The sequence below is a fragment of the Cetorhinus maximus genome, chromosome 32 (genome assembly GCF_964194155.1).
Source record: "Cetorhinus maximus chromosome 32, sCetMax3.hap1.1, whole genome shotgun sequence".
Taxonomy (NCBI): Eukaryota; Metazoa; Chordata; class Chondrichthyes; order Lamniformes; family Cetorhinidae; genus Cetorhinus; species Cetorhinus maximus.
Genome location: NC_135910.1, coordinates 665,181 through 809,359, shown reverse-complemented (window position 1 = coordinate 809,359; position 144,179 = coordinate 665,181). Strand labels below are relative to the sequence as shown.

The following is a 144,179-nucleotide window of genomic DNA, read 5'->3' as shown; positions in this document are numbered from 1 at the left end:
AATTCAAACACATCTTCAGGCTTTCCACCGAGACACCCAGTCATAAGGCCTCTTTAGATCGGTGAATACACTCTGTTTGTTGCTTTGGGCTCCCCGATATTTCTCGATATGTTTTCTCCAAATGAAAAGCATTGGGCGGGGCTTCATCAGCGCAAGAATCAGGTTTCCATTATTGTTCGCAGTCTCTGCTCCATGACTTTCTCCCATATTTTAAAGATAGGAGTTTAATTCCTCGGTAGATTTTACAGCCTTGAGTCTCTCCCTTTCTTTCGAAATTGGTACCAATGTTTCGCCTGCAATATTCTTGGAATATTCTCTATTGTAACGTCATTGAGCAGCTTGTTCAGGAGCTGGAGCCGGATTCTCCTATTCAGGTGCATACCTCTGCTGGTATCTCATCCGGATTTTCTTATCAGCCGATTTTTCTTCCTTTCAGCACTTTCCAGATGTCTTCCAGATTGATGCTCGCTCTCATTCCTTAATATACAGTGGCCTCTTCTGTCTTCGTTTCTCCCGAGTTTTCTTCACCCATAAGCTAGTTAGAGTGTTCTCGCCGCCTCTCTTTGATTTCACCCTCTCTCACTCAGGTTACTGCAACCTGTGTTCTTCATTGTAAATATCTTTCTAATAATAACTTCTTGAGAGAGATGAACCAATGACGTGGGAAATGCAACTTTTTGTTCCTCGTCGGTGCCCAGACTTTCATAGATTTCTTCAATGGCCAGGATTTTTCTCTAGCAATCGCTTCCCTCGCCTTCCTTTCTGCCTCTTGTACTCTTCTATATCTTCTTTGAGCCTTGTCTATTCCACCTCTTCAACAGGTCCTTTCTTCCTGAGAAATTCCACCTCATCCCCGTCTTAACTAAGAGCCTCTTATCTTGAAACTCTATCCCCTAGTTCCGAATTCTGTGACGAGTGGAATCACCCTTTCAGGAACAACCCGATTCAGTCCCGTCAGGTTTGTTTCTCTTTCATTAAGATCATCGATCTCTCTCTCCTACTTTAAGAAACTCCTGAAAACCTACCTCTTCGAGTAAGTTCTTGGCCATCTACCCTAATATATGCTTATCGGGCTCTGTGTCAAAGTAGGTTTTATAATAGCCAGGAGAAGGGTCACTACATTAAAGACGCCATATAAATATAACTTGTTCTCCTTGTTGGCGTTCAGGATATGCAACGTGAGTTCACCAGACTGAAACCGGGGGTGAGAGGTTAAATTATTGCTTCTCATTTGTTCTCACGATGTCAGCGTGACAAAACCAACATTTATTACTGAGCCTTGAGAAATCACGGTGAGCCGCCTCTTTAAATGGCTGCAGTCCATGTGGTGTGGGTACACCTACGGTGCTGTTAGGGAGGATGTTCTAGTACTTACACCCAGCGACTGTGAAGGAAGATTAAGTATTTCCCAGTCCGAATGGTGTGTGAATTGGACGGGAGTTTGCAGGTGGTGGTGTTCCCATGTCTCTGCTGTCCCTCTCTCAGGTGTAAATGTCGCGGGTTTGGATCATATTGCTAAAGAAACCTTGGTAAATTCTTGCAGTGCATCTTGTAGATGGTACACACTGCTGCTACTGTACGTCAGTGGTGGAGGGGGTGAATGTATGTGGATGTGGTGCCACCAAGCGGACTACTTTGTCCTGGACAGTGATTAGCTTCGAGTGTTGTGGGAGCTGCACTCATCCAGGCAAGTGGAGAGTATTCCATCACACTCCTGACTTGTGCCTTGTACACGGTGGACACGTCTTGGGGAGTCAGGAAGTGGGTTACTTTCCACTTCAAACCCAGCCACTGACTTGCTCTTTCAGCCCATTGGTTAGGTTTCTGGTCAAGGATAATCCCTAGGACGTCAATGAAGAGGCATTCAGCTCAGGGAATGCCATTGGGAGATAGTTGGAGTTGCATAGACTTGGTCTCTATTCCCTTGAGTACAATACTCAAGTGGTTAGCTAACTGAGCATTAGAAAAATGTTAAAATGAGTTAATACATTTGAGAAAGAGGAACAGTTCCCTGAGGTGGCTGAATCCAGACAAGATGGCAAAACATTGAAATTAAGGCTAGGTATTTTCAGATGTCCTGTTCCATTAATTCGCATGACCGATGAGCTTCTTGGAGAAACATATGGAACAAAGACAGTTAGATATAGTTAAGACACATTTGAACCATGATCTAATTGAAAGGCAAAGCAGTTTGGGTAAATGAATGAATTCGGCCTGTTCATGTTTAACAGCGTCGAGGACATGGATGACCTCTTCCACTTCTATGTAACAAATTGAAAGAGCTTAATGGCCTCCTCTCGTTCCTGTGTAATAAGCCTAAGGGGAGTGAATGGGTCTCGTGCTGTTTTTGTGTAACAGGCTCGAGAGGCGTTTAAATGGCCGCTTCCTGCAGCTCTATAACCGGCCTGGTCAGGGGCAGTTGACCTCCTCCTGCTTATAAGTAACAAGCACGAGGGAGCTGAATGGGATCCTGCTGTGCCATATCAAACAATTTCAGTCGTCTGTTTCGTGGTCCTAGAGAGTCCTCTGCTGTATTTGTGGAGAAATGCAACACAGCCTCAGTATATCGATTGAAAACAAATTCTCTCCTCTCTATCGTTCGTCCTTTCTTTATTACATTCTATCTTTCCTTCCTTACTCTCTATATTCCGATGTACCTTTTTTTCTCCTCTTCTTGTCAAAAACACATTCATTCTGCAAATTTAACCCAAGTTTTTTTTCTGCGACAGCGCCTGGTTTCCTCATTCACAGCTGTTTCTTACCGCCTTTGAGGTTTTTGCTGAGCTGCTCCATCTCCCTGAGTCACAGAGCAGACTCCAGGCTAATACACGGCCGAGTGATTCGCCCGCAGGTTGGGGGTCACCAGCTTGAACTGAGAGTTACTCGGTCTCCGGGCGATGAAACCGTCCACAGGCCCCTCTGGACTAACGTGTTTGATAGTACCGGAGTAAAACATTATTTGGGGCTCTCTCCCCGGGTATTGTCTGTAACAGTAAATGGCAGGGTTACTGCTGCCCTCCACATCGCAATTCAGTTCCACCGACTGCCCAGGAAATTTGGAGACAGCGGCGGGCGTCTGGCGGATCGTCTGCGAGTTCACGTCTGGGGAAGAGACAGGGTGAGGAGGAGGTCAGAACCGAAGAAATCTTAGAGGTGGAGAAGGAAGGAGGGAAAGAAAGAAAGGAAAGAAAGTGGAAGGAAAGGATTAATGAAGGAAAGGAAATAAAAAGGATTGTTATTGAAAAGGTTATTGCATTAAAAAAATGACTTACATTGAAATAAAATCAGGAAACTCAAAACCACGTACATGTTGAACGTTAAACTTTTCTTGTAACAGGGAAATGAGCTGAACCAAGGGCGTTGAGTCTTGTTGGGAGCCGACCTGCTTGTCTGAAATCATTGAGGAAAACATGAAGAGCTTAAGGAACTGATGTAGGTGTGAATGGCCAGGACCCTTCCCCCTATGATTGAAAGCCCCGCCCTCATTATTGGGTGGAACAGGACGTTTCAAAGGGAACAGAGTGGGCAAAGAAGTGGCAGATGCAGTTTAATGTGAACAATTCTCAGGACATCCACCGTCGGCCTAAGAAAGAGAGAGCCGGATACTTTCTAACTGGCGGAAACGAGGAACTCTGGAGCTGCAAAGGAATTTAGTTGTCTCGCTGAACAAGGAGGAATCATTCAGCCCAATGGCAATTTGACTAAAAGGGAGTTAGAATGCGAAACGGAGGAAGTTCGGCCTCATTGGAGGGAACCCAGAGCAAACCCCTTCTGGAATCCTTCTTTCTGTTCGGGGCAGAGACCTCAGGAAGGATGAATTGGACCTGGAGGGAGTTCAAAGCTGATTCAGCAGAATTATACCTGGGTTTAAGGGGTTAATTCATGAGGACAGGTTGCATAATCTTGTCTGTCTGACCTTCAGCATGAAAGATCCACGGGAACATTTGAAGTTTTTTCATGGTTTTCGGAAGGAGTTATCGCGGGCGACAGGTACCTCATTTTCTAGATTTCCACACCAGAAAAAATAGTATAACTTCACAATTAGAGACAGGTCTTTCAGGGTGATGTGAGGAAATATTTCCTCTCATAAATGGTTGTGGAAATCTGGAACCGTCTCCCAGCAAAAGGTTAATGGGGGGTTAATCTTACATTTCAAAACTGAGATTGAGGGATTTTTGTTGGGGCAGTGTGCTGAGAAACGTGAACTCGAGGTGGATAGTTGGAGTTAAAACATAGTCCTGGCGCGGTAGTGGTAACCACTAACATTGACATTCCCTTTGTTCTTTAGTTCATGACATCTTTGTCAATCTCTCCTTTGCCTCCACCTATCGCTGGCTTTCAATCCAGATCCACCTGCACCACCCCCTTAAACAGCATAAATTTCAAAACATTTCCACTTCTCTTCAGCTCTGAATAATGGTCATGCGGACTCAAAACGTTAACTCTTTTTCTCTCCAAATATGCTGCTAGGGCTGCTGAGTTTTTCCAGAACTTTCTTTTTTGTTTCAGATTTCCAGCATCTGCAGCATTTTGCTTTTATCTTAGGCATTTCACTCGCCCTCTCTCTTTCTCTCTTTCCTGTTGTTCTTCCTTCTCTACCCTCCCCTCTCCCTTTCTATCGGCATTTCCCTCTTGCCTTACTTTTCTTAACATTACTTAGTTGAATCTATTTATTTCTCCCTCACGTGTTTGTCTAGTTCCCCCTTAAGTACATCCCTGTCCCAACCACATTCTCACCACCCTCTGGAATAGTTTCTCCTGGATTCTCAGTTAATTGTATTACTGGTGACGTCTTCTAATCGTTTTGATCTTCCTAGAAAGTGGAAATATGTTCGCTTTATCTGCCTTATCAAGCAACTTTCGCAATTTAAAATTCCTCTATAATGAATATGTCTCTAAAATCTTGTTCCAATAGAAATGCATGTGCCAAACCTTCCCTGCTAACCTCCTCGTTAATTTTCCTTTTCACATTGTCCAGTGCTTCTCAATCTAATCACTCACTTTCATTGTAGTCTTTTCTCTCATTGTCAAAAACCACGTTCGCTCTGCAAGAACAAAACACAGCAGGTCCAGCCACCGGGCAGTGTTACCGCTCACAGCTGTTTCCTGCTGCCTTTGGGGTTTTTGTTGAGCTGCTCCATCTCTCTGAGTCACTGTTCAGACTCCAGGCGCAGTAATACACGGCCGACTGATCCGCCCGCAGGCTGAGGGACTCCAGCTTGAACTCGGAGCCACTCGGTCTCCGGGCGGTGAACCCGTCCACCGGCCCCTCTGGATTTACAATATTGGTGCCTGTGGAGTAAAAGAGAAACTGAGGCTGCTTCCCCGGGTACTGTCTGTACCAGAACATGTGAGGGTTACTGCTCCCCTGCACAGTGCACTCCAGTTCCACTTCCTCCCAGGGATATCTGGAGAGAGCAGCGGGAGTCTGGCGGATAGTCTGTGAGTTCACATCTGGGGAAGGGAAGGAGAGCGGAAGCCGTCAGTAAAGGGGGTAAATTGGATATTAGGGAAATAAAGGAAGGAAAGAGATAAACGTAGAGAAATAGAAAGAAAGACCAGAAGGAAAGAGAGCAAGGGAAGGTCAGCAAGTGGACAGAAGGCTAGAGGCTGAGTAGGAATTGTTGTCTAGAAAGTTCCTTACAGTGAAACATGATTAACGGAGCCAGCAACAGATACATCTTCCACTTCAGGTTCCCTTTTAACCAATCTTTATCACTGATAAGAAAACACTGGAATTACAATGCTCCTCCTCCTCACTCTGATTGACAGCCCAGCCCCTCCCATTCAGAGTGGCAGTCCCGCCCTTTCCCGTTACCTGCCCCGCCCATCAATCCCTGATTGGATTATCTGGAGCTGAGGGCAGCAGGAAGTTGCACGTGGGAGGGGGCGGTTCGTGGACAGGGCAAAACAGGAGGGGTCCAAACTCAGATTCCTCGGGACAATGCCGGGGTTTAGAGGGGTAAATTAAGAATACAGGCTGCATAAACCTCGCTGCATTCCCTGAATTTAAAATAGTGAGTGTTGGTTTAATTGAACTGTTCAAAATTGAAAAAAAAACACCAAATGGTGTTTGATGCTGATGGGAGGAGTCCACAACATAGTCGGAAAGTCCTAATATTAAATGTACAAACAATCAGAGGTGATCTTATTGAAACACAATATTCTGAGGGGGGCTTGATCGTTTGGATGCTGAGACGATGTTCTTGTCGTGGGGAATGAGGAACCGGGGGCTGGGGGAATCTAGGACCGGGTGCATAGTCTCAGAATAAGGGACCACCCATTTAAGATGGGAATAAGGAGACATTTCTTCCTTCTGAGGGTCAGTAATATTTGGAATTTTCTACCCCAGAATCCAGTGAAGACTGGGTCATTGAACATGTTCAAGACAAAGTTAGACAGACTTTTGAACTGTAGAAGATTCACCGTTTATGGGTGGAGGGGTAGAGGGTGCAGCCGGGAATGTGGAGTAAAGGTCATGATCAAATCTGCTGTGCTCTCATTGAATGGCAGAGCAGTCAAGCGGCTGAATGATTTCTTCCCGTTTTTCTTACTGATCATTTATTGTTATTTACTTTTTAAAATCCTATTTATTCCTCTACAGCAGGCAGAGTCAACATGTTTTTGTGAAAAGGAAATCATGGTTGACTAATTTACTTGAGCCCTTAGAGGAAGTAAGTAGCAATGTGGATAAAGGGGAACCTGTGGACGTGGTGTACTTAAATTCAGAAGGCATTTGAAATGTGCCACACCAAAGATTACTATGCAAAGTAAGAGCTCATGGTGTAGGTGTAACATATTAGCATGGATAAAGGATTGGTTAGCTAACAGGAAACCAAGAGTCGGCATAAATGGGTGATTTTTGAGTTGGAAAGATGTAACGAGTGCAATGCTGGGGCCTTAACCAATTACAATCTATATCAATGATTTGGATGAAAAGGCCGAATGTATAATTGCTAATTTGCTGATGACGCAAAGATAGGTAGGAAAATAAGTTAAGAGGAGAGAAGGAGTCTGTAAAGTCATAGAGATTGGTTACTGAATGCGCAAAAAATTGGCAGATGGAGTTTAATGTGGGAAAATGTGAACTTGTCCACTTTGCCAGGAAGAATAAAAAAAGCAGCATATTATCTAAATGAAGAGAGTTTGCAGACCTCTGAGGTACCGAGGGATCAGGGTGTCCTTGTACATGAATCTCAAAAAAGGTAGTATGCTGGTACAACAAGTGATCAGGAAGGCACATTGAATGTTGTTGTTTATAGCAAGGGGAATGGGATATGAAAATAGGGATGTTTGCTACTGTTGTGCAGGGCATTGCTGAAACCACATCTGGAGTATTCTAGACAATTTTCGTCTGCTTATTTAAGAACGGGCATAACTGCATTGGAAGCAGTTCAAAGAAAGTTTACTCAACTGATCCCTGGCATGGGGCTTGGGGGATTATTTTATGAAGAAAATTTGGACAGGTTGGGCCAATACCTATTGTAGTTTAGAAGAATGAGAGGTGATCTTAATGAAAGGTGTAGGATCCTCAGGAAACTTGGCTGAGTTGATGCTGAAAGAATATTTGCCCTTCCAGGCCAGACCAGAACTCGGGGTCACAGTTTAAACATAAGGACCCTCCTATCAAAGACAGCGATGTGGAGATCTTTTTACTGTGAGGGCCCCGAGTCTGTTGAGAAACTGTTAGTGCGAAGGTCATTGAATATTTTTAAAGCAGAGGTAGATAGATTCTTAATTAACAAGGGAATCCAAGGATATTGGGAGCTGGCACGGTAGTGGCATTGAGGCCACAATCAGGTTAACCATAATCTTATTGAAGGGTGGAGCAGGCACGAAGGGCTGAATGGCCTGCTCCTGATCTTAAATTGTAAGTATACATGTATGTTCCTACTCCTGTTTCTTAAATGATTACAGTCTGAAAGGTATTTTCTTATAAATCTCTCCCATATCAGCTCAATATTCCTTGGAATGCTTGCACAGGCTGTAAACTGTCACATTTAGAAGCTTGAGGAGGGATCTAATGTTACAAACTCCATGGAGATCAATTACTTTTAAAAGGGGATATGAATTTCCTGGCGACCAACAATCACATGACAAGATTTTATGGTAACGAACGAACTAAAATCAACTTCGACTAAACATTACTTAATAGGGCACTAATACAACAAACTGGAGAAAAACTCCTTCCTCATTAACTAATTAACATAACTAAAAAAGATTTACAGTGTGTTTATACATTATGCCATGCTCTCAGCAGATATGTAGCCTGGTAGATCAAGCCTCAAGCTCTTTCTGACTTTTCAACAGGCTCCCTTCTCCCTGCCACACCAGGGTGAATCTTCCAGTGTCCTTTCAAAGTGTCTTCACCCAATGTCCTGAGTATTCTCAAACTGACTTCCAGCCGCAAGGTCCACTCTGGTGCCTCCTGGGTCCTTAAATCTCTACAAGCCCTAGTTCTTCAAATAGAAAAACAAGCACCCTCCTCTTGCAGAAATAGCGTTTCTGCTTCATCACCCAGCAGCACGTCGCTCCGTCTCTCTCTCCAAGAGCCTGTGTCCAGAAAGACCAGCTGCTCTTCTTTTGTGTCAAGGTCTGAAAACTGGCACTTGAGTTCCTCTGGATTTTGACCCTGGTGCCTTTCCACATTGCAACCATATCACATGGTCTCTGAGCTATATCTAACTACTTGAAAACATGCAATGTTTTGGACTCAATTACTTTCTGTGGTAACGAATTTCACAGGCTCACCACTCTCTGGATGAAGAAATTTCTCCTCATCTCATTCCTAATTGGTCTACCCCGTATCCTTAGACTGTCACCACTGGTTCTGGACTCCCCCACCATCGGCAACATCCTTCCTGCATCCACCCTGTCTAGTCATGTTAGAATTTTAAGGCCAGGTGGGTTGTTGGCAGCAGATTCAATTGTAACGTTCTAAAGGGAATGGGATTAATAATTGAAGGGGAGATCTTTGGACAATAAAAGGACGCTCTGGGCAACGAACAGTGGGAGAGGGTACTAAATGGGCAGGAGAGACCAAACATGCGACCATAAGTATAAGATCGTCAGTTATAAATCCACTCGGGAATTCAGGAGAGTGGTGAGAATGGGGACCTCGCTGATACAGAATGTGTTTCAGCAAAACAGCATTGAAGCATTTATTGCATTTGTGATGAAGCTGCAGGAGCAGACAGGGAGAAAGAAATAGAACAATCTGCTGTTGGGCTAGCTGAAGGGGGTTGGGATGTCTAATTGGACAGATTTCACACAGAGCTAGCACAGGCTCGATGGGATGAATGGCTTTCTTCTGTTCTTATATTCTCTTTTAACATGTCGGAACAGATACCTGCACTGCATGAACCAAAGCGTTAAATTATTTGCCGGCAATAATTCACAGATTATTTCATAAACACCTGAAAAACGGCCTTGAGTCTGAGAGAAATGAGTTAACGGTTTTCAGCACATTCTGAAACCGCTGTCAGGGGGCAGGTGTCCCGCTGCTGAATACACCTTGTACATTGTGAACCATCAGAGGCGTTTAAAAGTTCCGAAATTAATTATTTCCTATTTGTGTGGGGTATTCTCTTTAGAGATGAGATGGCTGGGCTAGGGTTTGCCAAAATGGGGAGAGGGTGAGCGTTTCCTAGGGGTTCAGTTTGTATGGAGAGACTGGAGTAGCCGGGATTCCCTTCCACAGCGGAGATTTGATAGAGGCATTCAGAGCCATGAAGGTTTTTGATAGAGTGAATCGGGAGAAACTGTTTCCAGTGATTCGGAACAGATCAACGATGTTTTAAGATGACTAGGGGCGGTAATTAGAATTGCTGTCTTCAGTCAGTTCTTATGTTTTGGAAGATGTTACCTGGAAGGATGGTGGGATCAGACTGAACAAGGACTAATTGGATCGTTCCTTAACAAGGCTAGTACGGACACGGTGGGTAGAATGGCCTCCTTTCGGGCTAAATCATTCTATGATCCTATGAAAATCTGCGTCTCCCTCGTGACGTGTTAAGACGCTAATCCCAATTACACAATGTGATTGTTAAAATTTAGTTGATATCTTAAAAGCAGAACATTATATCCGGTGATACAGATTTTTCTTCATCAGTTAGTGCAATTGTAATCAATTAAATGTAGGCAGATAGATAAATATTGGATAGATGGAGGAATAAATAGACAGATAAACAGATAGGCGGGCAGATATGTGGTTAAATAGGCAGACAGAGACGGACAGACAGGCAGACAGATAGACAGACAGATGGATAATAAATTTGGGGCAGATAATAGATAAAGGACAGCGAGACTTCTCTCTGACACACTGATCTCTCCGCCTTCAATCCGGTCCTATATAACATTGGAACTGGTTGGTTGATCGTGCCTGAGACGGGCGGGTTTTTGTAACACGGTTCAGCCTGACTATGTCTCTGTGCATCACTGCAAGCACAGAAATACCGAGCCGCGTCGGCCCGCTCCACTGTCTCTATCTTCAGGTCGAAAATGCCGTTTGCTGTCTTCTTGGCGAAAAATCTCTCGGTGATCCCGACCGACCTGGTCGGCTCCCCTGTCTCCACCGCGTACAAGAGGTTCTGGAGCCCCTGGCCCGGGAGCTGGCGGTACCAGTACATGTAACCATCAGACCCGCGCTGGGTACACGGGATAGTCACTCTCTCGCCCTGTGTCACCGACACAAACTGCCGGGGCTGCACAATCTTCTGAGGCGCACCAGGACCTTGAAATAAAACAGGGATAATTAAAACTGGAGACTTCAATTCCCCCAGAAATATGACACATGAACTTGCTTAATCGTGAATTGTTCTGTGACTGATACTCTTCTGTCACTCGCTCACTATCTCCTTCCATCATTATCTCCTTCGCTCGCTCGCTCTTTTATTCATTCATTCCCTCTCTCTCACTGCCTCTCTTCTGATTGAATACTTGCTTTGCAGACTATTTGACACATTCCTGCTCCAAAACCCAAAGACCTCGGTGTGACTCCGGGCACCCGCTTAACTTACCCGCCAACAGGATCAGCGACAACACGCAGGACAGAAGGGAAATCCGCATGGTTCAAGACACAGGCTCTGAGGGCGGAGTAACCAAAGCCAGAGGCCCGGCCTGTCAGACTGTTGCCTGGGAGGGCCGAACTGGAAGTGTCAACAAAACCAACTGAATTGGAAGAGAGCAGTGAACCGACAATACCCCGCCCTCCATCCCTCATTGACAGTCCTGCCCACCTGATTGGCTGTAAGTAGAGCACATGGAGCCAGAGCAGCTAAGAGCTCATAGGCAGATTAACTGAGTGGGCAAAGCGGGGTCTGATACAATGCAATGTGCGGTCATCCACTTTCGACCTAAGAATGATACTTTCTGGTAACTCATTTCTAATGCTAGTACTTTCTAAATGGAGAGAAAATAGAGCCGGAGGTAGAGCAAAGGAATATGTGTCCACATGAACAAATAATTCAAAGCTGGTGGACAGTTGACAAGAGGAGATTACAACATTAAAGGGTTTTTGCTCTTCATCTGAAGGTGTACAAACGGAAGTAGTTATATTCCTGTTGTATAAAACATTGCTCAGGCCCCACAAGAACACCGAGCCCAATTCTGGGCAAGGCAACTCTGTGTGCTTGCTGACCTACACTGGCACTCGATTCAAATAAGAACATAAGAAGTGGGAACAGGAGTAGGTCTTTCGGCACCTCGAGCCGGCTCCGCCACTCCATAAGATCAGGATTGTGGCCTTCACTCCGCTTCCCTGCCCGTCCCCTTTACCCTGGAATCCTTTGTCGTCCAAGACTCGGTCTGACTCATGCTTGAATATATTCAATGGCCCAGCCTCTACTGCTCGCTGGGGAAGAGAATGTCAAACGCTGACAACTCTCTGAAAGAAGAAATCCCACCCTCAAGTCTTTATTTTCCTTCTTTCGACTTCCTCATCTTACTTGTGGTCACAAAAAGCCTGGGTGATTACTTTCTCCATCTCCTCTTGTCGGTCATTCATTCCTCTTTCAGCGCCACTCTCTCCGCCACGTCTTTCCATCTTGTCTCAGGCCCTCCTTTCCCCCTTCTTCCCAACACTCCCATCTCCATCACTCGCCTCACCACATTTCCACTCTCTCTCTCTCTGAAACAGGTGCCTTTACCATTTCTACCTCTCCTGAGCTGAGTTCCTCTCCAGCCCTTGTTCCTCTCTTGTTGATGTGGTTGAAGTTTCTGCCCTATGTAACTAGGCCGCGCTCACAGCTGTTCTTGCAGGTTCTTCCTTTCGGTTTCAGTGATACCTTACCTATCACAGAACACGACACTGCACTTTTTCCAATTACCCCAACCAGAGATAATCTGCTGCCTGATTTGAGTTCCCAAAATTCCTTCTTCCACTACACTGACTCCCAGGTAATTGAGACTACTCATTTTCTCCAAGGCTTCAACCAGAACCTTTACATTTCATTCTGGTCCTCTTCCCTAGGCTCAAATCAACTGCCCATTTATTGGGTCTTTGGTCTATTGATTTTAATCCCCCTGTTTTCCAGAGCTTTTCTCCAGTTCTCCAGGTACTCAGTCATATTCTCATCATTCCCACCATATAGCTCAATGTCAGCTGCAGATATCATTGACCTTGTCTCACTTGCTCAGTTTGAATATCCATGACAATCAGGAAGAGGAAGGGGCTCAGTGCCGACCCTTGGTGCTATCCAACTTTGACTTTGAAACTCTCATTCCCGCGACCGTGATTCATACTCTTGTCTGGCACTATTTGTACATGCCGTGTAATCGTTGTCAGCACTTCTCGGAGTCTCCGTGAATTCTAACACATCTCCAGACCTTCCTCCGAGACACCCAGTCACAAGGCCTCTTTAGATCGGTGAATACACTCTGTTTGTTGCTTTGGGCTCCCCGATATTTCTCGATATGTTTTCTCCAAATGAAAAGCATTGGGTGGGTCTTCATCAGTGCAAGAATCAGGTTTCCATTATTGTTCGCAGTCTCTGCTCCATGACTTTCTCCCATATCTTAAATATGTGAGTTTAATTCCTCGGTAGATTTTACAGCCTTGAGTCTCTCCCTTTCTTTTGAAATTGGTACCAATGTTTCGCCTGCAATGCTCTTGGAATATTTTTTATTGTAACGTCATGGAGCAGCTTGTTCAGGAGCTGGAGACAGATTCTCCTATCCAGGTGCATACCTCTGCTGGTATCTCATCCGGTTTTTCTTATCAGCCGATTTTTCTTCCCTTCAGCACTTTCCAGATGTCTTCCAGATTGATGCTCACACTCATTCCTTAATATACAGTGGCCTCTTCTGTCTTAGTTTCTTCCGAGTTTTCTTCACCCATAAGCTAGTTAGAGTGTTCTCGCCGCCTCTTTTTGATTTCATCCTCTCTCACTCAGGTTACTGCAACCTGTGTTCTTCATTGTACATATCTTTCTAATAATAACTTCTTGAGAGAGATGAACAAATGATATGGGAAATGCAACTTTTTGTTCCTCGTCGGTGCCCAGACTTTCATAGATTTCTTCATTGGCCAGGAGTTTTCTCTAGAAATCGCTTCCTTCGCCTTCCTTTCTGCCTCTTGTACTCTTCTATATCTTCTTTGAGCCTTGTCTTTTCCAACTCTTCAACAGCTCCTTTTCTTCCTGAGAGATTCCTCCTCATCCCCGTCTTAAATAAGAGCCTCTTATCTTGAAACTCCAACCCCTAGTTCCGAATTCTCTGACGAGTGGAAGCACCCTTTCAGGAACAACCCGATTCAGTCCCGTCAGGTTTGTTTCTCTTTCATTAAGATCACCGCTCACTCTTCTGAATTCCAATCTGTATATTCCAACCTGCTCAGCCTTTCTTCATGTGAATATCGGTTCATGCCAGGGATCAGCCTAGTGAACCGTCTTTCAACTCTTTCCAATGCAAGTATATCCCACCTTAAATAAGACGACCAAAATGGAACCGATTGCCGTATGTGTGGCCTCATCAATTCTCTGTGTAGTTGTACCAGGACTTCTCTACTTTAATACTTAAGCATTAGAACTATACGTTAGAACTATTAACCTTGTTTTCAATCTCGCCATGGTCACACACATTCCCTATCTCTGAAACAACCTCCAGCACCTACAACCCTACCTATCTCTATAATTTCTACCAGTCCATACAAGACTCCCTATATCTGTAATCCCTGCCAGCTCCTAAAATCCTTCCTAACTCTGTAACCTCCTCCAGACCCTCCATATCTATGTAACCAGCTCCAGTCACAAAACCCTCCCGGATCTGTAACTGTCCTAATTCTGGTTTCTGGAACATGCTCGATTTGAATTGCGCTGTTATTGGCAGCGATCAGCCCCCAAAGACTGGGATTTTCTCGCTACATCTCTACGCATCTCGATCTCTCTCTCCTGCTTTAAGACACTCCTGAAAACCCACCTCTTTGAGTAAGTCCTTGGCCATCTACCCTAATATATTCGTACCGGGCTCTGTGTCAATGTAGGTTTTATAATAGCCAGGAGAAGCGTCACTACATTAAAGACGCCATATAAATATAACTTGTTCTCCTTGTTGGCGTTCAGGATATGCAACGTGAGTTCACCAGACTGAAACCGGGGGTGAGAGGTTAAATTATTCCTTCTCATTCGTTCTCACGATGTCAGCGTGACAAGACCAAAATTTATTACTGAGCCTTGAGAAATCACGGTGAGCCGCCTCTTTAAATGGCTGCAGTCCATGTGGTGTGGGTACACCTACGGTGCTGTTAGGGAGGATGTTCTAGTATTTACACCCAGCGACTGTGAAGGAGGATTAAGTATTTCCCAGTCCGAATGGTGTGTGAATTGGACGGGAGTTTGCAGGTGGTGGTGTTCCCATGTCTCTGCTGTCCCTCTCTCAGGTGTAAATGTCGCGGGTTTGGATCATATTGCTAAAGAAACCTTGGTAAATTCTTGCAGTGCATCTTGTAGATGGTACACATTGCTGCTACTGTACGTCGGTGGTGGAGGGGGTGAATGTATGTGGATGTGGTGCCAATCAAGCGGACTGCTTTGTCCTGGACAGTGATTAGCTTCGAGTTTTATGGGAGCCGCACTCATCCAGGCAAGTGGAGAGTATTCCATCACACTCCTGACTTGTGTCTTGTAGATTGTAGACAGGTCTCGGGGAGTCACGAGATGAGTTACTTTCCACAGCAAACCCATCCGCTGATTTGCACTTTCAGCCCATTGGTTAAGTTTCTGGTCAATGATAATCCCTAGGACGTCGATGATGGGCATTCAGCGAAGGTAATGCCATTGGGAGATAGTTGGAGTTGCATAGACTTGGTCTCTATTCCCTTGAGTACAATACTCAAGTGGTTAGCTAATTGAGCATTAGAAAAATGTTAAAATGGGTTAATACATTTGAGAAAGAGAAACAGTTCCCTGTGGTGGCTGAATCCAGACAAGATGGCAAAACATTGAAATTAAGGCTAGGTATTTTCAGATGTCCTGTTCCATTAATTCGCATGACCGATGAGCTTCTTGGAGAAACATATGGAACAAAGACGTTTAGATAAAGTTAAGACACATTTGAACCATGATCTAGTTGAAAGGCAAAGCAGTTTGGGTAAATGAATGATTTCGCTCTGTTCATGTTTAACAGCGTCGAGGACATGAATGACCTCTTCCATTTCTATGTAACAAATTGAAAGAGCGTAATGGCCTCCTCTCGTTCCTGTGTAATAAGCCTAAGGGGAATGAATGGGTCTCGTGCTGTTTCTGTGTAACAGGGTCGAGAGGCGTTTAAATGGCCGCTTCCTGCAGCTCTATAACCGGCCTGGTCAGGGGCAGTTGACCTCCTCCTGCTTATAAGTAACAAGCACGAGGGAGCTGAATAGGATCCTGCTGTGCCATATCAAACAATTTCAGTCGTCTGTTTCGTGGTCCTAGAGAGTCCTCTGCTGTATTTGTGGAGAAATACAACACAGCCTCAGTATATCGATTGAAAACAAATTCTCTCCTCTCTATCGTTCGTCCTTTGTTTATTACATTCTATCTTTCCTTCCTTACTCTCTATATTCCCGATGTACCTTTTTTTCTCCTCTTCTTGTCAAAAACACATTCATTCTCCAAATTAAACCCAAGTTTCTTTCTGCGACAGCGCCTGGTTTCCTCATTCACAGCTGTTTCCTGCCGCCTTTGGGGTTTTTGTTGAGCTGCTCCATCTCCCTGAGTCACTGAGCAGACTCCAGGCGCAGTAATACACGGCCGAGTGATTCGCCTGCAGGTTGGGGGTCTCCAGCTTGAACTCAGAGTCACTCAGTCTCCGGGCGGTGAAACTGTCCACCGGCCCCTCTGGATTTACAATATTGCTGCTAGCGGAGTAAAACATTATTTGGGGCTCTCTCCCCGGGTATTGTCTGTACCAGTAAATAGCAGTGTTACTGCTGCCCTCCACATCGCAATTCAGTTCCACTGACTGCCCGGGAAATTTGGAGACAGCGGCGGGCGTCTGGCGGATCGTCTGCGAGTTCACGTCTGGGGAAGAGACAGGGAGAGGAGGAGGTCAGAACCGAAGAAATCTTAGAGGTGGAGAAGGAAGGCGGGAAAGAAAGAAAGGAAGGAAAGGGGAAGGAAAGGAATAATGAAGGAAAGGAAATCAAAACAATTGTTATTGAAAAGGTTATTGCATTTAAAAAAAATCACATACATTGAAATAAAATCAGGAAACTCAAAACCACGTACATGTTGACCGGTAAACTTTTCCTGTAATAGGGAAATGAGCTGAACCAACGGTGTTGAGTCTTGTTGGGAACCGAATTGCTTGTTTGAAATCATTGAGGAAAACATGAAGAGCTTAAGGAAGTGATGTAGGTGTGAATGGCCAGGACCCTTCCCCTATGATTGAAAGCCCCGCCTTCATTATTGGGTGGAACAGGACGTTTCAAAGGGGACAGAGTTGGCAAAGGAGTGGCAAATGCAGTTTAATGTGTACCATTCTCAGGACATCCACGGTCGACCTAAGAAAGAGAGAGCTGGATACTTTCTAACTGGTGGAAGCGAGGAACTCTGGAGCTGCAAAGGAATTTAGTTGTCTCGCTGAACAAGGAGGAATCATAAAGTCCAATGGTAATTTTACTAAAAGGGAGTTAGAATGCGAAATTGTAGGGAACCCAGAGCAAACCCCTTCGGGAATCCTTCTTTCTGTTCGGGGAGACACCTCAGGAAGGATGAATTGGACCTGGGGGGAGTTCAAAGCTGATTCAGCAGAATTAAACCGGGGTTTAAGCGGTTAAATCATGAGGACAGGTTGCATAATCTTGTCTGTCTGACCTTCAGCATGAAAGATCCACGGGAACATTTGTAGTTTTTTCATGGATTTCGGAAGGAGTTATCGCGGGCGATAGGTACCTCATTTTCTAGATTCCCACACCAGCAAAAATAGCACAACTTCACAATTAGAGACAGGTCTTTCAGGGTGATGTTGGGAAATATTTCCTCTCATAAATGGTTGTGGAAATCTGGAACCGTCTCCCAGCAAAAGGTTAATGGGGGGTTAATCTTACATTTCAAAACTGAGATTGAGGGATTTTTGTTGGGGCAGTGTCCTGAGAAATATGGACTCGAGGTGGATAGTTGGAGGTAAAATATAGTCCTGGCGCGGTCGTGGTAACCACTAACATTAACATTCCCTTTGTTCATTAGTTCATGACATCTTTGTCAATCTCTCCTTTGCCTCCAGCTATCGCTGGCTTTCTATCCAGATCCACCTGCACCACACCCCTTAAACAGTATAAATTTCATCACATTTCCACTTCTCTTCAGCTCTGAAGAAGGGTCATACGGACTCAAAACGTTAACTCTTTTTCTCTCCAAATATGCTGCTAGGGCTGCTGAGTTTTTCCAGAACTTTCTTTTTTTGTTTCAGATTTCCAGCATCTGCAGCATTTTGCTTTTATCTTAGGCATTTCACTCGCCCTCTCTCTCTCTCTCTTTCCTGTTGTTCTTCCTTCTCTACCCTCCCCTCTCCCTTTCTATCGGCATTTCCCTCTTGCCTTACTTTTCTTAACATTACTTAGTTGAATCTATTTATTTCTCCCTCACGTGTTTGTCTAGTTCCCCCTTAAGTACATCCCTGCCCCAACCACATTCTCACCACCCTCTGGATTAGTTTTACCTGGATTCTCAGTTAATTGTATTACTGGTGACGTCTTCTAATCGTTTTGATCTTCCTAGAAAGTGGAAATATGCTCGCTTTATCTGCCTTATCAAGCAACTTTCACAATTTAAAATTCCTCTATAATGAATATGTCTCTAAAATCTTGATCCAATAGAAATGCATGTGCCAAACCTTCCCTGCTAACCTCCTCGTTAATTTTCCTTTTCACATTGTCCAGTGCTTCTCAATCTAATCACTTACTTTCATTGTAGTCTTTTCTCTCATTGTCAAAAACCACGTTCGCTCTGCAAGAACAAAACACAGCAGGTCCAGCCACCGGGCAGTGTTACCGCTCACAGCTGTTTCCTGCTGCCTTTGGGGTTTTTGTTGAGCTGCTCCATCTCTCTGAGTCACTGTTCAGACTCCAGGCGCAGTAATACACGGCCGACTGATCCGCCTGCAGGCTGGGGGACTCCAGCTTGAACTCGGAGCCATTCGGTCTCCGGGCGTGAAACCGTCCACCGGCCCCTCTGGATTTACAATATTGGTGTCTCTGGAGTAAAATAGAAACTGAGGCTGCTTCCCCGGGTACTGTCTGTCCCAGAACATGTGAGGGTTACTGCTCCCCTGCACAGTGCACTCCAGTTCCACTTCATCCCCGGGAAATCTGGAGAGAGCAGCGGGAGTCTGGCGGATAGTCTGTGAGTTCACATCTGGGGAAGAGAAGGAGAGCGGAAGCCGTCAGTAAAGAGGGTAAATTGGATATTGGGGAAATAAAGGAAGGAAAGATAGAAACGCAGAGAAATAAAATGAAAGACCAGAAGGAGAGAGAGCAAGGGAAGGTCAGCAAGTGGACAGAAAGCTAGAGGCTGAGTAGGAATTGTTGTCTGGAAAGTTCCTTACAGTGAAACGTGATTAACGGAGCCAGCAACAGATACATCTTCCACTTCAGGTTATGGTTTAACTAATCTTTATCACTGATAAGAAGACACTGGAAATACAATGCTCCTCCTCCTCACTCTCATTGACAGCCCAGCCCCACAAATTCAGAGTGGCAGCCCCGCCCTTTCCCGTTACCTGCCCCGCCCATCAATCCCTGATTGGATTATCTGGAGCTGAGGGCAGCAGGAAGTAGCACGTGGGAGGGGGCGGTTCGTGGACAGGACAAAATAGGAGGGGTCCAAACTCAGATTCCTCGGGACAATGCCGGTGTTTCGTGGGGTAAATTAAGAATACAGGCTGCATAAACCTCGCTGCATTCCCTGAATTTAAAATAGTGAGGGTTGGTTTAATTGAACTGTTCAAAATTGAAAAACAAACACCAGAGGGTGTTTGATGCTGATGGGAGGAGTCCACAACATAGTCGGAAACTCCTAATATTAAACGTTCAAACAATCAGAGGTGATCTTATTGAAACACAATATTCTGAAGGGGGCTTGATCGTTTGGATGCTGAGACGATGTACTTGTCGTGGGGAATGAGGAACCGGGGGCTGGGGGAATCTAGGAGCGGGTGCATAGTCTCAGAATAAGGGACCACCCATTTAAGATGGGAATAAGGAGACATTTCTTCCTTCTGAGGGTCAGTAATATTTGGAATTTTCTACCCCAGAATGCAGTGGAGACTGGGTCATTCAACATGTTCAAGACAAAGTTAGACAGACTTTTGAACTGTAGAAGATTCATCGTTTATGGGTGGAGGGGTAGAGGGTGCAGCCGGGAATGTGGAGTTAAGGTCATGATCAAATCTGCTGTGCTCTCATTGAATGGCAGAGCATTCAAGGGGCTGAATGATTTCTTCCCGTTTTTCTTACTGATCATTTATTGTTATTTACTTTTTAAAATCCTATTTATTCCTCTACAGCAGGCAGAGTCAACATGTTTTTGTGAAAAGGAAATCATGGTTGACTAATTTACTTGAGCCCTTAGAGGAAGTAAGTAGCAATGTGGATAAAGGGGAACCTGTGGACGTGGTGTACTTAAATTCAGAAGGCATTTGAAATGTGCCACACCAAAGATTACTATGCAAAGTAAGAGCTCATGGTGTAGGTGTAACATGATAGCATGGATAAAGGATTGGTTAGCTAACATGAAACCAAGAGTCGGCATAAATGGGTTATTTTTGGGTTGGAAAGATGTAACGAGTGCTACAGGTATCAGTGCTGGGACCTTAATTAATTACAATCTATATCAATGATTTGGATGAAAAGGCCGAATGTATAATTGCTAATTTGCTGATGACGCAAAGATGGGTATGAAAGTAAGTTGTTAAGAGGACAGAAGGAGTCTGTAAAGTCATAGAGATTGGTTACTGAATGCGCAAAAAATGGGCAGATGGAGTTTAATGTGGGAAAATGTGAACTTGTCCAATTTGTCAGGAAGAATAAAAAAAGCAGCATATTATCTAAATGAAGAGAGTTTGCAGACCTCTGAGGCACAGAGGGATCAGGGTGTCCTTCTACATGAATCTCAAAAAAGGTATTGCTGCTATGAAATGTGATCAGGAAGGCACATTGAATGTTGTTGTTTATAGCAAGGGGAATGGGATATGAAAATAGGGATGTTTGCTACTGTTGTGCAGGGCATAACTGAAACCACATCTGGAGTATTCTAGACAGTTTTCGTCTCCTTATTTAAGAAAGGGCATAATTGCATTCGAAGCAGTTCAAAGAAAGTTTACTCAACTGATTCCTGGCATGGGGCTCGAGGGAATATTTTATGAAGAATATTTGGACAGGTTGGGCCAATAGCTATTGTAGTTTAGAAAAATGAAAAGTGACCTTAATGAAAGGTGTAGGATCCTCAGGAGACTTGGCTGAGTTGATGCTGAAAGGATATTTGCCCTTCCAGGCCAGACCAGAACTCGGGGTCACAGTTTAAACATAAGGGCCCTCCTATCAAAGACAGCGATGTGGAGATCTTTTTACTGTGAGGGCCCCGAGTCTGTTGAGACACTGTTAGTGCGAAGGTCATTGAATATTTTTAAAGCAGAGGTAGATAGATTCTTAATTAACAAGGGAATCCAACGTTATTGGGAGCTGGCACGATAGTGGCATTGAGGCCACAATCAGATTAACCATAATCTTATTGAAGGGCAGAGCAGGCACGAAGGGCTGAATGGCCTGCTCCTGCTCTTAATTTGTATGTATACATGTATGTTCCTACTCCTGTTTCTTAAATGATTACAGTCTGAAAGGTATTTTCTTATAAATCTCTCCCATATCAGCTCTATATTGCTTGGATTGCTTGCACAGGCTGTAAACTGTCACATTTAGAAGCTTGAGGAGGGATCTAATGTTACAAACTCCATGGAGACCAATTACTTTTAAAAGGGGATATGAATTCCCTGGCGACCAACAATCACATGACAAGATTTTATGGTAACGAACGAACTAAAATCAACTTCGACTAAACATTACTTAATAGGCCACTAATACAACAAACTGGAGAAAAACTCCTTCCTCATTAACTAATTAACATAACTAAAAAAGATTTACAGTGTGTTTATACATTATGCCATGCTCTCAGCAGATATGTAGCCTGGTAGATCAAGCCTCAAGCTCTTTCTGACTTTTCAACAGGCTCCCTTCTCCCTGCCACACCAGGGTGAATCTTCCAGTGTCCTTTCAAAGTGTCTGCACCCAGTATCCTGAGTATTCTCAAACTGACTTCCAGCCGCAAGGTCCACTCTGGTGCCTCCTGGGTCCTTAAATCTCTACAAGCCCTAGTTCTTCAAATAGAAAAACAAGCACCCTCCTCTTGCAGAAATAGCGTTTCTGCTTCATCACCCAGCAGCACGTCGCTCCGTCTCTCTCTCCAAGAGCCTGTGTCCAGAAAGACCAGCTGCCACTCTTTTGTGTCAAGGTCTGAAAACTGGCACTTGAGTTCCTCTGGATTTTGACCCTGGTGCCTTTCCACATTGCAACCATATCACATGGTCTCTGAGCTATATCTAACTACTTGAAAACATGCAATGTTTTGGACTCAATTACTTTCTGTGGTAACGAATTTCACAGGCTCACCACTCTCTGGATGAAGAAATTTCTCCTCATCTCAGTCCTAACTGGTCTACCCCGTATCCTTAGACTGTCACCACTGGTTCTGGACTCCCCCACCATCGGCAGCATCCTTCCTGCATCCACCCTGTCTAGTCGTGTTAGAATTTTAAGGCCAGGTGGGTTGTTGGCAGCAGATTCAATTGTAACGTTCTAAAGGGAATGGGATTAATAATTGAAGGGGAGATCTTTGGACAATAAAAGGACGCTCTGGGCAACGAACAGTGGGAGAGGGTACTAAATGGGCTGGAGAGACCAATCATGCGACCATAAGTATAAGATCGTCAGTTATAAATCCACTCGGGAATTCAGGAGAGTGGTGAGAATGGGGACCTCGCTGATACAGAATGTGTTTCAGCAAAACAGCATTGAAGCATTTAGTAGCATTTGTGATGAAGCTGCAGGAGCAGACAGGGAGAAAGAAATAGAACAATCTGCTGTTGGGCTAGCTGAAGGGGGTTGGGATGTCTAATTGGACAGATTTCACACAGAGCTAGCACAGGCTCGATGGGATGAATGGCTTTCTTCTGTTCTTTGATTCTCTTTTAACATGTCGGAACAGACACCTGCACTGCATGAACCAAAGCGTTAAATTCTTTGCTGGCAATAATTCACAGATTATTTCATAAACACCTGAAAAGCGGGCCTTGAGTCTGAGAGAAGTGAGTTAACGGTTTTCAGCACATTCTGAAACCGCTGTCAGGGGGCAGGTGTCCCGCTGCTGAATACACCTTGTACAATGTGAACCATCAGAGGCGTTTAAAAGTTCCGAAATGAATTATTTCCTATTTGTGTGGGGTATTCTCCTTAGAGATGAGATGTCTGAGCCAAGGTTTGCCAAAATGGGGAAAGGGTGAGGGTTTCCTCGGGTTTCAGTTTGTGTGGAGAGACTGGAGTAGCCGGGATTCCCTTCCACAGCGGAGATTTGATAGAGGCATTCAGAGCCATGAAGGTTTTTGATAGAGTGAATCGGGAGAAACTGTTTCCAGTGATTCGGAACAGAAGAACGATGTTTTAAGATGACTAGGGGCGGTAATTAGAATTGCTGTCTTCAGTCAGTTCTTATGTTTTGGAAGATGTTACCTGGAAGGATGGTGGGATCAGACTGAACAAGGACTAATTGGATCGTTCCTTAACAAGGCTAGTACGGTGGGTAGAATGGCCTCCTTTCGTGCTAAATCATTCTATGATCCTATCAAAATCTGCGTCTCCCTCGTGACGTGTTAATACGTTTATCCCAATTACACAATGTGATTGGTAAAATTTAGTTGATATCTTAAAAGCAGAACATTATATCCGGTGATACAGATTTTTCTTCATCAGTTAGTGCAATTGTAATCAATTAAATGTAAGCAGATAGATAAATATTGGATAGATGGAGGAATAAATAGACAGATAAACAGATAGGCGGGCAGATATGTGGTTAAATAGGCAGACAGAGACAGACAGACAGGCAGACAGATAGACAGACAGATGGATAATAAATTTGGGGTAGATAATAGATAAAGGACAGCGAGATTTCTCTCTGACACACTGATCTCTCCGCCTTGAATCCTGTCCTATATAACATTGGAACTGGTTGGTTGATAGTGCCTGAGACGGGCGGGTTTTTGTAACACGGTTCAGCCTGACTATGTCTCTGTGCATCACTGCAAGCACAGAAATACCGAGCCGCGTCGGCCCGCTCCACTGTCCCTATCGTCAGGTCGAAAATGCCGTTTGATGTCTTCTTGGCGAAAAATCTCTCGGTGATCCCGACCGACCTGGTCGGCTCCCCTGTCTCCACCGCGTACAAGAGGTTCTGGAGCCCCTGGCCCGGGAGCTGGCGGTACCAGTACATGTAACCATCAGTCCCGCGCTGGGTACACGGGATAGTCACTGACTCGCCCTGTCTCACCGACACAAACTGCCGGGGCTGCACAATCTTCTGAGGCGCACCAGGACCTTGAAATAAAACAGGGATAATTAAAACTGGAGACTTCAATTCCCCCAGAAATATGACACATGAACTTGCTTAATCGTGAATTGTTCTGTGACTGATACTCTTCTGTCACTCGCTCACTATCTCCTTCCATCATTATCTCCTTCGCTCGCTCACTCTTTCATTCATTCATTCCCTCTCTCTCTCTGCCTCTCTTCTGATTGAATGCTTGTTCTGCCTCTCTTCTGATTGAATACTTGCTTTGCAGACTATTTGACACATTCCTGCTCCAAAACCCAAAAACTCGGTGTGACTCCGGGCGCCCGCTTTACTTACCCGCCAAGAGGATCAGCGAAAACACGCAGGACAGAAGGGAAATCCGCATGGTTCAAGACACAGGCTCTGAGGGCGGAGTAACCAAAGCCAGAGGCCCGGCCTGTCAGACTGTTGCCTGGGAGGGCCGAACTGGAAGTGTCAACAAAACCAACTGAATTGGAAGAGAGCAGTGAACCGACAATACCCCGCCCTCCATCCCTCATTGACAGTCCTGCCCATCTGATTGGCTGTAAGTAGAGCACATGGAGCCATGCAGCTAAGAGCTCATAGGCAGATTAACTGAGTGGGCAAAGCGGGGTCTGATACAATGTAATGTGCGGTCATCCACTTTCGACCTAAGAATGATACTTTCTGGTATCTAGTTTCTAATGCTAGTACTTTCTAAATGGAGAGAAAATAGAGCCGGATGTAGAGCAAAGGAATATGTGTCCACATGAACAAATAATTCAAAGCTGGTGGACAGGTGACAAGAAGCGATTACAACATTAAAGGGTTTTTGCTCTTCATCTGAAGGTGTACAAACGGAAGTAGTTATATTCCTGTTGTATAAAACATTGCTCAGGCCCCACAAGAACACCGAGCCCAATTCTGGGCAAGGCAACTCTGTGTGCTTGCTGACCTACACTGGAACTCGATTCAAATAAGAACATAAGAAGTGGGAACAGGAGGAGGCCATTCGGTCCATCGAGCCCGCCCGCCACTCAGTAAAATCACGATTACGGCCTTAATCCCGCTTCCCTACTGTCTACTTTACCCCGGAGCCCTCTGTGGTCCAAAACTCGGTCTGACTCATGCTTGAATATATTCAATGGCCCAGCCTCTACTGCTCGCTGGGGAAGAGAATGTCAAACGCTGACAACTCTCTGAAAGAAGAAATCCCACCCTCAAGTCTTTATTTTCCTTCTTTCGACTTCCCCATCTTACTTGCGGTCACAAAAAGCCTGGGTGATTACTTTCTCCATCTCCTCTCCTCGGTCATCCGTTCCTCTTTCAGCGCCGCTCTCTCCAGCACGTCTTTCCATCTGGTCTCAGGCCCTCCTTTTCCCCTTCTTCCCGACAGTCCCACCTCCATCACTCGCCTCACCACATTCCCTCTCTCTCTCTCTCTCTGAATCAGGTGCCGATACCATTTCTACCTCTCCTGAGCTGAGTTCCTCTCCAGCTCTTGTCTCTCTTGTTGATGTGGTTGAGGTTCCTGCCCTATATAACTAGGCCGCTCTCACAGCTGTTCTTGCAGGTTCTTCCTTTCGGTTTCAGTGATACCTTACCTATCACAGAACACGCCACTGCACTTTTTCCAATTACCCCATCCAGGGCTAATCTGCTGCCTCATTTCCATTCCCAAACTTCCGTCTTCCACCACACTGACCCCCAGGTATTTGACACTACTCATTTTCTCCAAGGCTTCAACCAGAACCTTTAGATTTCATTCCTGGTCCTCTTCTCTAGGCTCAAATCAACTGTCCATTTATTGGGTCTCTGGTCTATTGATTTTAATCCCCCTGTTTTCCAGAGCTTTTCTCCAGTTCTCCAGGTACTCAGTCATATTCTCATCATTCCCACCATATAGCTCAATGCCAGCTGCAGATATCATTGACCCTGTTTCACTTGCTCAGTTTGAATATCCATGACAATCAGGAACACGAAGGGGCTCAGTGCCGACCCTTGGTGCTATCCAGCTTTGACTTTGAAACTCTCATTCTCCCAGACCCTGCTTCTTTCTCTTGTCTGGCACTATTTGTAAATGTCCTGGAATAATCGTAAGCACTTGTCAGAGTCTCCGTGAATTCTAACACACCTCCTGACCTTCCTTCTAGACACCCAGTCATAAGGCCTCTTTAGATCGGTGAATACACTCTGTTTGTTGCTTTGGGCTCCCCGATATTTCCCGATATGTTTTCTCCAAATGAAACGCTTTGGGCGGGGCTTCATCAGCGCAAGAATCAGGTTTCCATTATTGTTCGCAGTCTCTGCTCCATGACTTTCTCCCATATCTTGAAGATAGGAGTTTAATTCCTCGGTAGATTTTACAGCCTTGAGTCTCTCCCTTTCTTTAGAAATTGGTACCAATGATTTGCCTGCAATGCTCTTGGAATATTCTCTATTGTAACGTCATTGAGCAGCTTGTTCAGGAGCTGGAGCCGGATTCTCCTATCCAGGTGCATACTTCTGCTGGTATCTCATCCGGTTTTTCTTATCAGCCGATTTTTCTTCCTTTCAGTACTTTCCAGATGTCTTCCAGATTGATGCTCGCTCTCATTCCTTAATTTACAGTGGCCTCTTCTGTCTTCGTTTCTTCCGAGTTTTCTTCATTCTTAAGCTAGTTAGTGTTTTCGCCGCCTCTCTTTCATTTCATCCTCTCTCATTGAGGTTACTGCAACCTGTGTTCTTCATTGTACATATCTTTCTAATAATAACTGCTTGAGAGAGATGAACAAATGATGTGGGAAATGTATGTTTTTGTTCCTCGTTGCTGCCCAGACTTTCATAGATTTCTTAAATGGCCAGGATTTTTCTCTAGCAATCGCTTCCTTCGTTTTCCTTTCTGCCTCCTATATTATTCTATATCTTCTTTTAGCATTGGCTTTTCCACCTCTTTAACTGCTCCGTTTCTTGCTGAGAAATTCCTCATCATCTCCGTCTTAAATAGAGTCCCCTTATTTTGAAACTCTATCCCCTAGTTCCGAATTCTCTGACGAGTGGAAGCACCCTTTCAGGAATGACCCTGTTATGCCCCGTCAGATTATTTTCTGTTTCATTAACATCACCGCTCACTCTTCTGAATTCCAATCTGTACATTCCAACCTGCTCAGCCTTTCCTCATGTGAATATCGGTTCATCCCAGTAATCTGCCTAGTGAACCATCTGTCAACTATTTCCAATGCAAGTATATCCCACCTTAAGTAAGATGACCAAAATGGAACCCATTGCCGTAAGTGTGGCTTCAACAATTCCCTGTGCAGTTGTACCAAGACTTCTCTACTTTCATACTTAAGCATTAGAACTATACGTTAGAACTATTAACCTTGTTTTCAAATCCCGCCATGCTCACACACAATCTCTGTAACCACCTCCAGCCCCGACAACCCTCCCTATCTCTGTAATCTCTATCAGTCCCTACAGCCCTCCCTACATCTGTAAACTCTACCAGCCCCTAAAACCCTTCCTAGCTCTGTAACCTCCTCCAGACCCTACAACCCTCCCTATCTGTGTAACCTGCTCCAGCCACTACAACCCTCCCTATCTCTGTGCCCTCCTCCAGCCCCTACAACCCTCCATTATCTATGTAACCAGCTCAAGCCCCAAAACCCACCCCCTTCCCCCCCCCCCCCCGGATCTGCAATTGTCCATTTCTGGCTTCTGGAACATGTTCAATTTGAATTGCGCTGTTATTGGCGGCCCCTCCTGCAGCGATCAACCCCCACGGACTGGGTTTTCTTCGCTGCATCTCTCCGCCTCTCTATCTCTCTGTCCTACTTTAAGACACTCCTGAAAACCTACCTCTTTGAATAAGTTTTTGGCCATCTACCCTAATATGTTCTTACCCGACTCGGTGTCAAAGTAAGTTTTTAATACCCAGGAGAAGCGTCTTGGACCAGTTAACTCCATTAAGGACGCTATATAAATATAACTTTTTCTCCTTGTTGGCGTTGAGGTTATGCAGCGTGAATTCACCAGGCTGAAACTGGGGTTTAGAGGATATATTATGAGGGCGGATTCCTTTTCATTCATTCTCGCGATGTGAGCGTGACAAGCCCAACATTTATTCCGGAGCCTTGAGAAATCACAGTGAGCCGCCTCGTTCAGTGGCTGCAGTCCATGGGGTGTGGGTACATCCGCGGTGCTGTTAGGGAGAGTGTTCCAGTATTTCCATCCAGAGAGTTAAGTATTTCCCAGTCCGAATGGTGTGTGATTTAGAGAGGAGTTTGCAGGTGGTGGTGTTCCCATGTCTCTGCTGTCCCTCTCTCAGGTGCAAATGTTTGGATCATATTGCCAAAAAAACCTTGGTAAATTCTTGCAATGCATCTTGTAGATGGTACACACTGTGCTACTACTGTACATCGGTGGTGGAGGGAGTGAATGTTTGTGGATATGGTGCCATCAAGCGGACTGCTTTGTCCTGGGCTGTGTTTAGCTTCAAGCGTTGTGGGAGCTGCACTCATCCAGGCAAGTGGAGAGTATTCCATCACACTCCTGACTTGTGCCTTGTAGACGGTGAACAGGTCTTGGGGAGTCAGGAAGTGAGTTACTTTCCACAGAAAACACAGCCTCTGACTTGCTCTTTCAGCCCATTAGTTTAGTTTCTGGTCAATGATCACCCCTCAGATGTCGATGATGGGGAATTCTGCGGTGGTAATGCCATTGGGAGATAAGAACAAAGAACCAATAACAAAGAAAAGTACAGCACAGGAACAGGCCCTTCGGCCCTCCAAGCCTGCGCCGATCATATTGCCCGTCAACTGAAACATTTTGCACTTCCGGGGTCCGTATCCCTCTATTCCCATCCTATTCATGCATTTGTCAAGCTGCCTCTTAAACACCACTATCGTACCTGCTTCCAACACCTCCTCTGGCAGCGAATTCCAGACACCCACTACCCTCTGCATAACAAAACTTGCCCCGCACATCTCCTCTAAAGTTTTCTCCTCTCACCTTAAATCTATGTCCCCTAGTAATTGACTCTTCCACCCTGGGAAAAAGCTTCTGACTATCTACTCTGTCCATGCCACTCATAATTTTGTAAACTTCTATCAAGTCGCCCCTCAATCTCCGTCGCTCTAGTGAGAACAATCCCAGTTTCCCCAAACTCCCCTCATAGCTAATAACCTCCAGACCAGGCAGCATCCTGGTAAACCTGCACCCTCCCCAACGCCTCCGTATCCTTCTGGTAATGTGGCGACCAGAATTGCACGCAATATTCCAAGTGTGGCCTAACCAAGGTTCTATACAGCTGCAGCATGACTTCCCAGCTGTTACTCAATAACCCTGCCAATGAAGGCAAGCATGCCATATGCCTTCCTGACTACCTTATCCACCTACGTTGCCACTTCCAGTGAGCTGTGGCATGTACACCCAGATCCCTCTGCCCGTCAATGCACTTAAGGGTTCTGCCATTTACTGTATAATTCCTGCCTGTATTAGACCTTCCAAAATGCATTACCTCACATTTGTCTGGATTAAACTCTTTCTGCCATTTCTCCGCACAAGTCTCCAACTGATCTTTATCCCGTTGTATGCTTTGACAATCCTTGTCACTATCTGCAACTCCTCCAACCTTACTGTCGTCTGCAAACTTACTAATTAGCCCAGTTACATTTTCCTCCAAATCATTTATGTATAATACAAACAGCAAAGGTCCCAGCACTGATCCCTGCGGAACTCCACTAGTCACAGCTCTCCATTCAGAAAAGCACCCTTCCACTGCTACCCTAGTTGGAGTTGCATAGACTTGGTCTTTATTCCATTGAGTACAATACATTTAGTGGTTAGCTAATTGAGCATTAGAAAAATGTTAAAATGAGTTAATACATTTGAGAAAGAGAAACAGTTCCCTGTGGTGGCTGAATCCAGACAAGATGGCAAAGCTTTGAAATTAAGGCTAGGTATTTTCAGATGTCCTGTTCCATTCCTTCGCATGACCGATGAGCTTCTTGGAGTTAAGGGTGAAATTGAGATTTCAAGAGAAACATATGGAACAAAGACAGTTAGATACAGTTAAGATACATTTGAACCATGATCTAGTTGAAAGGCAAAGCAGTTTGGGTAAATGAATGATTTCGCTCTGTTCATGTTTAACAGCGTCGAGGACATGGATGACCTCTTCCACTTCTATGTAACAAATTGAAAGAGCTTAATGGCCTCCTCTCGTTCCTGTGTAATAAGCCTAAGGGGAGTGAATGGGTCTCGTACTGTTTCTGTGAAACAGGGTCGAGAGGCTTTTAAATGACCTCTTCCTGCAGCTCTATAACCGGCCTGGTCAGGGGCAGTTGACCTCCTCCTGCTTATAAGTAACAAGCTCGAGGGAGCTGAATGAGATCCTGCTGTGCCATATCAAACAATTTCAGTCGTCTGTTTCGTGGTCCTAGAGAGTCCTCTGCTGTATTTGTGGAGAAATACAACACAGCTTCAGTATATCGACTGAAAACAAATTCTCTCCTCTCTATCGTTCGTCCTTTGTTTATTACATTCTATCTTTCCTTCATTTCTTTCGATATTCCCGATGTACCTTTTAGTCTCTTCTTCTTGTCAAAAACACATTCATTCTGCAAATTTAACCCAAGTTTTTTTCTGCGCCAGCGCCTGGTTTCCTCATTCACAGCTGTTTCCTGCCGCCCTTGGGGTTTTTGTTGAGCTGCTCCATCTCCCTGAGTCACTGTGAAGACTCCAGGCGCAGTAATACACGGCCGAGTGATTCGCCCGCAGGTTGGGGGTCTCCAGCTTGAACTGAGTGTTACTCGGTCTCCGGGCGGTGAAACCGTCCACCGGCCCCTCTGGACTAACGTGGTTGATAGCAGTGGAGTAAAACATTATTTGGGGCTCTCTCCCCGGGTATTGTCTGTACCAGTAAATAGCAGGGTTACTGCTGCCCTCCACATCGCAATTCAGTTCCACCGCCTGCCCGGGAAATTTGGAGACAGCGGCGGGAGTCTGGCGGATCGTCTGCGAGTTCACGTCTGGGGAAGAGACAGGGAGAGGAGGAGGTCAGAACCGGAGAAATCTTAGAGGTGGAGAAGGAAGGAGGGAAAGAAAGAAAGAAAGAAAGGAAGGGGAAGGAAAGGAATAATGAAGGAAAATAAATATAATGGATTGTTGTTTAAAATATTTTTGCATAAAAAAACATCACTTACATTGAACTAAGATCAGGAAACTCAAAACCACGTACATGTTGACCGGTAAACTTTTCCTGTAACAGGGAAATGAGCTGAACCAAGGGCGTTGAGTCTTGTTGGGAGCCGACCTGCTTGTTTAAAATCATTGAGGAAAACATGAAGAGCTTAAGGAAGTGATGTAGGTGTGAAAGGCCAGGCCCCGCCCCCTCTGATTAAAAGCCCCGCTCTTATTATTGGGTGGAAACAGAACGTTTCAAAGGGGACAGAGTTGGCAAAGAAGCGGCAAATGCAGTTCAATTTGAAAAATTCTCAGGTCATCTACGGTCGACCTAAGAAAGAGAGAGCAGGATAGTTTCTAACTGGCGGAAACGAGGAACTCTGGAGCTGCAAAGGAATTTAGTTGTCTTGCTAAACAAGGAGGAATCATACAGTCCAATCGAATTTTTACGTGAAGGGAACTAGAATGCGAAACGGAGGAAGTTCTGCCTCATTGGAGGGAACCCAGAGCAAATTCCTTCGGGAATCCTTCTTTCTGTTCGGGGTAGACACCTCAGGAAGGATGAATTGGACCTGGAGGGAGTTCAAAGCTGATTCAGCAGAATTATACCTGGGTTAAAGGGGTTAAATCATGAGGACAGGTTTCATAACCTTGTCTGTCTGACCTTCTGCATGAAAGACCCACGGGAACATTTGTGGTTTTTTCATGGATTTCGGAAGGACTTATCGCGGGCGATAGGTACCTCGTTTTCTAGATTTCCACACCAGAAAAAATAGCACAACTTCACAATTAGAGACAGGTCTTTCAGGGTGATGTGAGGAAATATTTCCTCTCGCAAATGATTGTGGAAATCTGGAACCGTCTTCTGGCAAATGTTAATGAGGGGTTAATCTTACATTTCAAAACTGAGATTGATGGATTTTTGTTGAGTAAACGTGCCGAGAAATGTGGAGTAGAGGTGGATAGTTGGAGGTAAAATATAGTCCTGGCGCGGCAATGGTAACCACTAACATTAACTCTCCCTTTGTCCTTTAGTTCATGACATCTTTGTCAATCTCTCCTTTGCCTCCACCTATCGCTGGCTTTCTATCCAGCTCCACCTGCACCACCCCCCTTAAACCGTATCAATTTTTATTTTACTTTTCACTTTTCTTCAGCTCTGAATAATGGACATACGGACTCAAAACGTTAACTCTTTATCTCTCTACAGATGCTGCTAGACCTGCTGAGTTGTTCCAGCATTTTCTCTTTTTGTTTCAGATATCCAACATCTGCAGCATTTTGCTTTTATCTTAGTCATTTCACTCGCCCTCTCTCTCTTTTTCCCATTGTCCTTCCTTCTCAAAACTTCCCTCTCCCCTTCTATTGTTATTTCCCTCTTTCCTTTTTTAACATTAAGTTATTTGAATCTATTTATTTCTCCCTCACGTGTTTGTCTAGCTTCTCCTTAAGTTCATCCCTGCTCCAACCACATTCCCACTACCCTCTGGGTTAGTTTCTCCTGGATTCCCAGTTAATTGTATTACTGATGATGCCTTCTAATCGTATTGATCTTCCTAGAAAGTGGAAAAATGTTCGCTTTATCTTTCCTATCAAACAACTTTCACAATTTCAAATACCTCTATCATGAAAATATTTCAATCTTCTTGTCCCAATAGGAATGCATATTCCAATCCTTTCCTGCTAACTATAGTCTCTCAGTTCTGGTTCCTCCTCGTTAATTTTCCTTTTCACTTCCTGCTGTGCTTCTCAATCTAATCACTCATTTTCATTGTAGCCTTTTCCCCTATTGTCAAAAACCATGTTAGCTCTGCAAGAAGAACAAAACACAGCAGGTCCAGCCACCAGGCAGTGTTATCCTTCACAGCTGTTTCCTGCCACCTTTGGGTGTTTTTGTTGAGCTGCTGCATCTCTCTGAGTCACTGTGCAGACTCCAGGCGCAGTAATACACGGCCGAGTGATCCTCCCGCAGGCTCGGGGACTCCAGCTTGAACTCGGAGCCTCTCCAACACTGGGCGGTACACCGGCCCCTCTGGATTTACAATATTGGTGCCTGTGGAGTAAAACATCAGCTGCGGTTCCTTCCCCGGGTACTGTCTGTCCCAGAACATGTCAGGGTTACTGCTCCCCTGCACAGTGCACTCCAATTCCACTTCATCCCCGGAAAATCTGCAGACAGCAGCGGGAGTCTGGCGGATAGTCTGTGAGTTCACATCTGGGGAAGGGAAGGAGAGCGGAAGCCGTGAGTAAAGGGGGTAAATTGGATGTTGGGGAAACAAAGTAAGGAACGAGATAAACGTAGAGAAATAGAAAGAAAGACCAGAAGGAGAGAGAGCAAGGGAAGGTCAGCAAGTGGACGGAAAGCTAGAGGCTGAGTAGGAATTGTTGCTGGCTCCGTTAATCATGATTCACTGTAAGGAACTTTCCAGAGAACAGATACATCTTCCACTTCAGGTTCCCTTTTAACCAATCTTCATCACTGGTAAGAAAACGCTGGAAATACAATGCTCCTCCTCCTCACTCTGATTGACAGCCCAACCCCGCCCATTCAGACTGACAGTCCCGCCCATTCCCGTTATCAGCCCCGCCCCTCACTCCCTGATTGGATATGTGGAGCTGCGGGCAGCAGGAAGTTGCACGTGGGAGGGGGCGGTTCGTGGACAGGGCAAAACAGGAGGGGTCACAACTCAGATTCACCAGAACAATACCGGGGTTTAGAGGGGTAAATTAAGAAGACAGGCTGCAGAAACCTTGCTGCATTCCCTGAATTTAGAATAGTGAGGGGTGATTTAATTCAACTGTTCAAAATGGGAAAAAACACCAGAGGGTGTTTGATGCTGATGGGAGGAGTCCACAACATAGTGGGAAACTCCTAGTATTAAATGTACAAACAATCAGAGGTGATCTTATTGAAACACAATATTCTGAGGTGGGCTTGATCGTTTGGATGCTGAGACGATGTTCGGAATGTGCAACCGGGGGCTGGGGGAATCTAGGACCGGGTGCATAGTCTCAGAATAAGGAACCACCCATTTAAGATGGGAATAAGGAGACATTTCTTCCTTCTGAGGGTCAGTAATATTTGGAATTTTCTACCCCAGACTGCAGTGGAGACTGGGTCAATGAATATAATCAAGACAACGTTTGACAGACTTTTGAACTGTAGAAAAGTCAACATTTATTATTGGAGGGGGAGGGGGTGCAGCCGGGAATGTGGAGTTAAGGTCATGATTAAATCAACTATGAACTTGTTGAATGGCAGAGCATTCAAGGGGCTGAATGCTTTCTTCCTGTTTTTCTTACTGATCATTTATTGTTATTTACTTTTTAAAATCCTATTAATTCCTCTACAGCAGGCAGAGTCAACATGTTTTTTGTGAAAAGGAAATCATGTTTGACTAATTAACTAGAACTCTTAGAGGAAGTAAGTATCAATGTGGATAAAGGGCAACCTGTAGACGTTGTGTACTTAGACTCAGAAGGCTAAGTCTTCTTGAAAAGTGCCACATACAAAGTAAGTGCTCGTGCTGTAGGGGTAACATATTAGTATGGATAAAGGATTGGTTAACTAACAGGAAACCAAGAGTAGGCATAAATGGATGATTCTTGTGTTGGAAAGATGTAACGAGTGCTACAGGGATCAGTGCTGGGGCCTCAACTATTTACAATCTATATCAATGATTTGGATGGAGGGGCCGAATGTATAATTGTTAATTTGCTGATGACACAAAGATAGGTAGGAAAGTCAGTTGTTCAGAGGACAGAAGAAGTCTGTAAAGTCATATAGATTGGTTAACTGAGTGGCAAAAAATTGGCAGATGGAGTTTAATGTGGGAAAATATGAACTTGTCCACTTTGTCAGGAAGAATAAAAAAAACAGCATATTATCTAAATGAAGGGAGTTTGCAGACCTCTGAGGTACAGAGGGATCAGGGTGTCCTAGTACATGAATCTCAAAAAATGTAGTATGCTGGTACAAGTGATCAGGAAGGCACATTGAATGTTGTTCTTTATTGCAAGGAGAATGGGATATGAAAATAGGGATGTTTGCTACAATTGTGCAGGGCATTGGTGAGACCACATCTGGAGTATTCTGGACAATTTTGGTCTCCTTATTTAAGAATTGGCATAACTTCATTGGAAGAAATTCAAAAAAAGTTTACTCAACTGATCCCTGGCATGGGGCCCGGGGGAATATTTTATGAAGAAAATTTGGACAGGTTGGGCCTTTAGCTATTGTAGTTTATAAAAATGAGAGGTGATTTTAATGAAATGTGTAGGAACCTGAGGAGAATTGGCTGAGTTGATGCTGAAAGGATATTTGCCCTTCCAGGACAGACCAGAACTCGGGGTCACAGTTTAAAAATAAGGGCTCCTATCAAAGACAGAGATGTGGAGATCTTTTCTCTCTGAGTCTGTTGAGACACTCTTAGAGGGAAGGTCATTCAATATTTTTAAGGCAGAGGTAGATAGATTCTTGATTAACAAGGGAATACAAGGATATCGGGAGTTGGCACGACAGTGGCATTGAGGCCACAATCAGATTAACCATAATCTTATTGAAGGGCAGAGCAGACACGAAGGGCGGAATGGCCTGCTCCTGTTCATAATTTGTATGTATACATGTATGTTCCTACTCCTGTTTCTTAAATTCTTACACTCTGAAAGGTATTTTCTTATAAATCTCTCCCATATCAGCTCTATATTGCTTGGATTGCTTGCACAGGCTGTAAGCTGTCACATTTAGAAGTTTGAGGAATGATCTAATGTTACAAACCCCATGGAGACCAATTACTTTTAAAAGGAGATGAATTTCCTGGCGACCAACAATCACATGACAAGATTTCATGTTTTAAGATTTTATGGCAACGAAAGAACTAAAATCAACTTCGACTAAAAATTACTTAATAGGGCACTAATAAACCAAACTGGAGAAAAGCTTCTTCCTCATTAACTAATTAACACAACTGAAAAAGATTTACAATGTGTTTATACATTATGCCATGCTCTCAGCAGATATGTAGCCTGGTAGATCAAGCCTCAAGCTCTTTCTGACTTTTCAACAGGCTCCCTTCTCCCTGCCACACCAGGGTGAGTCTTCCAGTGTCCTTTCAAAGTGTCTTCACCCAGTATCCTGAGTATTCTCAAACTGACTTCCAGCCGCAAGGTCCACTCTGGTGCCTCCTTGGTCCTTAAATCTCTACAAGTCCCGTTTCTTCAAATAGAAAAACAGTTTTCTTACAAGCACCCTCCTTTTGCAGCAATAGCCTTTCTGCGTCATCACCCAGCAGCACGTCGTTCTATCTCTCTCTGTCCAAGAGCCTGTGTCCAGAAAGACCAGCTGCCCCTCTTTTGTGTCAAGGTCTGAAAACTGGCACTTGAGCTCCTAAAGGTTTTGACGTTGGTGCCTTGCCTCATTACAACCATATCACATGGTCTCTGGGCGGAGTTCAGTGTCAGTGTGTTAGGAGCATATAAATTCAGCTGACATACTCAATTTAAACTCGGACTGAGTGCGTGCAGTTTTTGGGTAAGAAAGTCTACATTTTTATTTTGTACAAACCAAATTTAGTTTGTAGTTGGCATTAAACTGAAATTGACAGCTTTAATTCTGTAGTTGCCAGCCTGAAGTAGGGTTTTTCCAAGTTTTCCAGTGAAAGTGCAGCTGAAATAAGAACCAGCTGAAACTGGATCCTTATTAAGTGATTCAGCTCGACCTTTTGTGCTAGGTGCATATATAAGTAGCCAACTTAGTGTGACTTACAATAGAGAGCCAGAGTTGAGCGCTTCAGGGAGATAAGTGGAGGAAGGGAAAGAGGTGTTTGGTTGCTTTTGCCTAAACATTTTCAGCTTCGAGGAATTGATTCTTGCTCTGCTACAGGAGAAGAAGCTGGTTAACTGGTGAGTATCTGTTCAGTCATTAAAGTTTATTCTATTCCAAGGGCTCAAAATAGTGTATTCTGAATGAGAGATGAGCTGGAGAGGATAAAAGGCGCAGATTGAAGGTCTTGGCTGCAGTGAAACCAGCGGCGGAGAGATGTCGCAAACCACAATGTGACGCAAATGCAGGGGCAACAGCTGATTGGTGGGTGGTGGCATAGTGGTGTTGTCGCTGGTCTAGGTAATGGTCTAGGGACCTGGGTTCGAACCATCATAGCAGACAATAGAATTTGAATGCAATAAAAATCTGGAATTGAAAGTGTAAAGCTATGAAACTATTGTCGATTGCTGTAAAAACCCATCTGGCTCACTAATATCTACGAGAGAAGGAAATCTTGTTTCCCTTACCTTGTCTGGCCAACATGCTCTCTGATCAGGGGAAATTAGGAATGGCCAATAAATGCTGGCCTCGCCAGCAAAAACCAAATGCCATGAAGGTATAACAAGAAGTATTTCTAGTCTTTCAAGTAAAAATAAGGTCTTTAGTTTGTGTTTCGGTCTCTTGTCTTTTTTCTCCCCTTTTCTTAAAAGTAGCTTTGGTATAAGATCAATTCTGGTGTAAAAAGAATTCCAATAAAGTGTAAAGAGCGAGGGATTCTTCAAGTGTAAAGAGCAGGGATACTAGAGTAATTAATTAATAAATTAAGTAACACACAGTATTGATAGTAGGACGGGTGAAGTGTTGCTGCTGCAGCATGTGGGCGCTGCTGGACACCAGAGCGAACACATCTGTAGTAAGTGTTTGCAGCTCCAGGAGCTTCAGATCCGAGTTGAGGAGTTGGGTTGCACCCCAGCAGGACCAGGACCGATATCCTCGCAGGGAAATTCGCTAGTACTGTGGAGGAGGGTTTAAACTAGAGTGGCAGGGGAATGGGAACCTGAGTGGGGGAGTCACAAAAGAGGAAAATAAAGATATAAATGAAGAACCGAAAAGTAAAAAACAAAAGTGGAAAGAAGGGCCAGTAGCAAATAAGGTCATAGTACCAAATAAGATGTGTACAAAGACAAGTCTAAAGGCACTGTACATAGAAACATAGAAAATAGGAACAGGAGGAGGACATTCAGCCCTTCGAGTCTGCTCCACCATTCATTATGATCAAGCTGATCATCCAACTCGATAGCCTGTTCCCGCTTTCTCCCCATATCCTTTGATCCCTTTTTCCTCAAGAGCTATATGTAACTCCTTCTTGAAAGCATATAATGTTTTGATCTCAACTACTTCCTGTGGTAGCGAATTCCACAGGCTCCCCACTTTCTGGGTGAAGAAATTTCTCCTCATCTCAGTCCTAAATGGTCTACCCTGTTTCCTCTGCCTGTGACCTCTGGTTCTGGACTCCCCCATCTTCGGGAACATCCTTCCTGCATCTACCCTGTCTAGTCCCGTTAGAATTTTATATAGTTTTCTATGAGATCCACCCTCATTCTTCTGAGAATATAGTCCTATTCGACTCAATCTCTCCTCATATGTCAGTCCCAAAATGGATTTGCAAGTTACTAAGACTTTTCTATAGATTTTAACCCTCATTGGTTCACACAAAAAAAACAAGAATAAGCTATCTGATATCCGATATGAAGACCTTAGGGAAGTAATTCTCCTGGAAGAATTTAAAAATTCACTTCCTCCAGTAATTAGAGGGTTGCAACAGCTAGACAGGCAGTAAAGATGGCTGGTGGTCTTCAGCTGGTCCATAAACCCAATCCCTTTTTCCATCTACCCGACAAACTCGAGAAGAATAGAAGATGGGAAGGTGAAAGGAAGGCAAGTAGCCAGGGAAGAGAAGGCACAGCTGTGAATACCCCAGAAATTCCTCCTCAGACTGGAAAGCAAGGTGCTGAGGGTGGAAGCCATATTCGGAAGTGTTTCCATTTTAACAAGGTCGGACATGTTCTTGCAGAATGCTGCAAGTTACACAGGAAATCCATGGGTATTATTGGGGTATGTAAGGATGAGTCTGGAAAAGGACTGAAAATACAATATATCAAGCTCAAGAGTTAACTACAGCTATGAAACTGAGTGTGAACATTGCTATGAGTTCAGGAGAGGTGAATAAGATACATGAGCATTACAAAGAGTTTTTGGCGAGATGGAAAGTAACCTCTTATCCCTCAAATGAGACAGCTAAACCTATAATTATTTTAAGAGATATGGTGAGCTACCCAAACACTTTTTCTGGGGAAAGGCATAACTTTACCGCAGAAAGCGCATTAAAAGCCAAAGTTTTAATTAGTGGCATTGGCGGGGAGTATATACCCATACCTTTGTACTGGCTGCACTTGGAGTGTGAGCTAATGTGTGGAACAGTGATGGTAGGGGTTGTCCAGAAGTTACCTGCAGACAGAGTTGACCTACTCCTGGGAAATGATTTAGCCAGAGCGAAGGCAATGACTTCTCCCATAATTACAGAAAGCCCAAGTGAGATTAAAGAGATGAAGCAGCAACAGGATGAAGTTCCATGAATTTTTTCTTGTGTGATGACCCGAGCAATGGCTAAGCAAAGTTCATCATCAGAAGTCAAAGTGATCCCACCGATAGATATTTGGCTGGCTGAAACTTTCTTTTAAGATTTAGATAATCCTAAAGAGATGTTTAATAAATCCTCTCTAGTTGTGGCTCAGTAAGCCGACCAACAGTTAAGTAAGATAGCAGGATCAGCCCAAATGGAAGCTGAAGCTGAGGAAGTTCCAGAATGTTATTAATTAAAAATGGGATGCTAATGAGAAAGTGGAGACCTCCTCACAGACCTGCAGATGAGGAGTGGATGGTTATTCATCAGGAAATGTAGCACCTAGGTATCGTATAGAGATATTAAGGATAACACATTAAAATCCTATGGCAGGGCATATAGGGGTACGGAAGACTGATGCATAGGTAAACTGTATGAACATACAAACATACAAATTTGGAGCAGAAGTAAGCCATTGTGCCCCTCGAGCCTGTTCTGCCATTCAATAAGGTCATGGCTGATCTCTTTGTGTTTTGGATTCCACATTCTCATCTAGCCCTGATAGCCTTTGATTCCTATCCCAACAAGGATCTATCTACTTCTGCCTTCAAAATATTCAGTGTCCCCACCTTCACTGCCTTTGGGGGCAGAGAGTTCAAAAGTTGCACAAACCTCTGAGAGAAAAAGTTTCTCCTTATCGCTGTCCTAATGTAGCAATGTCTAATTTTAAAGCAGTGCCCCCTAGCTCTGGACTCAACCACAAAAAGAAACATCCTTCCTGCATTCACCTTGTCAACACCATTCAGGATCTTATATACATTAATTAAGTCACCTCTCACTCTTCTAAGCTCCAGTGGAAACAAGCCCAGTCTGTCTAACCTTCCCTCATAAGATTGCCCACTCATTCCAGGTACCAATCTAGTAAACTTCCTCTAAGCCACCTCCAACACATTTACATCCTTCCTTAAATAAGGAGACCAAAACTGCACACAAAATTCGAGATGTGATCTCACCAATGTCCTGTATAACTGAAGCATAACATCCTTACTTTTATAAAAACAAAATACTGCAGAGGCTGGAAATCTGAAGTAGAAACAGAAAATGCTGCAAAATCTCAGCAAGTCTGAGAGCAACTGTAGAGAGAGAAACAGAGTTAATGTTTTGAGTCTGTCTGACTCTTTCTTCAGGCTCTATCCTTGCTTTTATGTTTGATTCCTCTCAAAATAAAGGATAGCAACCATTAGCCTCCTTAATTACTTGCTGTATCTACACACTAACTTTTTGTAACTCATGCACGGGAACATCCAGATCCCTAAGCACCTCGGAATTCTGCAGACGTTCTCCATTTAAGTAATATTCTACTTTTTCATTCAAACTGCCAAAGTGAACTACTTCACATTTTCCTATATTATACACCATCTGCCAGATTTTTTGCCACCCACTCAACCTATCAATATCCATCTGCATCCTCCTAATGTCCTCTTCACAACATACTTTCCTGCCTATCTTTGTGTCATCTGCAAATTTAGCTACCATATCTTCACTCCCCTCATCTAAGCCATTGATGTAAATTGTAAGAAGTTGAGGCCCCAGTACAGACCTTTTGGGAGTCCACTTGTCACATCCTGTCGATCTGAAAAAGACCCATTTGTGCATACTCTCTGCATTCTGCCAGCCAGCCAATCTTCTATCCATGCAAATATGTTACCACCTATACCTCGAGTAATAACCTTTGATGTGGCACCTTATCAAGTACCTTCTGGAAATCCAAATCCTACACATTGATAGGCTCTCTTTATCGACAGCCCGTATAACTCCTTCAAAGAACTCCAATAAATTGGTTAAAATGATTTCTCTTTCACAAAACCATGCTCTCTCTTCCCGATTACCTTGAGTGTCTCTATGTGCCCAGCCAAAACCTCCTAAATAATCGATTCTAACACATTCCCCACAACGGACATCAAGCTAACTGGACTATAGTTTCTTGTTTTCTGCCTCCCTCCCTTCTTGAATAGAGGGGTTATATTTGCTACTTTCCAGTCTGATGGAACCTTTCCAGAATGTAACGAATTTTAGAAAATTAACACAAGCACATCTACTTCCTTATTAGCCGCCTCTTTTGAGGCCCTAGGATGAAGTCCATCAGGACCTGGAGACTTGTCAGCCCGCAGCTCCATCAGTTTGCTCAGTACTGCTTCCCTAGTGATTATTATTTCACCAAGTTCCCCTCACCTTTCCACTTCCTGATTTGCAGCTATTACTTTAATATTTTTTGTATCCTCTATAGTGAATATAGAAGCAAAATATTTGTTCATTTCACCTGTCATTTCTACATTATCTACTATTAACTCCCCACCATCACTCTCTGGAGGACCAACATTCACTTTACTTACTCTTTTCCTTTTTAAATACCTGTAGAAACTCTTGCTATCCATTTTTACATTTCTAGCCAGCTTCCTCTCATACTCTAATTTCTTTCTCCCGATTAACATTTTAGTCATTATCTGCCATTCTTTATATTCTGACCAATCATCTGACATGGCGCTCATTCTTGCACATTATAGTGTTTTCTTCCTTAAGTTTGACACTTTCGTTAACTTTTTTAGTTAACCACGGATGGTGGGCCCTCCTCTTAAAATTTGTCTTTAGAGTAGTAATGCAGGTATTCTGAGTATTCTAAAATATCTCCTTAACTGTCTGCCACTGCTTCTCTAATGATCTATCCCCAGCCTTGCATCCCAATTAACTTCAGCTTGCTCAGCTTTCATGCCCACACAGTTGCCCTTGTTTAAGTTTAAAATATAAGTCTTAGACCCACTCTTCTCCATTTCAAACTCGATGTAAAATTCAACCATAGTGTGGTCAATAGGGGTGCCTTCACTCAGAGGTCATTAATTAATCCTGTCACATTACATAATGCCAAGTCTAATATAACCTGTTCTCGGATGGATCCCAAAACGTGCTGCTCCAGGAAACTATCTCAAAAGCACTTCATTAATTCCTCATCCAGGCTACAACTGCCAGTCTGATTTTTCCAGTATATATGTAGATTAAAATCACCCATGCTTATTGTTGTCTCTTTATCACAAACACCCAATATGTCTTCTTGCATACTCTGTGGTTACTCTAAGGGGCCCTGTAGACCATTCCCACTAGTGACTTTTTGCCTCTACTATTCCTCATCTCCACCCAAACTGATTTTGCATTCTGATCTCCTGAGCCAAGGTTATCTTTAGTTATTGCACCAATGCCATCATTTATCAACAGTGCTACCCCTCCACTTTTACCAAGCCTCGTATTCTTCTTGAATGTCATATACCCCTTCATATTCAGGACACAATCCTTGTCACTCTGCAGCCACATCTCTGTAATGGCTATCGGATCATATTTATTTACTTCAATGTGCATTATTAATTAATTTACTTTGTTATGAATGCAACACACATTCAGGTACAGAGCCTTTAGTTTTGTCTTTTTGTTATCTTTGTAACATCTAGTCATGACTATCGATGCATTCTTAGGTTTTCTCCCTCTGTCCCTTCCTGCTATTCTATGACCCTCATTTCCCATATTACTATTACGGTCTCCTGCTTTGAATCTACCTCTTGATTTGCCACATCTACCCAAGCTTGATCCCTCGGATCCCTGTTTAGTTTGAAGCCTTCTCTACTCCCCTAGTTATGCAATTCGCAAGAAAACACATCCTGGCATGGTTCAGATGTAGACCGTCCCAAAGGTACACCCCCACTTTCCTCAATATTGGTGCCAGTGCCCCACGAACTGGAACACACTTCTCCCATACCAGTCTTTGACCACACATCCATCTCTCTAATCATATTTTCCCTATGCCAATTTGCACATGGCTCAGATAATAATACAGAGATTATTACCATTGAGGTTCTGCTTCTTAATTTGGTGCCTAGCTTCTCATACTGGCTATGCAGAACCTCTTTCCTTGACCTGCCTAAGCCTTAAACTTAAACAAGGGCAACTGAGTGGGACCACGATGACTCGATCCTTCCCCTCCCACTGCAAGTTCCTTTCCAGCCCTGAACAGATGTTCCAAACTATGGCAGCGGGCAGGCAACATAGTCTTCTGAACTTTCATTCTTCGCTGCAGAGAACAGTGTCAATCCCCCTCACTATACTGTCCCCTACTACCACTACATTCCTGTTGGCTCCCCTCGCTTGAACAGCTTCCTGTACCATTGTGCCATGGCCAGCCTGCTCACCCGCCTTGCAGACCTTGCTTTCATCCACACAGGTTTGAGCACCTAAAACTTGTTTGACAATTGCAAAGTCTAATGCCCCTCCACTACTGATCTGCTCAGTCCCACTGATGGTCACATTCTCTTTTCCTTCACTGCTGATCAAAACAGACCACCCTATTCTAAGAGGCATGACTGTTTTCTGGAACAAAGTGCCCAGGTATTTCTCCCCATCTTTTATGTTGTCCAGTGTCTGCAGTTCAGCTTCCAGATCAATAAAACTGATCCGGAATTCCTCTAGCTGCATACACTTTCTGCAGATGTGTTTGCCATGGATTGCCTTGGTGTACAAAAGACCCACATTCCACAGCTGCAGCTTAACACCTGTCCTGCCATTGTTACTTGCATTATTTAGTTAACTTAATTTAATTACTCACTTAATTAACTTAGAATAATTACTACGTGTGGCACACCTCTTTACCCCATGCACCAAATTCACGTGTGAACTTAATTTACTGTTCACTCAGTCTCCATCTTACTCTGGTGTAGTCACCTGTCTCCTCACGCACCCCTTACTGGCCGTGCAGTTTGAAAAGCCTGTCTCTTTTATAGACCCTCTGATGAGTCACTAGCTAGTTCAGTGTCCTGTTACAACAATTAACGACACTTTCCTTGCACTGCTTTCAGGTGATTCACAGATAACTGCCACTCCAAGCAGTTCTCTGTTTAACAAGCTAGCCTAACTTACTTTAAGGTTAGTACTTTGCCAGATCTTGATTCTTAATCTATAATTAAAACCTGAAAAGGACTTAGCAATACTTACCATGTGAACCTAATTCGCTACTCACTCAGTCTCAAGGCGGAATTGTCACAGACTTGCAATAAGTGCACTAGCAGGCAGGTAAACCGACGTTCATTTTACCCCTCGGCCGCAATAGCAGATTTTCACACATTAGCGTCCCAAATCCACCACGCTAATTATGCATTCCAGGGAAACACACCGTTTCCATGTAGGCGGCATTTCCTTCACCAGCTACGCCATCGCCTCGCCACATAATCACAAAGAGCACCATATTTAAGGTCCAGCCATGCGCACACCTCTCAGTGCTTCCAGCCCATAACAGCTGGAAAGAAGACACTGCCTTGAAAGGCAAAAAGACTGCAGCTCCCAGATTCAATGACATGTCCCTCGAGTGCCTTTTGGATGCTCGCAACAGTTATATATTCTTTCCTGGCACAAAAACACAACAGAAAAAGTGGCCCAACCATGGTTAACAAAGGAAATTAAGTTTAGTATTAGACCTGAAGAGGAGTCATATAAAGTTGCTAGAAAAAGTAGCAAGCCTGAGGATTGGGAGCACCTTAGAATTCAGCAAAGGAGGATCAAGAAATTGATTAAGAGGAGAAAAATAGAGTAGGAGAGTAAACTTGCACAGAACATGAAAAAGGACTGTAAGAACTTCTGTAAGTATATAAAAAGAAAAATATTAGTGAAGACTAATATTTGAAGTAGGCAATATATGACATAGGTCCCTTATAGTCCAAAACAGGAGAATTTATAATGCAGAACAATGATATGGCAGAGCAAGTAAACAATTACTTTAGTCCTGTCTTCATGGAGGAAGACACAAATAACTTCCCAGAAATACTAGGGAACCAAAAGTCTAGTGAGAAGGAGGAATTGAAGGAAATTAGTATGACTAAAAAAAAACAGTGCTGGAGATATTAATGGGACTGAAAGCCTATAAATCCCCAAGGCCGGATAATCTACATCCCAGGGCACTGAAGGAGGTGGCCGTGGAAATAGTGGATGTGTTGGTTGTCATCTTCCAAAATCCTCTAGACTCTGGAACAGTCCCAGCAGATTGGAGGGTGGCAAATGTAACCCCACTATTTAAAAAAAGGAGGGAGGGAGAAAACAGGGAATTACAGACTGGTTAGCCTAATATGGGTAGTAGGGAAAATGCTAGAGTCTATTATAAAGGATGTGATAACAGGACACTTAGAAAATATCAATGGGATTACACAAAGTCAACATGGATTTATGAAAGGGAAATCATGTTTGACAAACCTACTGGAGTTTTTTTGAGTTTCTAGCAGAATAGATAAGAGAGGATACACCACTAAAAACTAGCAGAATCGATAAGAGAGAATACACCACAATACATGTGGTGTATTTGGATTTTCAGAAAACTTTTGATACAATCGCACATAAGAGGTTAGTGTGTAAAATTAAAGCACATGGGATTGGGGCTAATATATTGGTATGGATTGAGAATTCGTTAACAGCAGGAAACAGAGTAGGAGTAAATGGGTCCTTTTCAGAATGGCAGGTGGTTACTAGTGGGGTACAATATATATCAATGATTTGGATGAAGGAACCAAATATAATATTTCCAAGTTTACTGATGACACAAAACTAGGTGGGAATGTGAGTGCTGAGGAGGATGTTAGGAGGCTCCAAGGCGATTTGGACAAGTTGAGTGAATGGGAAAATGCATGACAGATGCAGTATAACGTGGATAAGAGTGAAGTTATCCACTTTGGCAAGAAAAACAGAATGGTATTATTTAAATGATGATAGATTGGGAAATGTTGATGTACAAAGGGACCTGGGTGCCCTTCTACACCAATCACTGAAAGCAAACATGCAGGTGCAGCAAGCAGTTAAGGAGGCAAATGGTATGTTGGCCTTCATTGCGAGAGGACTGAGTGCAGGAGCAAGGGTCTCTTACTGTAACTAAACAGGGCGTTAGTGAGGCCATGCCTGGAAGATTGTGTGCAGTTTAGGGGCACAATTTCCCGTGCCTGCTGGCGGCAGACACAATAGGTGGCATTAGTGGACAATATGGCACGATCAGTTTCAAGGAAGGCAGGTCGCGATTGTCCACTGAGCCCGTTAATGGCAGACTGCATTTCCTGCCATTGGCCATTGGGAACCTCATTGTAATAAATCAGCATATCATTGTCACACCATCCCACCAGGCTCTTGCACCCTCGCTGGATCATCTGTCCATGTCGGCGGGAAAGCACATCGACGTGTTTCACAACAGCACAGAGGCGACATGCACTTGGTGGTCTACACTTCGTGTGAATTGCAGATGAGTGCACAGCAACGTTCTGCAGAGCTCGCCATGGCCTCCTGTTGCTTTGCAAGCTTCAGGGGTGCCGGGGGGTCGGGCTTAGTTGCCGCCCTACCTCAGAGGTGACTTTTGAGGGTGAGAGGGAGCGGGGAGCAAGTGCAGCAATGCCTTTCAATATGGCGCACAAGCATTCAGAGTGGGTGAGGGAAGTGGCCACACACTTGGGAAACCTGTAGAAAGTGACCATTCCTCTGCAACTGAGGCAATTCAGGCACAGCCACATTGATGTGATTGTGTCGGGCTCCTAGCTTATCTGCCCACTCAAGCAATGCAGAGGCATCAAAGTGCCACCAAGTTCTGCAGAGCTCCCCTACCACAATCCCACCCCGCCTCCTCCACCCTTGGCACAGACTAAAAATTCATGAGCACTTGAGTGGGCTGCAGAGCAGTTGGCCTGTGCACGTTGTACAATCTCCTCACTAAAGCTGACCAGTCACTGCTGGAGCCGCTCACACCCTCTTGCAGCATCAGCATCCCAGTTTGGACCAGTCTCCCATGTTATTCAAGCTAACAGGGCAGGCGTGCAGCGCACTAATCTCTGGCCATCCAAATAGTGGCCAGCTCTCTCCAGGAAGCATTAAGAGGCTGTCACACAGGACAGGTTCTTAGTACACTCATGCTAACCACGTGTCTTTCTCTATCATCCTGCAGGAGCAGTACATCAGGATCATGGAGCCTGGTGAACTAGGCCTGATAGTCTAGAGAGCGTGAAGAAGATGGAGGACAGTGTGACTGAGGCACCTGGCTGCGCAGAGGCAGGAGCAGCAACCTCAGGAAGAAGGGGCGGCTGGGGTTCCGCACACGCCACACAAGAGCCACAGCGAGCCATCGCTGGTCGGCGCCTAGTGACATCCAGGGTCTATAGGCATCACCTTTCATTCCTGCAGATGACCAAGAACCGCGCTTGTCTAGGGAACTGGTCGCTCACATCTGCCATCTTTGGCAGCATTTGTTGCCACGGGGACATGGAGGGCATCCAATGCAGGTGGCTGTGAAAGTGACAGCAGCGCTCAACTTCTATGCCAGTGGCTCCTTTCAGAGCTTCACAGGTGACCTCAGTGGGATCTCTGAAGCCTCCAACCACAAATGCATTCATGAGGTCACAGATGCCATCTTCATAAGGGCACATAACTTTATGCATTTTGCCCGGGACCAGCACAGCCAGGATGCAAGAGCAATTCGATTCTCCCATATCTCGGTTTCCCCACAGGTGCAGGGTGCAATTGCCTGCACTCAGGTGGTGCTCAGATCTCTGTTGCAACACAGGGTGCACTACGTCAACCGCAAGGGCTTCCATTTGCTGAATGTGCAGCTGGTGTGCGACCACCAGAAATGCATCCTGCAGGAGTGTGCACAGTTTCCAGGGAGTGTGCACAACTCCTAAATCCTCAGTCGGTCACAGATCCTTGGAATCTTCCAGAATCCACAGAGGCTGCAGGGATGGCTCCTCAGGGACAAGGGCTACCCACATTGACCGTGGCTGATGACACCCGTGCGGTGGCCTCAGGCTGCAGGAGAGCGATGGTATAACGAGGCTCATGCAGCAACTCGCAACTTGGTGGAGCAGACCATCGGGATGCTGAAGATGAGATTCCGGTGCCTGGACCAGTCTGGTGAAGCCCTGCAATACAATCCACAGAAGGTGTCATGATGCATCATCGTTGTCTGCTGTGCCCTTTACAACCTGGCGCTCAAATGGGGTGACGAGCTGGCTGTGGAGGAGATGGAGGAGCTGCACATCTCCTCCGATGAGAAGGACACTGATGGGGATGAGGCTGAGGAGTTCATAATAAGACCATAAGACGTTGGAGCAGAAGTAGGCCATTTGGCCCATCGAGTCTGCTCCACCATTCAATGAGATCATGGCTGATCTGATAATCCTCAATTCCACTTTCCTGCCTTTTCCCCATAACCCTTGATTCCCTTACTGATTAAACATCTGTCTATCTCAGCCTTGAATACACTTAATAACCCAGCCTCTGCAGCCTCTGTGATAAAGAATTCCACAGATTGACTACCCTCTGAGAGAAGAAATTCCTCCTCATCTCTGTTTTAAATAGGCACCCCCTTACTCTGAGATTATGCACTCTGGTCCTAGACTCTCCCACAGGGGGAAGCAACCTTTCCGCATCTTCCCTGTCAAGCCCCCTAAGAATCTTTTATGCTTCAATAAGGTCACTTCTCATTCTTCTAAACGCCAAGGAGTACAAGCCCAACCTACTCAACCTCTCCTCACAAGAAAATCCTTCCATCCCCGTGATCAACCTGGTGAACCTTCTCTGGGCTGCCTCCAATGCCATAAGACCATAAGACATAGGAGCAGAAATTAGGCCATTTGGCCCATCGAGTCTGCTCCGCCATTCAATCATGGCTGATAAGTTTCTCAACCCCATTCTCCCGCCATCTCCCCGTAACCTTTGATCCCCTTACCAATCAAGAACCTATCTATCTCGGTCTTAAATACACTCAATGACCTGGCCTCCACAGCCTTCTGTGGCAATGAATTCCATAGATTCACCACTCTCTGGCTAAAGAAGTTTCTCCTCGTCTCTGTTCTAAAAGGTTTTCCCTTTACTCTGAGGCTGTGCCCTCGGGTCCTAGTCTCTCCTACTAATGGAAACATCTTCCCCACCTCCACTCTATCCGGTCTATCTAGTGCCTTGTATAGTTTTAGCAAGACTTCCCTAATTTTATTTGTTCTAGGGATGTGGGCATCGCTGGCTCAGCCAGCATTTATTGCCCATCCCATTGCCCTTGAGGGCATGTAAGAGTCAACCATATTGCTGTGGGTCTGGAGTCAGGTGTAGGCCAGACCAGGTAAGGACAGCAGATTTCCTCCCATAAAGGATATTAGTGAACCAGGTGAGTTTTATAACAATGAGCCATGGTTTAATTGTCATTATTAGACTTTTAATTCCAGATTTTTTATTGAAATCAAATTCCACCTGCCGTGGTGAGATTTGAACCCAGGTTCCCAAAATATTGCCCTGGCTCTCTGGATTTGGCAATCTAGTGACAATGCCACTAAACCACCACCTCCTGAGTATACACCATTCCCTTTGAAATAAAGTCCAGCATTCCATTTGCCTTGCCCATTACCTGTTGAACTTGTATGTTAGCTATTTTGGGATTCATGCATTAGGACTGCCAAATCCCTCTGTGCTGCAGCTGTCTTCAGTCGTTCTCCATTTAAATAATATTCAGCTCCTCTATTCTTCATGCCAAAGTGCAGAACCTCACACTTTCCCACATGATCTTCCATCTGCCATGTTTTTGCACTCTCACTTAACCTGTCTATATCCCTCTGTAGACCCTTTGTCTAATACTCACTACTTGCTTTCCCACCTATTTTTGTATCTCCCTCAAACTTGGCGATAGTAAATTCATTTCCCTCATCCAAGTCATTAATATATATTGTAAATAATTGAGGCCCCAGCACTGATCCCTGTGGCTAGTTACAGGTTGCCACCCTGAAAGTATCTCAACTCTCTGTCTTCTATTAGTTAGCCAGTCCTCCATCCATACTAATACGCTACTCCCAACACTATTGGTTCATCTTAATAAATAGCCTTTTGGAAATCCAAATGTATTACATCTACTAGATCTCCTTTATCTATCCTTCTTGTTACCTCCTCAGAGAATTGTAATAAATTTGTTAGGCATGATTTCCCCTTCCTGAAGCCATGCTGACTCTGCTTGATTATATTTTACATTTCTAAATGCTCTGTTATTACATCCTTTATAACAGACTCCAACATTTTCTCAATGGCAGATGTTAAGCTGACTGGCCGATAGTTACCTGTTTTTAGTCTCCCCCCCTCCCACCCCCACCCCCCTTTTGAATAGGAGTGTTACATTGGCAGTTTTCCAATCCTCTGGGACTTTTCTAGAATCTAAGGATTCCTGGAAAATTACTATAGGTGCATCCTTTCCAGGGAGCACCCCAGACACACACAGCGGAGTTGGAGGCAGCGCGCTGGCTGCCTGTCTGTGATGACTTTGGTGGATTTCCTCTGGAGGCCAGAGCCTTGGAGGGCCCTGGCCTGCTTCTGCAGTGTGGCAGTGGTGCATTCCTTGGCCTGTGAGGCTAGAGTTGCTGAGGTCACAGGAAGAGGGGGTTTGGATGGGCCGGACACTCCTGGAGTCACCTGGATGGATGGGCCTGGAGTGTGCACCTGTGGATCCTCTTTCCTATGGGCGCCCAGGGGCCCTAGGCTGATTCCTTGAGGAGAAGGGGTAGCTGGCGTGAGATTGAGCTGCCCAGCACCCCTCTCGTGTACACACTATTGGAGGTCAACTATGGCATCAGCGATGGAGTGCAATCTACACAGCAGTACAGGAGCGAAGTCCTGGACCAAGGTCTCCATGGCGGCTACCACCCTACGAGTGTCCACCTTGGTGCGTTGCAATGCCAACCCTATCATGTCAGCCTGAAGGCAGATGGAATCCTCCACCGTGCGTTGCAATCTGAGGAGTGCAGCGGACATCCCTTCCTGATGTTCCCGAGCCTGCCTTTGCAGCTCCAGCAACATGACTGAGTCCAGGGGTCCATCATCTGACTCGAAATCAGCAATGTTCTGGCCTCCAGCAGTCCTCCGAGTGCTGGACACCTGGGAAATCCCTGCTGCCATCTGCTGTGGATCAGAAAGTGTGATGCGCTCACCAGATTCTGATCCTGGGCTACTCTAAAGCTAGGTCCCACAGAGGGATGTGTCTCTGCACTGGTGAAGGGTATGGTGAGCGCTGTGATGGGACTTCAGGGAGGTTGCCTCCTGATTCCACTTCAGAGGTTTCTTCAGGGCTTGATCGGAGGCTCTGAGTCATGGACTCTGTCGGCTGTTTGGCAGATGTGCCTGCGAAAGGAAGGAGAGATAATTAGTGCATAGCAATGGCCTGTGAAACAGGACACATCACGCACAGCATGGTTATCTGATGGATGTTGCGCTGCTGGATCTTCAATTGGTAGGGCAGCGCCGACCTCACCGTCAGCACAGGAACAGTCCAGATCCGTGCTGGCCAACTGGATTGCTCTGTTTTCAAAGCCAGTGAGGACCTTGATCTCCAGCATGCAGCCACCGGTCTGCGACCTCTCTCTGTTGTTGTATGCCAGCTTATCCTGCATGGATGGAGATGGAGAAGGTGTAAGCAAGCCCTCTGCCAGGCCAAATGATAAGTATGCCTGGCCTGTGTGGGTGTTGAGTGGTCCCATGGAAGGGGTGAGGGCAATGACGGTGAGTGTGAGGTGATGTCCCTAGAATCGGCAGTGAGTGCGGGCCCTGTGGATGTGTGATGGGTTTATGAGTGTGTGTTTTGAGTGATGAGATGAGTGACATAGCCTGGTGGAATGGAGGAGATGGTTCACTCTCTTGCAACACTGGGTCGTTTTACCCGCCCGCTACTGCACTTTGCAAATTTGGGAATATTCCATCCTTGGTCTCTTTACCTAAGAAGGTACATACTTGCCATAGAGGGAGTGCAGCGAAGGTTCACCAGACTGATTCCTGGGATGGCAGGATTGTCCTAAGAGGAGAGATTGGGCCAACTAGGCCTATATTCACTGGAGTTTAGAAGAAAAAGAGGATATCTCATTGAAACGTATAAAATTCTGACACGTCTGGGAAGACTGGATGCAGGGATGATGTTGCCTCTGGCTGCTGGGGTCTAGAACAAGCGGTCACAACCTTAGGATAAAGGGTGGGCCATTTAAGTCTGAGATGAGGAGAAACTTTTTCACTCAGAGGGTGGTAAACCTGTGGAATTCTCTACCATAGAGGCTGTGGAGGCCGAGCCATTGAATATATTTGAAGGAAATAGATTTCCAGGCTCTGAAGGCATTAAGGGATATGGGGAAAGGGCAGGACTATGGCACTGAGATAAAGGATCATCCATGATCATACTGAATAGCGGAGCAGGCTCGAAGGGCCAAGTGACCTACTCCTGCTTCTGCCCATGGGGTAGAATTTTACACTGACCAGGTGGGCACACACCCAACCTGATCGGACTTGAAATCACGCAAGATGACGCCGGGTGTGCGCCGCCAATTAAACCCGAGCAATTGACTCTGATTTTTTCTTGATCAGCCCAACCTTACGGTTGGCGGGTGGGAGAATCAGCCAGGCGGCCTTTACATTTTTCATGAAACCACATCCAAGGGCGGGATGAGGTTTCTGTTATGAAATAAAATCAAAATAAAATCCTGTGGCCAGTAGTTTTATCCTCTATATTTTCAGGTGCCTAATTCTAATGTTTGGACATCTTTTTCTGGCTTTTTGAAATTTGATTTGATGGTTTTCAGGTCTGCAGCTCCCTGAGGCAGCTCTCTGCCTTCACGGAGGTTTCCCTCAGTGCCCGCCTGCGCCCGCATTGACGTTATCACCCGCCCACTTCCCACCTCAACCCCGGTAGCACTGAACTTTTCAGCATGCATTTCTCGCTGGCTGTCCAACTAAGAGCCAGCCAGCGAGAAATCATTTCCGGATGCTGATCGCTGTTGGCTGTCCGTTTCCCGGCCAATCCCGGGCCCGCCAATCGTGCCCGCCGAGCTAAAACTTCAAGCCCATTTTACTATGTTTCCTCTGCCCCTCTCTGGCTGTTCAATGGGCAGCAACCTCACTAATCCAGCTTGGGAGGTGGTGACAATGGTGGTCAGGGCAGAAAACCCAGTGCCTCTACAGAATAAGTGATCTTCTCTCCTCCGCCAGGGTAAGTCACTCTTCTCATCACTCTCAACTCACACACTCAAAACCCATCACACATCCATAGGGATCTCACACCTCAAGGGACAACGTCACGACCTCTCACACACACCCTCACATCTCCATCAGGCTCATACCCTCTGCAGCTCACATCCTCATCCCTGTCCATGTTCACCACACAAACATTCCAAACAGTGCCATGCCCTGTTGACACATTCTCTATCTGTTTTCATGCAGGAGGAAACTGCTCTCATCAGCAGGGAGAGGTCCCAGACCAGGGGTGGAGTGGTCCACATTAGGCCCCTCACTCACTTTAAGAAGCTTGCCATCGCGCTGACTGGTGAGGACACCTGTAGTGAAAGTGAGGTTAAAAGTGGACACCCTCTTAAGGATCCTGCACCACCTCATCTCTCCCTCAACCCAAAAGTGAGTGCTCTCTCTCCCAATTTTAACTTCTGTCAAGCACTAATTATCTCTAATTTGTTTCACAGGGAGTTCTGCCAAGCGACCGACACCCTCAGCCAGCCATTCCCTCAGCTCCATCCACGTCCCCACCTACAGCAAAGAGGACACCTCCTCCATTGAAGAGCTGGAAATAAGAAGACTGGAAGATGCATCACAGCGCTTACCCACACCCTGCACCAGAGCAGGGACACACATCTTGGTGGAACCTAGATCTAGAGCAGGCTGGGGTTCACAATCTGGTGGTCACCACATGGACACATGTCTGCAGCAGCAGGGGGCAGGTTCATGTGAGCTCCCCGGCACTCAGAGGACTTCTGGGGATGACAAGCCTCTTCTAGATTTGGCCTTCCCATCAGACCACTCCCTGGCACATTCACCTGGACATCCCTTCCTTTCAGGCCCTTTCCTCCCCAGAACCCCTTCCCATCCTGGAACACTTTCCCCCGCCGGAACCCCTATCTCTCCCTTAGTCCTCCTTTCCCCCAGACTCCACACCCCCACTTAGTCCCTCCCCTTTCCTGCCTCCCTCTGACATCCTTACTTCTTCTACACCCTTAGTCCTTCTCCGCTCTCGACTTCTTCCTCCAGCCTTACTCCTTCCCTCTTCCTGAGCCCCTCAGACACCTTTACTTCTTCCTCCACCCTTACTTCCTCCCCTCTCTGCACTCCTTCCTCCCCCCCCCCCCCGGACTCCCTCCCCCTCCAAACTCTTTCCTTACCATCGCCCCCACCCTGGACTCCCTCCCCTCTCCACACATGTTCTTTTCCCTGGGCTCCCTCCCCTCTCTGCATTCCTTCCTCCACCTGAACTCCTTCCCCTCTCTGCAATCCTTCTCCCCTGAACTCATAAGAACATAAGAAATAGGAACAGGGGTAGACCTTTCAGCCCCTTGATCCTGCTCTGCCATTCAATAAGATCATGGCTGATCTTCTTGTGTTTCGATTTCCACATTCCCATCGAACCCCGATAACCTTTGATTCCCTTGCCTAACGAGAATCTATCTACCTTTGCCTTAAAAATATTCAATGACCCCGCCCCCACCACCATCTGAGGCAGAGAGTTCCAAAGTTGTACAACCCTCAGAGAAAAAATTTCTCCTCTTCTCTGTCCTAAAAGGGCGACCCCTAATTTTAAGGCAGTGCCGCCTAGTTCTGGACTCACCCACAAGAGGAAACGTCCTTTTGCCAAGGCCGTTCAGGATCTTGTATACCTCAATCAAATCACACCTCATTTTTCTAAACTCCAGCGGTAACAAACCAAGTCTGCCCAATCTTTCCTCATAAGACAACCCACTTATTCCAGCTTCCCTTACACCTTCCACCCCCCCACCCCTTAAACTTACCTCCTCAGTTGCCATCTCCCCATTACCACCTGCTCTCCCATAGCCCCTCTTCCCTCCCAACTTCACCCTAAAGACACCTTCATTTCCCCCTCCCAACCACATCCCCCCCCCCGACCTCTTCCTCTCTTGGTCGATCCTAGGCCTTCCTCTCCTATCCCTTCAACTATCATCTGTTGTGAGCATCAACGGTGACTTTCCAACTTATCTAAGCTGCTTTGCAGCAGAGCCATGTCCATGAGAATCCACCCAGCATGCCATGGTCGTTCCTCCAGGACCCCGTTGCTGTCCAGCTCCAGCATTTTCTACTCCTCGGATGTCCACGATGTGAGCAAGGCCCTGCCGGTAAGTCTCGACTTCTGCCCATCACAGTTGTCAGGACGTGTTCTGCACCAACGTGTTTTCCCGCTGACATGGGCAGATGATCCAGCGGGGGGGGAATGAATCCGGCAGGCTCGCTTTATAATGATATGTTGATTTATTACAGTGAGGTTCCCGACGTCCAATGGCAGGGAACGCGGCCCACGATCGATGGGCGGAGCAGACGATTGCAACCTAGTTTCACGATGTCATGAAACTGATTTTTGGGCTTTTCATCATTTTGTCCACTCACGTCACTGAACACACCCAAAGCCAGTGGGCATGGAAAACCTTGGCTTCCATCTCATTCTGACGTAGCCACCTGTCTCCTCACATGCTCTTTACAGACAGTTTTACTGGCCGGGTCTTAACAAGGGCATGGTGCAGTTTTGTAAAATGTGCCTTACGTACCTGGTGATGGGAAAACCACAATCTACAATAAAACAGGCACCCTTAATTCCCATAGCAGTTTTTGAGGAGCGGTTTAGTAGGGTGTTAGTAGACTGTGTGGGACCATTACCAAAAATGAAAGCAGGACACCAATATACCCTTACAATCATGGATATGACAACACAATTTCAGGAGGTCATCCCTTTAAGAATAACGACAGCTAAAGTAGTGGCAGAGATGTTAATCCAATTTATTACTTGATATGGATGATTTATAGAGATCCAGTCAGAGCAAGTTTCCTATTTCATGTCTAAAATTTTTCAAAACATTAAATTGAGTAGTTTGAGTATAAAATAGTTAAAATCTGGAGCATATCATCCACAGACACAGGGAGTTTTAGAGAGGTACCATGAAACTCTCAGAAAAATTATTAAAGCACATGGCCTTGAATATTCCCATGATTGGGACAAAGGACTGAATGTTCTTTTATTTGCCACCCAAGATTCACCGAATGAATCTACCAGTTCTAGTTCTTTTGAATTAATTGATGGACGTGAGATAAATTAATCAAAAAAAGCTTTTAGGACAGAGGAATGAATCCTCTATGTTAGATTATGTGTCTGCGTTCTAGGAACTGCTCATGAGAGCCTGCAATGTGGCTCAAGAGCATCTTAAGCTTTCTCAAAGGTGAAGGAATGGGCAGATAAACAACCTGTGAGCCAAACATTACAACCAGGGGATGAAGTGTTAGTGTTTTTGCCTTTACAGGGGGAACCTCTGGAAGCACGGTTCCGTGATCCATACAAGGTATTTAAGTGGGTTGGTAAAGTAAATTAGTTGATAGACACCCTAGATTGCAGTTAAAATAATTTGCTGTATCATATCAATATGTTAAAACAATACTATCGTAGGGAGGAGGATAAGAAGAAGCAGGTATGTCAGGTTGTAAGCACAGTGGAGGACAGGAGAGACAGCGAGAGTGGGGCAGAAGGAGACTAAGACAGTTCACAAACTAACCTACTATTCGGTTAGCTAAGACTGAAATATTAGAACAGTTATACACCACGTTCTCATACTTAAAGGCAGGACAATGAGAGAATCTGGTTAGGTTACTTACAGAATGTAAAGCAATCTGTACAGATAAACCAGGACGTACAACCTTTACCATGCATGATGTGGATGTAGGGGAACCTTCTCCTATAAAACAATATCCTTATCATTTAAGTCCAGAGAAACAAGCCCAACTGAAAGCAGAAATTCAAGTATGTTAGAAAATCACCTAATTCAACATAGTCAATGCAGTTGGAGTTCTTCAGTAGAATTATTGCCTAAACCTGATGGGTCAACCAGATTCTGCATAGATTAAAGAAAGGTTAATGCAGTAACAAAAACGGATTTCTACTCAACCCCTCAACTAGAGGACTGTATTGACAGGGTTGGCAGTGATAGATTTATTGAAAGGTTACTGGCAAGTACCTTTAACATCACTTGCTAAGGAGATATCGGCTTTTCTCACACCAAATAGGCTATACCAATGCCAAGTAATGCCATTCAGGCTAAAAAATGCTGCAGCTACTTTCCAGAGACTAATGAATCAAGTAGTAACTAATGTTTCTAACTGTGTGATTTACTTGGATGATGTATTGATTTACAGCAACACTTGGAAATATCATTTAAAACAATTGGATTAAAAACAGAAAATGCTGGAAAAATTCAGCAGGTCTGACAGCATCTGTGGAGAGAGAAACAGAAATTACGTTTTGAGTCTGTGTGGCTCTTCTTCCACCAGAGCACTGGATCGACAATGCCAAAAACGTGCAAACTTTATCCTTTTTATAGAACGTTTTCTTCAACCGCCAATCTCTGTAGAGACCCTATCTGTTTGTCCATTGTAGCTTGTGTGTGCGTGTGTTGGGGCATTTTAAGAGGGATAGATACAGATTACAATTGTGTGTAAACCAGTTATTGCAACTTATTTTTAAAAAGAAGTTTTGTTTTATAATAAAACAATCATTCTGAATTTATTGAAAGAAGTTTGGTTAAAGTCTTTTTTATTCTGGGTCTAACTGTAGCGAAGGTAAATAATTTTGGTGAGTGAATTAAACGTTTAAACAAATGGTGTGACCTTGGAATAATAGTGCTGGATAAAGTGCTCAATTCTCCCATCCTGGTTGCAACAGTGTCTCTCTGACTGTGTCTGTGTGTGTATCTTTCTCTCTCTCTGTCTCTCCCTCTGTCTCTCTCTGTTTCTCTCTCCCTCTCCGTCAGTCTATGTGTCTGTCTCTTGAGCCTAGATTTTCAAGGAGTCACAGAGACTCTGGGGACCTATAAACATGGCAGGCGGAACCCAGATCTGGAAGGGGCACCCCCATTTCAGACCGATCCTATTTTTGCCATTCGGGGAAAGGGGGCAGGTCGTGACTTACATGAGGAAAGGCTAAACTCAGCAGGGACATTTCAACTCAGTGCTGAGTTCAAACAGGCCCCATTTTCTCTACAGCATGGGCTTTATCCCCAGTGTGTGAGTTAAGAATTTTTAGGGTAGACATTATGTGAAGGGCAAGTAAGGCCTATGGAGCTGTCAAGTTATTTTAAAGCTTTCCCTTTAAAAATTGAAAAAAAAAAACGTTGTTGTGCCTGTGAGTTGAAAGAAAATCTATGCTAGCAGCTTCAACAGCTGTTTGTCAACATAACACTAAGTATTATCATTATGGCATTATTACTGCTTGGCTGCTTTCCACAACCTATCATTATCACAGTAGGGTGTTGTAAGTTTACAGTTTGATTGACAGTTCAAAGGGGTTATGTGGAGTAATGAATACAATGCTAGTTTTATATGGGATTAAGTACCTAAGGGGATTTAAATGTATTGAATATGAATGAAAGTGTTTTTTTATATATATATATATATATATAGTGAAGTAAGAGATATTTATAACTTTATTTCATTTCAGCTCAGCATCACTCCTGAAGCCTGCCAAAGGTGAATACTGGGTGAGTTGGCATGGAGGGTGTAAGGGCAAATGGTGGTGGGGAGCATAAGTTGGTAGTAAGTTGGCACAAGGGCTATAAGGGACCATATGATGGGTGAGAAGTCATGAGTTGGCATTAAGTTGGCGTGGGGGCTATGAGGGGCCATGGGGGTGGGTGGGCAGGTCATGAGTTGGCATGTATGAACATGGGGAGTGGGTAATGGGGGTGGGAGGGTTTGATGGCTAACACTTAGAGGGCCTAATAATTAACAAAACAACTGGGATGAAGTCCCAGAGAACCGAGGCAGACCTATTAACTAGCACCCTCAGCCAGTGGCTGCCCCTGTGGCTGCCTCTGATCTGCATCCAGGGATGGTGGGCCTCACTACTTCCTGCACCAAACCCTCAAAGTAAAGATCCCCGTTTTTGGGGCTCTTTCCAGAGGAAGATAGACAGAGGGGCACAGTGTGTATCTTTGCTTCTCCCTCTCTGTCTCTCTTTCTCTCTCCACACCTCTCTCTCTGCATCTGCCTCCCTGTCTGCTCTTTCCCTCTGTCTGACTCACTCGCTCTCTGTCTCTTGTGTATCTCACTCTTTCTGTGTGTGTGTGTGCCTTTCCCTATCTCTCTTTCTCTCGCCTATGTCTCTGTGTGTGTCTTTCCCTATGTCACAGAATCACACAGTGCAGAAGAGGCCCTTCGGCCCATCGAGTCTGCATCAACAAGGGAGAAACACCTGACCTACCTACCTAATCCCATTTACCAGCACTTGGCCCATAGCCTTGAATGTTATGACGTGCCAAGTGCTCATCCAGGCACTTTTTAAAGGATGTGAGGCAACCCGCCTCCACCACCCTCCCAGGCAGCGCGTTCCAGTCCATCACCACCCTCTGGGCAAAAAAGGTTTGCCTCACATCCCCCCCCACCAAACCTCCTGCCCCTCACCTTGAACTTATGTCCCCTCGTGGCTGACCCTTCAACTAAGGGGATCAGCTGCTCCCTATCCACCCTGTCCATACCCCTCATAACCTTGTTCACCTCGATCAGGTCGCCCTTCAGTCTTCTCTGCTCCAAAGAAAACAACCCAAGTCTATTCAACCTCTCTTCATAACTTAAATGCTTCATCCCAGGCAACATTCTGGTGAATCTCCTCTGCACCCCCTCCAGTGCAATCACATCCTTCCTATAATGTGGTGACCAGAACTGCGCACTGTACTCCAGCTGTGGCCTCACCAACTCCAACATAACCTCCCTACTTTTGTAACCTATGCCTCGATTGATAAAGGCAAGTTTCCCATATGTCTTTTTCACCACCCCACTAACATGCCCCTCCACCTTCAGAGATCTATGGACACACATACCAAGGTCACTTTGTTTCTCAGAACTTCCTAGTGTCATGCCATTCATTGAATACTTCTTTATCAAATTATTCCTTCCAAAGTGTATCACCTCTCACTTATCAGGGTTAAATTCCATCTGCCACTTATCTGCCCATTTGACCATCCTGTCTATATGTTCCTGTAGCCCAAGACACTCAACCTCACTGTTAACCACCCGGCCAATCTTTGCGTCATCTGGAAACATTCTGATCCTACCCCTCTCATAGTCCTCTATGTTGTTTATATAAATGACGAATAATAGGGGACCCAGCACAGATCCCTGTCCAGTCACGAAAGCATCCTTCTGTCACACCCTCTGTCTCCTGCAACTAAGCCAATTTTGAATCCATCTTTTCAAATTACCCTGTATCCCATGTGCCTTCTTTATAAGTCTCCCATGTGGGACCTTGTCAAAGGCTTTGCTGAGATCCATATAAACAACATCAACTACACTACCCTCATCTACACACCGGGTCACCCCCTCAAAAAGTTCAATCAAATTTGTTAGGCATGACCTCCTTCTGACAAAGCCATGCTGACTATCGCTGATCAAGCCTTGCCTCTCCAATTGGAGATAGATTCTCTCCTTCAGAATTTTCTCCAATAGTTTCCCTACCACTGACATGAGACTCACTGGCCTGTAGTTCCCTGGCTTACCCCTACAACCTTTCTTAAATAGCGGAACCACATTAGCTGTTCTCCAGTCCTCTGGCACCTCCCCCGTGCCCATAGAGGAATTAAAAATTCGGGTCAGAGCCCCTACGATCTTCTCCCTCAGCAGCCTGGGACACAAATCATCCGGACCTGGAGATTTGTCCACTTTTAAGCCTGCCAACACCTGTCCCTCTCTCTCTCTCTGTTTGTGTGTCTCGCATTCTCTGTCTCTCTCCCTATGTGTCTCCCTGTGCCTGAACATCTCTCTCTCACTCCCTCACTGTGTGTCTTTCTGTCTCTATCTCTACCTATCTATCTATGTATGTCTGCCTCTCTCTTTCTCTCTATTTCTTTCTCTCTGTATGCAAGTATTTTTCTGCATGTCTATGTGCGTGTCTCTGTCTCACTCTGTGCCTTTCTCTATCGCTCTCTCCAAATCTCTGTCTGCCTCTCTCTTAGTGTGTCTGTGTGTGAGCCTGTGTGTGTCTCTCAGTGCAGTTCTTACTCTCTGTCTCTGTGTCTCTCCCTCTATCTGTCTCTCTGCATCTCTTTCTTTTGGCTTCCCTTTTGTGTATGTCTCTCTGCCTCTATGTTAGTCTCTGTGTCTCTCCTTCTCTGTGTCTTTCTCTCTTTTTCTGAGTCTCTCTCTCCCTCTGTGCACCTCCCTCTCTACCTGCCTCATATCTGTTAACAATTCAGCTTTCCTTCTCTATTTAAACCTTTAATAAATAAAAACGTGCACACACAGCAATGTCTTGTCATTATTTTAAATGGAGAGACAGGAATATTTCATAGCTCTTTGAAATCAAGTTTACATATGAGATAGAGAGGGAAAGAAACAAAACATAATTCTTCTCAGAATGAGGGGAATGGGACAGAGGGAGAAAGAGGAGAGAATATGGTAAACAGGCAGATTATCATTTATTGTGATCAATATCACAATGTATTAATACAGTTATATGACTTCCGAGTCGATCTCCCTGTCCTCGTGTTCCTTCATGGTTGTCTCAATCCAGTCCACATAGTTCCCCACATGGGTGTACACCCCATAATTGCCGCATTCCTGGGGTCCAAACGACACGATCCCCCTGACAATGTGGCGACTGGGGTTCTGAAGGTCTATGAACACATAGGGGCCCCCGCTGTCCCCTTGGCAGGAGTCAATACCTGGTAGTCCAGCGCAGATCATGTTAGGGGTGAAAACCGGCTTCGGTCCATCGTAGTTGGAATTCTTACACTCATCCAAGCTGACGATGGGTACCTCAGCATACTGTAAAATCACGGCAAGTTTCCTCTTTTCCATCTTACCCCACCCTGAAATGTAACCCAATGTACCATCGTCCGGCAGAGATGCCCCTCCTGCTCCAGGCAGGCACACGGGGGACAATCCGGCTCTCAGTTTAACCTTCTCTCGGAGCTTGATCAGTGCAATGTCATGATTGAAATTAGGCTGTCCGCCGTCAACTTGCTTCCTGTAGCTGGGGTGGGTGATGACCAATTCCATGGGGAGCTCACTTTTTGGCGATCTTCCCCTTAGGTCAACCAATCCACCGTGGATTTCCACCTGGAGTGAGTTGTCAAAGAGGTGTGCGGCGGTCAGCACCCATCCGTCAGAGATCAGGGCTCCGCCACCCATCTCGCCCCTGGTGGTGACCAACCGCAACTGCCAGGGGAAATAGCCCGGTTTTGCTTGCTTGCCACCAAAGATGCGGCCAGTTTTGGAGGAGAGCAGGCAATTCCCACAGACTGGGGAGAGATGAAAATCAAAGGAGTTGAAAAGTTCTCGGATCATCTTAAATGTAACAAAACTGTTGAACACCAGACACATGAGCCCTGCTCTGTATTTCATTTGGGAGACAGCACACAGAGGGGTGGTGTTACATCAACAACCCCTGCTACATCCCCTGCTCGGCGGGCATTGAATTGACATGGAACCAAAAAGGTCATCTGCAACATTACCCATTGTGTGCCCCCTCCCTCCGTCGAATAACTAGTGATCAGGAAGGGAAAATCTCCACAGAGATCTCAGGGAAGAAAGCAGCCCTGAATGGCTGATAACCTGTTTTGAAGTTATTGCATTGACCCAAGCTGGAGCATGGTGTGCTATTCTGGTCACCACACTTTCAGGAGGTCAAAACCTTGGAGCAAGTGCAAGAGGAGATTTAGCAGAATGGTACCAGGCATGAGAGACTTCAGTCATTGTGGAGGGACTGGAGAAGCTGGGACTGTTCTCCGTATAGCAGAGAAGGTTAAGGGGAGATTCAATAGAGGTATTCACAATGAAGAGGGATTTTGATAACTAAGGAGAAACTGTTTCCACTTGCAGGAAGGTCGGCAACCAGAGGAGACAGCTCAAGATATTGGGAAAAGAACTAGTGCCGACGTGAGAAAACATTTTTTTAACACCGTTGAGTTATTATGATCTGGAATGTACTGCTTGAAATAGCAGTGGAAGGAAAGCAGATTCAGTAATAGCTTTCAGAAGAAAATTGGATAAATACTTAAAAGGGACAATAATTTGCAGGGCTGTGGGGAAAGTGCAGGGGCAAGTGGTATTAATTGGATAGCTCTATCAAAGAACCAGCAGAGGCACAATGGGGCAAATGGCCTCCTGTGAGATATCAATCAATGATTTTATGCTACTTTTCTACTCATTACACTCCTGTAAATATTTACCTGGTTTGCACTTTGGCAGGGTCATCTGCCCACTCGTGACAGCTATCCATTCAGCTTCTTCTGAGCAGTTAAAGACAGCTGGTTGGGAAAAGAATATAAATAGAGAGAGATAGCATTCAGAGAGAGAAGGCTATGTACAGTCATAACTTTATTCCAGCTAGAATGGAGCTGATTGGGTCATTTCCCCCTGTCAATCATGGCTGATCTTGATTTTACCGCACATAATTTATATTTTGTTACAATTCTCTGCTCACTGCAATTTTGTTGGCCTCTGCTTCTCTTCAGAGGCATTGCTATTGTTTCAGTCATGTTCTGTTTGCTGTAGTTCATAGAGACTCTTTCTTAAACTGTAGATTGTTTGCTGAGGTGTGCAGGTTAAATAGAATCTTACGACATTAATTGCAACACTTTTTAAACAGTATCTATAGACTGTCTGCTGTGGTACATTGCTTAACTGAACTCTGTTCACAGTTCATAGAAGCTTTAAAAAAATAGACACTGTAGACTGTTTTCTGCAGTGTACTCTTTAAATAGACTCTGCTTACTGTAGTTGTAGAAGCTCTTGATAAAACGTCCCTGTAGACTGTTTGCTGCAGGGCACTGTTTAAAAAGAGGCATCCTTGATCTCTATTTGCAAATAAGGCAATGCACATGGGGAAGTAAACTCTAGGGTCGCCTACATTAAATAGACTGTAATTACTTACCACAATCACAATTCCAATCATCTCTGCTCCTGCTTTTGAGATCCCAACCATTGACTTCCAGCCTCAGTAGCAACCCTCCAAACCATCTGACTTTTATCCCCACCAGCACCCAATGTTTGTGGGATCTTGCTGTATGTTCCCCCCTACATTTATAACGGTGACTGCACTTTTTTAAAAAGTGCATCATCAGCTTTAGAGTGACTTGGGATAACCTGAGATCATGAAGGGTGAGGGAGGAATAATGGCCGTAAGTATAAAATAGCCGAGATGGGACTTGTCATGTCTCCCATTTGATTCTCTATCTCCCTCACTTCAGTCAGATGGGAGAAGTGCGTAACAGAAGGAGGGAAACAACCAGCTATACACCATCACTGGTGCTAAAAATTATATTCAGCAAAATTCAAAAGGGAACTAGATAAATAGCTTTAAAGGAAAACTGCAGAGGATATGTGGGGTACCTGGAAGGTGGCTGGACAGGTAGGTAAGTTGGTCAAGAAGCCAGTATTTATTCTCACCTTTATTAACTGGGGTGTAGAATATACGAGCTGGGAGGTTATACTGGAACTGTTTTAAACGTGTCAAGCCGTAGCTGGAGTATCATGTGCAGTTCTGGTCACCCTGTAATTGCACTAGACAGGGTATAGAGGCGATTTATGAGCAAGCTACCTGGACTGGAGAATTTAATTCATGAGCAAAGATTGGATAGACTGGGGTTGTTTCCTTTGGAACAGAGGAAATGGGGAGGGTACAGGCTCAACATGTTCCTTCTAGGGTGATAGGAAAGAGTAACAATCCCAGAGAACTATGGATGACCAGAGATATTCAGATTACGATGAGAATGAAAAGAGAGGCTTTTAGTAGGTACAAGGGAAGCAAATCAGCTGAGGCATTAGTGGAGTGCAGGCAGTGCAGGGTGGAGCTTAAGAAAGCAATTAGGAGAGCAAAGAGGAGATATGAGAAAGCTCTGGCTGGTAAAAGTAGGGAAAATCCCAAGATATTCTATAAGTATATCAATGGTAAGAGGATAACCAGGGAAAGAGTAGGGCCCATAAGGGACCAAGGGGGCAATCAATGGGTGGAGTCAGAGGACATCGCTAGAGTGTTGAACGAATACTTCACGTCCGTCTTCACCCAAGAGAATAAGGATGAAGGTATGGAACTCGGGGAGAGAGACTGCGAGGTTCTTAAGCAAATTGATATAGGGAGTGACAAGGTATTGGAGGCGTTGGCAGGCTTAAAAGTGGACAAATCTCCAGGTCCGGATGGTTTGTGTCCCAGACTGCTGAGGGAGGTAAGGGAGGAGATTGCAGGGGCTCTGGCCTGAATTTTTAATTCCTCTATGGGCACAGGGGAGGTGCCAGAGGACTGAAGAACAGCTAATGTGGTTCCGCTATTTAAGAAGGGTTGTAGAGATAAGCCAGGGAACTACCGGCCAGTGGTCACGTCAGTGGTAGGGAAACTATTGGAGAAAGTTCTGAAGGAGAGTATCTATCTCCACTTGGAGAGGCAAGGTTTGATCAGGGATAGTCAGCATAGCTTTGTCAGAGGGAGGTCATGCCTAACAAATTTGAGTGAATTTTTTGAGGAGGTGACCAGGTGTGTAGATGAGGTTAGTGCAGTTGATGTAGTTTATATGGATTTCAGCAAAGCCTTTGGCAAGGTCCCACATGGGAGACTTATAAAGAAGGCAAATGCACATGGGACACAGGGTAATTTGATAAGGTGGGGTCAAAATTGACTTAGTTGTAGGAGACAGAGGGCGATGACAGAAGGATGCTTTAGTGACTGGAAGCCAGTGTCCAGTGGCGTACCACAGGGATCTGTGCTTGGTCCCCTATTATTTGTCATTTATAAAAAGGACATAGATGACTATGTTGGGGGTAGGATTAGTAAGTTTGCGGATGACACAAAGATTGGCTGGGTGGTTAACAGTGAGGTTGTGTGTCTTGGGCTACAGGCAGATATAGACGGGATGGTCAAATGGGCAGATAAGTGACAGATGGAATTTAACCCTGAAAAGTGTGAGGTGATACACTTTGGAAGGAGTAATTTGGCAAGGAAGTATTCAATGAACGGCATGGCACTAGGAAGTTCTGAGGAATGAAGTGGCCTTGGTGTGTGTGTCCATAGATCTCTGAAGGCAGAGGGGCATTTTAGTGGGGTGGTGAAAAAGGTATATGGGACACTTGCCTTTATCAATCAAGGAATAGATTACAAAAGCAGGGAAGTCATGTTGGAGTTGTATAGAACCTTGGTGAGGCCACAGCTGGAGTACAGTGTGCAGTTCTGGTCGCCACATTATAGGAAGGATGTGATTGCACTGGAGGGGGTGCAGAGGAGATTCACCAGGATGATGCCTGGGATGAAACATTTAAGTTATGAAGAGAGGCTCAATAGACTTGGATTGTTTTCGTTGGAGCAGGGAAGACTGATGGTGACCTGATCGAGGTGTACAAGATTATGAGGGGCATGGACAGGGTGGATAGGGAGCAGCTGTTCCCCTTAGTTGAAGGGTCAGTCACAAGGGGACATAAGTTCGAGGTGAGGGGGGATGTGAGGAAAAACGTATTTACCCAAAGGGTGGTGACGGTCTGGAATGCACTGCCTGGGAGGGTGGTGGAGGCGGGTTGCCTCACATCCTTTAAAAAGAGCCTGGATGAGCATATGGCACGTCATAATATTCAAGGCTATGGGCCAAGTGCTGGTAAATGGGATTAGGTAGGTAGGTCAGGTGTTTCTCATGTGTAGGTGCAGACTCGATGGGCCGAAGGGCCTCTTCTGCACTGAGATTCTGTGATTCTGTGAGAGGAGAAGTAGGGGAGACCTAATTGAAGTGTATGAAATTATGAAGGGTCTAGATAGGGAGGATAGGAAGCCCCTATATCCCCTTGGTTAAAGAGTCCATAACCAGGAGGCATAGATTTAGGGTAGGTGATTGGAGGTTTAGAGGGACCTGAAGGGGAACTTTATTTACCCAGAATGTGGTGGAGATCTGGAACTCACTGCCTAGAAGTGTGATAGAGGCAAACACTCTCATAACATTTAATATTTAAATAAACATTTGAAGTGCTACAACATACAGGGCTATGGACCAAGAACTGGAAAGTGGGATTAGGCTGAATGGCTACTTGTCAACTGACGCAGGCATAATGGGCCTCACCGTTTCCTTCAAGTTTATAGTATGGCTCTTCACAGCTATACTTGTTCTGGGACGTGTAAACTGTGCTTATGAAGTTCTCCTGTCCATTCATCAGTTTTGTGGGAGGTCCGCAGTCCACAGCTGTGAAAGGAAGGTCATTTTTTTATAAGCCACAGTCAAGTATGAGGTGCACCTTTCAAAACTCATTAATCTAATAACAATTTGTATATACTTCCATATATTTATTTATATTTATTAAAAATGCCTTTTAACCTATTTTCCCAGACTGCTTTAGCCAACACTGTCTTCATAACTTTGTAATTACCTTTTATTAAGATTAACACACTAGGCTCAAACTCCAGGTTTCATACCCTCAAACTAATTGTGAAATTCCATCATGTTATAATCTCTCTTCCCTAGAGGATCCTTTACTGGGAGATCATGAATTAATTCTGCCGTGTTACTAATGACCAGGTCTAAAATAACCTCTCACTGGATGTTTCGGTAAGAACATGAGTGCATAAGGTCATATGGCTCATCGTGCCTGCTCCACCGACCAATCTGATCATGGCTGATACTGGGATTCAACTCCACCTCCCTGTCTGCTCCCCAAATCCCTTGATTCCCTGAGAGACCAAAGATCTATCAATATCAGCCTTAAATATATTCAATGATGGCACATCCACAACTCTCTGGGGTAGAGAATTCCAAAGACTCACAACCTTTGAGTGAAGAAATTTCTCCTCATCTCAATCCTAAACGATTGGCTTCTTATCCTGAGACTGGACCCCCATGTTTTGGATTCCCCAGAAGGGGAAACAATCTCCCCTGTCAAACCACTTCAGAGTCTTGTATGTTTCAATGAGCTCAGCTCTTTCCTCCACAGAATATAGACCCATTTACTCAACCTCTCATCACAGGACAACCCTCTGATCCCAGCGGCCAGTCTTGTGAACCTTCATTGTACTGCCTCGAATGCAAGTACATCTTTCATTAAATGTAGAGACCAAAATTGCACTAAATATTCCAGGTTAGGTCTCACCAAAGCCCCATACAACTGGATCAAGAGTTATTCTGGTATACCAATCCCTTTGCAATGAGGGCCAAAATGCCATTTGCTTTCCTAATCACTTGCTGTACCTGCATGCTAGCCTTTTGCATTCCTTGTACAAGTACATGCAAATCTCTCCAAACATCAACATTTACAAGTTTCACCCTTTTAAAAATTATTCTGCTTTTCTATTCTTACGACCAAAGTGAATAACCTCAAACTTCCCCACATTATGTTCCATCTGCCATCTTCTTGCCCACTCATTTTAGCTGTGAATGGATGGAATCATCCCAGTTTTGCGCTGTGATAGTTTTACCCACTGACCGTGATGGCGGGTTTTCCTGCCGTATCGTCCCAAACCTGCCACATTATTTATGCATTCCCGGGAAACATATCGTTTCCATAGCAGGCAGGCTCTCATTCACCCGCCACGCCATCACCTTGCTGAATCATCATGCATATTTAAATATGCCATATTTAAAGTTCAGCCACGCACAGACAACTCAGTGCTTCCAGCTCATGTTTGCTGCAGGGAAGATGTCCACGAAAGGCAAGAAGTCTTCAGCCCCCAGGCTTAGTGACGGGTCACTGGAACGCCTTTCGGATGCCGTGGAGGCCCGCTGCGATGACCTCTACCCCGGCTCTGGCTGCAGGATGGGAAATGCATGTCACCAACCAGGCTTGGGAGCAGCGGTGATCATTGTCAATGCCTTTCAAAAGAGAACAGCCACCCAGCGCCGCAAGAGGATGAATGATGTCCTCAGTTCCACCAAGGTAAGTCACTCATCTCATCACTCTCAACTCACACACTCTCAAACCCATCACACATCCACATGGCCCTCATTCACTGAAGGTTCAAGGGTCATCACCATTCACCCTCTCATACACACCAACATTGTCCTCATCCCATCCAAGGGACCACTCACCACCCACACATGCCAGGCATACTTATCATTCAGTGTGGCACGCATCCCGCTTACACTCTCTCCATTTCTATTCATGCAGGACAAGCTGGCACACAACAAGAGGGAGAGGTCACAGACCGGTGGAGGAATTCCTGAAATCAAGGTGCTCACAGACTTTGAAAACAGAGTCACCCAGCTGACTGGTGACAATCTGGACCATTCCTGTGCTGACAGTGAGGCCACCAGTCCTCTACCATGTGAGGATTCAACAATGCAACATCCATCAGACAACCATACTGTTAGTGATGTATCCTGTTTCACAGGCCATATCTGGGAAACAGCCAACAGAGTCCATGACCCAGGGCCTCCAAGCAAGCCCCAAAGAAACCTATGAAGAGGAATTTGAAGGCATGCTTCCTAAAGTCCCGTCACAGCGCTCACCCACACCCTCCACCAGCGTAGAGACACACACCTCGGTGGGACCTAGTTTTAGAATAGCTTCAGGGTCACAAACTGGGTGGCAGGGACTTCCCAGGTCTCCTGCACTTGGAGAGCTGCTGGAGGCCAGAAGTTCACTGAGCCCGAGTCAGATGAGAGACCTCTGGACTTGGTCATGTCACAGTTGCTGGAGCTGCAAAAGCAAGCTCGGGAATATCAGAAAGGGATGTCCGCTACACTCCTCAGATTGCAAAGAATGATGGAGGAGTCTGTCTGTCTTCAGGCTGAGGTAATAGCGCCGACATTGCAACACACTGAGGTCAACCCTGGCAGGATAGTGACCGCCATGGAAACCTTGGTCCAGGACATCACTCCTGCAGTGCTGTGCAGGTTCAACCCCATCACTGATACCATAGTTGGCCTCCAATAGTTTGTATGTGAGAGGGATGCCGGGCAGCTCAATCTCACTCCAGGTAACCCTTCTCCTCAAGGAGTCAGCCTGGGGGTCTCGGGTACCCACAGGGAGGAGGATCAGCAGGTGCACACTCCCGGACCATCCATCCAGGTGACTGCAGGAGTGACCAGCCCAGCTGAATCTCCTCTCCCTGTGACTTCAGCAGCTTCAGCTCCACAGTCCGAGGAGGGTGCCCCTGCCACACCACAGGACCCTGAAAGCAGGCCGGGCCCTCCAGGTCTCGGCCCTTCAGAGGACGCCCGCCAAGGACATCACAGACACAGCGTCACAGTCAGCAGGCTGCCTCCACCTCCGCTATGGATGGCTGGGGAGCACCAAGACATAGCGGCAGGGTTAGGAAAGTTAAGAAGAGTTAGTTGCACAAACTGGGCACAGGAGTTAATCACTTGTACATACTATTCACTATTATCAATAAACTGTCCAAATGTCTCCCTGCCTATGGTGCCTTGTTCTGATGAGCAGTGTTCTTGTTACTCAAATGTGAAACCTTTCTGCACAAGATAAAGGCAGATGTCTCAGTCCAGGGCCTCATCCCTGTGCTCTGTGCAGCCTTCAGACCAAAGCAATGGCCCAGCCTCACACTCCCAGGACACAGTACGGATGCCGATACCTTGGTGGTCCTTGTCATTGCTGCCAGAATGTTGTGGGCAGGCATCACCGAGTTCCGTCATTCTCTCTGGGTGCTCTCAGCACCTTTACGGTGGGGCTGGCCCCCATCTCTTCAGCGTCTATGACCAGTGACACTGTGCTCCTGAATGGCTCAGTGCTGAAGGTGGACAAAGGGTCAGATGCTATTAAAGTTTCAAGGCTGCATCTCTATGATATGACCCTGATCACAGAGCGCAAGTGAGCTGCCCTCAGCCAGACAGGAGTCAGACATTCTCAGAGGCTACGTGAAGATCTATGGAGTTTCCTCACTGCATGTTGTCATCATCCTCCTGTAACTGAGTGACTGTTAGGACCTCCAAAACATCTGCATGGCAAGAGCATTCTTACAGACGGTATTCACGCTGCCACAAGCCAGGCTGGAGTCAAATGTTCTCAGATGCAATCTGAGGATCTATGGGGTCTCCTCACAGCATGTCATCATCATCCTCTGCCCTCTGCAGTCACCGTCGCTGGGAAGCAGTCTGGGAAGAGTGCCCTCCGCAGTCACCATTGCTGTGAAGCAGTCTGGGAAGAGGGCTCTCTGCAGTCACTGTCGTCGTGAAGCAGTTGGGAAGAGTGCCCTCCGCAGACACCGTCGCTGGGAAGCAGTCTGGGAAGAGTGCCCTCCGCAGTCACCATCGCTGTGAAGCAGTCTGGGAAGAGTGTCCTCTGCAGTCACTGTCGCCGAGTGAAAAAAAACAGAGTGACATCACAGGAAAACTGTAAGTTCATTGGTTGATAAGTAACTGCTAGTTTGAACAACCTATTCTAAGTTGATTTCAGATTAAAGGTGACCACTGGGGCCCAGGATCAGAGGCCTAACACTTCAGCTTCAACTCAGTAAAGAAAGCGAGTTCCAACTGATTTTAAAAAGTGTATTTTGAATCTCTATTCTAACTTGCTTTTAGATTAAAGGTAAATAGGAGAAATATTTTACAGATTGATAAACTAAAGATCAGTAGGAAATTTAAAAACAATTTGAAAAACTAATTAAATAAAATAGAGATACAGGGCCAGGCGATGTGTTGTAGCTGCATAATGTGGAGGCTGGTGGACCCTATTGTGGTTCCCAGTGACCACATCTGTAGCAAACGGTTGCTCGAGGAACTCCGGCTCAGAGTTGATGAGCTGGAGTCTGAGCTTCAGACACTGTGACACATCAGGGAGGGGGAGAGTTACCTGGATGCTGTGTTTCAGGAGACAGTCACACCCCTTAGATTAACTACCTTAAATTCAGCCACTGGTCAGGGACAGGAGGGTGTGACTATGAGTGAGGCAGGTAGATGGATCCAGGAAGTAGCACTGCAGGAGCCTCAGCCCTTACTCTTATCCAACAGGTTCGAGATTCTTGCCCCCTGTGTGGATGAGAGCGGGGACTGTAGGGAGGATGAGCAAACTGACCATAGCACCTTGGTACAGGGAACCATTCAAGTGGAGGGAGAAAAGAGAAACGTAGTTGTAATCGGGGATAGTATAGTTAGGGGAATAGATGCTGTTCTCTGTAGCCAGGATCGAGAGTCCTGAAGGCTGTGTTGCCTACCTGGTGCCAGGGTTAAGGATATCTCATCTAGGCTGCAGAGGAACTTGGAGTGGGAGGGGAAAGATCCAGTTGTCGTGGTCCACGTAGGTATCAACGATATAGGTAGAACGAGGAAAGAGGTTCTGCTGAGGGAATATGGGCAGCTAGTGGCTAAATTAAAAAGCAGAACCAAATAGGTAATAATCTCCAGATTACTACCTGAGCCACTAATTGGCACAGGGTCAATAAGATTAAAGAGGTAAATGTGTGGCTCAAAGATTGGTGTGGGAGAAATGGGTTTGAATTCATGGGACATTGGCAGCAGTACTGGGGAAAAAGGGATCTATTCTGTTCGGATGGGCTTCACTTGAATCATACTGGGGCCAGTGTCCTGGTGAATTGTATAACTAGGGTTGTAGATAGGGTGTTCAACTAAATAGATGGGGGGAGTGTTCAGTTGCATGGAAATATAAAACATCAAAGTTTAAGGAGAGAGTAAGAGTACAGGTCAGTGACGAGACTGATTGCTATCATAAAGTGAAAGGAAGGGACAGAGTGTGTGAACGCCATTTTGCACCAAGGAATCATATTAGAGTAAGAAAAATTGATAATAGGGAAAACTTAAAGGCTTTGTATCTGAATGCGTGTAGCATTTGTAATAAAACTAATGAGTTAACAGCACAAATAGAGATAAATAGGTATGATTTGGTGGCAATTACTGAGACATGGTTACAGGGAGAACACATTTGGGAGTTGAATACCCAAGGGTACTCAGTGTTTCGGAAGGATAGGCAGGAAGGAAAAGGAGGTGGTGTAGCTTTGTTAGTAAAGGAAGAGATCATTGCTATAGTGAGGAATGATATAGGCACTGGAGAGCAAGAAGTAGAGTCAGTCTGGGTAGAAATAAGAAATAGCAAGGGAAAGAAGCCCCTGGTGGGGGTAATCTATAAGTCCCCAAACAGTAGTTCAGCAGTAGGGCACAGTATGAACCAGGAAATACTGGGAGCATGTAAGAAAGGCACGGCGATTTTAATATGCATATAGACTGGGGTAATCAAATTGGCAAGGGTAACCAGAGGGAGAGTTCATAGAGTGTATTAGAGATTGTTTCTTGGAGCAATATGTTGTGGAACCAACCAGGGAACAGGCTATTCTGGATTTGGTTTTGTGTAATGAGATGGGATTAATTAATGATCTCATAGTAAAGGATCCTTTAGGGAAGAGTGATCATAGCACGCTAGAATTTCAAGTTCAATTTGAGAGCGAGAAACGTGAGTCCCACAAGAGTGTTCTGGAGTTAAACAAAGGTAACTACAGAGGCATGAGGGCAGATTTGGCCCTAGTGGACTGGGCAGGAAGACCACAAGGTAGGACAGTTGATGAACAATGGCAGATATTAAAGGAGATATTCAATTCCTTCCAAGTAAAATATATTCCAAAAAGGAAGAAATGTGGTAAGAGGGGGAAAAGCATTCATGGTTAAGCAAGGAAGTTAAAGATAACATAAAGGCATACCGAATTGCAAAGGTCAGTGGCAGGCTGGAAGATTGGGAAACTTTTAAAGGATTACTAAAAAAATAATTAAAAGAGCAAAGGTAAATTATGAAAGAAAACTAGCGCAAAATGTAAAAACTGATAGCAAAAGCTTCTACAAGTATATAAAAGGAAAGAGCGTAGCTAAAGTGAATGTTGGTCCCTTGGAGGATGAGACTGGGGAGTTAATAGTGGGGAACTCAGAAATGGCAGAGACACTTAATCAATATTTTGCCTCAGTTTTCACAGCGGAGGACATTAGTACCACCCCAATAGTAACAGGTAGTGCAGAGGGTATAGAGAAGGAGGAGCTTAGAACAATCACCATCACTAGAGAAAAAATACTGAGCAAACTTTTGGTATTAAAGGGTGACAAGTCCCCAGGACCTGATGGCCTACATCCCAGGGTCCCAAAGGAAGTGGCAGTGAAGATTATGGATGCATTAGCTATAATATCCCAAAATTCCCTGGATCCTGGAAAGATTCCAATGGATTGGAAAATTGCTAATATAACGCCCTTATTCAAAAAGGAGGGGAGGCAGAAAGCAGGAAACTATAGACCAGTTAGTTGAACATCTGTCATTGGGAAATTGTTGGAATCCATTATTAAAAAAGTAGTAATGGGGCATTTGGAAAGTCAAAATGCAATCCATCAGAGTCAGCAGGATTTTATGAAGAACAAATCATGTTTGACTAATTTGCTAGAGTTCTTTGAAGATGTGACAAGCAAAGTGGATAGTGGGGATCCTGTAGATGTAGTATATCTGGACTTCCAGAAGGCCTTTGATAAGGTGCCGCACAAAAGATTAATACACAAGATAAGATCACATGGAGTTAGGGGTAATATATTAGCTTGGATTGAGGATTGGCTAACCAACAGAAAGCAGAGAGTCGGGATAAATGGGTCTTTTTCTGGATGGCAAGCTGCAACTAGTGGGGTGTAACAGGGTTCGGTCCTTGGGCCCCAACTATTTACAATCTATATTAATGTCTTGGATTCAGGGATAGAAGGTACTATAGACAAATTTGCAGATGGCACCAAAATAGGTGGGAAAGTAAGTTGCAATGAAGAAATAAGAAATTTACAAATGGATATGGACAGGTTAGGGAATGGGCCAAAAGTTAGCAGATGGAGTTTAACGTGGATAACGAGGTTATCCATTTTGGTTGGAAGAATAAAAAGGCGACTTATTATTTAAATGGAGAGAAACTTCAGAATGCTTCAGTGCAGAGGGATCTGGGTGTCCTGGTGCATGAATCGCTGAAAGTTAGTATGCAGGTACAGCAGGTAATAAGGAAGGCAATTGGAATTTTGGCATTTATTGCTAAAGGAATAAAGTATAAAAATAGAGAAGTCTTGTTGTAGCTGTACAAGGCATTGGTGAGACCACATCTGGAATACTGTGCACAGTTTTGGTCCCCTTACTTGAGGAAAGATGTAGTTGCACTGGAGGCGGTTCAGAGGAGGTTCACTAGATTGATTCCAGAGATGCGGGGCTTGTCTTATGATGAGAAAATGAGCAGTTTAGGCCTATACTCGCTAGAGTTTAGAAGGATGAGAGGAGATCTAGTTGAGGTATATAAGATGCTAAAGGGGATAGACAAAGTAGACGTGGAGTGGATGTTTCCCCTTGTGGGGCATTCTAGAATGAGAGGTCATAGTTTTAGGCTCAGGGGTGGTAGATTTAAATCAGAGATGAGGAGGAATTACTTTTCTCAAAGGGTCATGAATCTGTGGAATTCACTACCTCAGAGTGCAGTGGATGCCGGGACACTGAATAAATTTAAGGAGGGATAGACGGAGTTTTAATTAGTAATGAGCTGAAAAGTTATGGGAACAGGGCGGGAAATTGGAGTTGAGGCCGAAATTAGATCAGCCATGATCGTATTGAATGGCGAGGCGGGCTCAAGGGGCTGAATTGCCAGCTCCTGCTCCTAGTTTTTATGTAAATCTAGCAGTTATGTGGGCCTTCCGAGGGCGCATGTCTTGTCTAGCCGGTGCGAGGGCCTCATCGCCATCATTGTCATTTTTGAGGACCTCCTCAGCCTCATCCCCATCGGTGTCCTCCTCACTGGAGGAGACTTCCATCTCCTCCTCAGCCAGCTCGCCTCCCCATTGCTGCGCCAGGTTGCAAATGTCGCAGCAGGTGACGATGGTGCATGACGCCCTCTGTGGACTATATCACAGGGCTTCACCAGACCGGTCCAGGCACCGGAACATTACTTCCAGCTGGTTTGCTCCACCACATTTCGATTTGCAACATGAGCCTCGTTGTACCTTCTCTCTGCTGCAGTCTGAGGCTGCCACATGGGTGTCATCAGCCACGGCTCTGCAGGTAACCCTGGTCCCCTAGGAGCCAAACCTGCAACTTCTGTGCACCCTGGAAGACTTCAGGGATCTGTGACCAACTGAGGATGTAGGAGTCGTGCACACTCCCTGGAAACCGTGCACACACCTGCAGGATGGTGGTCACACACCAGCTGCAAATTCAGCAAGTGGAGCCCCTTGCAATTGACATTGTTCACCAGATGTTGCGACAAAGGTCTGTGCACCATGTGAATGCAGTTGATTGCACCCTACGCCTGTGGGAAACCCGGGATCTGGGAGAATCCAATCGCTCTTGCATCCTGGCTGTACTGGTCCTGGGTGAAACGCACAAAGTTGTGTGCCCTCACGAAGATGGCATCCATGACCACATGGATGCATTTGTGGGTGGAGGCTTTTGAGATCCCACAGAGGTCACCTGTGGAGCTCTGAAAGGAGCTACTGGCATAGAAATTGAGTGTGGTGGTCACTTTCACAGCCACTGGCTGTGGATGCCCTCCATGTCCCCGTGGTGAAAAATCCTGCCCCAGGTGGCAGATGTGAGCGACCAGTTCCCTCGACATGTGCAGTCTTCGGAGACACTGGTTCTCGGCCATCTACATGAATGAAAGGCAGCGTCTATAGCCCCTGGGTGTTGCGAGGGAACCGACCAGCGATGGCTCACTGCGGCTTTCCAGAAGCGTGTGCGGGAGCCCCAGCCGCCCTTCCTTCCTGAGGTCACTGCTCCTCCCTCTGCACTGCCAGGAGCCTCAGTCACTCTCTCTTCCATCTTCTTTGCGCTCTGTAGGCCATCAGGCACACAGCTAGTTCACCAGGCTCCATGAACCTGGTACAGGATGAAAGAGAGAGACACGTGGTTAGCATGGGTGCACTAAGAACCTGTCCTGGTTAAGTGTGACAGCCCCTTAACGCATCCCGGAGAGAGCTAGCCACCACTTGGATGGCCAGAGTTTAGTGCGCTGCAAGGCTGCCCGAAACCCTACTCACCTCTGTCCCACTCCACCTGACTGATTGGTGGTAGCTTTGCCCATTGGACTGCATGCTGTGCTCTCAGCTCAGGTCCTCCTGACATTCTAAGTGCTGCCAGGCTGCACTGTTAGCTTGAACCTTGGGGGAGACTGATCCAAACTGGGATGCTGACATTGAAAGGGGCTGTGAACACCTCCAGCAGTGACTTCCCCATGGCAAGCTTTAGAAAGGAGGTTGTACAATGTGTGCAGTCATCCAACTGTTCTGTAGTCCACTAAAATGTTCATGAATTTGCGGTCCATGCTGGGGAGGGGGTGAAAAGATCTGCACTTGAAAGCCTCTGCATTCCTTGAGTGGGCAGATAAGCTAGAAGCCCGACTACAATCATATCAATGTGGCTGCGCCTGAACTGTCTCAGTTGCAGAGGAATGGTCACTTTATATAAAGTGTCGCTAATATGTGGCCGTTTCCTTCGCCCACCCTAACCCCACCCCGAATGCTTGTGCGCTATATTTAATGGCAGAACTGCCATTGCCCTCCTCCCCAAAGTCACCTCAACAGCAGGGCTACCCTTGCCTTCCCGCCCTCCCCCACATGTTGCCTCAATGGCAGGGCTGCCCTTGACCCCCCCCCACCGATGCTACTTAAGCTTAAATTCCAACAGGCAACCCTGGCGAGCACTGCACATTGTTGCTGTGTACTCACCTCTGGGTTCCCCTCAAACTGCAGCCCTCCAAGTGCACGCCTTTTATACGCTGTTGTGAAACACGTCGGCATGCATTTCCGCCAACATAGACGGACCATCCAGCAGGAGTGGGGAGATGATTCCGGCGGGCTGGTCTAATAACGATATGCAAATGTATTGCAATGAGGTTCCCAATACCTGTTGACGGGAAGCACGGCTTGCCATCGATGGGCTGAGCAGACGATCGCAAACTGGTTTTGCGCTGTTGTGAAACTGATCATGCCATATTGTCCGCTCACACCACCAAACACGCCCGATGCCAGCGGGCACGGAAAATCCTGGCCTATGTCTCTTTGCAGCCTCTTTGTGTCCTCCTCACAGCTTGCATTCCCACTAGCGTTGTATCAGCAAACTTAGGTACATTATGCTCTGTCTCTTCATCTAAGTCATTAATACAGATTGTAAATAGCTGAGGACCCACACTGATCCTTGTGGCACTCCACTGGTCACAGCCTGTCAACTGAAAATGCCTCATTTATTCCTACTCTCTGCTTTCTATCCATTACCCAATCCTCTATCCAAGCTAATATATCACCCACAACTCCATGAGCACTTATCTTGCTGATAAGCCCATTGCGTGGCACCTTACTGGAGGCCTTTTGGAATTGAAGTATACTATGACCGGGATTTTCCAGCCTGGCATGGGCAGGGCCCACCGTGGGCGAGGCGGCACCACAGCCAGAAGTCCATTGACTTGCGGGAGGACCGGAAGATCCTGGTGGCGGGCGGGAGTGGAAAATCCCGCCATACGCCGACTGGTTCCCCTTTATCTACCCTACTGGTTACATCCTCAAAAAACTCGTTAACCATAATTTCCCTAAAACCATGTTGACTTGTTCTAAGTGTACTATGCTTTTCTAAGTGCTTTGTCAAAACTTCTTGAAGAATGGATTCCAACACTTATCTGATGACTGACGTCAGGTGAACTAGCCTATAGTTCCCTGTTTTCTCTCTTGCTCCTTCCTTGAATATCAGTGCTACATTTTCTAGCTTCCAATCTGCTGGGACCATCCCAGAATCTAGTAAATTTTCAAAAATAATAGCCAATCTCTGTAACTATCTCTTTCAGAACTGAGGGTGTAGGCCATCAGGTCCTGAGGATTTGTCAGATTTTAGTCTCCTGAGTTTCCCTAGTACTTTTTCCTTGATATTAATTTCTTTAATGTGTTCACTCTTATAAACCCCTACATTACCCTCTATTGCAGGAAAGTAACTTGTGACTTCTCCTGGTTAAAAGGTGACCAAGGTTGGAAACTAAATTTTCCACGATACATAGCATTTCAAAAGGACAGACATGATGGAAATGAAGAAACAGTAGCTCTGATAATAAAGGATAACATAAGGGTATGAGTGAGAAAAGACCTTGGCACAAAATATTTGTTAAGTGACTCTGCTGGTTTCTCATTCCCCATGATAATTTCTCCTGTCTCTGCTTCTAAGGGACCTACATTTACTTTAGCGACTCTCTTCCTTCTTATATAGTTGTGAAAGCTCTTACAAATTGTTTTTATATTTCTGGCCAGTTCACTCATATATTTTTTCCCCTTTTTATCAACTTTTGAGTGGCTCTTTGTTGGGTTCTAAAACACTCCCAATCCTCAGACGTACTACCATTCTTTGCAATATTATAAGCCTCTTTTAATCTAATGCCACCCTTAACCTCCTTAGTAAGCAACAGATGGATCTTTCATGCTGAGTTGTCATTTTTCAATGGAATGTGCTTTTGCTGGACATCTTGAATTGTTTCTTTAAATGTTTCCCACTGTTTATTTACCACCGTTCCTTTTAGTCTTTTAACCCAATCAGCCTTAACCAGCTGTCCCTCACGCTTATGTAATTGGCTTTGTTCAAGTTTATGATTCCTGTTTGTGATTGGAGTATCTCGCTTTCAAACTTAATGGGGAATTTAATTGCATTATGATCACTATTTATGACATTACTAATTATCTCTGTCTCATTGCACAATACTCGATCTAAAATGGTTTTATCCCTAGTTGTTTCAACAACTTATTGCTCCAGGGAACTGTCACTAAACATTCTACAAACTCACCTTCCAGACCACCTTTGCCAATTCTATATGAAGATTAAAGTCCTTCACAATTATTACATTGTCTTTGTTTAATAAGCTCCTATATCTTCTTTCTGAATGCTCTGAAACTACTTCCACCAGCATTTTCTGACCCTTGCTATTCCTAATCTGTGCCCATACTGATTCTACTTCCTGATTGTCTAAGCCAAGGTCTTTTCTCACTCATGTCCTTATGTCATCGTTTATTATCAGAGATACTGTCCCTTCGTTTCCAATCTGCTAGTCGTTTTGAAATGTTATGTACTTTGGAAAATGTATTTTCTAACCTTGGCCACCTTTTAACCATGTCCCTGTAATGGTGATTAGATCCAATGTATCTCTATATGTACTACTAGTTCATCTATCAAATAAGTGGATGCTCCACCATTCAGATAAAGTGATTTCTATTTTTTTTACTATTATTCCCTGCATGGACCTTAATCTCTGATGCACTATTATCATCAAACTCTCTGTACCTTCCTGTCCCATTCATCTTGTCTTTATCCACAACAATGTACTTTCCTATTGGCTCAAATTTTATCTTTGGATTTCTAAATCTCCCTTCATCTGAATCCCACTCCGCCATTAGTTTAAAACCATTTAACCTACTCTGACCATAATTGCCTGCAGTGTTATGTTTGTATACTCTGTCCCTTCCTGTCACGCTCTGGTTACCACGACCAATATCGATACCCTGCAATATTTCCTTGCCCTTTCTCTTTAACTTTCCAAATTTCCCCTCAGAAGAACCCCCGACTTCACCACCATTTAGTTTAAGCCCTGTCTAAAGCCCTAGTTATATGACTTGCCAATGCACTGTTCCCAGCATTGTTCAAGTGAAGACCACCTCAAAGGCACAGTTCCCTCTTTCCCTGTACTGGTGCCAGTGTCCTATGAATCAAAATCCATTTCTTCCATAACAATCTTTGAACCATGCATTCAAATCTCTGATCTTATTTTATGCCATTTATATCTATGCCATTTTGCTCATGGCTCAGGTAATGATCCAGAGATTATTACCTTTCTGCCCTTTAATTTAATCAATACCTCCTTATACTCCCTCAGCAGAATTCCTTTCTTAAGCCTACCTATATTGTTATTAGAAAGTGTTATCAAGTCTACCTTTGCCAATTTGAACTCTCCAATCTATACAAAGGCTAAAGTTGTCCACCATTACGGTGTTATTTTTCTTACAAGCCCTCATTATTTCTTAATTTATACTCTGTCCTACAGTAGCTAGTTTTAGGGGGTTCTTTCCATTGCTATTTCTTAGCTCCATTCAAACAGATTCTACACTTTGATCTTTGGAATCAAAATCATTTCTCACGACTGCTGATCCCATCCTTTGTTAACAGAGCTATCACACCTCCTTTTCCGTTCTTCCTGTCCTTCCTAAATGTCAACTGCCCCTGAATACAAGGCACTTGACAGGAACATAAATCAGACCAAAATATTAAACACCATGCCCCATTAGGACAGGCGGCCATAACCTCATTGAAAGCAAGAACATATCTGAGATGGTGAATGACTGACTCTTGCTGCTATGTTCCTATATGTACAATAGTTTGGTCAAATAGGTAACATTGAAGGAGCCAGTTAAAGGGGGAAAGACAGGTAGAGAGACCAATTTCTCATCAACTTATCAGGATACACAATGTTACTTCACTTACGCATGCAGATGTACGAGTTGCTGTTCCAGCTCCCATCTTTCTGGCAATGCACCAATGCAGAATTGATGTGCTCACTTCTCTGTATATCCTGCAGGGAGCACAATTAAGGAAACCATATTAAAGCAAGACCAAGGAAGCTTGGTGCAAGTTCTCAAGAGTGAGGCATCAGCTGTGGCTCTGTGATGCCACCAACAGAGGGAGATAGAGAGCGGTGTGACTCAGCTAATAATCCAATTCCTTCTTGAAAGCCTCGATTGAACCTGCTTCCACCACACTCTAAGGCAGCGCATTCCAGATTCTAACCACTCCCTGTGTGAAAGCATTTTTTCCTCATGTCTCTATTGCTTCTTTTGCCAATCACCTTAAATCTGTGCCCTCTGGTTCTTGATCCTTCCACCAATGGGAACAGTTTCTCCCTATCTAATCTCCAGACCACTCGTGATTTTGAATACCTCTATCAAATCTCCTCTCAACTTTCTCTTCTCCAAGGCAAGCAGTCCCAGCTTCTCCAATCTATCTACATAACCAAAGTTCCTCATCACTAGAACCATTCTCATGAATCTTTTCTGCACCCTCTCTATTGCCTTCACATCCTTCCTAAAGCGTGGTGTCCAGAACAGGACAAAATGCTCCAATTGAGGCCCAACCGGTGTTTTAGACAAGTTTAACATAATTTCCTTGCTATTAGGCCCCCTAATAGTAGGATGGAGCATAAAGGAAGAAATAATAGGAGCTTGTCAGAAAGGCACGGCGATAATCATAAGACCATAAGACGTGGGAGCAGAAGTAGGCCACTAAGCCCATCGAGTCTGCTCCGCCATTCAATGAGATCATGGCTGATCTGATAATCCTCAACTTCACTTTCCTGCCTTTTCCCCATAACCCTTGATTCCCTTACTGATTAAAAATATGCTTATCTCAACCTTGAATATACTTAACGACCCAGCCTCTACAGCCCTCTGTGGTAAAGAATTCCACAGATTCACTACCCTCCGAGAGAAGAAATTCCTCCTCATTTCTATTTTAAATGGGCGCCCCCTTACTCTGAGATTATGCCCTCTGGTCGTGTACTCTACCACAAGGGGAAACAACCTTTCAGCATCTACCCTGTCAAGCCCCCTAAGAAACTTATATGTTTCAATAAGGTCACCTCTCATTCTTCTAAACTCCAATGAGTACAGGCCCAACCTACTCAACCTCTCCTCATAAGAAAATCCCTCCATGCCCAGGATCAAACTAGTGAACCTTCTCCGGACTGCCTCCAATGCGAGTATATCTTTCCTTAGTTATGGGACCAAAACTGTTCACTGTATTCTAGGTGTGGTCTAACTAGTGCCTTGAATAGTTTTAGCAAGACTTCCCTACTTTTATACTCCACTCCCTTTGAAATAAAGACCAACGTTCCATTTGCCTTCCCTATTACCTGCTGAACTTGTATGTTAGCTTTTTGGGATTCATGCACAAGGACTCCCAAATCCCTCTGTGCTGCAGCTTTCTGCAGTCTTTATCCATTTAAATAATATTCAGCTCCTCTATTCTTCCTACCAAAGTGCATACCTCACATTTTCCCACATTATATTCCATCTGCCAAGTTTTCGCCCATTTGCTTACCCCGCCTATATCCCTCTGTAGACTCCTTCGGCGGGGTTTTCCGTACTTCCCGCCACTGCGATCTTTAGGCCCTGCTGCATGTCAATGGACTTCAGGCTGGGATGCCACCTTGCCCACAGCAGGTCCCACTGCAACGAGGCCGGAAAATCCCAGCCCTTGTGTCATCCTCACCACTTGTTTTCCCACCTATTTTTGTGTCATCCACAAGCTTGGCAATAGTACATTCACTTCCCTCATCTAAGTCATTTATATATATTGTAAATTATTGAGGCCCCAGCACTGATCCCTGTGGCACTCCACTAGTTACAGGTTGCCATCCCGAAAACGCCCTCCTAATCCCAACTCTCTATCTACTATTAGCCAATCCTCTATCCATGCTGATATAATACCCCCAACACCATGGGTTCTTATCTTATTAAGTAGCCTTATGTGCAGTACCTTATCGAACGATGCTGATATAATACCCCCAACACCATGGGTTCTTATCTTATTAAGTAGCCTTATGTGCAGTACCTTATCGAACGCCTTTTGGAAATCCAAATATATTACATCTACTGGTTCCCCATTATCTATCCTGCTTGTTACCTCCTCAAAGAATTCTAATAAATTTGTTAGACATGATTTCCCCTTCATGAAGCCATGCTGACTCTGCTTGATTGGATTATGTATTTATAAATGCTCTGCTATTACATCTTTTTTAATAGACTCCAGCATTTTCCCAATGACAGATGTTAAGCTAACTGGCCTACAGTTACCTGTTTATTGTATCCCTCCCTTTTTGAATAAGGGTGTTACATTGGCCATTCTCCAATCCTCTGGGACTTTTCCAAAATCTAAGGATACTTGGAAGATTACTACCAGCGCATTCACTATCTCTGTAGCTACTTCCTTTAATATCCTAGGATGCAACCATCAGGTCCAGCAGACATATCGGCCTTTAGCCTCATTAGTTTCCCTAGTACTTTATCTCTAGTGATAGTTATTTTACTTATTTCCTCCCCCACTTTTGCCCGTTGAATATTGAGTATTTTTGGAATGTTATTATTATCTTTGACTGTGAAGACTGAAGTAAGTACTTATTCAACTCCTCTCCCATTTCCTGGCTCCCCATTATTATTTCCCCAATCTCATTCTCTAAGGGGCCTATGTTCACTTTGGCCTCTCTATTTTTTTCATTTATTTAAAGAAGCTCTTACTGTCCATTTTTATATTGCTTGCTAGTTTACCCTCAAAGTTTATTTTCTCCCTCTTATTTTTTTTTTGGTCATCTTTTGTTGGTTTTTAAAACTTTCCCAATGCTCTAGCTTACTAATAATCTTTTCCATATTGCATGTTTTTTTCTTTAACTTTGATACTGTCCTTAACTTGCTTGGTTAACCAGGCTTGTTTATCCCCTTCCTTGAATTCTTCTTCCTCACTGGGATATATCTTTGTTGAGAGTTATGAACAATTTTCTTAAACGTCTGCCATTGTTCATCAGCCATCTTTTTAGCTAAACTGCTTTCCCAGTCCACTCCAACCAACTCTTCCCTCATTCCATTGTAATTACCCTTATTTAAGTTTAGCACAGTTGTTTCTGACCCAAGTTTCTCACTCTCAAACTGAATGCTAAATTCTACCATAGGTCACTGTTTCCTAGGGATCCTTTACTCTAAGATCATTTATTAAACATGCCTCGTTACACATTACCAGATCCAAATCAGCCTGATCCCTGGTTGGATTCACAACATATTGTTCTAAGAAACTGTCCCGAAGACACTCTATGAATCCCTGCTCGTGTCTACCTCTGCCAATTTGATTTTCCCTATCTACATGAAGATTAATGTCACCCATGATTAATGTACTGCCTTTTTTACATGCCCTCATTATTTCTTGATTTATTCTTCGTCCTACAGTATAGCTACTGTTCAGGGGCCTATAGGCTACTCCCACCAGTGTCTTCTTCCCTTGTTATTTCTTACCTCCACCCATATGGATTCTACATCTTTCAATCCAAAATCCTTTCTTGCTAGTGTTCTTATTCCATCTCGTACTAACAAGGCAACCCCATCACCCCTTCATTTCTGCCTGACCTTTTGAAAAGTCACATACCCCTGAATATTTAGTTCTAGGCTTTGATCTCCTTGTAACCATGTCTCTGTAATGGCTATAAGATCATACCCATTAATCTCTATTTGTGCCGTTAATTCATTTATTTTGCTCCAAATGCTACATACATTTAAGTAGATGTCCATTAATTTTGTCTTTTTACTATTTTTTCCCCTTTTGACCCTATTTGTTGCTGTTTATTTATGATTGTACACTCTGTCCCTTCCTGTCAGACTCTGGGTATCATTACCTAAATGGTTGCCCTGCAAGGCTTCTTTGTAAGCCGATGTATCCCCTTTCCAGAACCCTCCCCAACCCCTCTATTTAGTTCAAAGCCCACTCTACAGCCCTAGATATTCAGTTCTCCAGGACACTGGTCCTAGCAAGGTTTAAGCGAATCCCATCCCTTTGGAACAGTTCTCTTTTACCCCAGTGGTGGTGCCAGTGCCCCATGAACTGAAACCCATTCCTCCAACACCAATCTCTGAGCCATGCATTTAATTCTTTGACTTTATTTACTCTATGCCAGTCTGCCCATGGCTCAGGTAACAATCCTGAGATTATTACCTTGGAGGTTCTGCTTTTAAATTTAGCTCCTAACTGTGCAAATTCTTTCAGTAAAACCTCCTTTCTAGTCCTATAAATGTCATTGGTACCAACATGGACAACAACTGGATCCCTCCCCTCCCACTCGAGGCTTCTCTCCAGCCCTGGGGGGATATCCTTAACCCTGGCACCGGGCAGGCAACACAGCCTTTGGGACTGATGCTCCCAGCTGCAGAGAACAGAATCTATCCCCCTAATTATACTGTTCCCTACCATTATTAATTTTCCATTTCCTCCTCCCACTTGAATGGCTCCCTGTACCATGGTCAGTTCATTCATCCTCCCTGCAGTCCCCGCTCTCATCCACCCAACTTGTAAGAAACTTGTAACTGTTGGACAGTTGCAGGTGTCAAGGCTCCTTAAACACTACTCCCTGGGTCCCCAAACCTGCTTTACTGGAAGTCACACCCTCCTGTCCCTGATCACAGACCGAATTTGAATGACTTAATCTGAGAGGTGTCACCACCTCCTGGAGCAGTGTCCATGTGTCTTTACCCCTCCCTAATGTGGCTCAATGTTTGCAGCTCAGCCTCCAGCTCCCTAACTCAGATCGGAAGTTCCTCCAGTTCAAACATTTGGTACAGATGTGTTCGCTCTGGGTCACCTTGGTATCCAGCAGCAACACCCACATGCTGCAGCAGCAACACATCACCTGTACTGCCATTGCTATCATTTTTTAATTCAATTTATTAATCAATTACTCTAGTATCCCCACTCTTTACACTTTATCATAAATATTTTTTATACACACCAGTATCAATTTTATACTTTTCAAGTTATCTTTAAGAAAAAGAGAAAAAAAAGACGTGACATCTAAACACAAACTAAAGACCCTGCTTTTACTTTAAAGACGAGAAGCACTCACCAATCCTACTCACCAATCAGCTGCTCTCCACGCTCTTTTCCCTCCCACGCTCTTTAATGGTCTCACACTCTTCTCTCACACTCTCACACTGTTAAAGGCCCCACTCCTCTCACCCTCACTCCCTGTAAATAACCAGACTGTTTCTATCACACTCTCTTTTTATAAATGACCACTCTGTTTCTCTCTCAATCTCTCGCTGTAAATGACCACTCTGTTTCTGTCTCACTCTCTCACTGTAAATGGCCCGGCTGTTTCTCTCACACTCTCTCACTCTAAATGGCCCTGTTGATTCTCTCACCCCCTCGCTGTAACTGACCACACTGTTTCTCTCACACTCTCTCACTCTAAATGGCCCTGTTGATTCTCTCACCCCCTCGCTGTAACTGACCACACTGTTTCTCTCACACTCACTCGCTGTAAATTACCAGGCTGTTTCTCTCACCCCCTCGCTGTAACTGACCACACTGTTTCTCTCACACTCTCTCGCTGTAAATGACCACGCTGTTTCTCTCACACTCTCTCACTGTAAATGACCACACTGTCTCTCTCACACTCTCTCACTGTAAATGACCATGCTGTTTCTCTCACACTCTCTCACTGTAAATGACCACGCTGTTTCTCTCACACTCTCTCACTGTAAATGACCACACTGTTTCTCTCACACTCTCTCACTGTAAATGACCACGCTGTTTCTCTCACACTCTCTCACTGTCAATGACCACGCTGTTTCTCTCACACTCTCTCACTGTAAATGACCACACTGTTTCTCTCACACTCTCTCACTGTAAATGACCACACTGTTCCTCTCACGCTCTCTCACTGTAAATGACCACACTGTTCCTCTCACACTCTCTCACTGTAAATGACCACGCTGTTTCTCTCACACTCTCTCACTGTAAATGACCACGCTGTTTCTCTCACACTCTCTCACTGTAAATGACCACGCTGTTTCTCACTTTCTCCCGCTGTAAATGATGACACTCTTTCTCTCACACGCTCTTACTGTAAATGAACCTGCTGTTACTCCAACACTCTCTCACTGTAATAGGCCCCGCCATTACCCTCACAGCCCCTCACTGTAAATGACCATGCTGTTTATCTCTTGCTCTCTCACTGTAAATGACCATACTATTTATCTCACGCTCTCTCACTGTAAATGGCCCCACTATTTCTCTCAGACTCTTTCACTGTAAATAACCACGCTGTTTCTCTCACGCCCCCTCGCTGTAAATGGCCCCAATGTCTTTCTCACACTCTCTTGCATTAAATGACCACACTATTTCTCTCAGACTCTCTCACTGTAAATGACCACACTATTTCTCTCACTCTCTCGCACTATAAGTGACCCCACTGTTTCTCTCACACTTTCCCATTGTAAGTTACCACGCTGTTTCTCTCACACCCCCTTGCTGTAAATGGCCCCGATGTTTCTCTGACACCCCCTCACTGTAAATGGTGCTGCTGTTCATCTCACACACTCTCACTGTAAATGGCTCTGCTGTTCATCTCACACACTCTCACTGTAAATGGCTCTGCTGTTCATCTCACACACTCTCACTGTAAATGCGCCTGTTGTTTCTCTCGCACTCTCTCGCTTTTAATGACCCCCCTGTTTTCTCACTGTCTCCCTGTAAATGACCAGACTGTTTCTCTCACACTCTCTCACTGTAAATGACCACACAGTTTCTATAACACTGTCTCCCTGTAAATGGCCCCGCTCTTTCTCTCTCACTCTCTCACTGTAAACGGTCCCGCTGTTTCCCTCTCACTGTCTCGCTGGAAATGGCCCTGCTGTTTCTCTCCTTCTCTCATTGTAAATGACCACACTGTTTCTCTCACACTCTCTCACAGGAAATGACCACACTGTTTCTCTCACACTCTCTCACTGTAAATGGCCACACTGTTTCTCTCACACTCTCTCACTGTAAATGACCACGCTGTTTCTCTCACACTCTCTCACAGGAAATGACCACGCTGTTTCTCTCACACTCTCTCACTGTAAATGACCACACTGTTCCTCTCACACTCTCTCACTGTAAATGACCACGCTGTTTCTCTCACACTCTCACACTGTAAATGACCACGCTGTTTCTCTCACACTCTCTCACTGTAAATGACCACGCTGTTTCTCTCACACTCTCTCACTGTAAATGACCACACTGTTCCTCTCACGCTCTCTCACTGTAAATGACCACGCTGTTTCTCTCACACTCTCTCACTGTAAATGACCACACTGTTTCTCTCACACTCTCTCACTGTAAATGGCCCCGCTGTTTCTCTCACACTCTCTCACTGTAAATGGCCCCGCTGTTTCTCTCACACTCTCTCACTGTAAATGGCCCCGCTGTTTCTCTCACACTCTCTCACTGTAAATGGCCCCGCTGTTTCTCTCACACTCTCTCACTGTAAATGACCACACTGTTTCTCTCACACTCTCTCACTGTAAATGACCACACTGTTTCTCTCACACTCTCTCACTGTAAATGGCCCCGCTGTTTCTCTCACACTCTCTCACTGTAAATGACCACACTGTTTCTCTCACACTCTCTCACTGTAAATGACCACACTGTTCCTCTCATGCTCTCTCACTGTAAATGACCACGCTGTTTCTCTCACACTCTCTCACTGTAAATGACCACACTGTTCCTCTCACGCTCTCTCACTGTAAATGACCACGCTGTTTCTCTCACACTCTCTCACTGTAAATGACCACGCTGTTTCTCTCACTCTCTCACTGTAAATGACCACGCTGTTCCTCTCACAGTCTCTCACTGTAAATGACCACGCTGTTTCTCTCACACTCTCTCACTGTAAATGACCACGCTGTTTCTCTCACACTCTCTCACTGTAAATGACCACGCTGTTCCTCTCACACTCTCTCACTGTAAATGACCACGCTGTTTCTCTCACACTCTCTCACTGTAAATGACCACACTGTTTCTCTCACACTCTCTCACAGGAAATTCACACGCAGCTTCTTTCACATCCTCTCACTGTAAATAACCCCACTGTTTCTCTCGCACTCTCTCGCTTCTAATGACCTCCCCTGTTTTGTCACTGTCTCCCTGTAAATGACCAGACTGTTTCTCTCACTCTCTCTTGCTGTAAATGGCCACAATGTTTCTCTCACCCTCTCTCACTGTAAATGACCCCGCTGTTAATTATGGGAGATTTTAAGCTACATATAGACTGGAAAAGTCAGATGGGCATAGATAGCCTGAAAGAGGAGTCCACAGAATGTTTCCAGGATACTTTATTGGAACAGCATGTCCTGGAGCCAACCAGAGAACAGGCGATGCTAAACCTGATATTGTGCAATGAGATGGGATTAATTCCTAGCCTCATAGTGAAGGCGCTGTAGGAGGCAGTCACCATTACATAATTAAATTTTACATTCAATTTGTGGGAGAGAGGAGTAGGTCTGAGACAATGGTCAGAATCAGCCCAGATTCACTCTAAGTGCGGTAACAGGCAGGAATAACGATGCTTTACCCATCGGCCATAATGGCGGCTTTTCATGCTGCATCATCCCAAACCCGCTGCATTAATTATGCATTCCTGGGATATACTCTGTTTCAATGGCGGGCAGACTCAGCCTGCCACGTAGTCACCTCATTGCTTCATCATGCCAGGCACCACATTTAAAGTACAGCCGCACTCATTGCTCCTAGCCCAGGACCACTGGTAAGAAGACATGGTCCAGAAAGGCAAGAAGACTGCAGCCCTCGAGTGCCCTTTGGATGCCATGGAGGCCCGCTGTGCTGTCCTGTACCCCTGCTCTGGCCACAGGAGGGGCAGCAACATTACCACTCTGGCTTGGTAGATGATGACAGTGGTGGTCAGTGCCAATTCTGCACAGAAGAGGTTGGCCATCCAATGCAGATAGAGGATGAATGCTCTCATCTGTGCTGCCAGGGTATGGGAACCATCGCATCACTCTAAACTCACACACTCAAGACCATCGCACATTCACTGGCATCTCACTCATTGCCAGTCAAGGGGCATCACCACTCGCACACACCCTTACATGTCCATCAGGCCTCATCTCCTCTGGAAACTGCCTCCTCAGCCCTCATCATCTTGAGTCCACTTGCACAGATTAGCATGTGCCCCTACACACACCCTGGGATACCCTCCTTCCCCAGTACAGTCCTCGACCTGCAGCCTCTTCCCTTGCCTGAGGCCACTTCTCCCCCCTCCCCAAACAAGCCCTAGCTCTGCAGGCAGAGGCTGATCTGGTAGGTGGAGATGTGCCCATGAGCCCCCCCCTAAAAGTGATGTGGTGCTGCCTGTGAAGCTTGGCCCTGGTGACTGCGAGTGCTGCCTGAAGCAAGGTAGGCAAACAAACCTTGAAGTCCAAGCAAAGTGCAGTCCGCCAAGTGCATGCCTTATATATACTGTTATGAAACATGTTGGCATGTTTTCCCACCAATGTGGGCAGATGATCCAGCAGGGGGGGAACGATTCCGGCGAGCTGGCCTAATAATACTATGCAGATGTATTACAATGAGGTTCCCGATGTCTGATGGCAGGTAACACAGCCCACCATCAGCGGGCAGAGTGAACAACCACAAACTGGTTTCACAATGTCGTGAAACCGATTTTTGACCTTCTTGCCATGTTGTCCTCTCACGCCACCGAACATGCCTGATGCCAGCAGGCACAGAAAATCCCAGCCTATGTTTTTAAACTGAAATAAGGACAATTATGAGGGCATGAAAGCAGAGCTGGCTAAAGTGAACTGGCAAATTGGATTAAGGGATATGTCAATAGAGATGCAGTGGCAGACATTTAAGGGGTTATTTCAGAATACACAGAATAGATACATTCCAACAAATAAGAGGAAGTCCAAGGGATGGACACACCATCCATGGTTAACTAGAAAGGTTAAAGATAGTTTCAAAGTTAAAGAAAAATTATATAATTGTGCTACAGGCGGAAGACCAAAAGATTGGAAAGAATATAAGGAAAGGCAAAGGATGACTAAAAGAAGGGGAAAGTTCGAGTATGAGGGAAAGTTAGCCAGAAATATAAAAACAGATTGTAAGTTTCTATAAATATTTAAGAAAGAAAAGAGTTAACAAAATGAGCATTGGTCCTATAGAAAGTGAGTCTGGAGTCTGATAATGGAAAACAAGGAAATGGTGATGAATTGAACAGGTATTTTGCATTAGCCTTTACTATAGAGAATACGAGTAACATCTCAGAAGCAGCTATAAATCAGGAAATGGCAGGGAGGGAGGAATTCAGGAAAATTACAATCCCCAGGGAAGTGGTACTGAGTAAATTGTTGGAGCTGCAGGCTGCCAAGTGTCCAGGTTCTGATGGACTTCATCCTAGTGTCTTAAAAGAAGTGACTAGTGAGATAGTTGATGCATTGGTTTTAATTTTCCAAAACTCCTTAGATTCGGGGAAGGTCCCATTAGATTGGAAAATAGCAAATGTAACTCCATTATGAAACGGCAGCCCAGTTAGCTTAACATCTGTCACAGGGGAAATGTTAGAAGCTATTTTTAAAGAAACTATAGCAGGACACTTGGATAAGTTCAAGGTAATCAAGCAGAGTGAACGTGGTTTTGTGCAAGGGAAATTATGTTTAACCAATTTATTATCTATAAGCATGTAAAGAATAAAAGGGTGTTAAAAGAAAAAGTAGGGCCAATTAGGGACAAAAAAGGGGACTTGCATGTGGAGGCTGGAGAAATAGCAGAGGTGTCGAACGACTACTTTGCACCTGTCTTTACAGAGGGAGAAGATGCTACCCAGGCTGAGGTGAGAGTGGAGGTAACTGGTACACTAGAAGAACTGACAATCGAGAGGAAGGAGGTTATCTTTACTTAAAATCGATAAGGTACCAGGACCAGATGAGATGCATCCAAGGGTACTGAGGGAAGTGAAAGTGGAAATTGCAGAGGCACTAGTGATAATCTTCCAGTCTCCCTTAGGCACAGGGGAGGTGCGAGAGGACTGGAGAATTGCAAATGTTACACCCTTGTTCAAAATGGTGTGCAAGGATAAAGCTGGCCAGTCAATTTGACCTCAGTGGTAGGGAAACTTCAGGAAACTGCAGTACGGGATAAAATTAATAATCACTTAGGCAAGGGCAAGATAATGAAGAAAAGCCAGCATGACTTCATCAAGGGAAAATCCTGTTTAACTAACTTGCTGGGGTTCTATGAGGAGGTAACAGAGAAGGTTGATAAAGGAAACGCTGTTCATGTGGTATATATGGATTTTCAAAAGGCATTTGATACAGTGCCACACAACAGACTTGTGAGCAAAATTTTAGGTCATGGAATAAAAGGGGAAGTAGGCACTCGGATAAGAAATTGGCTGAGTGACAGGAAACAGAGAATAGTGATAAATGGTTGTTTTTCAGATTGAAGAAAGGTCTGTAGTGGAGTTCCTCAGGGGCCAGTGTTGGGACCTTTGCTCTTCCTGATCACCTACACTGTGGTGTGCAGGGCATGATTTCAAAATTTGCTGATGATACGAAGATTGGAAATATTGTCAACTGTGATGGGGATAGTCTTGAACTTCAAAAGGACATAGACATGTTGGTGGATTGGGCAGACAAGTGGCAGATGAAGTTCAATTCAGAAAACAGTAAGGTGATTTGTTTTGGCAGGAAATATACGATGAGACAATATAAAATAAGGGGAGAGCCTCTAAAGGAGATGCAGGAACAGAGGGACCTCAATGTATACACAAATAAGTCTTTGAAGATTGCAGGGCATGTTGAGAGAGCAGTTAATAAAGCGTATAGTATCTTCGGCTTTATTAATAGGGGCATTGAGTACAAGAGTAAGGGGATCATGTTGCACTAGTTAGGCCTCATCTGCAGTACTGCGTCCAATTCTGGGCATCATACCTGAGGAAGGATGTGAAGGCATTAGAGAGAGTACAGGTGAAATTCACATGAATTATTCCCAGGATGAAGAACTGGAGCTATGTGGGTAGATTGGAGAGGTTGGGACTCTTTTCCTTGGAGAAAAGAAGGCTGAGAGGAGACTTGATAGAGGTATTCAAGATCCTGAGGGGTATGGACAGAGTGAATAGTGAGAAACTGTTCCCACTCAAGGGAATATCAAGAACTAGAGGGCACAGATTCAAAATAATTGTCAAAAGGACTAAATGTGATGTGAGGAAAACATTTTTCACCATTGGAGTCTGGGACAAACTTCCTGAAATGGTAGTGGAGGCAGGTTCAATTGAGGTATCAAAAGGGAATTAGATTGCTACCTGAAGAGAGAGAATGTGCAAGGTTACAGGGATAAGGCAGGGGAGTGGGACTAGGTGAAATGCTCTTTCAGTGAGCCAGTGCAGACTCGATGGGCAGAATGGCCCCCTTCTGCACTATAAAGATATTGTGATACTGAGTTACATGTGCTGTGGATAAAGGGGAACTGATGGATGTACTGTACTTAGATTTCCAGAAGGCAATTTGATAAAGTGCCACATCAATGATTATTGGTGTAAGGGGTAACATATTGGCATGGATATAAGATTGGATAGCTAACAGGAAGCAGGGAGTTAGCAGGATGTGACGAGTGGAGTGTCACAGGGATCAGTGCTGGGACCTCAAATTTTTACAATTTATATAAATAACTTGGATCAAGGGACCAAAGGAATGGTTGCTAAATTTGCTGATGACACAAAGATAGGTAGGGAATTAAATTGTGAAGAGTACATAAGGAGGCTACAAAGTGACATAGCTAGGCTAAGTGAGTAAGATCTGGCAATGGAGTATAATGTGGGCAATTTGAAATTGTCCATTTTGACAGGAAGAATAAAAAAGAAGCTTATTATTATCCAAATGATGACAGATTGCAGAGCTCTGAGATTCAGAGGGATCTGGGTGTCCTAGTGCGTGAATCACAAAAGGCTAGTATGCAGGTACAGCAAGTAATTAGGAAAGCTAATAGGATGTTATCACTTATTGTAAGGGGAATTGATCACCAAAGTAGGGAGATTATGCTTCAGTTGTACAGGGCACTGGTGAGACAACATCTGGAGTATTGTGTACAGTACTGGTTCCTTATTTAAGGAAAGACATAAATGTGTTTGAAGCAGTTCAGAGAAAGTTTACTAGACTAATACCAGGAATGCGCTTGTGAGGAAAGATTGGACAGGTTAGGCTTGTATCCATTCGAATTTATAAAAGTAAAGGCGACTTGATTGAAACATTTAAGATCCTGATGGGTCTTGACAGGGTGGATGTGGAGAGGATGTTTCCTCTTGTGGGAGAATCTAGAACTAGGAGTCACTGTTGGAAAATAAGAGGTTGCTCATTTAAGACAGAGATGAGGAGAAATTTTTCTCTCAGACGGTGCTGAGTCTTTGGAACTCTGCCTCAAAAGACAGTGGAAGTAGAGTCTTTGAATATTTTTAAGGCAGAGCTATAAATAGATTCTTGATTAACAAGGGGGTGAAAAGTTATCAGGGAAACAGGAATGTGGGGTTGAGGTTACAATCAGATCAGCCATGATCTTATTGAATGGTGGAGCAGCCTCGAGGGGCCGAGTGGCCGACTCCTGCTCCTAATTTGTATGTTTGTGTATTAAAATCATTCTGTTTCACTAATGTCCTTTAGGGAAGCAAATCTGCCATATTTACCTGGTCTGATCTACATGTGACTCCAGATACACAATAACATGGTTGATTCTTAACTCCTCCTTGAAATGGCCCAGCAAGCCATTCAGTTCAATGGCATTTAGGGATAGACAGCGTAAGGAACATATCTTTTTATTTTCTGTTGGACTGTGGATTAGAATTATAATGGCTGCAGGTTGAAAGATATGTCCTCTGGAACAGGATGAGAGATATATACAATATTGCAGTCCTGGAATAAAATGTGCCATGAAAGACAGGGTGGTGCCGGAAAGGAATTTTGGACCAAGGGAGCTGCTTGACAACAGCATTTTAATTGGCTCCTGACCTGGTGACTAGGCTTTGTGTGAGAGCAAAGCAGAATAGCTCCTAGCCTGAAAGAAACAAGACCTAAAACCTCTTTCTCCTAGGTGTGGAAGATTCCAGTAATTCCACAAAAATAGCCAGCTGTTTTTTTTTTTCTCCTCATGTCTTTACAATCTGCTCTCTCAGAAAACCTCTGTCAAGAGGAAAAGTAGTATGTCATAAATGGTCAGCTGTCCTTTTTTACTAACAGGCAGCTTGATGATCATTCTTGATCATGCACAACTTAGAATTATCAGAAAGCAAAGCATGATTTTCTTTAAAAAATTAAAAAAATAAAGTTCAGGATTGAGATCATCAGGTTTTAAGTTACAGCCCAAAAGGAACATGAGAGAAGCAGATTTGTTGCTGACATACAGCAGGTTGTGGAAAAAAATCACTGTTAGAGACATTGAAAGGCGAGTGCTCAACTCGTGAACTAAATACTAAAAGTGCTGGGAAGACCACCTCGTGTCATCAACAAGAACTGAAAGGAATTTGGAAGACATCGATCCAAATCAACCCATCGAGTCCTGTGCTCCGGAATTGGTGCTATTGAACTGTTTTATCCCACCCTTAAAATCTATTTTTTGTGTGTCTTATGTGTCTTCCATGTGTGTGTATAGAGATTTAAGAAGGGGGGGCCAGAGTTTAAGTTATAGAGTTAGAAATTAGCAGTTCATATTTCTTTCGTTTGCCACTGGTTAATGGCAGTTTGTTCAATAAACTGTTATTTAGTTATTAAGTTTACAAATCTGGTGCTCATATTCTGTTAACCTAAATTAAATAGTTAGGTAGAATTGGGGCAATCTGGTGATTTCATCAAGCTTTTTCACATTTGTGGTGGCTCAGGGAACAGTGGGGCTGGATATCACAGCGCACTATCCCCAGTGAGTCGTGACAGCAGCAAACCAACATCCCAGGGAAAAAAAATACATCCAAGCTTTGTGTCATCATAAATTTTGAAATTGTACCCTGCACACCAAGATCTAGGTGTTTTCTAGAGATCAGGAAGAGCAGGAGTCCTAATACTGACCCCTGGGGAACTCCACAAAAAACCTTCCTCCAATCTGAAAAATACCCATTAACCATTACTCTGTTTTTCCTGTTACTCAGCCAATTTCATATCCATGTTGCTACTGTCCCTTTTATTCAGTGAGCTCTAAATTTTCTCACAAGTCTGTTGTGGGGCACTTTATCAAATGCCTTTTGGAAGTCCATGTATACCACATCAACAGCATTATGCTCATCAACCCTCTATTAGCTCATCAGAAAATTCAAGCAAGTTAGTTAAACACAATTTTCCCTTAACAAATCCATGTTGGTGTTCCTTAATTTACCCAAATTTGCCCATGTGATCAATAATTTTGTGTCTAATTTACATTTCTAGAAGCTTCCATACCACTGAGGTTAAGCTGAGTGTCCTGTAATTGTTGGGTTCATCCTTACACTCTTTTTTTGAACAAGGGTGTAACATTTGCAAATCTCCAGTCCTCTGACACCACCTCTAAGGATGATTGGAAAATTATGGCCAGTGCCTCTGCAATTTTCACTCTCACTTCCTTCAAGTATCCTCAGATGCATTTCATCTGGCCTTGGTGCCTAATCAAATCTAAGTACAAACAGCCTATTCCATACCTCCTCCTTATCAATTTTAAATCATTCAAGTGTCTGCACTACCTCCCCTTTCACCATGATCTGCACAGCATCTTCTTCCTTGGTAAAGACATTAAGCTTCAGAATCATTCCCCTACCTCCTTGAGTAAATTTCATTTTGGTCCCTAATCAGCCCCACTGCTCCTTTTATTAGCCTTTTACAATGTATATGCCAATAGGAGTCTTTTGGATTCCCTTTTATTTTAGTTACCAGTCTCTTCTTGTACTCTCTCTTCACTTCTTTTATTTGATTTTTAATTCCCCTCTGAACCTTGTATAATCAGCTCTGCTCTCAATTGTATTGTCCACCTAACATCTGTCATGAGCACACTTTTCTTCTTTGTCTTAATCCCTATCTCTTCTGTCATCCAGGGAGCTCTGGATTTGTTTGCCCGACCTTTCCCTTTAACAGCAGCCCATTCTTCTGTTACAGTTTTGCCTGCCAATTTTTGATTCCAATTTATTCAGCCCAGATCTACCAGTCAATTATTCTTACTCTGTACCTTGTCCTTTTCTTATGCTACAATGATCACTGCCCTTAAATGTTCTCCTATTGATGTTTGATCTACTCGGCTACCTCAGGTCTAGCAGTGCCTCCCCTATTGTTGGACTGGACACATACTGCTGTAGAAAATTTTCCTGAACACACTATGAACTCTTCCTCCTCTCTGCCTTTTTCACTACCACTATCCTAGCCTATATTTGGCTAATTAAAGCCCCATTTTATCTACTCTATAATTCTTGCAATTCTCTGTAATTCCCTTACAAAAATATCCCTGTACATCTTTCCAACTAGTTGGTGGCCTATAGTCTACACTGAGCATAACGATTGCACCTTTTTTTATTCCTTAGCTCTAGCCAAATAGGTTCTGTCCTTGACCCCTCCTGGACACCCTCTTTCTCCAGCACTGCAATGTGTTCTTTAATCAATATGACCACCCTTCTCCCTTTAATTCCTTTCCTATCTTTCCTGAACACCTTGTATCCGGGGATATTTAATACCTAATCCTGCATGTTTTTCAGCCAATATCATCACAATATTATATTTCCACATGTCATGGGCTGATGAGTGGCAAGTAACATTCGTGCCACACAAGTGCCAGACAATGACCACCTCCAACACGAGAGAATCCAACCATCTCCCCTTGACATTCAACGGCATTACTATTGACCAGCCATATAAATACTGTGGCTGTAAAGCCAGGTCAGAAGCTGGGAATTCTGTGAAGCGTAATTTGCCTCCTGACTCCCCAAACCTGTCCACCATGTACAAGGCACAAGACAGGAGAGTGATGGAATACTCCCCACTTGCCTGGGTGAGTGCAGTTCCAACAACACTCAAGAAGCTTGACACCATCCAGGGCAAAGCAGCTCACTTAATTGGCACCATGTCCACCATCACAAGTTCCATGCCAAGCCACACACCATCCTGACTTGGAACTATCTCACTGTTCCTTCACTGTCCCTGGGTCAATATCCTGGACTACCTTCCTAACAGCACTGTGGGTGTACCTGCACCACATGGACTGCAGCGGTTCAAGGAGGCAACTCACCACCACCTTCTCAAGGTCAATTAGGGATGGGCAATAAAAATGCTGGCTTAACCAGTGACCCCCATATCGCATGAAAGAATAAAAAAAATCTATGCCTGTCACTCACCAATCTTATTTACCACATTCTATGCATTCACATGTGTTAGGGGTGGAAATAAAGGAATACAGTAATGGTCAAGAGACTTGACTTAAAATATCCCAGCATGCAAAACTACAATTGCTAAGTAGTTAACAGTTAAAGGTCAGGCTGGAACTGAGAGAATGCTGAACCTTGCACATTCTCAGTGCTTGAGTATCAGCAAGGCCATACTGGATGCAAATATGATAGATTGAGTGTTTTGGGAGTCAGTCTGGAGTCTTAGGTTAAAAAACAACCAAGATTGGGCCTGTTTATAGTAGATAGGGGAAGAACAGATGGTCCTAGTGGAGATAGGAGGGAGGGTCTCTGCCGGGGTGAAGGCAGGCTCAGATGATGTAGCCTTTGTGACCAGAGATTTGTCTGCTTAACGTAAACCTATATGCTGACAAGATCGGAATCTGGAGGATGTTCTTGTATGTGACCAATAATGTATAAATATGTTGAACACTTGTAGCTTAGCAGAGTGCTGTCTCAGGCTGTATTGAGACAGTGTTCTCCTTGCAATTGCTCGAATAAACGATCGTAACCTGTGCCTGAGTCTCCTGTGGATCATTTGTCAAAGTGACCACAACAATATGGTGCTGCAAGCAGGGTACTTGGACCGGATCCTCGGGACGGCTCTGCAAACTGGGTGAGTATATTCATTTACCACCCGTAGTTAGTGCAGTAAGCCTACCCGAGAACAGTCTGGGTCAAATATCAAAAGAATCAGAAGGAGGACTCAGGACAGGAGGTGCCCAAGGGTAAGAGGCGGAGCCGCGCTGGCAAGCGAGCGGTGCCAAAGCCGCGCAGGGAGGCCAGACCCTTATCAGAGAGGGGGAACCCCATTAAGAGGATGGAGCCGCACTGGCGGGCTACGGTTTGAGAGATAACCATAGTGGAAGCCACGCCGGGCCAGACCCAGTGAAACCGCATTAAGTTGTTAGGACCGTGCGGACGCACCGTGCAGAGATAGGAAAATAGAAACAGAATGTCGTCAGGGAAACAGAATAGCGCTCTGGAACTCGACTGGGGAACCACAGACTCCATTACGAGGTTCATAGAGGAACAGCAGCCGAGATTAATTATAAAACTGCAGCAGGAGGGGTGGGACCCACAGGGAACCCCCGGAGAACAAAAACAGTGGTGGATACAGCAGAAAAAGGATAAGGAAAAGAAAGGGATGTTGGTCGTTATTACCTTGTACCTGCAGTTGTGCAGACGGGTTAATACTAACTTCCAGTCGAGAAGTAGAGAGAGAGACAAAGTCAGATTCAGGACAGATCAGAGCAGTGAAGGTAGCTTGTAGTGATACTGATCAAGAGGAGGAGAGCTCTGAAGGGAAAACCTATGATGGAGTTGGGACAAAATCGCCCTCATACGAACCAACCACCCCCACTGTGCCCGTTGAATCCCACGGCCCCGATGGCAGTAACTGTTAGGAAAAGTAAAGTCAGGAAAGGCTAATTAAAAGCCGAAGGGAAAAGGGAGGCCGAGGGATGGGAAGAGGAGGAGGAAATTGAGAAAATTATAGAGAAAGTTAAGCATGTACCATTCAGCCTGGTGGAGAAGCAGGTTTTTGCTTAAAGAATTGCCAAGACTCAAACCTCAGCATAATAACCCGGAGTTTTGGATTAAACTGCGGGAAATGCAAGATTTCCATGCAATGCACCCCCTTGATACCCATATACTGGTGAAGGCGAAGTGCCCAGGGGATATTTGGGGAAGATTGCCCCTACAGATTAGAAGTGATGACCGGGCGAAACCTGGGGACGTCCCAGATCGGGGGAAGGTGACAGCCCTGCACAGGGACTTTGAGGAGGCGGTTAAGGAGGCCTTGGGGGAGAGAGAAACGAATTGGGGGCGTATAAAGTCCCGTGCGGGATGACGAGATTTTCCTGAAAATGTGGAAGGATGATTGGGACCGAAAAGGTCTGCTATGGAATTTTCTGTAACTTAAAAAATGATTTGATCTAAGTTACAAGAGCTGCTTGTGTTGAAGAGAGAGAGAGAGAGAGAAAGAGAGAAAAGGGGGGTTAATAAGCACTGACAGGCAGGAGCTGGTAGAAATGTGAGCTTTCATCAGTTTGATAGTCCCTGGAGGTGGAGCTTTCAATATCCCTTTATTTCCCCCACTGCTATTTGAAGTTCTGTTTAGAATATGAGAATTTTAAGTCTTTAAGTTAAGGATACAGGAATATAAATACATACCTGAAATTCAAAGGGATTTTAGGAAAACCAAAAGACATAAACACACGGTCTAGGTGGTTCCAATGGATAAAAAGGGGTTTCTTTTTAAGAGATGAATTAAATATGAAAGGATATCTGCATCCCAACAGCACTGAATTTGGAACAATCTTGAGATGTAAAGTGCAGTGTAATTTAACAGGTTACTACGAATAACAAGGATGCTATCCAAAGGTAATGAATGTGTCGATAAACACATGGGAAGTATAACTTGGATACAAATCAATACACATAAGAAAGAGGTAGTTTTAATTTTGATAGCGTCAATTACATTTCTTACAAAGTTTAAAATTTGAGGTTTGGTTCCTGATAATTTCTTAAAAGGGAATTTTCATTTTAAAAGGTTTGACAACAGTTGGCACTAATTAAAATGCTGCAGGCTTTTGTATTTGTAAATCTGTTCCCAAAATATGAAGCTAAGCTGAAGACCTTGACAAAGTTTGGCAGAAATTCAATTTTTGGCTGAGTTAATGAATCTGGGATAATTTAAGAAACGGGTCAGACACAATTTAGTGGGTTACTTTTGAGTCAATAAAATGTAGTTTGAGAAGAAGATAAGGAACATGTCAATGCCTGATTTCTGTTTTTAAAACTGTTATGAGAATACTTTATTTATTTTAAAGTCTCTCCAAGCAACCTGAAGGTTGGTAGCTGTTGTATGTGTATATGGTATGAGGCAAGTAGGAGAATGAGTTAGAGAAAGAGGACACCGTATACAAACTGTTTTTTTAAGGAAAGTGAATTTGATCATCTGGCCATCAACTGAGACAATAGAGAAACTGATATCAAGAGAATCTTAGGATGACCATGGTCAGGGAAAAAAAACTTAGAGGTAAAACTGTGTGGAATATGTAGTTCAGGAATTGAAATGTAAGGAGAAATAATACTTAATAAGTTTACCACAAGATATATATAAGTAAAGGGAAAGCTGGAAACAGGCTAAATAGATGTATTGCTGATTGTATTAATGTGCCTGCGAGCTACAAAAAGTAAGGCCATAGGATTAACACTATGATGACAGACAGTTAAGCAGCTCCCAGAGAGAATCGTCACTGGAAGTGAAGATGCTAAACCATTGAAAGATAGGATAAGAAGATGCATTATAGAGTTGTGTTGGCAGTTTAAGGAATTGAGGTCAGATGTGGGACAGCAGCAAGAGACAGTAGATTGGAAGGAGTGGAGGGTGCCCATCCAGATGGATTCAGATCGGGGAACTCATTTCACAGGAAGTGTCATTAAAGACATTTAAATATAAACAGAAATTCCACATTCCCTACCAGCCACAGAGCTCGGGGATGGTGGAAAGGATGAACTGAACTTTAAAAAAAAACATCAATCACATTAGCAATTCAAGAGACAGGGAACAGCCTAGTATTTGGATGCGCCTTAGGGCTACCCCAAGCAGAACCACCAGGTTCACCCCATTTTAAATAATGACAAGGAGAGCAATGCAGTTACCCGAGGGAATCATAGTAGGAGTGGGAGATGTAGTACCACTAAAAGGAAGGATGCGAGACTATGTGAGGGAAATAAGTAAGCAACTGAATGAGTTAAGGAAGGAAGTCAGAGACCGACAGGTGATTAAGGATATGGAAACAGGCAAATCCAAAGAGCAACAATGGACCATACGAGGTAATTATGACAGGTGATACATGCACACTTGTAGATATGAAAACGGGAAGTAAATGGAGGCATTACACACAGTTAAAGATACATGACAATTGACCAAGCGGTAACCTGGAGAACGGGAGCCAATGTTAATGTCTCCACAGATCTACGATCCTGGTTGTGGGCGTATCAGTACTGGCAACAATGTCGGGGATCATCACTGCTCATCCCGCACCGCAGGAGGAACTTTGGTACAGCACGGACAGTGCCGAATGAGACACGAAACTGGGAATGATAAATGTAACAGTAGGAGAACAAGTGCTTTCAAATTGTTGTAAGGGTTTGCTTCAGATCGGGCATGGGAGGTCTGCCCAAAAGAGAAAATTAGTACCACTACCCAGCCACCTCCCACGTCTACTTCCACAATCCGAGTAGAGATAATTGAAGCCTCTCAGTGCACACCGACTGACCCACCTTGTCCAGAACTGACGAATGGTTTGGTATTGGTTAATCAGAAGTTTTATATGATAATGTACACCATGAGCTGGTACCCGTAGTCTTGAACATATCCGGTATTGCCCTGCTCCAGTGGTGCCCAACCCACACCCAAGCACTCTGTACGGCTCTGACGAGCAAGTTGATGGCTGAAGCAGTCCAGTTTAACGGCAGGATGCGGTTAGGCCCAGAAGGAAACCGAGACAAGCGACGCCTAATGAATGACGCTGCCACAGTATTCAATACAGGGACATCAGTAATGAACTCCATCGACCTAGCAACTGTTGACCAGAAGGTCTGTACCCTGAGCTTTAAGCTTAAGGAGATTCTAGAGCGGGGACAGGGGATCCAGGATACACAATTAGATACGGACCAGGACGTGACACGGTTAATCCAAAGCCTGGCTACCGTGCCCGAAAGTCATGCGGGGACTATCAATAAATTAATTGAAATAGGGAAAGATATTTCAGACGAAGTGAGCAGAAATGATGTATGCAGCACCTATGGATCTTGGGCACTGGAACAAGCCCAAGAGAATTTAAGACAGATTAATGAAGGGGTAGTCCCTTTATGGGTAACTAATGAATATTTATTGAATCTTTCACGACACAAGGATCATGACTTGACCGGTTGCCAGCTCAGAGGTTTGACATGCGTATATAGAACGAATGTTGAATGTATGGAGAATAGTAATATGCTAATAGGCGTTGTATTACTAATACCTGTCATACCTATGTCAACACCCGGCAGGACCTTATGTAGAGTAGAAAATATTGGGGTTATACGGGGGGATTACTATATTAAGTATCACGATATTCCACCATACGTAGTAGACATAGAAGGAAGTATAGTTAGCACCACATTAGAAGGGTTATATTAGAAATATAAGCTTATATTTCACCTCTTTTCTATTTTTCCTTAGTTCTGTTGAAGAGTCATACGGACTTGAAACTTTAACTGTGTTCCTCTCCGCAGATGCTGTCAGACCTGCTGAGTTTTTCCAGGTATTTTTGTTTTTGTTTTGGATTTCCAGCATCTGCAGTTTTTTGCTTCCATCAGTATTCAAAACTGAATACTGGTCCGATAGTGAGATGCATTAAAGGGTCTCCTGCACTACCTGTTTATTTCTCCTTGAATGCCTGGTGACTACCCATTTTCTCCCTCCGGCATACACTTAAGCTGCGGAGTGACCACATCTATAAATATTCTATTTACAAAGCTCTCAAACTCACAGGTGCAGTACAGTGACACCAGTTGCTACTTAAGCTCCAAAATTCAGAGTTTGAGCGACTTCAGTTGATGACACATCCTGCACGTATGGTTGTGCAGGACATGTGAAGCAGCCTGAAATTCCCAAATGGAACAGGGTGTGCACTCCAGAGGTCAGGGCTGCCTGCCATTTATCTATCCGTTGGATAATAACGCTTACTACTTAAAAAGAAAGACTCACTAGCTACTCACCTCCCTCCTGCTGACATCTCTTAAATATAGGGAAATGAACAGCAATGTTTTCTTTAATCATTATTATCTTTAAAAAATGATTTTCTAAAATATTCCAGCTCCTTAGACTAACTCCCTAACTTTGGAATAACATTTATTTGTCATAGAATTGTGGATCAAAGAAACTTGTTGTGAAATGTGAGCAGGATAGTAATAAACTTCAAGAGGACATTGGCTTGTGAATGGGTGGACACATGGCAGATAAAACTTAATGCAGGGAAGTGTGAAGTGATTCCTTTTGGTAGGAAGAATGAGGAGAAGCAATATAAAATTATCGATACAATTCCAAAAGGGGCTCAGGAACAGAGGAGCAGAGTGGGTATATGTGCACAGACCACAGACGGAGTGGTTAATAAAGCATACGGGATCCTAAGATTTATAAATAAGGGCCTAGAGTGCAGAAGCAAGTAAGTTATGATATAAAGCACTAGTTCCATCTCAACTGCAGTATTGTGACCAGTTCTGGGCACCACACTTTAAGAAGAATGAGAAGAGAGGCTGCAGCAAAGATTTATGAGAATCGTTCCAGGGATGAGGAGCTTTGGTTCCGTGGGTCGATTGGAGAAGTTGGGGCTTTTCTCCTCTGAGAAGGGGAGATTTAAGGGAAATTTGATAGAAGGGTTCAACATGAGGCGGGGTCTGGACAGGCTAGATAGGCAGAAACTGTTTCTGTTGACGGAAGCATCAAGAACTAATGGACACCAAGTTAAGGTAATTAAAGAAGCAACAGTAACATGAGGAAAAATAGTTTTACACAGCGAGTGGTTAGGATCTGGATGGTACGTCTTGACAGTATGATGGAGGCAGATTCAATTGAGGCCTTCAAAAGAGGATAACTATCTAAAGAGAAAAAAATGTTGGGTTACGGGGAAAAGGTGGGAGAGTGGTTCTACATGTGTTGTTCTTGCAGCGAGCTGGCACAGGCATAACAGGCCGAATGGCCACCTTCTGGGATGTAGCCATTCAATGATTCCAGGAGACAATTTGGTCAATTGTGCATGTGTTGGTTCTTTTGTATAGCCATTTAATTAGTCCCATTCTCTCTGCTCTTTCCATAGCCCAGAATGTTTTTTTAAAATTTCAATTATTTACCCAATTTTCATTTGAAATGCACAATTGAATTCCACCTCCTTTTTTGGTCTTGCGTTCCAGATAAAACAACTTCTTGTTTAAAAATATGTTTAAACTCATGCCACCTCTCGTTCTTTCGCCCATCACCTTTAACCTGTGTTCTCTGGGAACAGATCCTTCAGCCATTGGAATCAGTTTCTCCTCATTTACTATCCCTAAACCCTTCATAATTTTAAACACCTCTATTAAATCTTGCCTTAACTTTCCCTGCTCTAAGGAGAACAATCCCAGCTTTTCCATGTATTTTGGTACTATTTTGGTAAATCTCCTCTGCACCATCTCCAAGGTCTTGAGAACGTTCCTAAAGTGTAATATCGTTCCCAGGTTTAAACAATGCTCCACTGGAGGCCTAACCAGCATTTTAGGAAGGTTTAACATAACTTTGTTGCTTTATTCCTCTGTTGATAAAACCAAGGATCCTGTATATTTTCTAACAGCTTTCTCAACTTGTCCTGCAGCCTTCAAAGGTTTGTGTACCTATACCCCAGCTCTCTCTGTTTCTACACCCAGTTTAAAACTGGACCATTTTGCTTACGTTGCCTCTCCTCATTCTTCATACCAAAATGTGTCATGTCACATTTCTCTGTGTTAAGCTGCACCTGCCACATGTTTACCCATTTCACCAGTTTGCCTACATCCCCCTAAAGTCTGTTATTATTCTCCTTATTGTCTATCACATTTTCAAATTTCATATAAGCAATTTCAAGCCTTGAAATTGTGCTCTATATACCCAAATCTAGCTCATTAATTGAAATGAAAGTGTTTTATTTATATAGCACCTTTCACCACCTCAGGACATCCAAAGTGCCTAACAGCCAATGAAGTGTAGGCCCTGTTCTAATGTAGGAAAGTTGGTAACCAATTTGCATAGAGAATGCTCCCACAAACAGTAATGCAGTAATGACTGCTTTTTTTTCAAGATGTTAATTGAGGGATAAATATTGGCCAGGACACCGGGGACAACTCCCCTGCCCTTCTTCGAAATAGCGGCCGTAGCATCTTGACATCTACCTGAAAGGGCAGATGGAGCCTCGGTTTAATGAAAGGCTGCACCTCCGTCAAGACTGCACTGACGTTTCAGGCTAGATTTTTTCACTCAAGTCTCTGGAGTGGGAATTGAACTTCTCAATCTGAGTGGAAAGCATATACATTAAAAATCACAACATGATTAACCAGAATTAAAAGGACCCCAATATTCATGGTGGTTCTTTAAAGGAGCACACAAGTTAATGGGTAACAACTTACGTAGAGTTCAAACCCAGACTCACAACGCAGCCGCACAGAATCTTTATAATCATATTCCACTTTCTTTGGCTGAATAATGCTATGCTCCAAGATATCAGTGGAACATTGTTTAGCTGCAGGCAAAACACACAGGATACCATGTTAGATTTCAATGGAATACAAAAAAAAATGTTCACAGAGCAATACAGCACAGACAGAGGCCATTCAGCCTATTGTACCTCTGGCAGCTCTTTGAAAGAGCAATCCAATTGATTCCTTTCCCCATAGACATGCAAGATTTATCCCTTCAAGTATTTATCCAATTCCTCTTTTGAAAGTAACTCTTGAATCTGTTTCACTGTCCTTTCAGGCAGCACGTTACAGATCACAACAAATGCTGCATAAAATAGATATATTCTCATCTCCTCCTCTGGTTCTTTCACCAAATACTGTAAGAGTCTGTCCCACTTGTCACTGACCCATCTGCCACTAGAAACAGTTTTTCTCATTTTACTTCATCAAAATCAATCATAATTTTGAACTCGATTTCATCTCTCTTTAATAATATAAAAGAATTACAAGATTAATAACAATATTACAATTTTTTTCATAGCTGGACTCTGTTAACCACCTTCCTCTGCATTAGTGCCAAGTATCAGCTGTGGCTCAATGGGTAGAACTTTCACTGAGGAGAGGTGAAGCACATACCAGAGAGCTGAGCTCATAATCCAGGCTGATACTCCCAGTGCTAGTGAGGGAATACTAAACTAGCAGAGGGTCAGTGCTGAGGGAACACTGCACACCTGAGAGCAGCACTCAGGGGGTGCTGCATTGTTGGGGGGGTGGGGTCAGTGCTGAAGGGGCTTTGCACTATGGGAGTGTTGCACTGTCAGAGGATCAGTAATGAGAAGTGTTAAACTGCTAGCTGGTTAGCATTGAAACTCTTTCGAGTTATCAACAGTCACAGATTGCAACTCTTTCGAGTACAATCACAGTTCTTGGTTTCCGGGAGTGGGACATGAACCCACAACCCTCTGATTCAAAGGCGAGGGTGCTATGAACTAAGAGCACTGCATTATTGGAGGGTCAGACAGAGTTTTTTTTTAATTTGTTCATGGGATGTGGGCATTGATGGCTAGGCCAGCATTTATTGGTCATCCTTAATTGCCTTTGTTCAGGTTTTTGTGACAATCAGCAATGGCTCAATGGTTATCATCAGGCTTTGAATTCCAGACTTTTATTGAATTCAAATTTCACCATCTGCTGTGGTGGGATTCGAACCCTGGTCCCCCGATCATTACTGTGAGTTTCTGGAATACTAGCCCAGTGACAATACCACTATGCCACTATCTCCCTCGTGCTATTGGTGGGGGATCAGTGCTGAGGGAGTGTTCACTGTCAGCGAGTCAGTAATGAGGGAGTGCGAAGCTGTTAGAGAGTCAGTACTGAGGGAGCACTGCACAATCAGAGGGTCAGAGAGAGAGTGCTGTACTGTTAGAGGGTCAGTACTGAGGTAACCATGCACTGTTAGAAGGTCAGGCTGAGGGACTGCTGTACTGTCAGAGGGTCAGTGAGGGAGTGCTGCACTGTTGGAGGGTCAGTACTGAGGGAACACTGTACTGTTGGAGGTTCAGTACTGAAGGAGTGCTACACTGTTGGAAGGTCAATACTGAGGGAGCAGTGCACTGTCCGAGGGTCAGTGCTGAGGATGAGGTACACTGTCAGAGGTATGATGCTTCAGAGTAGAAGTTAAACTGCCCTCACAGATAAAGGATCCCATGGCTATTTTTGGAAAAAGAGCAGGAGAATTCCCTCCCAGTGTCCCCGGGCTAAGAGTATAAGAAGCATACAGAGGTACTGGAGAAGATGAGCTGAATGGCCACCTTCTGGAAAGTAAAATTCAAGGTCATTTCAGCAAATTCTATGTATTACCAGTTGATTTGTAAATTATCTTCCAGCCTTTCTTCTGTCCATGGCCATCGGTATCGAAAGTTATCTCCACCACATTTGACAGTTGTTCTTTTATAACTGGTGCTTGGTCTCCACAGAAGGGGCCATATTTCTTTGCTCCAGATGTGATCTGAAATCAAGAGAATCCACATTAGTTGCAGAATTATGGAAAGGTCTGGTACTGAAGGAGGCTGTTCAGCACATTGCGTCTATGCAGCTTTCACAGTTAGTCCCACTCCCCTTGCTTTGACCTCTAGCCCTGCAACTCTTGCTCTTTCAGTATATATCCAATTCCCTTTTGAATGTCACTATTAAACCTGTTTGTGCCACCCTCTCAGGCAGCGCATTCCATACCCCAAAAATCATTGCGTAAATTGAAGATTTTTTGCATGTCACCTGTGGTTCTTTTGCCAATTACCATAAACCTGTACCCTCTAGTTATTGACCAGTCAGCAATTGGAAACTGTTTCTCTTTATCTCCTCTGTCTAAACACTTCATAATCTTCTCTTATTTTTCTCAGTTCTAAAGGGGAATAACCCCAGCTGTTTCAATCCCCCACATAAATGTCATTCCTGAACCCTGGAACCACTGGAAATTCAATGGTTTATATTCATTTCCCTGCAAACACCTTTGATTAGAGAGAGAGTAACTGAGGGTCTCTCAGGATCATGTTCTCCCTAGTGGTATAGAAGCCAAGAGGTAGCCAGTTGTTAGGGGAAAATTAAAAATGTTAAAAGACAATACAGTAAGAATTTACTGAAAAGCCCTTAAAATCTCCAGGCAAACATGGCTGCTAAACATATTAAGAGTTGAAGATTACCAGATGAACATTGCACAGCCTTGAGAGTCAGACTGGAGACAAACGTTGACATAAATTAGATTAAGTGTACTCCCCTCTGCAACGGGAAGGGGCAGATGGTTTTAGCTTAGATATGGGAAGATGGGAAGATGAACAATGGCCAAAGAGGGGGCTTTGGTGAAACACAAACAGTCTTGAGTTGTGAGAACCAAGGTCTTTGTGTAGGTGTTTTAATTTTGATTGGATAATATAATTATGTATACATCCTTTAGAATAATTGGTTAGCAAAATCACATGTTTATGTACTCAATAGGATAGAGTTAGCATGGGACCGGAGTGTCGGTTACCGTTTGGGGGTATTCAATTGTACTCAAAAAAGAAAAAGTATGAAAGTAATGAAATGTAATCAATCTGGGAGCTGGATCTTCATTCTTAGGAATGATTGCGGCTCCCTTGCATATGCTTGAATAAAACCGGTTAAAAGGAAGCCTGAGTCTCTGTGATCACTGTGGGAACAGAGAGTGTAACTTCTCCTCTTCAATTGTCCTATGTGGTCATTGTAGGATCGGAGGGTGTACCTTCTTCAATTGGCGTAGTCAGCAGGATTCGCCCGGACCTCTGTGAAGGCGGAACAATGATCTGGTGAGTATTTTTATTTTGAAAGATAATCTCTGGTTGTTCGCGTCAGACTAGAACGGAGGTCTAATAGGGCAGATCCGAACATTTTGGCCAGGGAGACTCAAGTGGACAGTTGAGGCAATTGAGCCTCGGGAGACGGAGTGTCTCGGGGGAACTGGGGGTCCCTGTTTAAGTTGAGGCAATTGAGCCTCGGGAGATGGAGTGTCTCGGGGGAACTGTGGGTCCCTGTTTAAGTTGAGACAATTGAGCCTCGGGAGACGGATGGTCTCGGGGGAACTGGGGGTCCCTGTTTAATGTGTGAATGTGAGTATGACTGAGAAAATTGAACTCGAGTTCATTGCAGAATGGGGAGGTGAAGGAACCATGTCCCTTCACCTCACCAGGAAGCATAAAAGCTGATCATCAGAATGAAACAGCAAGGGTGGCAGGGGGGCGATCTGCCGTCACGCTGTAAGGAGAGGTGGAAAGCTCAGATTAACGATAAAACTGACAAAGCTACAGCACTCATTCTGAGTCTGTATCTGCAACAAGCTAAACTAATACAGAAATATCTCAGTCCAGCTGCGCCGGTCGCAGCAGCAGATCGAATTTTCCCAGAGGCCACCAACATATACTGGGAATATGTGGAAGGATAATGGGCACCTGAAAGATGAGAGAGAGAAAGGGGGTACCGCTAGGGGGATTAGTGAGCAGTGACAGGCAGGAGCAGAGGAAATGTGAGCTTCAGCCAGTTTGATTGTCCCTATAGGTGGAGCCTCAAAGGTCCCTTTATTCCCCCCACTGCTCCTTGAAGCTTCATTTAGAGTTAAGTTCAATATTATAGGAATATAAATACATACCTTTATATATGTGTTTGTTTGTGCGCAAGGAAGCATTTGTATGTGAGCTTTAATGTGTTTTCTTCCCTAAATTGTCATTTGTGTGTATAGTTCAGCACTTTAGAGTCAAATGCCCCATATTAGATTAAAGGAAAAGTATACTCAAACATTCCAAGGTTTTGAGTATAAGGTTTGAGTTGAGATTTCTGGCAAAAATCACAATTTGAAAGTATTGTAAAGATAAAAGAGGGTTTGCCTTTGTTTGAGATGAACCACTCCCTTGCAGACTAGTAGGGAATAACCTTCATCACCAGCTTCCAAGCTGATTAGGATTGATACATACGAGTTGGTATTCTAAAATTCTGAGGGAAAAAAAAGGTTACCTGAAATTCAAAAGGATTCTAGAAAAACCAAAAGACATAAACACACGGTCTAGGTGATTCCAATGGATAAAAAGGGGTTTCTTTTGAAGAGATGAATTAAATATTAAGGGAATATGCATTTTAACAGCACTGTAATTTGAATTTGGGACAATCTTGAGATATAAAGTGCAGTGTAACTTAGGTTACTTCGAATAACGAAGATGCTATCCAAAGGTAAAGAATGTATTGATAAACATATGGGGCTTCTAATCTAGATACAAATCATTACACATGAAAAAGAGGTTGTTTTAATTTTAAGAGTGTAAATTACAGTTTTTACAAAGTTTAAAAATTTGAGTTTTGGTTTTTGATAAAGTTCACAAAAGGGAATTTTCATTTTAAAGGGTTTTTGACAACAATTGGCACTAATTCAAATGCTGCAGGCTTTTGTATTTGTAAATCTGTTCCCAAAATGTGAAGTTAAGCTGAAGACCTTGACAAAGTTTGGCAGAAATCCAATTTTTGGCCGAGTTAATGAATCTGGAATAACTTAATGGGTTACTTTTGAGACAATAAAATGTTGTTTGAGAAGAAGATAAGGAAGCAAAACTTGTCAATGCCTGGATTCTGTTTTAAAACTGTTATGAGAATACTTTATTAGGCTGTAATGTCTCTCCAGACAATCTGAACGAGATAAGATGGTAGCTGTTGCATGTGTAAAATGGTATGAGGATAGTAGGATAAAGAGTTAGGGAAAGAGGACATAATGTACAAATGGTTTTAAGGGAAATGAATTTGATAATCTGGCCATTAACTGAGACATTGGAACTGCACAGGGGGAGATAAGCAAAGATCTAGAGACAGAGATCCCGTTGACATGGAATAGTCAATATGGCCTAAAGAGTAAGGAAACATTTTAAATGATCAAGACAAGAGAGAAACTGATCTCGAGAGAATCTTAGGATGATCGTGGTCAGGGAAAAAGAAACTTAGAGGTAAAACTATTCAGAATCTGTAGTTGAGGCAATTGAAGGGTAAGAAAAAATAATATTTAACAACAATTTACCACAAGATGGATACAGGTAAAGGGGAAGCTGGAACAAGGCTGAATAGATGTGTTACTGACTATATTAATGTGCCTGCGAGCTACAAAAAGTAAAACCAGATGATTAACACCCTGATGACAGGCAGAGTTAAACGGCTCCCAGAGAGAACTGACACTGGAAGTGAAGATAGTGAGCCATTGAAAGATAGGATAGGAAGGTGCATTGTAGAGTTGTGTAGACAGCTTAAGGGATTGAGGTCCGACGTGGGACAGCAGCAGGAGACAGTGGACTGGAAGGAGTGGGAGTGCCTACCCAGATGGATTCAGATCAGGGAACTCATTTCACAGGAAGGGTCATTAAGGAAACATGTAAACTTATGGAGGTTAAACAGAAGTTTCACATTCCCTACCACCTGCAGAGCTCAGGGATGATGGAAAGAATGAACAAAACTCTAAAAACATCCATAGCCAAAGCAATTCAAGAGACAGGGATCAGCTGGGCCACAGTACTGCCCAGCATTCTGGTGCGCCTTAGGGATACCCCAAATAGGACTACTAGGTTCACCCCATTGAACTGATAACAGGAAGGCATTATAGTAGGAGGAGGAGGTATAGGGCTACTGAAAGGAAGAAAACGGGACAATGTAAGGGAAATAAGTAAGCAATTACATGAGTTAAGAGAGGAAGTTAGAGACCAACAGATGATTAAGGATATGGAAGCAGGCAAATCCAAAGAGCAACAACGGACCCCCCAAGTAGGGAATAAAGTGATGGTCAAGGTAAGCCCTGAGAAAACAGGGTTTGCCCCAGGTAGAATGGACCATACCAGGTAATTATGACAGGTGATATGTGTGCACTTGTAGATATGAAAATGGGAAATAAATGGGGGCATTACACAAAGTTAAAGATATATGATGAATCACCAAGCAGTAACCCGGACAATGGGGGCCAATGTTAATGTTTCCACAGGTCTGTGATCCTGGCTATGGGCGTGTCAGCACTGGCATGGGAAGCACCAATGGTCAAAGTCAATAATGACACCTGCCTTCACCCTGGGCAGTACGTACTACTTCCCCAAGGAGGGAGTGGGGAATGGATAAGAGCGCCCAACACCTGGATTACAGATCAAGTCACTACACGGACACATCAAACGAACAATTGGGAACAGGAACCCCCACATGTGATCACACAAAGAGTTGTAAGAGTACTTTATATTTAACAGCACCAGGGCAGCCAGTCCAGCTAACACCACTCGATTGTAACAACGGGAACTTCACGGGATGGTGGTACTTACCCATGGGTAAGGACAATGATGAACTAACGAATGCACTTTTGAGGATACAACCCAATGGGTAATACACACCCAGTAACACCTCACTAAGCGTAAGCATAGACACAAGTGGTGGGGTAACGATAATTGGGATTTATGACAATAGAACTGGACTGGGTTGGTGGTTTGAGGGATGTTGAACTTACGCGCCCCCTACCAGTTTTTCATCAACAAGCATTTGGACGTATCAAGAGATTAATGTGACCGCCAGATGGACAGACCTACCTCCCTTTGTTTGGGAACCGGGTCTTGAGGGACAATATTGTCAAGAAACATGTAAATATGTAATAGGTAGGCATGATTGTTATGATACACAATGTTTTACTTTGACTATGTGTGGATATCAAAGACCTACTCAATGTCCAGATGTAGTAAGTCCCCCCAGAGATGGGATAGTCAGGATAGGAAAGTCGAAACCACTACTACATGATGTAACTATAGTCTCCTTGGACGTAACATACAATATCTCGGGATTCCTGTCAGTATTGCATACCACTTGTTACAGTCACCAGAATTCCATAAAATGGGTTAGAAGCCAACTGAAGAGGATAGACAATGACTATAAATTTTGAATCGTTCCGGGAATTAGAGCCAATGCACAGGCTAGGTTAAAAAGAAGTTTACTAGGAGACATCGGAGGGTTATTTGGGAGTGCCAATTCCATGTTTAATTCAGGTCAGATCTATGACTTAAATGATGATGCCTCCTGGGTGGCTGCTGAGACTGCCTGAGAGTTGCACTTCAGTGCGCGCGGAATAGAGCATCCCATGACACCCGGGGAGCTACAAGGAGAACATAAGAACATAAGAAGGTCTGCTACGGATCCTTAGGCAGACCGCAGACGGGATAATAGACACAGCCAAATCACAAGCCACAGGGAGGACATGCAATATGCTGGCATGAAATCTAATTGATGGGGTAAAATCCAACATTGAAGATATCAGGTTCGGAACAATTCCCGAACACATGCTCGAGTCAGTTTACCAATTAAACCTCATTATTCTATGCAAGGATAGGCAGGAATTGCTGGTTACACAACCTCAAGGTGGGGGAGAAGATAGAGTCATAAAATTTATCATGGCCATACCCCAAGAACATCATCTAAATGGGGCTTTCCTGAACAGCTATCGGTTTGGGTCCCTAGGAGTAGATAAAGTGGGGATGGTATTCCGTGTAGGGCTACGTGGATATATATCCTATGTAAAAGACACGGTACTGATGAGTATTAGAGATTGTTGTACAGAATGAAGAAATTACGTTGTGTGCTCATGCCAAATGCTGGAGGTATTTACAAACACAAGAAAAGTTACATTCACCGCTTTGCCGATTCAGGAAGTATTTAAGGCAATTCGGGTATCCTCAACTCAATGGTGCTTCATGACCAGCGAGGCTGAGCTCCTTTATGGTGACTTACTTGGTGCTACCAACTCGAGTTTTTGCCTGCAGGTGGCCGATCCATTTACTATAGGAGACTTCCATTTGCCAGGCAGAACCAGAGGATATTTGTTTAGCCCTTGGTTGGATGACACATTGTTCACTGATCAAACTCCTGTCAGGATAGCACACCTAGCCATGCAGGAAGCAACAAGGATAGCTCAATCATATGCAGAAGCTTCTAGAGAGCAATTCGCGAGGGGCCACGTGCAAGTGGATTTAACCACCCAGTCAGCTCCTTCCTATGCTACGGCCGGAAGATTGATGAATTGGTGGGAGATTGTTAGAATGGGTATGACGATAGTCACAGGAATTATGCTCTTATGGGCTATTGGACTCTGCTGGCACCAACATAAAACCTGAAAATGGACTCTCCAGGCACAGACAGTAGCAAACCAAAGGTGCGCATCAGCTCCCCTATGCATAGTCCAAGGGAAAAGACAAGGGAAGGGAAGGTTGTGTTATACAACCAGGTGGTTTAGGATTCCTCTGGCGCTCTGGATGACTGGCCACCCAAAGGATCAGAAGAGGAATTCTCAGCTTAAGGTATGGCCAGCGTGGGCTTTGCCAAGGGCCAAAAGGAGGGACTGTTAGTAGGAAATTAAAAATGCTAAAAAAACAATACAGTAAGAATTTACTGAAAAACCCTTAAAATCTCCAGGCAGACATGGCTGCTAAACATATTAAGAGTTGAAGATTACCAGAAGAACATTGCACAGCCTTGAGAGTCAGACTGGAGACAAAAGTGTGACACAAATTAGATTAAGTGTACTCCCCTCTCCATAGGGAAGGGGCAGATGGTTTTAGCTTAGATATGAGAAGACGAACAATGGCCAAAGAGGGAACTTTGGCGAAACACAAACGGTCTTGAGTGTGAGAACCAAGATCTTTGTGTAGGTGTTTTAATTTTGATTGGATAATATAATTATGTATACATCCTTTAGAATAATTGGTTATAAAAATCACATTTTTATGTACTTAATAGGATAGAATTAGCATGGGACCGTAGTGTCGGTTACTGATTGGATGTATTCAAATGTACTCAAATGTATTATGATAAGAAAAAGTACAAAAGTAATGAAATGTAATCAATCTGGGAGTTGGGTCTTCATTCTTAGGAATGATTGCGGCTCCCTTGCATATGCTTGAATAAAACCGGTTAAAAGGAAGCCTGAGTCTTTGTGGTCGCTATGGGATCAGAGAGTGTAACTTCTCCTCTTCAACTGGCCTATGTGGTCGTTGCAGGATTGGAGGGTGTACCTTCTTCACCAGTCAACTTGGCAGGCTCGAGAGTGGCTGAATTACCACAACCTGATCCTTTGTAATACACTTCAGAGAGGCTGAATGGGCCCCCTTCTGTTCCTGTGTAACAGCCGCCAGAGGAGCTGAATGAACCACCTCCTGTTCCTGCATAACAGGCTCAAGAGGGGCTGAATGGGCCTCCCCCTATTCCTGTATAGTAGGCTTGAGAGGGGGATGAATGGCCTCCTCCCGTTTCTGTGTAACAGGCCTGAGAGGCGCTGAGCGGCCTTCTGTTCTGTGTAACAGGCTCGAGAGGGGCTGGATGTCCTAAGGGGCTTGCTGTATGGATAAAGGGACCATTTTAAAGATGGCCATACCTTTAAGACATCAGATGTGCAACCGACTGAAGGCTCCCCTTCCACGTCAAAATCCTCTGCAAATTCCAGGATCACCTCGAAACCTTGCTCGATCTGGATTCTGTACTGGCACTGGGAGTTCTCTGCGTAAGCTTTGGGATAATTGGGGCTGGTGATAACGCCCTTGAAGCTAGTCAATACTTCCCCACTGCAGTTCACTGATGGTGGAAAAACACAGGGTGGATATCAGACTGATAGCATGGCATCTGTATTTGGTGGGCAACATCCCTGCCTCAAAGCCAGAAGCTCTGGGTTCGAGACCCATCCCAGGACTTGATGGCCAAGTAAAATGCATTCATAACACAACCAATCAGGTTGAGTATCAGCTTATAAATCCTTCCAACATATGCTAATGACAGGCGGTAAGAGTGGGAGAGTTCCTGGTCAGCCATGTGATGGAAAGTTAGAACTTCCATAGCTCCAGACCACAACATGCATGTAAAAGTGCATGTTTCCACAGTAGCCTGGACACCCTGAGTGATATGTAACATGTGGGGTATTATAGGTTATTGTCATACAACCTTTATCTCCAATACGAGATCAATGGTTAAGTCACATTGGGACATCTGGTTAATATTCTTTACTCGAAAAGGTAATAAAGCTAACACCGCACATACATGACATATAGGCACTGATTAATTTCACACAACAGGGATCCTTCAGAACATCACAGCCCAGCAAACTTGTCTGATCAGGATAACCATAGCTCATCAGTCTCCAGGGAGCCTTTTAAATCTAATACATGGCACAGTTGTTCTCCCAGTGTCCTCGGCCAATATTTATCCTTCAAGCAACATCGCTCAAAAAAGCAGTTCTGCTGATTTCTCACGTTGCTCTGAGTGAGATCTTGCTGTTGTTATGGAGATGTGTTGATGTCAAATGCTAAATTTCAATTTCATCTGCTGGGGCTCACATATGGAACTTTTTAAAAAGGCAGTTTTAATTGTTGAAATAACAACACTGACTTAAGACCTGTCTGCCACTGCAAGTTGGTCAAGCTTCTAGAAGCTTCCAATGTGGATTACAAATAGGGCAGATCTAGACCAGCCCCCTGTGGAATTTCACACCTACTAATGTCAATGATTATTTCAAGGATGGACTAAAACGTAAAATGACTGCCACAATTTACATTCACTATCTAGCGACATTCCATTTTGTCAGGATAGGGACAGAGAGTCTACAGAGACAATGGCGATCCTGGAGGCGTTGATATTTTGTTCTTAGCTCATCAATTGAGCTATTCGGAAATGTTTGCTTGGACCTTAAAAAAATTAATCACCTGGGCCACAACACAATGACCAAGATCTGAGCTAATCAATTACGTTTTGTGGGATATATGATTGTCATGTGATCAAAACCAGCTTTTTGAGATTCCTTTCACTGCAAACATTCTGCAGAAGTAACATCAGAAAGCAGAACATACCAGCAGCAGAAAGCTGCTTCCCTCTCTCTCTCTCTCTCTTTCTCTCAGCTAATTCTGGACCCTGTTTGCTTATATCAGGCTGTGGGTAGCTGACAGAGAAATCCTAAAGAAGATATTGATTGCCACAGCAGTGTTCCAGGAAAGAAGAAACAATAGTTACAGCTTTAAACTTTGCCAGCTGAAAACCAAAGCTTTTGGATTGTTACAATCCGATCAGTCAGCCACTTACTGCCAGTGAACTCTCGATTTATTTGCCTTTTCTTGTTGAATCTGAATTTGGCCACAAGTAACCTACTTTACCTTTTAACTTGTATTTTTGCAAGTGTGTGCGTGTGCGCATCACTGAACATTTTTTAATATCTTTGCCTGGGTGGGCTTTTAGCAGAATAAAACCCCTTGTGTAAACTCAAAGAAACCTGACTGACTGATTTCTTTGCAATCAATGCATAAACAATCAACTACATACCTTGAATTAGCAAAGACCTGTTACCGTCACTCAAGGAGTGGGAAAGAGCAGGAAGCCTTTCCATCCTTCCTCACCTCGTCCTAACACTGTTTGGCTGCCAAGTTACCTTTACATCTGGGAAAGAAAAACTTGTGCCTTTCACAACCTTAGGGCATCTGAAAACTCTCTACAGCCAATACACTTCTGAAGTGATCACTGTTGTACTGCCGGAAATGGGGCAGCCAATCTCTGCACAGCAAAATCCCACAAACAGCAACGTGCAAGTCAGCAAATACAGAATTATGCTTTCTTATGGTGTTGACTGGGAGATAAATATTGGCCAAGACTCCAGGGAAAACTTCCCTGTCCTTTTGTTTTGAAATTGTAACCATGGGATCTTCTCCATTCACCCATGACAGGCCTCGATTTAAAGTCCTGTCTGTAAGGCAGCGCCTCTGACAGTGCAGCACTTCTTCAGCACTGCACTGGGAGTGTCAGCCTAGATTTTTGAGCTCATGTCTCTGGACCTGACCCACAATGTCCTTGCGCTCAGAGGCGAGGGCACCATGAACAGCCATGAGCATATGGTGACCGCAATTATTCTTGAAGGACTTCATCGTTTGTAAAGTGCTTTGAGATGTCCTGAGGTCATGGAAAGCAAGGAAGCACCCGAAGAGAATAAAGACTTGCAAGGCTACGGGAGAAGACCCATGGAATGGCATTGACTGATTTACTTCCTCAGTGAGCCTGCAAGGACACAACTGGCCAAAAAGACCTCTTTCTACACTGTAACACCCATTCCATGATTGTATGATTCTACAAAAGGCTTAAGTAAAAGATAGAAAAGATGTAAAGGACAATCTTTTACCTCCACAGGTTCTTTGGTTTTCTTGCAAGAAGTAGCCTGGTCGACAGGAGCAATGAAATCCTCCAATATGGTTGTTGCAGTAATGACTACAAGGATCCTCATCCTCACATTCATTGATATCTGTGATGAAATGGAGATATTGGAGTTCTTAGCTGATGCATTCACTCCCACTATGACTTACCTGTGCTTCCTGGTGGTGGAGGCTGGCATTGAGCCACATTCCCACAGGCCCAAGCTGCTAGCCACTAGCTGAGCCCTGGGGAGGGAATGTGGATTTGTGAGGTTTGGCCGGGTTCTGGTTGTCGGAACAGCCACAGGCTCATATGAAAGTCAGGCACAGACACACACAAGCACAGACACAGGGCAGGATTTATTGCGCTCCCCATGGTGAGTCTGGTGGGGGAGGGGCATTCAATCAGGTGGGAGATGGTAGGTCGGGACCCCACTGATTTCCAAAATCTGCCCCAATTAAGTCCAGGGCTGGAAGACTTGTGGAAGGGCTTCCCACCCATCACGAATTGAGGCCTTTAAGGGCATCATCCCTTGGCCGCTGGTATGAACCCAGCAACAGGCGGGTGCCTCATGATCAGGGGCATGTCAGGCAAACTCTGCTGGGGTTGCTGGCTAGTTTCCGGGGTGTGGGGTGTCTCTCATTGCCAGGGCCTCAGTGCCTGATCGAGAGATCTAGCATTGGGAGGGTGGCAGGCCCACAGAGATCCATGCCCTGTCTATGCTGCCCACCCCACTCCACCCCTCCCCCATGACACCCACCCCACCAACACCCTCCCACCACAACTCACTTGTGGCCTGGGTCCCTCGGCGATCCTGGGCCTCGGGGGGGTGCATTACTGGCAGCAACCACCGTCTCCCTAGTGGTGCTGCCGGGCAATGCACAGCTGCTGGCCTCTGGTTGGACAGCAGCTAACAGCAGGTGGGGTTTCCACCCCGGGATCCTTGACCCCGGGAAAGGCTCCCGCTGCCCAGCTCAGTGTCTAATCAGGACTTAATCTGACAGGCCTTCCTGAAAGTAAGCAACACAGGCCTCTCACCAGCTCTCTAGCTGGCAGGCAAGACTCCCGTCACCTACAGTATATTCCGCCTGTAGACATAAACACATATATGCACAAAGGCACATATACTTACATAGACAGAACACAAATATAGACATCTGAACAAAAACAGACACCCACACATACTCACAAACTCATACACAGGCTCACACACAAACACACAAACTCGTACACAGACTCACACACACACAGGCTCACACACACACAAACTCACACACACACACACACAGACACAAACTCATACCCACACACAAACTCTCACACACACAGACACAAACTCATACCCACACACAAACTCACACCCACACACAAACTCACACACACACACACACACACACACAGACTCATACCCACACACAAACTCACACACACACACAGACACAAACTCATACCCACACACAAACACAGACACAAACTCATACCCACACACAAACTCACACACACAGACACAAACTCATACCCACACACAAACTCACACACACACACACAGACACAAACTCATACCCACACACAAACACAGACACAAACTCATACCCACACACAAACTCACACACACACAGAGACACAAACTCATACCCACACACAAACTCACACACACACACACAGACACAAACTCATAGCCACACACAAACTCACACACACACACAGACACAAACTCATACCCACACACAAACTCACACACACACAGACACAAACTCATACCCACACACAAACTCACACACACACACACACAAACTCACACCCACACACAAACTCACACACACACAGACACAAACTCATACCCACACACAAACTCTCTCACACACACACAGACACAAACTCATAGCCACACACAAACTCACACACACACAGACACAAACTCATACCCACACACAAACACAGACACAAACTCATACCCACACACAAACTCACACACACACAGAGACACAAACTCATACCCACACAAAAACTGTCACACACACACACAGACACAAACTCATAGCCACACACAAACTCACACACACACAGACACAAACTTATACCCACACACAAACTCACACACACACACAGACACAAACTTATACCCACACACAAACTCACACACACACACACAGACACAAACTCATACCCATACACAAACACAGACACAAACTCATACCCACACACAAACTCACACACACACACAGACACAAACTCATACCCATACACAAACACAGACACAAACTCATACCCACAAACAAACTCACACACACACACAGACACAAACTCATACCCATACACAAACACAGACACACACACACAGACACAAACTCATAGCCACACACAAACTCACACACACACAGACACAAACTCATACCCACACACAAACTCACACACACACACACAGACACAAACTCATACCCACACACAAACTCACACACACACACAGACACAAACTCACACACACACAGACACAAACTCATACCCATACACAAACACAAACTCATACCCACACACAAACTCACACACAAATTCACACACAAACTCACACACAAATTCACACACAAACTCATACACAGTGACTTACACAAACACACACAGATACACAGAGACTCTCACGCACACAAACTCATACATAGAGGGCAAAATTGTCCTAGATTTGCACTAAGTGCAGTAGTAGGTGGGAAAAAGGAAGTTTTATCCATCAGCCGCAATGATGGGTTTTCATTCCTTATTGTCCCATTCCCCGTGCTTCCCGGCTCATTGATAATTCATTCCTGGGAAACACGCCAGTTCACTGGCTGCCCTGGCCTCTGATTTTCCCGTCCACCATCACCTCAGGCCTTCAGTAAACCGGGAGCCATATTTAAAGGCCGCCCCTGCAAAGAGCCAGCACTCTTCAAGGGAGAGGAAGCTGCTGGGAACTGATGGCTGCCAAAGGGGGGAAACATGCTGCCCCCAGGTTTAGCATCGCCTCCCTCGGGCACCTACTGGATGCAGTGGAGGCTGCCAGGATGTCTTCTACCCGCACTCTGGGCGAGGGCCAGCAAGCAAGGTCACCAGTCCAGCAATGGAGGCAGTGGAAGCGTTGGTCAACGCCAAAGACCTGCAAAAGAGGACAGCCACCCAGTGCAGGAAGAGGATGCATGGTCTCCTCCATTCCACCAGGCTAATTTACTCTTCTCATCACTCTCAACCCTCACACTCACAAACACAAACACATCTACAGGGATCTCATTTGGTGCCAGTTCAAGGGACATCACCATTCACTCCCTCACACACATCTTCATTTGCCCTGTGGATCATGTCCTCAGCCCGTCCATTGCACCACTGATGACCCACTCACATGCCAGGTATCCTTGTTATCTGGCCTGGCAGGCGTCCTGCTTGCAATCTCTCCACCCGAATCCATGCAGGACAAGCTGGCACACAACAAAAGGGAGAGGGCGCAGACTGGTGGGGGAATGCTTGAAATCAAGGTCCTCACAATCTTTGAAAATAGAGTCATCCAGCTGGCCAGCGAAGACCTGGACCATTCCTGTGCTGACGGTGAGGTCAGCAATGCTCAACCAAGTGAAGATCCAACAGTGCAATATCCATCAAACAACCATGCTGTGAGCTGTTCCCCTGTTTTACAGTCCCCTGGTATGTATTAATTATCTCTCCTTGCTTTCGCAGGCAAATCAAAAGCAGCCAAAAGGATCCACGGCCCAGGCCCTCGACTCAAGCCCCGAAGAAAGCTCAGAAGAAGAATTCGATGACACCCTCATTGAAGACCTGTCACAGCTCTCACCCACACCCTCCACTAGTGCAGAGACCTAGCTCTAGGGTAGCCTCGGGGTCACAATCTGGTGAGCACATCACTCTGCCTGATCCACAGCAGGCAGCGGAAGGGACTTCCCAGATGTCCAGCATTTGGAGAATCTCTACAAACCATAAATCTGCTGAGTTCGAGTCAGATGAGGAGCCTCTGGTTGCTGGAGCTGCAAAGGCAAGCTCGGGAACATCAGGAAGGGATGTCCGCTGCACTCCTCAGATTGCAAGGCACGATGGAGGAGTCCATCACCTTCAGTCTGAGGTGATAGCGCCGGCACGCCAACGCACAGAGGAGGCATGCAGCTCCTCCATCTCCTCCTCAGCTAGCTCCTCCCCTCATTGCAGCTCCAGGTTGTGAAGGGCGCACCAGGCCCTCCACTGGTATAAGTATGCATTAGTGATTAACACCCGTGCCCAGACTGTGCAGCTAATTCCTCTTAATATTCCTAAGCCTGCCGCTACTTTTTGGCACTCCCCCATAAACCACAGCAGAGGTGGAGGCAACAATGTATGACACCCTCTGTGGAGGGCTCCACCAGACCCGTCCAGGCACCAGAACCTCGTTCTCAATATCCTGACGGTTTGTTCCAACAAAGTGCGAGTTTGCAACATGAGCCTTGTTGTACCTTTGCTCTGCTGCAGTCTGAAACCACCACACGGGTGTCATCAGCCACGGCCTCTGCAGGTAGCCCTCTTCCCTGAGGGGCCAACCCTGCAGCCTCTCTGGGCCTTGGAATACGTCAGGGATCTGAGACCTCCTGAGAATGTGGGAGTCGTGGACACTGCCTGGGAATCGTGCGCAGACCTCTGGGATGTATTTGTGCTGGTCGCAGCCCAGCTGAACATTAAGTGAATGGAAGCACTTGCGGTTGAGTTAGTTTGTCGCTTGTTGCCATGGAGATCTGAGCACCACATGAATGCAGTTCCTGGCACCCTGCACCTGTGGGAAGCTGAGATCTGCGAAAATCCCAGTGCTCTTGCTTCATGGCTTTCCTGATCCTGGGCAAAATGCACAATGTTGCGTGCTTTGCGAATATGGCATCCGCAACCTCCTGGATGCATTTGCATGTGGAGGCTTCTGAGATCCTGCAAAGGTCGTCTGTGGAGCCCTGAAAGGAGCCACGGCTGTAAAAGTTAAGTCCTGCGGTCGCTTTCACTGCCACTGGCAGTAGATGCCCTCCATGTCCCTGTCACACCAAATCCTGCAACAGGTGGCATATGTGACCGGCCAGTTTCCTGGCCATGTGCAGCCTTCGGTGACACTGGCTCTCTGTCACCTGCAGGAATGACAAGCACTGTCTGGAAACCCTACCTCTAGCTAGGCTTCAATCCCTGACAGCTCACTGTGGCTCTTTAGCACGTGCGTAGGAGCCTCAGCCTCCTCTTCTTCCTGAGGGTGCTGCTCCTCACTCTGCCAGGTCAGGCACCTCCGTCGCTCTCTTCTCCTTTGTCTCCATTCCCAATAAGCCGTGATGCATACAGTTGGGTCACCAGGCTCCATGCTTCTGATGTAATCATCCTGCAGGATGAAAGAGAGAGACGCGTCGGTTAACATGAGTGTGCTAAGAATCTCTCTTGGTTAAGTATGGAGGCCCCTTAATAATTGCATGAGAGTGCTGGCCACCACTTGGATAGCCAGAGATTAGTGCGCTGCATGGCTGCCTGAAATCTCACCCACCTCCGTCCCACTCCACCTAACCAATTGGCGGTAGCTTTGCCCATTGGACTGCATGTTGTGCTCTCAGCTCAGGCACAGTCATTCTCCTAACCCACACTGCCAGGCTGCACTGTTAGCTTCAACCATGGGGGAGACTGGTCCAAACCGGGATGGTGACATTGTAAGAGGCTGTGAGCGTCTCCAGCAGTGACTGCTCCTTGGCCAGCTTTAGCAAGGAGATTGTACAACTTGCCCAGTCATCAAATTGTTCTGCAGTCCACTAAAACATACATTAGTCTGCAGCCTGTGCCCAAAGGGTTAAATGTTCTGGAGCATTTGTGACACTTCCATGCTTCTGCATAGTTTGAGTGGGCATATGAGCTAGAGGCCCGACTCCAAGCGTGTCAATGTGGCTGTGCCTGAACTGTCTCAGCTGTGGAGGGATAGTCACTTTACACAAGGTTTGCCTCATGCATGGCCGCTTCCCTCGCCCCTACCCCGCACATGCTTGTGCACCCCCCCAACTCACAGCAGACCGTGCTGCCTTTACACCCCCTTTCCCCCCCACACCCAACTTGCCTCAGCCGTAGTGCAGCCCTTACCCTGGGCCGCACTGTTAGACAGCCGGGAAAATGTAACCAGCCTGTGCCTGGGCCTGAATGCGTGGCACCTCTTCCTTGAGGTTAAACGGGCGACCTTGGCGAGTGCTGTGCAATGCTGGCATGCACTCACCTCCAAGTTCCCCTCAAAGCTCAGCTCACCAGGTACACGCCTTTTAAATGCAGTTGTGAAACATGTTGATGTGCAATCACGCAGACATGCCTGGATGGTCCAGTGTGTGGGAATGATTCTGGCAAGCAGGGATTATAATTATATGCAGATATATTAGAACCGTAGAACCATAGAAAAGTTACAGCACAGAAGGAGGCCATTCGGCCCATCTTGTCCATGCCAGCCCGAGGACACCCAGGTGCCCTTTCTAATCCCACCTTCCTGCACCCGGCCCATAGCCTTGCAGTTTACAGCACTTTAGGTGCAGATCCAGGTACTTTATAAAAGAGTTTAGAGTTTCTGCCTCTACCACCAACTTGGGCAGCGAATTCCAGACACCCACTACCCTCTGAGTAAAAAAGTTCTTCCTCATGTCCCCCCTACACCTTCTGCCACTTATCTTGAATCTATGTCCCCTGGTTCTAAAATTCTCCACCAAGGGAAACAATTTTATCCTGTCCAATCTATCTATTCCCCTCATAATTTTGTACACCTCAATCAAGTCACCTCTCAGCCACACAATACTTCAGTTGTGGCCTCACCAGTGTTTTATACAATTCCAACATTATATCCTTACTTTTATATTCTATACCTCTGCCAATGAAGGAGAGCATTCCATACGCCTTATTTACAACCTTGTCTACTTGAACTGCTGCCTTCAGGGACCTGTGTACTTGTACACCAAGATCTCTCACTTCATCTACCCCTCTTAGTATATTCCCATTTATTGTGTAATCCCTGTAACTGTTTGACCTCCCTAAATGTATGACCTCCCACTTCTCTATGTTAAAATCCATCTGCCACTTTACCGCCCACTCCACCAACCCATCTATATCGTTTTGGAGATTATGGCTATCCTCTACACTGTCCACTACTCGGCCAATCTTTGTGTCATCTGCAAATTTCCCAATTGTGCCCCCCACGTTCACGTCCAAATCGTTGATATCTAACACAAACAGCAAGGATCCCAACACCGAGCCCTGTGGAACACCACTTGAGACAACTTCCCATTCGCAAGGGCATCCATCAACCATTACCCTTTGTTTCCTGTTACAAAGCCAACCTTTTATCCAGTTTGCCACATTACCCTAATCCCATGGGCTTTTACTTTCCTGACCAATCTGCCATGTGGGACCTTGTCAAATGCCTTGCTAAAATCCATATACACAACATCCACTGCACTACCTTCATCAACCCTTGTCACTTCCTCAAAGAATTCAGTCAAATTTGTGAGGCAAGACCTTCCTTTAACAAATCCATGCTGACCATCCCTGACTAGTCCATGCCTTTCCACATGACAGTTAATCCTATCTCTCAGGATTGATTCTACTAATTTGCTCACCACCGATGTAAGGCTAACTGGCCTATAATTGTTTGGCATTTCCTTTGATCCCTTTTTAAACAATGGAACTACGTTTGCATTTCTCCAGTCCTCCTGTACCTCCCCTGTATCTAGTGAAGGAGGAGGAGGAGGAGCAGAATTGCTGGGAGCCTACAGGCTGCTACGCCCAGCTGTTGCTGCTGCAGCTACATCCAGCTGTTGCAGAGCGGGGTCTTGCGAGGCCTTGCAAGGCCTGAAGAGTCTGAGAGTCGGAGTTTTGAGGAGGGCCAAGGGGAGCAGACCTGCCTACGCCAGAGGGGGAGAACTGCTCCTGTGCCGGAGGTGGGTGGCTGGAGAGGTTAAGATCTGTCTTTTGACTGTTTGGTTGTCTGCAGGTGGAGGAATAGAACATCTGAGCAGCCAGGGCTGTGAGAGACTGAGCTTTGAGGGGAAGAAGACCTGCACCCCAACTGCCTTACCTGGGCAAGTTAGTGCTGTCCAGAGCCAGCTGCAACTGGGCATTTATCATCGTTCCTGAACCGAGCGCTGCCCAGGGGAAGATTCCTCCCCCTGCAGCGGAACATCAGAACTGCCCCCCTACCCCCACCTCAAGAAACATCGAGGCACCTGCATGCCTTTCTCCCCTCTGCCTCCACCTCCCCCTTTCCCTCTCGCTGTCCCGTACTCTCACTCCCCATTTGCTGTGGACTGTTTCTGTTTGTCTTGTGTTTGTTTCTGGTTGGTTTCCATCAGGGTGGGTGTAGGATGATGCCTCAATGGCGATGACAACTTCAAAGTGGTGGGGCCCACTCGAGCCCCCTATGTGGGGGCAGTGGCCTCTTCGGCCCTGCTTCTGCTACAGCCCTGTCACCTTTAAAGCTGCTTATCCACAGGGTGAGGTGCTACACATCCCCCTCCATGACTATTGAAGCCTGCGTGCAGACTATGGCCGGGGTTGTGGCCCCTCGACCATAGTTGCGACCTCAAAGGTGTATGGCAAGGCCGTGTTCTTTTTGAAGACCGGGCCGGGTGGTGCACATTGCCCTCGAAAAGGGGCTCATGGTGGGCGGGACCTTCCTGGCGATGGACCCCCTAGAGGCCAATGCACAGAGGCTCATATTATCAGCCTTTAGTCCCAATGAGCTCCTCCTCCCCTACGCCACCTTTGTCATCTGGGGCAGGTGAGGTCAGGGTTGGCACCGATGCCACTCGGCCTGAAAAAGAGTAACCTCTTCGCCACGTGTACTCCTCCTGGTGCCAGGGTTTTGTTTGCCTGGCCTGGGAGGAGTGCACCAAGGAGGGTTTTAATGTTACCTTTGAGGGGGCTGCCTACCGTACATTCTGGTCAGTGGATGGCGTGCGGTGCCATGCCTGCGAGGGGGTGGGGCATGTGAGGAAGAACTGCCCCGTCTCCAAGGCTGCGGCTGGCACTGCCTCTCCTCCCCTCCACCACCGCTCCACCTTCCTTGCCGCAAGGGGAGGAGCCGCCTGCAGCCACCGCCACCTCGGCTGCCACCGTACCAGATTCCTGGACTCGTTCCGTCATTTCTGGAGAAGGAAGCGGGGAGGCTCCCTCTCCTTGAGGCTATGGTGGGACATGGGCATGTCCGTGTTTTCTGTCAGGCGTACGCGAGGGGGTCGACAAAGAGGCAGAAATCCAGGGTCGAGAAGCTAGAGAAGGAGTTGCTTGACCTGGAGGCATGTCTCCGTCAGCCCGATGGGGCTCGGGCCCTGCAGCTGGCTTACGAAGAGAAGCAGGACCTGCAACTCATCGGTCCCACGGCGCGTACGTGAGGTCCCAGATCTGGTTCCTCCAGGACCCAAACCATGGCTCCCCCTTCTTCTACTCACTGGAAAAAAGGTACGAGGTCCATCAGCAGCTCCTTACGCTGCTGGCCGACGATGTCTCAGATCCAGAGGGCATTAGGGCCATCGTCTGAGACAATTACACCGCCCTGTTCTCTCTGGATAAACCCAGTGAGGATACTCGCAGAGGTTTGTGGGAGGACCTGCTGCAGGTCAGCCAGAGGGCGCCAGAAAGCTTGACTCCCCGATAAGTCTGGGTAGCTGACCGGGACCCTCGACAGCCTCTCCCGAGGCAAGTCCCCAGGGCTGGGCGGGCTGACCATGGAGTTTTCAGGGCATTCTGGGATGTCCTGGGGAACGACTACGCGGGGTCCCTGGGGGGAGAGGATTGCGACTGGGGAGATGCCCCTCTCGTGGCGCAGGGCCCTGATTGCCCTGCTCCCTAAGGGGGATCTCCACCTTCTTAAAAACTGGTACCCGGTCTCCCTCCTCAGCACGGATAACAAGATCTTTCCAGGGCAATGTTTTCTTGCCTTGGCATCGTGCTGGACCACATGATCCACCCTGACCAACCCTACATGGTCCCGGGCCGTGCTATCTTTGATAATATCCATCTGGTCTGGGACATCACCCACTTTTCCCAGAGGACTGGTCTGCAGAGCTCCTTCCTGTCTCTTGACCAGGAGAAGGCGTTCTACAGGGTGGATCACAAATATTTACTCGGGACTCTGCGAGCATTCGGGTTCAGGACGTATTTCATTGCCCAGATCCAACTCCTGTACACTGCCGCAGAGCGTCTAGTTACAGTTAACGGGTCCCTGATGGTGCCCCTTTGCTTTGGGAGGGGAGTGCGTCAGGGCTGCCCCCTGTCTGGACAATTGTATTCTATATGCGTGGAGCCTTTCCTGTGCCTCTTGCGAAGGAGGTTGTCGGGGTTGGTCCTGTGTGGGTCGGGCATCGGGGTGGTCCTCTCAGCTTACACTGATGATGTGTTCATGTTCACTGACCCGGCTGACCTGCGGAGGATGTGCGAGTGCCAGGAGGTTTACTCTGCGCGATCGCCAGAGAGCCGCTGCTCAGGAATTCACCTCTCCGCCCTTTTCAGTGGCTGGTGGAGAGGAGGTGGCTGTCGGGGTGACTAGGATCAGGGATGTGCTGGGTGGTGGAGGAGTGGGCTGGATGCTTCCACAGGAGTTGACACATCACGCGTCCATGGACGCCCGGCTCGTGGCCAGTGCCATCCAAGACCTTAAGACAGTCGTGCTCGGTCCCGACGTCATTCTGGGTCTCGAGGTAGTGCAGGTGCGCGGTGGTCTTCTGTCCAAGCGTACCCCTGTTCAGATGGAATTCCACATTGGCCCCAAGCTCCAAACCCTCCATCGGGAGCCGGTGCCCCACAGCCTGAGCCGCCTCACGGAAATGCCCTCTGTGTCCTTTACCACAGCGCGCAGGGGTTTCCTGTGTGGTCTGCTGCTGCACACCCTTCACTCCCTTGCCCTCACCCACTACCCGGACATGCCCTGGCAATGCCGTGTTGCTGTCCGGCAGGGGAGGTTCCCAGTTGGGGGGGCCCTCTACACGGGTGTCCTCCTACTTTCCATTGGGGACCTGGGGTGGAGGGTGTAGCATGCAGCAGTCCGCTACACCCATAGGTTGTGTTGGTTCATGGACTCCCCAGACACCTGCGTCTTTTGCGGCTTTGTGGAGTCTGTGGACCATGTATATATAGGGTGTTGTAGGCTGCACTCCCTTTTCAGTTATTTAAAAAACCTTTTACTGTTGTTTTGTTTGTAGTTCAGTCCCACGCTCCCGATCTACAGGCACCCAGTGCAGAGGGGGGTTGGGATGGAGGAGGACCTCCTCGTGAACCTGCTCCTGGGCCTGGCCAAGTTGGCCATGAACAGGCCCAGGCAGCAGATGATTGAGGAGGTTGTCCAGCCCGACTGTCTGCTGCTCTTCCGCGGCTATGTTCACGACCAGGTGTCGCTGGAGAGGGAGCATGCGGGGTCTGCCGGCACTATCGGGGCCTTCCATGCTCGGTGGTCACCATGGGGACTGGGGTCCTTTATTGACCCCTTTAATCACGTTTTGGTTTAATGTTTGCAAATTTCCTTTAAATTTTGTCTTTGTTTTTGCAGTTTCCCTTTAAGGGGCTGCCTTTTACTTTGTCCCTAATTTTGTTAATAGAGTTTACTTGGTTGACTCAAAAGAGTAACATCTTCTTTACTTTCTCACCCTTCCACTACGTCTTGGTGCTCCCCGGACATCCACAGCTAAGGTGGGGGCAGCCTGCTGACTGCTACTCCCTGTCAGTGATGACTTTGGCCGGCATCCTCTGGAGGGCCGAGACCTGGAGGACCCCGGCCTGCTTTCAGGGTCCTGCTGTGTGGCAGTGACACCCTCCTCGGCCTGTGGAGCTGGAGCTGCTGAGGTCACAGTAAGAGGGGATTCGGATGGACTGGACACTCCCAGAGTTACCTGGGTGGATGACCCCAGGATGTGAACCTGCTGATCCTCCTCCCTATGGGTGCCTGAGGGCCCCAGTCTGACTCCTTGAGGAGAAGGGGTAGCTGGAGTGAGGTCGAGCTGCCCGGCACCCCGCTCGCGTACACCATGTCGGAGGCCAACTATGGCATCAGCGATGGAGTGGAGTCCATGCAGCAGTGCAGGAGCGATGTTCTTGATCAAAGTTTCCTTGGCAACTGCCATCCTACCAGTGTTGATGCCAGTGCGTTGGCAATGCCGGCATTATCACCTCAGCCTGAAGGTGGACAGACTCTTCCATTGTGCCTTGCAATCTGAGGAGTGCAGCGGACATCCCTTCCTGATGTTCCCAAGCTTGCCTTTACAGCTCCAGCAACTGTGACATGACCGAGTCCAGAGGCTCCTCATCTGACATCCTCACTGGGCAGCTGGATGGGTCTGTTTTCGAAGCTTGTGAGCACTTTGATTTCAGGAATTCCTCCATTGGTCGTGACCTCTCCCTCTTGTTGTGTGCCAGCTTGTCCTGCATGAATTAAGATGGGGAGAGTGTAAGCGGGACGCCTGCCAGGCCAAATGAAAAGTATACCTGGCATGTGTGGGTGGTGAGTAGTCCCATGGACGGGATGAGGACAATGAAGGTGTGAATGAGAGGGTGAATGGTGAACTGCCAGTGAGTGAGATGCTTGTGGATGTGTGATGGGTTTGTGAGTGTGTGAGTTGAGAGTGTGAGAAGAGTGACTTACCCTGGCAGAACGGAGGAGGTCATTCATCCTCTCGCGGCACTGGGTAGCTTTCCTCTTCTGAAGGGCATTACACCACCGCTGCCACCGCCTCTCAAGCCTGTTTGGTCACAGCGCTGCCCATCCTGCAGCCAGAATGGGGGTAGGGGACATTGTGGTGAGCCTCCACGGCATCCAAAAGGTGTTCCAGTGACACGTCGCTAAACCTGGGGGCTGCAGTCTTTTTGCCTTTCGTGGACATCTTCCCTGTAGCAGTCATGGGCTGGAAGCACTAAGATGTGTGCACATGCCTAGACTTCAAATATGGCGCCCAGCATCCTGAAGCGGCGAGGTGATGGCTTGGCTGGCGAATGAGAGCCCACCCGCCATGGAAATGGCGTGTTCCCCAGGAATGCATCATTAATGAGGCGGGTTTGGGACGATACGCCGTGAAAACCCACCATCAGAGGGTAAAATATCATTTTATCTACCCCCTACTGCAGTGAGTGCAAATCTGGGATGATCCTGCCCAGAGACTCACACACACACAAACTCATACACACACACTCATACTGAGACTCACACACAGAAACACATACACACACAGTCATACAGGGACTCACACACACACACAAACTCATACACACACACTCAAACAGAGACTCACACACACAAACTCATACACACACACTCATACAAAGACTCACACACACACACAAACTCAGACACACACACTCATACAGAGACTCACACACACAAACTCATACACACACACTCAAACAGAGACTCACACACAGAAACTCATATACACACAGTCATACAGAGACTCGCACACACACACAAACTCATACACACGCAGTCATACAGAGACTCGCACACACACAAACTCATACACACACACTCAAACAGAGACTCACACACACACAAACTCAAACACACACACTCATACAGACACTCACACACACACACAAACTCATAAACACACACTCATACAGAGACACACACACACAAACTCATACACACACACTCAAACAGAGACACACACACACACACACAAACTCATACACACACACTCATACAGAGACTCACACACACAAACTCATACACACACACTCATACAGAGACTCACACACACACAAACTCATACACACACACTCAAACAGAGACACACACACACAAACTCATACACACACACTCATACAGAGACTCACACACACAAACTCATACACACACACTCATACAGAGACTCACACACACAAACTCATACACACACTCATACAGAGACTCACACACACAAACTCATACACACACACTCATACAGAGACTCACACACACACACAAACTCATACACACACACTCATACAGAGACTCACACACACACACAAACTCATACACACACACTCATACAGAGACTCACACACACAAACTCATACACACACACTCAAACAGAGACTCACACACACACAAACTCATACACACACACTCAAACAAAGACACACACACACAAACCCATACACACACACTCATACAGAGACTCACACACACACAAACTCATACACACACACTCAAACAGAGACTCACACACACATAAACTCATACACACACACTCAAACAGAGACTCACACACACACAAACTCATACACACACACTCATACAGAGACACACACAAACTCATACACACACACACATACTGAGACTCACACACACACAAATTCATACACACACACTCATACTGAGACTCACACACACACAAACTCATACACACACACTCATACAGAGACTCACACACGCACAAACTCATACACACACACTCATACTGAGACTCACACACACACAAACTCATACACACACACTCATACAGAGACTCACACACACACAAACTCATACACACACACTCAAAGAGACTCACACACACACAAACTCATACACACACACTCAGAGACTCGCACACACACACAAACTCATACACACACACTCAAACAGAGACTCACACACACAAACTCATACACACACACTCATACAGAGACTCACACACGCACAAGCTCATACACACACACTCATACAGAGACTCACACACATACAAGCTCATACACACACACTCATACTGAGACTCACACACACAAATTCACACACACACACTCATACAGAGACTCACACACACACAAACTCATACACACACACTCAAACAGAGACTCACACACACATAAACTCATGCACACACACTCATACAGAGACTCATACACACACAAACTCATACACACACACTCATACAGAGACTCACACACACACAAACTCATACACACACATTCATACAGAGTCTCATACACACACTCATAAACACACACTCATACAGAGACACACACACACACTCATAAACACACACTCATACAGAGACTCACACACACACACAAACACACACACACACTCAAACAGAGACTCACACACACACAAGCTCATACACACACACTCATACAGAGACTCACACACACATAAACTCATGCACACACACTCATACAGAGACTCACACACACACAAACTCATACACACACACTCAAACAGAGACTCACACACACATAAACTCATGCACACACACTCATACAGAGACTCATACACACACAAACTCATACACACACACTCATACAGAGACTCACACACACACAAACTCATACACACACGCTCATACAGAGACTCACACACACAAACTCATACACACACATTCATAAAGAGTCTCATACACACACTCATAAACACACACTCATACAGAGACACACACACACACTCATAAACACACACTCATACAGAGACTCACACACACACACAAACACACACACACACACTCAAACAGAGACTCACACACACACAAGCTCATACACACACACTCATACAGAGACTCACACACACACAAACTCATACACACATAAAAACACACACACACATACACACACACGCTTACACATCCACTCACATATATATACACAGATACACACAAACGGACACTCACATAAACACATGGACTAACACACACACAAGGACATGTTGATGGGGTGAAATGAAGAGGGGTCAGAGGAGTCTCATATGAGAATAAACATCGGCATGAACCAATTTTGCTGAAAGGCTTTGCTTTACATTCTGTGTAGTTTTATGTAACTCTTACCAACTGCTGTATAATAGGCTGCAAACCCAGTATAGCGTTCCTCATTGGAGAAATCCGATACAAACGTCACGGTCATCCAGTTTCCAGTGGTGTAGTACTCCTGGGGGAATTGGAATACTTTCCCCTCTCTACTATTGCTGCCACAGATTAGAGGATGAAGAGTTTCATCGCAAAAGATCTGGGGGGAAGGATGCGGGAAATAACAGCACAAAATTATTAGCATCTGTTCAACTGTAAAGTCCTCAAATAGAGAAGCCCAGTAAATGGGGACTCTTAGAGAGAGAAAGATAGATAGATAGACAGACAGACAGTCAGACAGACAGACAGACAGACAGACAGAAAGATAGACAGACAGACAGACAGATAGATATACATCGGATACAGTGGAGAAACAGGTCATTTGGCCCAAGCATCCATCCTGGTGTTTATTCTCCACACTTATTCCCATCTTTCTGCATCTCATCCCATCAGCATTGTCCTTCTATTCCTTTATCCCTCATGTTTATCCAGCCTTCCTCTGAAATACATCTACACTATGCACTTCAACACATACCCTGTAGTAGCGAGTTCCACATCCTCACTTCTCTCTCTGGCAAAGAAGTTTCTCCTGAGTTCCTGATTGAATTTCTTGGTACTATCTTATACTTTGGTTCTGCTCTTCCCCTCATAAGGGGAAACATCCTTTCTGTATCTACTCAATCAAAACCTTTCATGATTTTAACCATGTCTATTAAGTTACCCTTCAGCATTCTCTTTTCTCTTTCCTCAGAGGTATACCAATTCATTCTGGTATCATCTTTGCAAATAGTTTTTGCAACTTCTCCAGTGTCTTTATATTTTACTTCATAATGGATATATCAGTAGATAGACAACTGTAGATAGATCAATAGATAGACAGATGTATCCACCTATTTATCCTTCTACCTTTGTATATTTATAATATATAAAGGTAGAAGGATAAACAGGTGGATATATAGAGAGATAGAGAGAGAGAGATGGAAAGAGATAGATAGATAGGCAAACAGGTAGAGACAGATGATAGATAAATCGATAGAGATGGATGATAGACAGAAATACATAGAGGGAGAGAGGGACAGATAGATAGATAGAGAGATAGATAGAGTGAGATAGATAATAATTTTGAAATGAATAGGTAGATAATGAATCCAGTCACAATTATCACAATTTAAGACTCGTAAATAGGACATACAAGGAAGTTATTAGGAGGAGAGGCTGACAATTAAATCCATGCACATCACTGCTACTAGGACTGAACCATTGATTTGACGGAGAAACGGATTACCTGTACATGATCGTAGGCGCAGTCAGGAGATGGCTCAATGTCGATGTGGGTGAAGGAGAGTTTGATGCCATAACCCCTAGGGACTTGGATCTCCCAGCTCTGCTGCACATCATTGGCGTAACCCTGGGGATAATCGAGAGAGGTGAGCTGGCCTTGCAACCCTTTCAGCGAGATGGTGCAGGAAACAGGAGGCAGGAGGAGGAGAGAGAGAATCACCCTAAAGAAACAGAGAGAGCCACGCAGACACACAAAGTGACTACACTTTGCAATTAGGATATGAGGACACAAATATTTTTCCTTGCTTCTTCCTTGTTCTAAATTAGTTACTATTTCACTTCCTGTCCAATTCATATCCATCCATCCATCCATCCACCCATCCATCCACCCATCCATTCATCTATCCATCCAGCCACCCATCCATCTACCCATCCATCCATCTATCCATCCAGCCATGTATCTGAAAACCCTGTTAGATGGTGAGTATTGAGGGAGTGCTGCACTCTTGGAGGCTCAGTACTGAGGTAGTGATGCTCTGTCAGAGGTTCAGTACTGAGGGAGCACTGTTCTTTCAGAGGGTCAGTTCTGAGGGAGTGCCGTACTGTCAGAGCATCAGTACTGAAGGAGTGCAGCACTCTCTTGGGGTCAGTACTGAGGGAGCCCTGTATTTTCAGAGGGTCAGTACTGAGGGAGTGCTGCACACTTGAAGGGTCAGCAACTGAAGGAGCACTGCACTGCCAAAGGGTCAGTATGATGGAAGTGCTGCATTGTTGGACAAGCATTACTAGGGGAACACTGTACCATTGGACTTGCCAATTTTCAGATGCAACATTATACTGAGGTTTATCTGCTCTTCAACCAAACACAAAAGGTCCCATGGCCACTATTTTGAGGGCAAACTGGGGAGTTCTCCCCGTCACTTGAGGCCAATATTTATCCCTTGACCTAAATCATAAAAAATACAAATTATCTGATCATTTTCTGATTGCTAATTGCGGGATCTGACTGAGAGCAGATTGACTGCCACGTTCCCACATAACAGCGACTACACTTCAACAAAAGGTTCTGCAATGGTTGTAAAGCACTTTAGGATGTGCAGAGGTCATGAAAGGTGCTACAGAATCCCAAGTTCTTACTCACCACATTTCCACTGGCTTTTCAAAACACTCAGAAGAATGGGAGTCTCTGCGTGTGCCCCTTCCTCCCAGTGAAACAACATGAATTGGTTTGCTTTCAACACTGACTCTTGTTCTCTGGGAGCTAAGGTTGTTTGGCAGCCTCCCCTCACTTGCCGCTTAGATACACATATCAGGACCCACCAGCCATTGAGCCAAATCACACTCATCCAGCCCAACACTTAAAGACTGCAAAGATTCCATCTATTCTCGTTGAAACCTCATCCATTATACCAAGTTTGTGATGGGGACAATTAAATCACAACTTATTTATGTCAGTCCCTTTTTTCTTCTAAATTAATTCATCTTAGGGCTACTTTTGGGTAGAATTTTGATTAAAGATTAACTGAGTGATCCACAATCGCCTAAGGACAGTAAATAGAGATTATTTTTCAGTAAACACTTGTCATACCAAACCCCAACCTGATCACTTCCAGGAATACCATGAGGTCAAAGTACTGGTTGGGTATGCTCACTAGAAAAAACAAAAACAAAAATCATCGTTGAGAGTGCTCGGTAGTCCGAGAGAAGGACAGAGTCAGACGGACAGGCAGAGATATATCGTTAGGGGAAAGAAGTCACTAATGGGAGTTTCTACAGGCCCAGACAAAATGTACAAGAAGAAATATTGGGTGCTTGTGATAAAGGGATGACAATAATCATGGGTCATTTTAATCTACATATAAACTGGAAAAATCAGATTGGCAGTAGTAGCCTGGATGAGGAGTTCATAGGGTGCGTTCAAGATAGTTTCTCAGAGCAGCACATTCTGGGAGCAGGTTATGTTGGGCTTGGCATTTTGTAATGTGACAGGATTAATTAATGACCTCAGAGTAAAGGCACCCCTAGGCAGCAGCGACCACAACATGATTCAATTTTACATCCAGTTTGAAAGGGAGGAGAGTGGGTCTAGGACTAGTATTTTAAACTTAAATAAGGGCAACTATGTGGGCATGAAAGCTGAGCTAGCTGAAGTGAACTTGGATACTAGGCTAGAGGCTAGATCAACAGAGAAGCAGTGGAAGACATTTAAGGGGATATTTCAAAATACTCAGGATAAGTATATTCCTACTATTAAGGAAAATTCTAAGGGGAAGACAAACAATCTGTGATTAACTAAAGAAGCTAAGGAAAGCATCAAATGGAAAAAGCATGAGTGGCAGGTTGGATGATTGGTCAGAATATAAAGAACAGCAGATAATGACTAAAATGTTAATCAGGGAAAGAAATTAGATTATGACAGGAAGCTAGCTAGAAACATAAAAACGGTTAGCAAGATTGTCTAAGGTGTTTAAAAAGGAAAAGAGTACACAAAGTGAGAGGCGGTCCACTAGAGTGTGAGAATGGAGAGTTAGTAGTAGATAATAAGGAAATGGTGGATGAACTGAACAAGTGTTTTGCTTCTGTCTTCACTATAGTGAATACAAAAAACATTTCAGTAATAGCTGTAAATTAGGAGGCCGAAGGGAGAGGGGAACTTGGTGAAATTACAATCACTAGGAAAGCGGTACTGAGCAAACTGATGGAGCTGTGGGCTGACAAGTCTCTGGTCCTGATGGACTTCATCCTAGGGTCTTAAAAGAGGTGGCTAATGGGGTAGGAGATGTGCTGGTGCTAATTTTCCAAAATTCGCTAGAATCTGGAAAGGTTCCATCAGTGGAAAGTAGCAAATCTCACCCCTCTATTCAAGGAGGGAGGGAAGCAGAAAACAGGAGCCTATAGGCCAGTTGGCTTGACATCTATAGTGGGGAAGGTGTTAGGATCGATCATTAAGGAGGTTAAAGCTGGGTACTTAGAAAAACTCAAGGCAATCGGGAAGAGTCAACATCGTTTTGTGAAAGGGAACTCATATTTAACCAATTTATTGGACTTCTTTGAAAAAGTAACATGCGCTGTGGATAAAGGGGAGCCTGTACTTGGTACAGTACTTGGATTTCCAGAAGGCAGTTGATAAGGTGCCACGTCAAAAGTTATTGCAGAAAATAAAAGCTCATGGTGTAGTGGTTAACATATTAGCATGTATAGAAGATTGGCTGGCTGGCAGAAAACAGAGCGTATGGATAATTGGGTCTTTTTTTGACTGGCAGGATGTGACGAGTGGAGTCCCATAGGAGTCTGTGCTGGGGCCTCAACCTTTTACAATTTATATCAATAACTTAGATGAGGGGAGTGAAGGCATGGTAGCTAAATTTGCAGATGACACAAAGATAGAGGTAAGAAAGTATGTTGAAAAGAGGGCATAAGGAGGTTGCAGACAGATACAGATAGGTTGAGTGAGTGGGCAAAAATCTAGCAGATGGAGTATAATGTGGGAAAATGTGAATTTGTTCACTTTGGCAGAAAGAACAAAAAAGCAGAGTATTACTTAAACAGAAAATGGCTGCAGAATTCCGAGGTGCAGAGGGATCTAGGTGTTCTAGTGCATGAGTCACAAAAAGTTAGTATGCAGGTATAGCAAGTAATTAAGAAGGCTAATGGAATGCTATCCTTTATTGCACGAGGAATTGGACATAAAGGCAAGGATGTTATGCTTCAGTTATGCCGGGCATTGGTGAGATAACATCTTGAATACTGTGTGCAGTTTTAGACTCCTTATTTAAGGAAGGATGTAAATATGTTGGAGGCAGCTCAGAGGAGGTTTACTAGATTAATAACTGGAATGAGCGGTTGTCTTATTAGGATAGGTTGGACAGACTGGGCTTGTTTCCACTGGAGTTTAGAAGAGTAAGGAGTGACTTGATTGAAGCATATAAGATTCTGAACGATCTTGACGAGCTGGACGTGGAAAGGATGTTTCCTCTTGTGGGTGAGTCCAGAACAGGAGGCACTGGTTTTAATTTAGGAGCTGCCATTTTAGGACAGAGGTGAGGAGAATTTTTTTCTCCCAGAGGGTTATGCAACTCACTACCTCATTGAATAATTTTTTAAGGTAGAGGTAGAAAGATTCTTGTTAGGCAAGGAAATCAAAGGTTATCGGGGGTAGATGGGAATGTGGAATTCGAAACACAAACAGATCAGCAATGATCTTATTGCATAGAGGAGCAGGTTCAAGGGGCCAAATGGCCTACTTCTCCAATTTCGTATGTTCGTACATTCGGGTAAAAGTCAATCTCATGTAAAAGTCAACCCCATGACTTCTGGTCTGAAAAAACTGAATTTTTCATTTTGTGTAAAAGTCAATCCTAGTTTTTCAGGGATCAAATGTGTTGTGATTATTAATTACTTACGGGCAATTGGTACGGTTCGATAATTTGAAGATACACACTGGAACTGTTAGATTTTCCCTCCAACAATTCTAGCACCAATCAACAAGGCAAACGTGTACCACAATGCCTCTGAGAAAGAATAACAAGTACGCAGCTCAATTTAAAAAGAAAGGTGTAGCATTCGCCAAGAAGACTAATAATTGTGCAGCAGCAAGAATGTTTCCGAGAAAATAATGAGAGACTGGAGAAAGATATCCAATAAACTAGAAAAGATGTCCAAGAATAAAAGCACTAGCAGAGGAAGATCTAGTTGGCCTCATCTGGAGATATAAGTGGCAGAATAGGTTAATGGACATGGTCACATTATCACATGGAACCACCCACCTCTGCGTCTTCAGAGAAATGAAGTCAAGAATTCAAGGCCAGTGCTGGCTGGTACACAAGATTTATAAAATGGAGCAATTTAGTACACCATCAGAAAGAAAACAATTCACAGCGCTTGCCATCTGAACTCGACAATAAAATCATCAAGTTCCACTGTTTTGATATCAAGAGAAGAATGCGTATTAATTGGTCGGCATTAGAAATATGGATGGAGCACCAGTGAACTTCGACAGGACAGCAAACAAAACCATTACCAAGATTGGTGAGAAAAACCGTCCTTGTAAAAACAACCAGCCACGAGAAGATGCGGTTCACAGTGATTCCAACTTGTGTGGAATGATATTCCAGTGCAAAGCTCTCCCCAAAGAGAAATTTCAGGAAGGTGTTGTCATTCATGTTCATAAGAAATGCTGGATGGATGAAGGCAGTTGTAAGAAATGGATCAAAGAAGTGTGGAATTTGAAACCAGGAGGACAACTCAAAGAAAAAATGTTGCTCATCTCGGGCTTGTCCAAATCCCACCTTGTGGATGATGTAGTCCATGATGGGAGTTCAACAAACACTGACATGGCAGTCTTATTGAGTATTGTTCAGCCCTTGGATTTGTGTATAAACAAACTTCTCAAGGGCTGTATCTGAAAGATGTGGAATATCAAATGCGCTTGATGGTAACGAGGATTGTTACTTGTGGAATGGCAATGCCAAAGTTGCTGGTACTACCAATGATGATCGTGGTGATGAAGAAGAGGAGGAAGGTCCATATGATGATGATACACGGTCAGGCTATTGGGATGAATTGTTCAATCATTCAGAAAGTGATCAGAGTGATTTTGAAGGATTTTGCAATGTGAAGTGTTGTAGTTAATTCATTATGGTACATGTTTATATTGTGTGGGATGAAATGTGTGTATATATATATATATATATATATGTATATAATGTTATAAAATAGATAAATGTTAGAGAATTAATATGAATATTATTGTGTTGTTTGTTTGTACTTAATTCCATTACGATGGTCTTTTTCAGGCCCAAATCAAACACACATGTCAATCCCTCAAAAATATTACCGATGTAAAAGTCAACCCCAGGATTTTTAGCCTAAAAATAATGACTTTTAGACTAGTATATGCAGTAACATAGATAACTAGATAGATAAGTTCAAAAACAAAATACTGTGCCTGCTGGAAATCTGACATAAAAGCAGAAAATGCTGAAGATTCACAGCAGGTCAGGGAGCATCTGCAGAGAGGAGATGGAACAGAGTTAAAGAGCTGGATTATACACTGACTAGGGGCTCCCTGCCCCACAGTGTAAGTGTTGGGAGTGATTCCCCCTCCGCATAGCCGGCTCACCCCAAATTAATTTTACGGTGGATGAGCCTTTAATTATTTTGAGGCAAGACTTCGGTCCATCTCTAGGAGGAAGTCCCACCTCATAGAGTTGTTGGCCAATTGGGAACTGGCGGCTCTTCAGTACCGGCATTGGCCGCTGCTGGTACTGCAGTGAGACCAAGGAGGAGGCGTTCAGCAATGGACCTGGACCTCCAGGTAAATCCAGGATCTCGGGCTGGCAAGGCCTGGCAAGTGGGGGCAGGGGGTTGAAGGAACTGGGGGATGTTGGACCGGATAAGGAGTGGGGTGGTGGACATAATGAGGGAAAACTGTGGGAGGACTCCAATGGGCACCATGAGCTGGAAAGGAGACATTCCCTCCCACCCCCACCCCAACCCCCGACTGTCAGTGGCCAATAGCCTGCAGGATCCTACCTGTTGGTTGCAAGCATCCCCTGTTAAATCTGAGTGGCCGCGAGTTAAGGTA

General features: G+C 45.0%; 1 protein-coding gene across 2 annotated transcripts; it reads right to left on the bottom strand.

Moving 5' to 3' along the window:
* Positions 1 to 61,998: 61,998 nt before the first annotated feature.
* On the bottom strand, positions 61,999 to 139,005 carry LOC144671314 (complement C1s subcomponent-like). Of its 2 annotated transcripts, XM_078533133.1 has the most exons (11): positions 138,735 to 139,005; positions 137,598 to 137,814; positions 136,295 to 136,472; positions 120,538 to 120,657; positions 117,763 to 117,959; positions 109,698 to 109,845; positions 107,787 to 107,899; positions 82,112 to 82,199; positions 67,786 to 67,905; positions 63,922 to 63,999; positions 61,999 to 62,991 (listed from the first exon to the last, which is right to left on the bottom strand). In XM_078533133.1, exons 1-11 carry the CDS (start codon positions 138,737 to 138,739, stop codon positions 62,201 to 62,203), a joined length of 2,055 nt encoding a protein of 684 aa, XP_078389259.1. In that variant the 5' UTR covers positions 138,740 to 139,005; the 3' UTR covers positions 61,999 to 62,200. The 2 variants fall into 2 exon arrangements, with proteins under 2 accessions (XP_078389259.1, XP_078389260.1); XM_078533134.1 differs by lacking the exon at positions 137,598 to 137,814 and having other exon boundaries at positions 138,735 to 139,001.
* Between the last annotated feature and the right edge of the window lie 5,174 nt (positions 139,006 to 144,179).

What these genes read in the sequence shown, in the direction of transcription:
- LOC144671314 (XM_078533133.1), bottom strand. An exon ending in GCGCCTACGATCATGTACAG is followed by an intron (nt 136,473 to 137,597) that starts GTAATCCGTTTC and finishes CCTTCCCCCCAG; the next exon opens with ATCTTTTGCGATGAAACTCT. An exon ending in AGCCTATTATACAGCAGTTG is followed by an intron (nt 120,658 to 136,294) that starts GTAAGAGTTACA and finishes ATTTCATCACAG; the next exon opens with ATATCAATGAATGTGAGGAT.